This window comes from Rhinoderma darwinii, chromosome 8, assembly GCF_050947455.1.
Source record: "Rhinoderma darwinii isolate aRhiDar2 chromosome 8, aRhiDar2.hap1, whole genome shotgun sequence".
Lineage (NCBI taxonomy): Eukaryota > Metazoa > Chordata > Amphibia > Anura > Rhinodermatidae > Rhinoderma > Rhinoderma darwinii.
In genome coordinates this window covers 113,995,240-114,106,137 of record NC_134694.1, presented here as the reverse complement: position 1 = coordinate 114,106,137, position 110,898 = coordinate 113,995,240, and the positions used below count along the sequence as shown (strand labels likewise).

General features: G+C 44.0%; 2 protein-coding genes across 3 annotated transcripts; one reads left to right on the top strand and one right to left on the bottom strand.

The window, feature by feature from the left end:
* Positions 1–11,303: 11,303 nt before the first annotated feature.
* On the bottom strand, positions 11,304–28,519 carry EGFL8 (EGF like domain multiple 8). The gene is made up of 9 exons (XM_075836463.1): positions 28,469–28,519; positions 26,666–26,745; positions 24,054–24,182; positions 22,819–22,931; positions 21,162–21,257; positions 17,246–17,419; positions 16,334–16,398; positions 14,582–14,744; positions 11,304–11,449 (listed from the first exon to the last, which is right to left on the bottom strand). Exons 1-9 carry the CDS (start codon positions 28,514–28,516, stop codon positions 11,400–11,402), a joined length of 918 nt encoding a protein of 305 aa, XP_075692578.1. The 5' UTR covers positions 28,517–28,519; the 3' UTR covers positions 11,304–11,399.
* A 21,895-nt stretch (positions 28,520–50,414) lies between these two features.
* LOC142659895 (complement C4-like) lies at positions 50,415–110,215 on the top strand. Of its 2 annotated transcripts, XM_075836443.1 has the most exons (41): positions 50,415–50,518; positions 53,713–53,923; positions 54,160–54,343; positions 55,297–55,367; positions 57,725–57,807; positions 65,717–65,799; positions 66,038–66,125; positions 67,076–67,181; positions 67,662–67,785; positions 68,605–68,720; positions 69,311–69,466; positions 70,018–70,203; positions 71,119–71,301; positions 71,384–71,536; positions 73,019–73,142; positions 73,668–73,736; positions 76,099–76,302; positions 78,016–78,127; positions 78,951–79,021; positions 79,226–79,365; positions 80,579–80,791; positions 81,653–81,704; positions 81,849–81,938; positions 83,151–83,354; positions 84,091–84,166; positions 85,013–85,169; positions 85,644–85,745; positions 85,833–86,001; positions 87,424–87,590; positions 89,058–89,210; positions 100,436–100,495; positions 101,296–101,386; positions 102,165–102,330; positions 102,837–102,927; positions 103,350–103,424; positions 103,852–103,954; positions 105,084–105,173; positions 107,018–107,104; positions 108,164–108,247; positions 109,327–109,456; positions 109,874–110,215. In XM_075836443.1, the coding sequence occupies exons 1-41, from the start codon at positions 50,445–50,447 to the stop codon at positions 110,013–110,015; spliced, it is 5,040 nt and encodes a 1,679-aa protein (XP_075692558.1). In that variant the 5' UTR covers positions 50,415–50,444; the 3' UTR covers positions 110,016–110,215. The 2 variants fall into 2 exon arrangements, with proteins under 2 accessions (XP_075692558.1, XP_075692559.1); XM_075836444.1 differs by lacking the exons at positions 50,415–50,518; positions 53,713–53,923; positions 54,160–54,343; positions 55,297–55,367; positions 57,725–57,807 and adding an exon at positions 64,220–64,294.
* Positions 110,216–110,898: the final 683 nt, after the last annotated feature.

Below are 110,898 nucleotides of genomic sequence, written 5' to 3'. Positions count from 1 at the left end.
CTTCAAACCATTACGGACTTGGAATGGGGGCAGGAACCATGGAACTAATCTGCCCAAACTGTGGCCTCTTCCCCAGGAAGCCTCCCCGTGCCCCCTTCACTCCGCAGCCACCGACCTGCAACTTTCAGACTCTCCCCAGATTCCTGTCTTGTGGCCTGAGGATATCCATGTTTTGTTACACTCCGCGGCCTGATCCCTTCCTTGTCCTCATTTGCCTCCCCTTTCCATGCACTTCTCATGTACTGGTGTGAGGTGTGGAAGACTTTACATGTGCCAATGTGTTCATAGCTATCGATTTAGTGGGAAGAGGATGTCTTGTGGGTATGACGTGGGGTGGGATGTCGCGGGGGCGGGAGGGACATATTAATCTCCTGTCCTGTAATTGTGAATTAGCATTGCACAAATTTTTCTGGGTCCTCTGTGTGTCTGTTCTTTATTTCTCCACGCCTGGTAGACGATCGTGTGAATGGTTCATGGATGGGAAGAATGAGTAGCGTGAAGAGATTTTGCTCCCCTATATGCAAAATTGTGCTGCTTTCCTGTTGGCTCTCAAGTGGCTGGCTCTTACATCTCATTGCTGCCATCTGGTGGTTGTACTTATGTGTATTGTAGGAGATGAATCGGCATAGCCAAGTTATTAATTCTCAAACTCATTATAAAATGTATTCTGGGTAAAAAAAAAGTTGCACATCCCGAGGTGTACGTCACCAGAGTGCAGTGCATTGTGGGAACTAAGGCCTCATGCACACGACCATATTTTTTCCCACCCGTAAATACTGGCGTAAATACGGGTCCGGTGTCACACGTATTCCACCCGTTTTGCACCAGTATTTACGAACCCGTGCTCTTAAATATGGGTCCGGTGTCACACGTATTCCACCCGTATTTACGAGCACGTTTTTGGCGGCAAAATAGCACTGCACTAATCGGCAGCCCCTTCTCTCTATCAGTGCAGGATAGAGAGAAGGGACAGCCTTTTCTGTAATAAAAGTTAAAGAAATTCATACTTACCCGGCCGTTGTCTTGGTGACGCGTCCCTCTCTTCACATCCAGCCCGACGTCCTGGATGACGTTTCAGTCCATGTGACCGCTGCAGCCTGTGATTGACCTGTGATTGGCTGCAGCGGTCACATGGCCTGAAACGTCATCCAGGACGTCGGGCCGGATGTCGAGAGGGACGCGTCACCAAGGCAACGGGCGGGAGACCGGACTGGAGGAAGCAGGAAGTTGTCGGTAAGTATGAAAGTCTTTTATTTTTATTTTTTACAGGTTTATACTGATCGGTAGTCACTGTCCAGGGTGCTGAAAGAGTTACTGCCGATCAGTTAACTCTTTCAGCTCCCTGGACAGTGACTATTTACTGACGTCGCTTAGCAACGCTGCCGTAATGACGGGTGCACACATGTAGCCACCCGTCATTACGAGAGCTCCATAGACTTCTATGGACTGTCCGTGCCGTTATTACGGCCTGAAATAGGACATGTTCTATCTTTTTCAACGGCACGGGCACCTTCCCGTGAGAAAACGGGAAGGCACCCGTCGCCAATAGAAGTCTATGAGCCCGTTATTAGGGGTCGTAATCACGGGAGTTTTTACGGTCGTGTGCATGAGGCCTAAGTCTAACGAAGTAATGCCAGCCAAGTAAAATGGTGTTGGAGCTTTTACTTTAAGCAGGTTCCTCACCTTTCATTTATTTTGACAAAAAATGGTAGTCAGAAATATATAAACTGGACTGGATTCAAGTTTTTTTTCTCTGGGAAAATATATTGATGGCCTGTCCATAGGACCTTCAATGTGTGATCGTGGGGATCTGACTCCGAAGACCCTCACTAGTCAGCAGAACTTATTCGCCTCTTCAGAGCTTATCCAGGAAAGTGAAGGGGGGGGGGCGATCTATTTTTACCACTTTATTAGCAATTTTAGATTTATGCTAATGAGTTGCTTAATGCCCAACTGGGCGTATTTTACTTTAGACCAAGTGGGCGTTGTACAGGGGAGTGTATGACGCTGACCAATCAGCGTCCTGCACGCCTCTCCATTCATTTACTCAGCGCATAGGGATCCTGTTAGATCCTTTTGTGCTGTCTCATACTAACACATTAACAATACTGAAGTGCTTAGACAGTGAATAGACATCCCACGGGATGTCTATTCACAATCTCTGCACTTTGTTACTGTTTCTATGGTAGTTACAGCAGAGCAAAGCGTGATCTCGTTATAACCTGTCATCTACAGCGTAATCTCGCGAGATTACGCGTCCTCTGCTGTAACTACCACAGACAGAGTAACGAAGTGCAGAGAATGTGAATAGACATCCCGTGGAATGTCTATTCACTGTCTAAACACTTCAGTATTGTTAATGTGTTAGTATAAGACAGCACATAAGGATCTAGCAGGATCCCTATGCGCTGAGTAAATAGAGAGGAGTGCATGATGCTGATTGGTCACTGATTGGTCAGCGTCATACACTCCTCTGTACAACGCCCACTTGGTCTAAAGTAAAAACACGCCCACTTGGGCATTAAGCAACTCATTATTAGCGATTTTAGATTCATGCCAAAGTGGTGAAAATAGATAGTTTTTTTAAAATAAAAAGCATTACTGTCACCAACATTACAGCGGCGATCTTCTTATGTAGGAGACAGGGCACTTATAATGTGGTGACAGTCTCTTTAAAGCCTAACAAGTCTTCTGGACTCTTCCTCTGATCTTAAGGCCTTATTCACACGAGCGTGTGCGTTTTGCACGGGTTGCAGTTGCGTGTGGCATCAGTGTTGGCTGCGCGATTTTCACGCATATGCCATCCTTATGACACGCGGTTTTGCAGTTTAGAAAAAGAAATGAAGGAGGTGCTTTTATTTTTTCCTTCATTTCTTTATCTACTGTTGCACGAATCACGTGCGTCACACGGAAGTGCTTCCGTGCGCAATTTTCGCGCACCCATTGACATCAGTCGGTGCGTGATGCGCGAAAAATGGCCAAGTATGGGACATGTGAGTTTTACACAGCGGACATACGCTGCGTGAAAATCACAGACTGTCTACACGGCCCCATTCACTAACATAGGTCCGTGCGACGCGCGTGATTTTCACGGACGTAATACACGGTCGTGTGAATAAGGTCTTAGCCTGTCCATTTGTCTTTGGGCTCGAGCCCTCATGAGTGACTGGTGCTGCCTGGCAATGCCACCCACTGTGGTTGTTACAGTGTCTTCCCAGCAACAGGACTGTCTCATGTGTCACTCAGCTGGCAGACGAGAAGGGGGGAAGGCGCTGGGTAGCTTAAAGGGGTTGTCCGAGATATATTTTTATTTTAAAGTTAAACACACAATGCACACATTAAGTATTCCCTAATATACTTACCTGTGCAATCTTGCTTCTGTTCTCCGTTCTGGCAGCTCTTTTCTGCCGATCACATGTCTTCTGACGTCACGTTTTCTTCCTCCTCCACTGTCGTGTCGTGTCCCGATCACATGGTCTCGCCCCAGCGAGACCTCGGATGGGACACGACACGTCACTGGAGACGTGACGTTTCTGCGCGTGCCCGCCCGCCCAGCCTATGCATCTTTTCACTGTGAGCGCGCCTATGCGTGTTCACAGTGAAAAAAGTGAAGAGGGACGGCACCCGCGGACTAGAAAGGTACAGTGACCTCTGTACTTTTAGTTCTTCCCCTATCAAAGCCTACACATAGTAGGCTTTGATAGGGAATTATACAACACTATGCAGCACACGGGTCGCATGCAGCCCTTGAGGCTGTTATCTGCGGCCCGCGGGACACCGTGCACTGTTTAACAACTGGTTCCCGACCGCTGGCTGTATTTTTACGGCCAGCGGTCAGGGACGGGTCCTTAAAACCCGAGCCATAGACTTTCTACGGCTCGGGTTTTAACTTGCTGCCCGCGCGATCGGGCAGCTGAATGTCGGGTCTCCGGCTGTCAGTTAGCTGCTTCTGTCTTCTCCGATGTCTTTTTACACAGCGCTCAATGAACGCTGTGTATAGGAATAGAGACAGCGGCCCCGCGCCGCTGTCTCTATTCCTCCCGGTGATCATGTGATCACATGTGGTCACATGATCACCGGGTGCCGTTAGTGGCAGACTGCTGCTGGGTCTTACTAGACCCAGCACAGCCCTATTAGTGACAATCGTCACTATGAGAGGGCTGATTTCCCCTGTAACTGGGGCTGCTGTGCAGCTCCAGTTACAGTGGAAAAACATGTAAAAGAAAGAAAAAAAAATATATAAAGTCCCCCAAAGGTCTTTTCTGACCTTTGAGGGACAGACCATAGTAAAAAAAAAAAAAATAAAGTAAAGTGCAAAAAAAAATGCAATAATAAATACACATAAAATACCCACCCCAAAAAAATACCGTTCCCCCCGCCAATCGTTGTAACGCTAGCGCTGACCCAATTACCCTAATATAGACATGTAATATATAAAAATTTACGGTAGACAATGACGATCACAAATAAAAGGTCTATTTTAGGGTAAAGCTATGTTATTACGCAAAAAAAATAGCTGAAACGTAAAAAAGCTTTTTTTTTTACTATTATTTTCAAACTTTATGAAAGAAAATTCTAAAATGGCAAAAAAGGTGTGTATAAAAACGATAAAAAATGAAACCTGCATTGTCTACGGAAAAAACGTCGCAAAAATCACGTCGTTAGCCCAACTAATAAAAAAGTTATAGCCATTTAACTAACGCGTGCTAAAATGGCTAAACGGTATCTGGTCCTGAAGGCGCAAAATAGCGCGGCCCTGAACTGGTTAAGATCTTCTGGGGTCCTGTATCTAGGCCTACATTGTTAGGGTATGTTCACACGAGGGCGTCCATAACTGCTGAAATTACGGGGATGTTTCCGCCTGTTTTTTTTTTTTAAGCGGAAACAGCGTAGCAAAACTTGTAAAAAACGGCCCGAAAATGCGTACCATTGATTTCAATGGGAGGTGTCGGCGTCTTTTTCCCGCGAGCAATAAAACTGCCTCGTGGGAAAAAGAAGCGACATGCTCCATCTTCGGGCGTTTACGCCTCTGACCTCCCATTGACTTCAATGGGAGGCAGAGAAAGCGGATTTTCGTTGTTTTATGCCCGCGGCACTCAATTGCCGTGGGCGAAAAACATGACGGAAAACGACGTGAAAAACGCAGCAAAAAAAGCTGCAAAGACAACGCCAAAAAGGCTGCGATAAACGCCGCGAAAAACATCGCAAATAAAGCCGCGAAAAAAGAGGCAAAAAACGCCACGAAAAACGCAACGAAAAACGCAGAAAAAAAACCACAAACAGCGACGCCAAAAAAAGAGGCGAAAAAGGACGCAAAAAAGGCTACGATAAACGCCACGGAAAACGTTGCGAAAAACATCGCGGAAAAAGCCGCAAACAAAGAGGCAAAGAACACCGCGAAAAACTACTGGTAAAACGCCACGAAAGACGCAACGAAAAACGCAGCAAAAATAGCCGCAAACAACGATGCAAAAAAAGAAACGATACGAAAAAGGCTACGATAAACGCAACGGAAAACACAGCAAAAAAAGACGCAAACAAACAAGCAAAAAACGCCAAGATAAACGAAGCGAAAAACGGCCCGAACAAAGCGGCAAACAAAACCGCAAACAAAGCCGAAAACAGCGCACAAAAAACTCCGGGAAAAATTACACAAAAATCAACGTGCAGGAAGAGGTAAATCTGCCGCAAACTTCAAGACGGAATTTTGAGGCAGATATTCCTCCGGCAAAAAAACTCTGTGTGAACATAGCCTTAGTGGAGAGAGACATGAGATAGAAGAGGGTGGACGAGGGTGAGGGTGGGTGAGGGTGAGGGAGACACGAAGAGGTTTATAGACCTGAAAAGAGAAAGAAAACATAAATGTGAAAAACATAATGGGGGGAGAACGGTCACCATCCTTCAAGAATGTCAGCAAGGAGACAAGTCCAGTGAAGGATGTCAGCGGGGAGGAGCAGGGACAGCTCACGTGAACTCTTGGAAGGTACGTGCACGCTCATTGCAGCCTGCAATGAGCGTGCACGGGAAAAAAGTTTCATAACAAGGAAAGATCAACAAACCAGAGCTGAACTGCATGTAAACAAACTGTGCTGAATTCAAAGAAGAAATGTGCTAAGTAGAATTTTTTTTTTAAATAATGCTTTATTTAGGTTGTCTGTATAAGGGGTAATGTATGACAGAGTTTTTGAAAAAATGTTGGTATCTCGGACAACCCCTTTAAGTCGTGCCAATCTCAAGCTCTGACTGTGGTAGGAAATATATTTTCACTTAGTAAATGTAGGTGCAGCTTCACTTCAAATATCATACGTGGCCCACACTTACCTACACACGCCCGTCTAAGTAAAGGACATAGATGAAGGGTTCTTAATAAATTTGGTGCGTTTAGAACTTTGACATTCAGAAAATTTTAAGGAAACTGTTCCTCACGTCTTAGAGCTGCCACCAGTTCCTAGTGAAGGCAAAGGCTGAATTATTGTTCTGGCCACAACGTAGGCTGGTGATCTACAACTCCCAGCATGTCCTACTAGCCACAGGCTGGAATCTGTAACTTTGCTTAATAGCCACAAGTTAGAGCCCATTGGTTGTCTGCTCTTTAACCAGTGTGACCTCCAGACGTATTGTTATCTATGTAAAGGGCTGGAGTTTACAGTGTATTTTATGTTCTACTTTTCAAGTGATGCAGTACCTATTTCCACCATGTGAGGGAGATGGCGCACCACCAGTAATCTCAAGAGGTAAAATATTACATTACTATGCAGATTTCTCTTTAAATCTTATGAATTTAGCTTGGAAAGGACAGACATTCGATGTGAAGGTCAAAGCAATCGAAAGTCCAGATAATTGTATTGAGACCATTTTTCAGACAAGTTGCGGAAATTGTGTCAAAGTAATAGAAACACTTCAGTCATTGGGCTTCTCGTGGCCGGTCACAGTATTTTGATGGGACAGGAAGTAGCTGTCTGACTGATATAATTGTCAGCCATGTTGGCTCTGGAGTTTCTCTGGTTGTCAGTCACACTTTGTAAACCCTTCACCCCATCCCTCACTCTGTGTGGAAACATTCTTGGTTGAACCTCTGCACGTAGAATATGAAACATAGATCTAATATCCGTGACCAAATGTTTTTGTCCATTAGAGTCTGTGTGTCGGAGGCCTCATTCACGGGGCCTGTACAGCGGCACATGGAATCCATGGTCTGTGTGGTGTCTCCATCATTACCGTATTCTCCACTAGACTCAATGCTTCTGGGAAAGAATATCGCCATAATATATTGTGTGATAGAATACGCCACCTCGGTATGAATTGATGGCTCATGGGTACAACAGGAGACCAACATTTATCTGTAATACATTAGTGTGTCTGAGGCCTAATTATAGCATTTAAGAGGTGTGTAGGAAGTAGCTAACTTCTTTTCTTACTATAAATTTTTATAGATGGCAGCCAGGAAAAGTAGTGACTAGCCGGTCAACCGGAACAGTTTTTGTTGATATCTGTGGACATTCAACCTCATTCAGATGACTGTAATGTGTCCATATTATGGCCCAAAGTCCCCTATGATCCTGTTCGTTAGGTTCATAAGACACGTTGTTGGGCTTTTGGCCATAACACCGGCACTAGAAATCGTCTGCGTTACCACCGTCCCAATGAGACTTTAGATGCACTTAAAATTGGGACATGTATGTGAAAACCAATGAGGTCAAGCACAAGGGATCACTACAACCCCAATCAGAGCTGGAGGCTGTGCTGTTAGTCAGACACTCAATAATTGCTAAATCTTCTCTTGCCAAAATAGATGTCGTTTTGCCTCGTCTAATAAAGAAACCAGCAACATGTCTAAAAATACGGCCCTAAAAATAATTGATGCCGTGGACAGGAAATAAGATTTGACACCCTGAGTTTTGTTTCTTGGTCTGTGCACCTGTTACCGGACGTGTGAGAGGGAGAGATCTGCTGATTCCCAAGGATCTGCCGCTCGGTGAAGTTCTGATCATTGTGTAGTGTTCACAGCGGAGGGAAGGGTGGTATTTGGATAAGCACCTTACACGGGGCCCACCCAGCCTTCCCCCGTCTCAGGAAGGGAGGAGAAGGACTGAGTAATTCTTGCAGTATTCCTGATCACCGGCCAGCACATGGTGAGAGGGAAAGTGATAAGCCGCAGGGAGCACTGGAGAAGAGACATGGAACCGGACAATCCTAGGACTCTTCTGCCTGATGGGGTAGAGACTGGACATGGAGATAAGATGTAAGGCCCCATGCACACGGTTTGTGATTGCGGGGACGCAGCGGCCACCGCCGATGTGGGTTGTAAGCAAAAGATAGGACATGTCCTATGTTTTTCGGAGGATTTCTAGGGCCCGGACACCTCCCCGTCAATATACAGGAAGGTGTCCGCGGTCAGTAGTAATGAAGGAGTCTGTAACTGCGGCCGAATTCTATGGTCGCGTGCATGAGGCCTAAGAAGGAATAGAAGCCTGGAGATGTCTACGGACAAAGGAGTCGGTGTGGGAGCGGAAGGAAGGCTTCTGAAGAACAATATACGACATTTCAGTTACAGACTTCATACAATGTTCGGCCACCCATAAACCACAATTATACTTAAAGGGGTATTCCGACGAGAGGCATTTATGGCCCATCTAGCAGGAGTAAGAGATAGTCGTAGAAGCCAGCGAGTGACCACGGAGGGGTGAAGAGGCAGCGGAGAGCTGCTATAATCCATAGGAATCACGGAAAGTGCGCCAACCGGTTCAACAGCTACTTGGGGTCCTGGGCCCTCGTTCTCTTGATAGATGGGGGTGCCAGATATTTATGGCATATCCAGACAATCTTTTGCATGATATGAATGATTCTCCATGGTAAAAAAAAATAGTTCCTATCATGGGAAATATCTGTTTGTCCCATTCTAATTGCAATAAAAAAATGGAACATTCGAATCGGTGGAAGATCTTTCCCTATACGCCTTACGTAAGACTATGTACTTGTCCGCTACTTGGCAACGAAAGATGGTCAAAACATGTCGAAAAGGAGTCCATTGATTCAGTAGGATTCTGTTCTGTTCAAAAAATGTCATCTGTCCCAGATGTTTTGTATTCTTGTAGCGTCAACTTACTGAGCAGAGATGGTCGGGGTACAGTCCCACGTAGTGTCATCAGCATGGGGCTGAAACCCCACTCACCTGCGGGGGCCATTGGTCACAATGCCAACATGATGCAAATCCACGGGAACGAGCGATCGTAGTAAAAATTGCTCGCCCCCATACTAAACGATCATTGCTCCGTGTTAACACCGATCCACAAGCTGTATTGTTGATCGGCGCTCGTTTTAAAAGTGGTAAACATGGGCGATATCTGCCAGGACCCCAGCGTGGCAAGACAACCGTACTAACCCCTGAGCCACCGTACTGCTATAAACTCAGTGCGACAATATCCGAAACAGATTCACCAATTTATTCTGTAAGATTTTTCTCATTTGACCCAGTGGTTTTAACTATTAAATATAAAAATAAAAAGACATTTGACTTCAGTGGTGGAAAGTCATTGAAATAAATGAGAAATAGGTCTGAACACAGACTAAGGCCTCGTTCAGATGCATTTTATTGTCCATTACATCCGTCTGAATGCGTGTTAGGGTATGTTTACACTGGCTATTTTCGGCCGTTTTTCAGGGCCGTAAATGGGCCGAAAGATCGGAAGAGGAAAGCTTCCAAACATCTGCCCATTGATTTCAATGGGAAAACGGCGTTCTGTTCCGAGGGGGTGTTTTTTTTACGCGGCCGTTTTTCAAGACAGCCGCGTAAAAAAACCGGGCACGAAAAAGAAGTGCATGCCACTTCTTCAGCCGTTATTCATAGACTCTATAGAAAAACCTCCAAAAACGGCCACGAAAAATGCGACTTTGAATAAAACTCTGCTCCGTATTTTTAGACGTGTTTTGTGTGTGCACATACCTTTAAAGGGAACCGGTCACCAGCATTTCACCTATTGAACTCTCCTCACCCCTCGCTGGCCGCTGCCATCAAAAGTTCATTGCCGCTATCCCCGCTCCTAAACTCCAACCGTAAATAACGGTCTGCAAGCATTTTGCGTCTTTTGTGTTAATAATCCGTCAGTCTCGCTCCTTCCTCTTCATATGCTCGCCCACCGCCGAAAACTGGCCTGCCCTGAATGCCAAAATCTTGTCTGAGATAGTGCGCATGCGCCCGTCATGTATGGACCAATACCCTTCCCTGCTTCGTCCAGGCATCAAATCTAGTTACTGCGCATGCGCCGCTATGGTGTCCCGTTGTGCGCGCGCAGCAGAACAGATGTGCAAGCCGGATTTTGTATGTGCTGGGGCGAGGCGAGGAGCTGCCAATCAAGGAGGCGTGGTCAACTCGGAAAGGCTTGAGAAATGAAGGTATGACTCTTATGCTCATTAGCATATGGCACGGGAACCCCAAAATATGGAATACTAAAGGTATTAGTATTCACCCACTTCCACCAGGTATTGCTGGTTTATAGGTGAAATGCTGGTGACGGGTTCCCTTTAAGGCGTGATGTACATGGCAGAGCAGTCCACAGAGCTGTAGGCAATCCGTGTGCCCCGCATATGTTACCTCCGCACGTATAGTACACTGTATTGCTTCTAGAGGAGAATACCTCCATAGGCTCTGTTCACACAGAGTTTTTTGCAGGAGAAAAATTCTGCAAAAACTGCACAAAAATTAGTCAAAACACTTGTCGAGGCGTTTTTGTTCCCGTTTCTGACTGATTGAAATGGGGTTTTGGAGGCGGAAACCGCCTCAAGATGAGTCATATCGCTTCTTTTTACCGCGACGCGGTTTTTCCGCAATGGGAGGCATTTTTGGGAGGTTTTTGAAGAGTTTTGCGGAGCAGTTTCCGCGCCAAAAAACTCGTAATAAAACTGCCTGTGAACAGGGCCAAATGTGTCAAGTGCAGCGTGCCACAAGTCGGATTCATACAGAATTAAATTGGAGGTACACGAGGCCCCGTAGAAGGGTACGGATGTACGACTCCTCACTCGGAGGTTGTACTGAGCCATAATTCAGTCGTGTGCCTGAGCCCTAATTCTGCAAATACTATGCTTTACTTATTCTGTACCGATACTGACAAATCTTCTACTCCATTCACATTCAAAGCTACTTCCGATTTCTGCGGGTTCTCCGATGCCAGCGTGCCGTGTATTATGGCAGATATTCCAACGACAATAAAATGATTTTGTATTTGTAATGAAGATGAGATGAATCTGTTCTAAAAAGTGCAGGAAATCCTTATATACAAATAGTATTTATTGATTATCATTGGAAGACTGAAAGGAATGAGGGTTATAAATAGGAAAAAGGGGCCATAAATAAGTGCGTTTCATAGGGGGAATATAAATAATTTGGGGATCTCTGTGAAGGGTCAGCGCTTCAGATCGACGGGCATCTCAATGTCATTACTGCGGCAGGAACCTGGAGAAGACAGATAAAGAGAGAAATCAGATGGGGCAGAACAATAAATGGGCATTACAGGACAAAAAGTAGTTGTGGGGGAGGGGCAAGAGGAGAAACGGACAGAAATAAGTTTAATGGAGAAGCGGTCTGCTATGGGATCGGAAGCTTCAATTTTTTTTTGGGCTTAATCCTACTTGTCGGGCATGGATATAATGGCATGGATGAGCCTGGGGGGCCATCGTAAAATTGATGATTGTAACATTTGATCGCTTCTGCTTATAGATGGCGAATACTCCCAGAGCACACCTTATAAAAAGTGGAGGGCCAGGGGTCCATCGGACATTTTACACAGGCACCTTCCTCGGCCGGTAACGACTGGCAAACGAACCTAATAACATGTCGATAAATTTTGCGACCAGCCAACAACCAACATTTGCTTGTTTGTCGGCAGATTTTTGCCATGTTTACACAGGGCAATGATTGGATTTTGTGGGCAATACTGCTTTTTTTTTCCCTTCACATTAGAAGACCAGTGGATGGGAAGAGGGTAATTGCCCCAATGGCCATTCTATATTATAGAGGGCCAGGACTAAGGAAGAAGTTATCTTAGATGTGGCGCTACAGCCGTAAGATGAAACACTAGTCATCCACCCCAATTACCCATTATACCCCTTGTAGTAATAGTGTAGCTCTAGATATTCTCGTCATATACTGTTCTTCTAGAGCCCCTGGTAAATGATGGCCTTTCCTCTATTCTGGGGTAACAGGAGAAGGGCCACTGGTCACACAGGGAATTATGTGAAAGATGGACCACATTGGTGTACACCACCTAGGTAAGTATGATTAATAGGGGAAGGGGAGGAGAGGAAAATCTGTGGTCTCAGGTTATTGAGAGAATATATAACTTTTAGTGGTTTCATTTACAATAAACACATTATAATAAAAATCCAATTGGTGCAACTGGGTATGTGTGTGACCCCGAAGCTCACATTCCCCTAGGGGCAAAGAAAAAAGTAGCATGTAAGAAGCGGGTTAGAAGATAGTGACTGAAAACGATAGACCGCAGTCTACACTAGAAACAGTGTGTAGACGCTGAGACTAGAAGCCGCCTGGATGGCAGCGCTGCCGGAGTAAAATCCGGACAGTGCAGTCTCCCGCGGCGGCGCTCCACGAGGATAGCAGTGGAGCGGCAGTGTGGGGGATGCCGTCCGGAGTATAGAGCCGGTACAAAGTCTCCACGCTGTGCTGTACCAGTGCAGCTTACAGTAAAGCCCTGGTGCTGTGCGGCCTGCGTGGCCGGAACTGGACCAGTTGATCGTCTGCTGCGGCGCCTCGAGTGAGTCATGCTGGGGAGGCGATGCAGGAGAGACCGTCCGGTGTGAGATACCAGAGGGATTATCCTCCAAAGTATGAGGATGAAGTGGAGCGCTGAGTTACTCTCCACTGCTAGACCTCTATTCTGCATCACGTATTCATTCCAGGTCTTGGAGCAAAACACCTCGACATCAAAAGCGGTGAGAGGAGCCGAAAGTAATCATCGCCCAGCTTCAGACATAGGTCTACTACTACTGCAGATGGGCCCCTGAAAGAGGAACCATTCGGCCCTCTTAGCTGATTGGGCTTATTGCAGAAGCTATGACTTCTATGACAGTCATGCCAACCCTGCTCAATCTAACGCCAACCCTTCTCAATCTCATGTCAACCCTTTTCAATCTCATGCCAACCCTGCTCAATCTCATGCCAACCCTGCTCAATCTCATGCCAACCCTTCTCAATCTAATGCCAACCCTTCTCAATCTAATGCCAACTCTTCTCAATCTAATGCCAACCCTGCTCAATCTCATGCCAACCCTTCTCAATCTAATGCCAACCCTTCTCAATCTAATGCCAACTCTTCTCAATCTAATGCCAACCCTGCTCAATCTAATGCCAACCCTGCTCAATCTCATGCCAACCCTGCTCAATCTCATGCCAACCCTGCTCAATCTAATATCAACCCTGCTCAATCTAATATCAACCCTGCTCAATCTCATGCCAACCCTGCCCAATCTCATGCCAACCATGCTCAATCTCATGCCAACCCTGCTCAATCTCATGCCAACCCTTCTCAATCTAATGCCAACCCTGCTCAATCTAATACCAACCCTGCTCAATCTCATGCCAACCCTGCTCAATCTCATGCCAACCCTGCCCAATCTCTTGCCAACCCTGCTCAATCTCATGCCAACCCTTCTCAATCTAATGCCAACCCTGCTCAATCTCATGTCAACCCTGCTTAATCTCATGCCAACCCCGCTCAATCTCTTGCCAACCCTTCTCAATCTAATGCCAACCCTGCTCAATCTCATGCCAACCCTGCTCAATCTCATGCCAACCCTTCTCAATCTAATGCCAACCCTGCTCAATCTCATATCAACCCTGCTTAGTCTCATGTCAACCCTGCTTAATCTCTTGCAAACCCTTCTCAATCTAATGCCAACCCTGCTCACTCTCATGCCAACCCTGCTCAATCTCATGCCAACCCTTCTCAATCTAATGCCAACCCTCCTCAATCTCATGTCAACCCTGCTTAGTCTCATGTCAACCCTGCTTAATCTCATGCCAACCCTGCTTAATCTCTTGCCAACCCTTCTCAATCTAATGCCAACCCTGCTCAATCTCATGTCAACCCTGCTCAATGTCGTGCCAACCCTGCTCAATGTCATGCCAACCCTGCTCAATCTCATGCCAACCCTGCTCAATCTCATGCCAACCCTTCTCAATCTCATGTCAACCCTGCTCAATCTAATACCAACCCTGCTCAATCTCATGCCAACCCTGCTCAATCTCATGCCAACCCTGCTCAATTGGTTACTGGGTGCTGCTCCGTCCCTGCCAGGACCATTATTAGTTTTATCCTACTCTTCTCCAGACGTGAGGTGGACCTGAGGATCATTCTTTGGGTCATGCTTCCTCATTATATTATATCTGTTTGTAAGAGGAAAAAAAGTTTTCCTACCATATGTGAACAGGTTCTTATCTTGCAGAATTAACATTAAGTTTTTATTGTTCCAAAAATACAAGTGTGATGAAGAAGAAAGATTGTGTTGATCATAGTGGTAGATGATCGTAGAGAAACCCCCGGGTTCATGGCCATCACCAGTTACTTACATTCTCCTATCTTTTCCTCCATGTACATCAGTTGATCGCTCAGAAAATCCACTCGATCCAAACCACGAATCCTCTCCCAGAATTCCTGCACCTGCTCCGACTGAATCTCCGATAGTTTAATGGGGAAAAGTTTCTGCAGTGCGGAGAGGGCGCTGTCCAACTTCTGTAGAAGAGAAATATCTTCAGAGGACTGTAATGGCAACCCGTGCCTCAACCTAAGGAGCTGCAAACTAAGAGACAGCTTCAGTCTGGAGACTGCTACCCAGTGAGACTGCTGCAGAAAGATTGGGGAATACAGATGGGTTGTCCTAAAGGGGCAAGTCCATACTGTATGTTCTCCATGTCTCAAGAACCTCTTCTCATGGATACCAGTCCTGGTCTGGAGATTAGGACCTCTGGACATATCTCTATTTTCTTATGTAACTCTAAGTAAGGTGTTGGTCCTTGAATTTGGAGGTGTGCAGACTTGTGCATAAGTTTTAAGAGCGACATTAACTGTTGGTTATGTGTAGAGGTTGCAAAAGGGTCTGGACTCTGTTCAAATCTCTGAACCTGTATTGGTATCTGCAGCAGGAGTTTCCAAGTCGTAGTGGTCGTCTGGTTTAGAAAACCCGTTAATAGATGGCATGGGGGTCTCCCTTTCAAGACTCATCTCTACTAACCAGAACAAAGAGTTACCACAAAGATCATCTCTCTTTGGAGGACCCAACACGTCTATGCATTACACAGGCCGGCTATTGCTCACACCACGGATCATGTAATGCTGAGTTTTCCCTGTGGGGGTGCTGCAGGGAAACTGACCACTTACTGCTGGGCTTCCCAACTGGTTATGTTGGGGATTCCCGTAGCGGGACGTCATGTGACCAGCTTATTCTTGAGGGACCCTTCTATCAGAAAGGGATATGTATATGACCCATACACTCGATTTGACTGATTCTTTCACATACTATAATTGAAGCTCTATGGAAATACAATTTTCCTATATAAATAAAACAAAATCAGACTCATGAAGGGAAACACAACCTCACGCCACAACTAAGCAGCATCTTCCGGGTTCCAGTAACTTCACCCTTGCCTGACTTCCTGTGTTTTATTGGCCAAGGTTCGGTTTCCTGTTTGCGTTCTGCGTAAAGGGGAACTCCACCTTCACTAAATTCTATTGCCCATGCAAAGTTCTTGAGTTTTTATATGAGGATTACCCTGTTGTGTAGATACAATTATATCTGAACTGACCTTATTTAATGTCGACTGGTAAATGAGCCCATAATACCTCCATTATCTGGTTAATGCAATAAAAGAGTCACCCAGAGAAACTAACTGGTCGAAAAAATAGACCAGTTTTTCATATACAGAGCTCCAAATTCCCTGCATAGAAAGATAAAACATAAAATTCTAGCTGCCTGCAGCCACCACTAGGGGGAGCTTAATAGCTTAGTGCATACTATTTAAACATTGAACCTAAGCTCCCCCTAGTGGTGGCTGTAGCCAATCCGGGCAGTGCTGTAATTGGCATACGGGACACGCTTTTGAAAGGCAACCTGAATGGGAGAACAGTCACGTGTCGCCGCTTCCATCTGCCCCCTCTCCTGCTGTTTGTAGGGTAGTGAAAATAGGGAGTGGAGTGACACATGACTGCAGGACCAAACTACTCACAGGGTTTATTTATAGTCAGTAACTATGAAGACACATAGGACTGCATAGGAGCTGTATACACAAACGGAAAGGAGATTTTTAAAAATAGTCCGCACTCACCTGCTCCAAGGATGAAACAAGACTGCGCAGATCCTGCACCTCATTAGACAGTTTGTTTGAAGAATCTGCCAAGAAATCATTCATAATGATAAGAATTAATTAAAGGGAAGGTTCATCGTGAAGACAAATATTATGTTATGGAAATGTATTATTTGTCTTTTCTTAAAGGGGCTGAACAGTATTAGGAAAACATGGCTGCTTTTTTTCCACAAACTGCGCCACATCTGTCCATGGGTTGTATCTGGTATTGCAGCTCAGCTGCATTGTAGTGAATAAGATTGAGCTGCAATACCACACACAACCTGTGGACCAGTGTGGTGCTATTTTTGGAAGAAAGCAGCAAAATGGCTGAAGAATTGGAATCAGAACACCTCCAAACATCTGCCCATTGATTTCAATGGGAAAGTCTATGGGCCCATACACCGCTACATCGGCTTAAAACGAAGCGCTTCTGCCGCTTCGTTTTAGCGATTGGTGGGAGTCTCAGTGCTCAGATCCTCACCAATCAAAACTTACCCTTTAAAGCAGAGGTAATTTCCCTTTAAATGACCCTTATTAACATTAGATCTCCCCCAGAAGGACGACAGCTGTCTCTGTAGTGCCACCTATAGGTGCTACCCTGCAGGTCAAGGTCTGACTCATGAAAGAGCCTTGAAACAAGACTAGGAATATGTTTCAAGGCTCTTTCGTGATTTGGACATTCATTGACAAGGTAGCACCTATAATTGACGCTAGAGAGACAATTTTCTACCTTCTGGAGAAGAGCTCATTTTCCTACTCTTCCCCGAGAGCATTGCCTGTAAGACACCTACACCAACTGGATCTCCGCAATCAGAACCAGTGCCCTCACAGAGCTAACACTTAGTGAATGATAGGACGTATGGACATTGTCTTATGCTTCCCTTAAGTTACCTTCAGCTTGTTGGGCCAGTACAGATACTTGGGGCTTGTTCTCCTTGTTTTTAATACAGGATTTTCCATCTTCCCCCAGAGTATATCCCGCATTACAGTCACAGCGGAAGCTGCCCCTGGTATTGACACACACTTGAGGGCAGTAACGAGATGGGCGTCGACACTCATCTATATCTAACGGAAGAAAAAAGAATATTGAGGAGGACTGGACCTTCATGACACTTATGTACAGAGAAGAACGTGTTTGCATGGAGATGTTTTTGGATCATCTTTCCCCCATCTCTCAAATCCCCCCCCCCCACTTACCAGAACTATTAATCACTGCTACTGGCTCCACACTTTCCCCAGTGTCACCAGTCCGCTTCCTCGGATAACCTTGGATTACTCCCTGTCTTTCAAACCGCACATCCAAGCTCTTACCACCTCTACTGTCTCCACCTAAAAAACATTTCTTAAATACGCTCCTTCCTAAACCTTGAGTAGACAAAACTGCTAGTACATGTACTCATCATCTCCTGTCTAGACTTCTGCAACATCCTTCTCTGTGACCTCCCATATTAGACTCTTACACCTCTCCAATCCATCCTCAACTCTGCTGCCAGGTTAATCCACTGCTCCTCTCGTTCCACATCTGCCTCTCTCCTCTGCCAATCCCTTCATTGCCGTCTCATTGTCCAGCAAATTAATTTCAAAATACTAACCATGACATACCAGGCTGCCTACAATTTGTCTCCTCCATACATCTCTGCCCTAATCTCCCGTTACCTGCCCATACGTAATCCCCAAGACCTTCTTCTCCGCTCTCTTCTTGTCTGCTCCTCACATCATGGTCTCCAAAATTTCTCCTGTGAATCCCCTGTACGCTAGAACGCTTTACCCCAACACATCAGACTGTGTCCCACCATGCAAACTTTCAAGAGCAACCTGAAAACCCAACTGTTCATAAAAGCTTACCACCTGCATTAACCCTGCCACCACTACACTACTGGCTGACCAGCTCCTACCCTCACCTACTGCCACCACTACACTACCGAGTGACCATCTGCTACCCTCACCTACTGCCACCACTGCACTACCGGGTGACCAGCTCCTACCCTCACCTACTGCCACCACTACACTACTGGCTGACCAGCTCCTACCCTCACCTACTGCCACCACTACACTACTGGCTGACCAGCTCCTACCCTCACCTACTGCCACCACTACACTACCGAGTGACCATCTGCTACCCTCACCTACTGCCACCACTGCACTACCGGGTGACCAGCTCCTACCCTCACCTACTGCCACCACTACACTACCGGGTGACCACTCCTACCCTCACCTACTGCCACCACTACACTACTGGCTGACCAGCTCCTACCCTCACCTACTGCCACCACTACACTACCGAGTGACCATCTGCTACCCTCACCTACTGCCACCACTGCACTACCAGGTGACCAGCTCCTACCCTCACCTACTGCCACCACTACACTACCGGGTGACCACTCCTACCCTCACCTACTGCCACCACTACACTACTGGCTGACCAGCTCCTACCCTCACCTACTGCCACCACTACACTACCGGGTGACCACTCCTACCCTCACCTACTGCCACCACTACACTACCGGATGACCAGCTCCTACCCTCACCTACTGCCACCACTACACTACCGTGTGACCATCTGCTACCCTCACCTACTACCACCACTGCACTACAGGGTGACCAGCTCCTACCCTCACCTACTGCCACCACTACACTACAGGGTGACCAGCTCCTACCCTCACCTACTGCCACCACTACACTACCGGGTGACCAGCTCCTACCCTCACCTACTGCCACCACTGCACTACCGGGTGACCAGCTCCTACCCTCACCTACTGCCACCACTACACTACAAGGTGACCAGCTCCTACCCTCACCTACTGCCACCACTACACTATTGGGTGACCAGCTCCTACCCTCACCTACTGCCACCACTACACTACCGGGTGAGCAACTGCTACCCTCACCTACTGTCACCATTACCCTACCAGGTGACTAGCTTCTACTCTCACCTACTGCCACCACCACACTACCAGGTAACCAGCTTCTACCCTCACCTTCTGCCACCAATACACTACCAGGTGACCAGCATCTACCCTCACCTACTGCCCCCACTACCCTACCGGGTGATCAACTGCTACCCTCACCTACTGCCACCACTACACTACCGGATGACTAGCACCTACCCTCACCTACTGCCACCACTACACTGCCGGGTGACCAGCTCCTACCCTCACCTACTGCCTCCACTACATTACTGGATGACCAGCTTCTACCCTCACCTACTGCCTCCACTACATTACTGGATGACCAGCGTCTACCCTCACCTACTGCCCCCACTACACTACCGGGTGACCAGCTCCTACCCTCACCTACTGCCACGAATACACTACAGGGTGACCAGCTCCTACCCTCACCTACTGCCACCACTACACTACCGGGTGACCAGCTCCTACCCTCACCTGCCACCACTACACTACCGGGTGACCAGCTCCTACCCTCACCTACTGCCACCACTACACTACCGGGTGAGCAACTGCTACCCTCACCTACTGTCACCATTGCACTACCGGGTGACTAGCTTCTACTCTCACCTACTGCCACCACCACACTACCAGGTGACCAGCTTCTACCCTCACCTTCTGCCACCAATACACTACCAGGTGACAAGCATCTACCCTCACCTACTGCCCCCACTACCCTACCGGGTGATCAACTGCTACCCTCACCTACTGCCACCACTACACTACCGGGTGACCAGCTCCTACCCTCATTACCTACTGCCACGACTACACTGCCGGGTGACCAGCTCCTACGCCTTCCTGCCACCACTACACTACCGAATGACTAGCTCCTACCCTCACCTACTGCCACCACTACACTGCCGGGTGACCAGCTTCTACCCTCACCTACAGCCTCCACTACACTGCCGGATGACCAGCTTCTACCCTCCCCTACTGTCTCCTTCCTCCTTCCCTTGTAGATTGTAAGCGCCTCATGGGCAGGGTCCTCGCTCCTTCTGTACCAGTCTGTCATATATCAAGCCCCTGTATATAGTACTTGCTGTTTTTATTGTCTTAAACCCATTTTTATGTGTACAGCGCCCTGGAATTAATGGCCTTTAAATTAAATAATAATAATATTAATAATATACAACTTACCAAAGGTCTGTGAAGAAATATCGATTTATCAATGAATTCCTGAAAAACTTGGATTCTTTTATCGCAAGTTTTTGCTGTATTTTTGTTTTCGTGATCTGTTTTAGTGACCTGCCCCTTACCTGGGGTCCTCCACAGTAAACATTAAGGTGCTCCACGGTAGATTGGAGGCTTATTCACATTACGTTTGGAGCATAAAGTATATGTCTTCTTTTACAATGAAATTCAATGGTCAGACATAGACGGTTTTGACTTGACAATGCATCTCATGGTAAGAAACCAAGATCCCGTGTTCCTAATTTTGACACCATGGACATTTTAAGAGTAGCAAAGAGTGAAGAATAGGTGGAAATCTGTGGAGCAACCCCCCTAATTTAGCTAAAATACTGACAGTTATGTGTGCCTATGTGTAGACATTGATGTGGATGATTTGGAGTAACACAATGCCCCTTTGACAACACTAGACAGGAACAGTAATCCAGGTTAGAAGACATGTCAGTAAACGCCACTAGTTTTGACAATCAGTAGAGGCCTGTCTTTAACATAGAAGATGACTTTGTGTGGCTTTCCCCTTTAACAAGAGCTTCTTATAATGTGCTTCATTTTGGATTTTGATAGAACAGCGCCCCTAGTGGACAATATTATGTGAGCTAACAATAATAGTTTTATGTTCCAGTTCTATTCAAGAAATAGCTTTGTAAGTGAGGACAAAAAAAAAAGTGACTCACCCACATGGCAGTATCTTCCTCCCCACCCTGCAGGGCAGCGACACATGTTGGGTTTGACACAAGTCCCACCGTTCTGGCAAGGTTTATGGCAAATAGCTGGATGCAGAAAGGAACAATGAAGATTGAGTGGAATAGAAACATAAGCATCAGCTTATAAACAGAATGGGCAAAAGGCACAAAACGGATCGGCAGTCCTAATGACAGCTGCTCCTTTCTCTCCACAACATATATAAATATTGGAAATCCTAATGACAGCTGCTCTCTTTCCACAACTAACATAGGGATCGGTAGTCCTAATGACAGCTGCTCCTTTCTCCCCACAACACACATAGAGATCGACACCGGAATGACAGCTGTTTTTTTCGTTACACAACTAACATAGGGATTGGCAGTCCTAATGACAGCTGCTCCTTTCTCTCCACAACATACATAAGGAACGTTACATCTTAATGACAGCTGCTCCTTTCTCTCCACAACATACATAAGGAACGTTACATCTTAATGACAGCTGCTCCTTTCTTTCCACTACAAAAAACATAGAGATTGACAGTCCTAATGATAGCTGCTCCTTTCTCTCCGCAACATACATAAGTATTGGCAATCCTAATGACAGCTGCTCCTTTCTCTACACAACATACTTAGGGATCGGCAGTCCTAATGTCAGCTGCTCCTTTCTCTACAATTCTAATGATAATCTCCCCACTGCTGCCCCCTCTCCCCTCTCACAGCATGCAGTCTCTTACCCCTCCTCTCCCCTCCTCCCTGTCTTCTGTTTACGGTTTTACATTGTTTTTGGGGACTGAGGAGATTTTTGAACATTGCGGTCTGCAGGCAGGAAAAGAGGACTACAGGCTACTGGATGGGGAGGAAGATGACACTTTCCTAATAAGAAATATTAACATCTTTATATATTCACATGTAGGATTGATTTATGTAAAAAGTTATAACGATCGGTACATATTATGGTCTACAAGTCGTGAATTTAGTCATCACTCAATTGTTCTGATTTCTTTCTCGTCTTGAACTGCGCAGTGACCAATTACAAAGTGTCGATCAATGTGATCAATGCCCTCTGTCTATTTGCTTTAAATTTTGTAAATATTTTTTTCTCAGTCTTCTATGGGGTGTGACTTTTTACTGTGAGATTGCAAATAGTTGCATCAAACTTCTTCCATCACTGATGAAGCCTGTCAGTGTTATAAAGTGCAGAGGACATAATACTTAAAGGGAACCTAACATTAATTTGTTTTTTTCTAGGAAACCAGCAGTCTAAATGACTTGGAGCGTTTTTCTAATATACTTTATAAGGATACAATGCTTTATTTCTTTAGTACATAGCATTGTTCTTCTGTTCCCACACATACATACTTATAAAAATCTCTTCTGCCAGTTGGTACCACTAGGGGGCCGAGCTTTATGCAGCTTCTGTTACGGTAAATAGGAATCATATACAGATCGCCCCCTGGTGGAAGAAATAAGTTACCAACATTTATATGTATGTGGGAAACAGAGAAATGGTGCTCTGTACTGATAAGACCCGGGGGCCTTATAAAATATATTACAAAAAGTTTGCTGCTGGTGTCTTGTAATGGTCGCTTCACGGTAACTGAGCATCAGATAAACGACCACTCCTCCTACTAACACCCCCAGGTCTCACCTTCCTCACAGGCCTCAGAATTGGGCTCCTTTTTCTTCCATCCCGGGCAACAAATGGAATTTACTTTTAAGATTTCCCTTTTCACCTGCCGGACTGACACGGAGTACACTGTCCTGAAACACACGGATAGGAGTTCAACATGTATCGTGGAAAGACATTCGTGAAGTTTTAGGCAGATGGTCACATGACTGTATAAGCGAACGGCAATTCCGGCAAGGACAGACCGTGCCCAATGAAAGCTACGATCACTTCTCCTAAAAAATTATTTACGGTCCTACTCTGTGCAGAATGGGGCTCATGCGTACGGACAGTTTCTGTTATTCTACCACCGTCACTTTAATGAGGTTGAGTTGCAATACCAGACACATCCTGTGTGCAAAAGTGGTGCTGTTTCTGGGTAAAAATGAGTCAAGATGTATCTTTTAATGGCACCATTTTGGGTAATTATAATGTATAGTATCACTTTTATTAACTTTTTTTTGGGGGGGGGGGGGAGGAAAAAACCCAATAAATCCGCCATTGTTTTTTTGTTTTTGTTTTTGCGGAGTTTACCGTGCGGTATAAATAATACGATCACTTCATTTTGTCAGTCACTATGATTATGGCAATACCAAATATATGTAACTTTTTGTTGTGTTTTTCTACTTCTGCCCAATAAAACCACTTTTTTTTTTTAGAAAACTTTTTTTTTTTTGTGTTGTTGAATTTAAAGACCCTTAACATGTTTCTTTCTGTCAAAGGAGGGTTTGTTTTTTTGCGGGACGACTTGTATTATTCATTGGTACCACTTTGGGGTACATACTATTTGTTTTATCACTTTTTATTCTGTTTTTGCGAAACAGCATGATCAAAAAACAGCAATTGTGGCCTTCTATTTTGTTTACTTATATTTTTCAAAAACTTTGTTATAGTCCCACTATGGGACTTGAACATCTGACCTTCTGATCGCTTATATAAAATACACTGCAATACTTCTTTACTGCAATGTATTATAGTCAGTGTAAAACTGACAAGGCCTAATAGGCTTCAGTGTATGGCAGATCTGGAGGCCATTTTTAGGCCTCAGGCTGCCATGGCAACCCATCGATTCCCTGCGATCAGTCCCTTCTGTCTAACCACTTAGAAGCTGCAGTCAGCATTGAGGGCAGGAAGGGGTTACGTTTAAAAGGGACTTTAAAAATAGATTTAGGTTTTAATTTTCTGTATCTGCCCCTTTCACCCTTCCTCCTTCTTACCTGTAGGTGCTGCAGGTGCGCTGCCCTCGACATGTCGTCAGATAGGGTTGATATAAGGGCTGAATGAATGTTTCATTGTGAATAACTGGAATTTTATCCACTTGTCTCGAACAGACGCCTGTAAAAGAGCTACAAGACAGCACACGTGACAACCGGGTTTATCATAGGGAAGTGTCTGAGGTAGAACAGTGTGGGGCCTCATGTACACGGTCGTATTACAGATCTGCATTGTACGTATCCATTGTATAACGCCAATGACTGGCGATGTGCCCATACTGTACCTCCGCATGATTACGATTTTATTTACAACCACGACACCCCCATCAGATGCCAAATTATGGCGGCATTACAAGAATTGTTCCTAGAGGAGAATATGGTCCCTCCCCTCGTGGGGCGCCTACAGGTCCCTAATAAGATCTAGGTAATGTGGCACATGTATGTAGTAGAGGAGGGGGAACAGTAGCAAACGTGGGGTGTACACACTGAACCACGTGTAAATACGACCCCAAGACTCCACATTTATCAAAATAGACCATAGAACGTGAATTACTCCTGATACCGCGCACATTGTACACCGGGGGGAACTAGAGTAATACCGGCGTCCTCTACAAAGTAATGCAATATGTGGGTAACAGCAGCGTGCACAACCATTTCTGGTGTAAGGGCCACATTGTCAGATTGTACTACACCCAAGGGCCACATTGTCAGATTGTACTACACCCAAGGGCCACATTGTCAGATTGTACTACACCCAAGGGCCACATTGTCAGATTGTACTACACCCAAGGGCCACATTGTCAGATTGTACTACACCCAAGGGCCACATTGTCAGATTGTACTACAACCGAGGGCCACATTGTCAGATTGTACTACTCCCGAGGGCCACATTGTCAGATTGTACTACACCCAAGGGCCACATTGTCAGATTATACTGCACCCGAGGGCCACATTGTCAGATTATACTGCACCCGAGGGCCACATTGTCAGATTGTACTACACCCAAGGGCCACATTGTCAGATTGTACTACACCCGAGGGCCACATTGTCAGATTATACTGCACCCGAGGGCCACATTGTCAGATTGTACTACACCCAAGGGCCACATTGTCAGATTGTACTACACCCGAGGGCCACATTGTCAGATTATACTGCACCCGAGGGCCACATTGTCAGATTGTACTACTCCCGAGGGCCACAATAAACTTTAAAGGAGAGTCACGGAAAACAGCAAAAACTACAATGAAGAGAGACAACTACTGGGTGGATATGAGGTACAAGTCTCAGATGTGAAGAGAAATCGGGCTAAAACGAATGCACATTGTTATACCTGGTGCAGGACCTGAGGGGGCGGAGCATGACACAGGGATTGGAAGAACACCAAAGAGACAATACCAGTCATGGCTGCACTAGGTATAACATAATTGTAACAGATTTGCATCTTTACATGTTTTAAAATAGAACTCATACAGGTTCACAGTTCCCACCATAACAGTGCCACCCACACAGTACCTCCATAATGGTGTCCCCATAACAGTGCCACCCACACAGTACCTCCATAATGGTGTCCCTATAACAGTGCCACCCACACAGTACCTCCATAATGGTGTCCCCATAACAGTGCCACCCACACTGTACCTCAATATTGGTGTCCGCATAACAGTGCCAGTCACATAGTGCCACCCAGACAGTACCTCCATAATGGTGTCCCCATAACAGTGCCACCCACACAGTACCTCCATAATGGTGTCCCCATAACAGTGCCACCCACACTGTACCTCAATATTGGTGTCCCCATAACAGTGCCAGTCACATAGTGCCACCCAGACAGTACCTCCATAATGGTGTCCCCATAACAGTGCCAGTCACAGTATCCACCATAACAGTGCCAGCCACACTATTTCTCCCATAACAGTGCCAGTCACGCAGTGTCCCCCATAACAGTGCCACCCACACATTAACCCCATGATGGTGTCCCCATAATAGTGCCATTCATACAGTGTCCCCCATAACAGTGTCAATCACACAGTGTCCACCATAACAGTGGCAGTCAAACAGTGACCCCCATAACAGTGACAGACATGCAGTGTCCCCATAACAGTGCTAGCCATACAGTGTCCCTCATAACAGTGCCATTCACACAGTGTCCCCATAACAGTGCCAGGCACACAGTGCCCCCATAACAGTGTCAGCTACACAGTGCCCATCCAAAACAGAGATAAGAGTACCAGCAGCCACAAAGCACCATTAGTGCACCTGTCCCTCTCCTGCCTGTCCCTCTCCTGCCTGTCCCTCTCCTGCTTGTCCCTCTCCTGCCTGTCCCTCTCCTGCCTGTCCCTCTCCTGCCTGTCCCCGTGCTGATCTCTGTATTACTCGATTTCTCTATCATTTCTGGCAGCAGTAAAATACATTTTTACATGAAAATACTGAATGAAATCCTAGAAAACGATATATCCCCGAGCTCGGCCTCTCCCCCTCCGTCTTATACTCCCCTCAGATAGAAGACCTGACAGATCTGCAGCAGTCACTCCTATCATTATCTATAGATTATTTATAACTCCACATGAATACACAATATTAATCCTAATAATGAGGATAAGTAACAGTCTTCTCACCTGGACCCCTGTGCCGGCACTGACACCCCCGCCAAGAAAATGAGGGTCGACCAGACGGACATTGTGATCAGCGGATCCACCTGCCGCGAATACAGAAGACTATTAACAATCATGATACAAACAGAACAAAGTAATGATGGGTGGAGTAGTACTGACTGTATATTATACAAGTAACGGATGATGGTGAGACAAGGGGGTAGGTTGTAGTCAGTGGGTTATGGAATTTAGATTGTGAGCCCCTATGGGGACAGTAAGTCAGGACAACCTCTGTACAGCGCTGCGGAATATGTTGGCGCTATATAAGTAACAGAAATAAATAAATAATACCGTACTAGAGGAATTTAAAGGGAAACTCCGCCTAAAAACATTATCTAAGAGGCCAATCAATAACATATCCAGGGGCCCCATAGAACGTGCACCTCTAATGTCACACCATGTGATGAATGGACTGCGGGCGCCGAGGTTCAGACTCTTTGTTACTGACATTTTGCACTGAAAAAAGATCAAAAACTTCACTAAACGGAAAATTGAGTTTCCTTATCATCGGCTTTTCCCTTCTCGGCCTTATATTTCCTGCTCTGGTCACTTATGGAAACCAGAGGGGTTCACTATGAAGAGGAAGCGGCGCTGATCAATGGCTGAACGTGCGAGCAGCGCCAGGAACAGAAAAAAAAAGATTCAGGATATTCAAAAATAAAATAAAATTCTGGCAAATAATAATAATTTTTAAATATTCATATATTTTATTTTTTTTATAATAAGATTTTAGATTACAGTATTACTAGAGTCCAGACTCAAGGGCGTTCATACCGTAGAGGCAGCCCATGTGGCTGCTATGGGGCCCCTGGAGTGATGGGGGGGCCATTCCACATTGGACAGGGGGGAGGGGGGTCTCCACAGGTGCTGCAATGTTAGCAAACAAATGGAAAACCTACTAAAAATGTGATGGGGGCACCAGGACCTCCTGATAAGGGTGGTTGTGAGTTCTGCTGGCGTCAGGCAGCTCCTGAAAGGGGCCTCATTTTTATATTTGTTATGGGGTCTTCCATCCTCTATGTTTATTACTGTGCAGGTTGAAGTAGAAATATATAAACATCGCATCAGTTTATCCACTTGTATTTGCGGCAGTGCTGTAAAGTCAATGCCGGAAAAAGTGCGACAAAAATATGATAATTTTTTTTTTTACAAATTTTACAAAAAATAAACACTAAAAGGCAAAAATAATAATAAAAAAATGCAACAAACAAAAATATCTTTGTGTAAATGGAAATCTGTATTTCCCCTTCACTTACGTGTAAGATCTGGAGGGAAAAAATGACCAGTGTGAACACAGCCTGAGGGCATGACCCTTACTGGATACTTTATATGTGGCATGCTCCTTCGCATGCCGTATTATGGTGGAATTCCCCTATAGAAGCAACAGCAAACTGCTCTAATAAACTGGAATATTAGTACGTAATAACATTATAATTAATACAATTTGACAGGGCGGTGTAAAATCTGGAAAATTCTCCATTGGAAAATCATTGTGGGATGCGGACAACTAATAAAATTCAAAACAGTGTCAAATCCAAAGTCACAAACGCACAGATGTAGCAGAGCTGGCGGGCAATACGTTTTATATCACAATGTGTCATTTGTGGTTTTACACAGGACCAAAGGCAAATCTCTATTATCTGTACTCCGAGAGTCGTGACAAAAGTATCGGATAAATGACAAGTTCAGCTCTGCTACATCTGTATGAACAATATGGGGAAAGATAATATCACAGAGAGACGTATGTAGCAGTATGAATGCACTCACTGTGACAAGTGTGAATGTCCAGGCGCAGTCCAGGCTGAATAATCTCATGTTGTGTCCTGCAGAGAGGAGAGATTGTGAGAGGAGGAAGTGAACGCCCCAAATACACAATTACACTCGCCCTCTGTGTCTGAGACTCCCCTCGTATGTTCATGCCCTGCGCCCACCTTCAAGGGTGACCCCCATTGCAGTGCCAGAAATATCCGACTGTTACGTCAGAGATGCCCTCCGCACCTAAGCCATGCGCTGATGTTGTAAAATATTCCACATTCTCTTTTTACCACTTTCCATTTGTGCCCTCTGTTAGTTCATAATGCCCCCTGTAATATATTATATATCACCCCTTACCCTTATGGATCATAAATAATGCCTATGATAAGCCATACCTGTAAAGAGGACCTGTCACCTCTCCTGGCATGTCTGTTTTAGTAAATACTTCTATTACCCATAAAATAACAGTTCTAGAGCGCAATTAATTTGTTCCTCTGTTATTCTCCTGGAAATTTATTGATAAATTGACACCAGGATGTTACTAGTGGGGGGTGTGTCCTTACACAGACTGACACTGTCCAATCATTGCTCACATTCTCATAATGTGTAGTGACACGCCCCTTTGACAAGTGGAGTAGTAACACCTAGTTTTTAATTTATGTATACATTTCTAGCAGGAATAACAGAGGAACATTACAACACAGAGTTCTAAAAAAAAAAAGTTCCAGAATTGGGATTTTATGAGGGAAACAAGTATTTACTATAACAGACATGTCAGGAGGAGTGACAGATCCTCTTTAAGTTGTAGCGTTTCGCATGGGCACCATGGAATTATATGTAAATCCCGCCCACACAGATGGCCACGCCCTTATAATAGCAGTACCTTCAGAGTCACCCCTTAAACAATAGTGCAGGCAGACCTCTCCTCATAAACACTGTCAGCAGTGTGCCCCTAATAAATTGGCAGTAATACACTTATACATCCATTGACATAGCCATGACAACCAAGACAAAAACCTCCATTCTTTACACTGCTTCATGGAAAATATAGATACAAATGATTACCGTACAGTACTTATAAGTTTCTAAGGGGGAAATGTATTTTTAAAAAATAACTTTTTTCATACACGCAAAGGTTTTCTGAAAGGATTCTAACTGGAAGGAAACACGGAGCCTGCCATGATATACTGTCCGGTGAAATACAGGATCCCGGCAGATGCAAGTCAATGGCAAAAGGGACTTATATGTCTGACAAATGTCCAAAATGTGATATGGACCGAGCCGTAGCCTGTTCAAGAGCAGAATATTAGGGTGGCATTGAGCCCTTACTTATTAGGCCCCTTTGCAGCAGCACAGGTTGCCCATATAGTATGCCCGTCCCTGTAGACACCCAGCAGATCTAGATCTTGTCTCGTCTACCTCACCCCATATTCTAGAGACGATGTGGCCATACTATCTCAGTATGGGGGTCTACTTTTTGTGGAGTTTGTTAGGCTTTGTTCACACTTGCGTCATGATTTCTGTTTACAATGCAAACCAAAACGCACGCATAGCCGGATCTGTCGTACAATGAATACCAGCAGTGCCCAACAGACGCCCAATGAGAATCTGACGAAGCCTTCAAGGCAGATGTGAACATAGCCCTAGGTGATCTACCGGGGGATCAGGGGCAGGCACATGTGGAGCACAGGGGATACTGTTGCACATTTTGCTGGTCCCGGTTTCCCCATAATAGTGATAGCGGGTACAATTATCTACTTATTACACTTCCTGTACACAATCGTGCCACCCATGCCATACAGGAGAGATCATTCAGCGTCTCGTCCAGACTGCACTGTGTATTCGCGGGTCACCTGTCATGTTTTATCTAAAATAACGAATCCCTAATATAATATCAGTGGGATGTTATATGTCCTGCTAAGATTACAGTCCAGTCTAATCTAGGCTTCGCTTCACCCAGGGCATAGATCCAGTTCGCTGCCTTATCCCTATTTCCAAATACCCTGGTCAAGGCAGAATGGCTTGCTGGAGCTACCCCTGGCATCCAGTACTGCGGGCACTTGCCCTTCCAGCCCCCTCTATCTATGCCCGTCTGGACCAGTGTGTAATAAATGCAAAAACGGACAAATTTTCCTGACAAACATCCCTGGGCACATTCCTGACACCCTCCTATGCCCACTACATGCGCATTCACACTGCCCTTTCTGTAAACTCTGGTGGCAGGTATGGACGACACCCCGATCCTGGAGTGATCAGCGTGTTGTGACCGGACCGCACCGCACATTCCAGAAACTTTTATTCATTTACAGTTTTGTGCTGCTCCTAATTCCACTTCCACTTATTAAAGGGGTTATGTGGGGACCAAAAATTATTATCAGTGCAGTCCCTGCAGTATGTGATACACTCGCTAATATACATTCCGGTTCCCGTCGCGCTGATTTGGAGATTTCCATAGATTTTTATAGCGCTGCCGGGGGACCGGAACTCTAGTGGCACAGTCTTTAATTATGAGGATACGACTCTTCATCATGTGACCGACCCCGATGTAATCTCTGTATTACTGCTCCTGCTTGTACATAGAATACAGCGAGGCCGGTCACATGACGAAGAGTCGTATCGTCATGAAGGAAGACTGTGCCACTAGACTTCCGGTTCCCCCGAACGGGAGGCAACGGGGACCGGAATGTATATTAGCGAGTGTATCACATACTGCAGGGACTACACTGATAATAATTTTTGGTCCCCACATAACACCTTTAATGAAGGAGTCACATCTGTCGCCTACATTCCCAGCAATACTCTGTGGGCAACGTGGCTACAGTCACTGGGCACCTGTTATCGTGGTCCCAGCTATGATAATGGGGGCTATCGAAAATATCCATTCCCATTACAACCAACTAAAGTGCATACACGTATATCCATGGTTATGGGTCATAGGGTGCGGCCATACTTGTCTTCTGTACTCATACTTCTCATGTGATCGGTGAGGGTCCCAGCAGAATTTTGCATTTCAAGGGCAATTGTGTTGCACTCCTTTCTTATTTCTGTGCGCCCACCCATGTTTCTGTTTCTTCTACCCCATTAAATGATGCTACTGCTTCTTTAAAAACAGGAGTGATCCCATGATAATCCCTCAGAAGTTCTCAGCAGATTCCATCAGTAGATATAGTTGCCATCTGACAGCCACACCCTCTGCTAGCAGTCCATTCACAGAGTACAGACTACCCTAAACAGCTCCAGTATTCTCCTGACAGCATCGGGAGGTCAGCAGGGAAGTTCAGACTATTTTATTATTGGGAGCGATTCTGGTAATAATGTTATATGACGGAATCACTCACCCGGCAATTCCATAATATAAGATATAAGGTCTCTCCACCCAGAGCTCCGCTGTAATACCAACTGATACAATCTCTATATCCAGCTGCTCAGCGTCCGCGCACATTGTCACGTTGCTATCTCTATCTCCTTTCCCTCCAAACATTCGCTATCTGGATTCTCATCCTCTTCCTGCCCTTTAAAATTTCACTAAAGCTGACAGATCCCATGAGAAAGTGCTCAGTCATGGAAGCGCCTGCTCCTCATGATCCACTATCAATATGGCGGTGGGGTCCTACATAATCTATTATACATTCAGTCTGCTTGCTCTGCCTCAGTCCAGTTGCCCTATAACCCCTCACATTCCCTGTGTGTTCCCGGCAGGGGGGCTATAACTTAGTATAATATTCACTATTCACTTCCCTGCATCAAGGAGGGTCCTGAGAAGTTTTTAACAGGGGAAATATTAAAGGAAGGAGGGAGGGGGGAGGTCAGTGCCAGCGCTACCCCCTCTGTCTGGAATCTCAAGCGAAAGTAGGTGGGGGGGTTCAAGACAAGGAAATCTCTTGTCTGCCCTGTGTGTGGCATCATGCCCAATTTATGCCCCCCCAGCGCCGTGGCCTGAAACACAGATCTCACATGTCTAGCTGACCTTACTGCTCATTCCTACAATCCTCACCCTCACAATGCTTCCTTCCTCACCCTTTCCTGCCCTCCTCTCCGTCAGACTTCTCCCCTCTCCACCAGTCTTCTCCCCTCTCCTCTCCGCCAGACTTATCCCCTCTCCTCTCCACCAGTCTTCTCTCCTCTCCTCTCCGCCAGACTTCTCCCCTCTCCTCTCCACCAATCTTCTCCCCTCTCCTCTCCGCCAGACTTCTCCCCTCTCCTCTCCACCAATCTTCTCCCCTCTCCTCTCCGCCAGACTTCTCCCCTCTCCTCTCCACCAATCTTCTCCCCTCTCCTCTCCGCCAGACTTCTCCCCTCTCCTCTCAACCAGTCTTCTCCCCTCTCCTCTCCGCCGGACTTCTCCCCTCTCCTCTCCACCAGTCTTCCCCCTCTCCTCTCCGCCAGACTTCTCCCCTCTCCTCTCCACCAATCTTCTCCCCTCTCCTCTCCGCCAGACTTCTCCCCTCTCCTCTCCACCAATCTTCTCCCCTCTCCTCTCCGCCAGACTTCTCCCCTCTCCTCTCCACCAGACTTTTCCCCTCTCCTCTCCATCAGTCTTCTCCCCTCTCTGTCCACCAGTCTTCTCCCCTCTCCTCTCCATCAGTCTTCTCCCCTCTCCTCTCCGCCAGACTTACCCCCTCTCCTCTCCACCATCCCGCACACTAACACTTTCCCTTTCGTCCCTTTTTGTCTCTTCTTCCTCTCTTATTTCCTTGTAATTCTCTAACTTCTTCATTTTTCTCTCACTTCTCTATTTTCAATGTCCTCACCTCCCCATCATCGGGCGCTCCACTTTCTTTCATCTCAACCCCATTTCATTAGGAGGTGCCGATAGGAAATTTCTGGAAATATTAAGCAGTTATTGTAGATTAGGCGGCACTCACAGAAAGCAGCAAGATTATTGCCCTATTATGGTGCCCCCTACAGGTCTGTACACAGGATCCCTGTGACCTGGGGCTGCACTTCTTCACTCTGAACACATCTGTGGTCTCTCTTCAGCTAAATCTATGGACAGGTTACAAGGCCATATGTACTCAGTGATGTAGCTATAGCGGGTGCAAATGTTGCCATCACAACTGCCCCCCAATCCTGCGGGTCAACAGTACATGCCGCCATATCAGGAAATTGAACGAAACGGAATGATGAATGAATGACATATATAATGTATACAGATTCTCTACGTTCCTTCTTCTCAGTTGTCATCCTTGCTGGTTCTTAACTAATAAAGGGTAGGGATGACATGTAGCTTACAACTTACATAACTATTTTGGGAAAAACCGATGTTTTGCCAAGTGCAGGGCTTAAGGAGGCGGAGCATGACACAAGAATTCAAGCAATACTAAAGAAAGACTCCCTGTATTATGCCCCTCCCCCTTTATGGTAAACACATTGCATTCTGCTCATTTATCATCATCATCATTATTAGAATTGCCCATTCTTACCCACAGCTGCATTCACAATTATGCTTGATGCTCAGCTCAAATGTCCAATCATCAGTTAAGCTGTTAAGGGTTTGTCTGTTAACAAGCTTGCTGACTCTTTCCAATTACAACCAGCAGAATAGTGCGTACTGCTCTGGAGTATAATACAGGATGTAACTTAGGATCAGTACAGGATAAGTAATGCAATGTATGTACACAGTGACTCCACCAGCAGAATAGTGAGTGCAGCTCTGGAGTATAATACAGGATATAACTCAGGATCAGTACAGGATAAGTAATGCAATGTATGTACACAGTGACTCCACCAGCAGAATAGTGAGTGCAGCTCTGGAGTATAATACAGGATATAACTCAGGATCAGTACAGGATAAGTAATGTATGTGCACAGTGACTCCACCAGCAGAATAGTGAGTGCAGCTCTGGTGTATAATACAGGATATAACTCAGGATCAGTACAGGATAAGTAATGTAATGTTTGTACACAGTGACTCCACCAGCAGAATAGTGAGTGCAGCTCTGGAGTATAATATAGCATGTAACTCAGGATCAGTACAGGATAAGTAATGTAATGTATGTACACAGTGACTCCACCAGCAGAATAGTGAGTGCAGCTCTGGAGTATAATATAGCATGTAACTCAGGATCAGTACAGGATAAGTAATGTAATATATGTACACAGTGACTCCACCAGCAGAATACTGAGTGCAGCTCTGGAGTATAATACAGGATATAACTCAGGATCAGAACAGGATAAATAATGTAATGTATGTACACAGTGATTCCACCAGCAGAATAGTGAGCACTGCTCTAGAGTATAATACAGGATGTAACTCACGATCTGACCAGGATAAGTAATGTAATGTATGTACACAGTGACTCCATCAGCAGAATAGTGAGCGCAGCTCTGAAGTATAATACAGGATATAACTCACGATCTGAGCAGGATAATTAATGTAATGTATGTACACAGTGATTCCACCAGCAGAATAGTGAGTGTAGCTCTGGAGTATAATACAGGATGTAACTCAGGATCAGTACAGGATAAGTAATGTAATGTATGTACACAGTGACTCCACCAGCAGAATAGTGATTGCAGCTCTGGAGTATAATACAGGATGTAACCCAGGATCAGTACAGGATAAGTAATGTAATGTAAGTACACAGTGACTCCACCAGCAGAATAGTGAGTGCAGCTCTGGAGTATAATACAGGATATAACTCAGGATCAGTACAGGATAAGTAATGTAATGTATGTATACTGTGACTCCACCAGCAGAATAGTGAGTGCAGCTCTGGAGTATAATACAGGAGGTAACTCAGGATCAGTACAGGATAAGTAATGTAATGTATGTAGACTGTGACTCCATCAGCAGAATAGTGAGCGCAGCTCTGAAGTATAATACAGGATATAACTCACGATCTGAGCAGGATAATTAATGTCATGTATGTACACAGTGACTCCAGCAGCAGAATTGTGAATGCAGCTCTGGAGTATAATACAGGATGTAACTCAGGATCAGTATAAGATAAGTAATGTAATGTATGTACACAGTGACTCCACCAGCAGAATAGTGAGTGCAGCTCTGGAGTATAATACAGGATGTAACTCAGGATCAGTACAGGATAAGTAATGTAATGTATGTAGACTGTGACTCCACCAGCAGAATAGTGAGCGCAGCTCTGGAGTATAATACAGGATATAATTCACGATCTGAGCAGGATAAGTAATGTCATATATGTAAAATATACTGTAAATTGGTGTTCAATGTAGGACAGGATCCTCCACCTCCAGCAGTAGGGACTAGTGTATGCAGCCCTGTAGCTATGAATAAATCCATTGTTTCTTTCTATGATCCACAGTTACGAATGTCCTGAGATCACAAGTCTAGAGTTAATACAACTGTATCTGAAACAGATTATTGTTTTGTGAACCAGGACAAAAAATAAATTGTAATCCTGTCCTGGTCATAATATAAATTCATGGCTAAAAATCACACGAGAAAGAAGAAGAAACAAGTAAAGTAACGGGAGCCGGTTATCAGCAGTGCAACACTTGGGGTGTGAGTCATCGAGGGGAAACTGTAGAGGTCACTTAGATACAGCGCTGGGGTGAGCCTGATGTCTAATGTCTCAGAGTTTGCTGACTTTCTGTTAGCTCTCAGGCTGCAGTATCGATCCTCTTACATCTGTCCCCTGCTGGTTCAGTGTCGCATATGCTTTGTGATTTGCATGCTGGGACATGTGACGTTAATGTAACATAAGGGGGTACATACCACAATATCGGGCTATGCAGCTGCTATGGGGCTCTGGGGAGATGCGGCCCAGTCCTGGTTTGTCCAATTTCCTTTACGCAACCTGTGCAGGACTCCTATCTACAGATGAACTGCATTGCAAGGTGGTGGGGAATTGGCCCAAGGGTCAAGGAAAGGAGTGTACCGCTGCAACAAACACCAGGCCCTTCTGTCCTGGACAGCGAAACCCAGTACCATAATACGGGGCCCAATTTGATCTTTGCTCTGGGGCCCCTCTCTTCCATGTATACCATTGTGTTACACCAGACACTCTACTGTAGACCGGTTGTCTGTGACCTGAGGGTCTTCAGCTGTTGCAAAACTACAACTCCCAGCAAGTCATGACTGACACAGGCTGTAAGGACATGGTGGGAGTTGTAGTTTTGCAATAGTTATAAAACCTCAGGTTGGAGTCCTGCTGAAGATGGATATATAAAAAACCTAATGTCCCAAAATACAATATGTCTTCCCCTCACAGCGGCCACCATCGAGCTTTGTGGAGCAATGTGCCGGATGTGTATGAGGTGCCATCTGAACAGAACATTTTGTGGATAATAACTTGTACTCGACGTCTTATGAACGGTCACCCCCCCATATATAAAATATTTAGCCCTTTTTTAGTGTCCTCGGCCTCAATACTTTCACATGCCCCGCACCGAGTCCTCGCTCCCCCTCCGCCGTCCCCCTCAGCCCTCTCCGCTATGTCTCCATCTCTCTCACTGTAAAGGTCAAGTCTGCGAGGATTAAACCATTTCTTTGTATGATACACAATGGAAGTTTTCCTGCGTTCATGTGTCTGAGCAGATAATCATTTATTATACTGAAACAGCACTGACTTCTCCCACTGGCACAGGTCACCCGCAGGGCACAACGGGAGAATGGTGCTCACAGGATGGGTATAAGGGCTGGAACATTGGTATATACTGTACATAGCTATACACCGCGTTCCAAATTATTATGCACATTGGATTTAAGTGTCATAAACATTTAATTATTAGTTTTTCAATGAAACTCATGGATGGTCTTGTGTCTTAGGGCTCTTTGGATCATTGTAATCAATCTCAGACACCTGTGATAATTAGTTTGCCAGGTGTGCCCAATCAAAGGAAAACTACTTAAGGCTATGTTCACACGGGGTCTTTTGCCGAGTTTTTTGACGCGGAAACCGCGTCGCAAAACTCGGCAGAAACGGCCCGAGAACGCCTCCCATTGATTTCAATGGGAGGCGTCGGCGTCTTTTTCCCGCGAGCAGTAAAACTGCCTCGCGGGAAAAAGAAGCGACATGCCCTATCTTCGGGCGCTTCCGCCTCCGACCTCCCATTGACTTCAATGGGAGGCAGGAGAAAGCGTGTTTTATGCCCGCGGCGCTCAATGGCCGCGGGCGAAAAACGGCGCGATAATTGCTGTTCACACGGAGTATTTTGGGGGAGGAATATCTGCCTCAAAATTCCGTTTGGAACTTTGAGGCAGATATTCCTCCCCCAAAATACTCCGTGTGAACATAGCCTAAGAAGGACGTTCCACATTATTAAGCAGGCCACAGGTTTCAAGCAATATGGGAAAGAAAAAGGATCTTTCTGCTGCCGAAAAGCGTGAAATAGTGCAATACCTTGGACAAGGTATGAAAACATTGGATATTTCAAGAAAACTTAAGCGTGATCATCGTACTGTGAAAAGATTTGTGGCTGATTCAGAGCACAGAAGGGTTCATTCAGATAAAGGCATAATGAGGAAGGTTTCTGCCAGACAAATGAATAGGATTAGGAGAGCAGCTGCTAAAATGCCATTGCAAAGCAGCAAACAGGTATTTGAAGCCACTGGTGCCTCTGGAGTCCCGCAAACCTCAAGGTGTAGGATCCTCCAGAGGTTTGCAAGTGTGCATAAAGCTATTATTCGGCCACCCCTAAACAATGCTCACAAGCAGAAACGGTTGCAGTGGGCACAGAAATACATGAAGACTAATTTTCAAACCGTGCTGTTTACTGATGAGTGCCGTGCAACCCTGGATGGCCCAGATGGATGGAGTAGTGGATGGTTGGTGAATGGCCACCATGTCCCAACAAGGCTGCGACGTCAGCAAGGAGGTGGCGGAGTCATGTGTTGGGCTGGAATCATGGGGAGAGAGCTGGTAGGCCCCTTTAGGGTCCCTGACTGTGTGAAAATGACCTCTGCAAAGTACGTAGAGTTTATAACTGACCACTTTCTTCCGTGGTACAAAAAAAGAAGAACCGTGCCTTCCGTGTCAAAATTATCTTCATGCATGACAATGCACCATCTCATGCTGCAAAGAATACCTCTGTGTCATTGGCTGCTATGGGCATAAAAGGAGAGAAACTCATGGTGTGGCCCCCATGTTCCCCTGACCTCAACCCTATTGAGAACCTTTGGCGCATCCTCAAGCAAAATATCTATGAGGGTGGGAGGCAGTTCACATCAAAACAGAAGCTCTGGGAGGTTATTCTGACATCCTGCAAAGATATTCAAGCAGAAACTGTCCAAATACTCACAAATGCAATGGATGCAAGAATTGTGAAGGTGATATCAAAGAAGGGGTCCTATGTTAACATGTAACTTGGCCTGTGAAGTTTTTTTTTATTGAAAGAGCTTTTGATTTCTGTAAATATGACCTCCTGATGCTGCAAATTCAACAAATGACCATTTTACTTCTCTTTACAACCTTTACAATGTTTTGATCTCTGTTGTTCCTAATAATGTGAAGCATTTTGAATTTTTTACTTCTAAAAAAAAATCTGTTATCATTAGGAGATTTGTTCAATAAAATTCTCATTATACTCCAACGGTTGATGCTGGAAGATTATACTGACTGTCATTTGCATCGACTATTTAGAAAAATCAGCGAAAAATAACATTTGCATAATAATTTGGAACGCAGTGTATATACTCTGGATGGTGGATGGGTATAGAGTACAGTGGTACACACAGGATGGGTATAGCGGGTGGCACATCGGTATATACATAGGTATATATACTCTGGCTGGTTGAGGAGTATAGAACATGTTTGGGAGGTACATTGCTGATTTTTGTACTTCTCAATACTCAGGGTGGTACATGGTATAATACACAGTATAATACTCAGGGTGGTACATGGTATAATACACAGTATAATACTCAGGGTGGTACATGGTATAATACACAGTATAATACTCAGGATGGTACATGGTATAATACACAGTATAATACTCAGGATGGTATAAGGTATAATACACAGTATAATACTCAGGGTGGTACATGGTATAATACACAGTATAATACTCAGGGTGGTACATGGTATAATACACAGTATAATACTCAGGGTGGTACAAGGTATAATACACAGTATAATACTCAGGGTGGTACATGGTATAATACACAGTATAATACTCAGGATGGTACATGGTATAATACACAGTAGAATACTCAGGGTGGTACATGGTATAATACACAGTATAATAATCAGGGTGGTACATGGTATAATACACAGTATAATACTCAGGGTGGTACATGGAATAATACACAGTATAATAATCAGGATGGTACAAGGGTATAATACACAGTATAATACTCAGGGTGGTACATGGTATAATACACAGTATAATACTCAGGGTGGTACATGATATAATACACAGTATAATACTCAGGGTGGTACATGGTATAATACACAGTATAATACTCAGGGTGGTACATGGTATAATACTCAGGGTGGTACATGGAATAATACACAGTATAATACTCAGGGTGGTACATGGTATAATACCCAGTATAATACTCAGGGTGGTACATGGTATAATACCCAGTATAATACTCAGGATGGTACATGGTATAATACACGGTATAATACTCAGGATGGTACATGGTATAATACACAGTATAATACTCAGGGTGGTACATGGTATAATACCCAGTATAATACTCAGGATGGTACATGGTATAATACCCAGTATAATACTCAGGGTGGTACATGGAATAATACACAGTATAATACTCAGGGTGGTACATGGTATAATACCCAGTATAATACTCAGGGTGGTACATGGTATAATACACGGTATAATACTCAGGGTGGTACAGGGTATAATACACAGTATAATACTCAGGGTGGTACATGGTATAATACACAGTATAATACTCAGGGTGGTACATGGTATAATACACAGTATAATACTCAGGGTGGTACAGGGTATAATACACAGTATAATACTCAGGGTGGTACATGGTATAATACACGGTATAATACTCAGGGTGGTACATGGTATAATACACAGTATAATACTCATGGTGGTACATGGTATAGCACACAATATAATACTCAGGGTGGTACAGGGTATAATACACAGTATAATTCTCAGGGTAGTAGATGATATAATACACGGTATAATACTCAGGGTAGTACATGATATAATACACAGTATAATACTCAGGGTGGTACATGGTATAATACACGGTATAATACTCAGGGTGGTACAGGGTATAATACACAGTATAATACTCAGGGTGGTACATGGTATAATACACAGTATAATACTCAGGGTAGTACATGGTATAATACACAGTATAATACTCAGGGTGGTACATGGTATAATACACAGTATAATACTCAGGGTGGTACATGGTATAATACACAGTATAATACTCAGGGTAGTACATGGTATAATACACAGTATAATACTCAGGGTGGTACATGGTATAATACACAGTATAATACTCAGGGTGGTACATGGTATAATACCCAGTATAATACTCAGGGTGGTACATGGTATAATACACAGTATAATACTCAGGGTGGTACATGGAATAATACGCAGTATAATACTCAGGATGGTACAAGGGTATAATACACAGTATAATACTCAGGGTGGTACATGGTATAATACACAGTATAATACTCAGGGTGGTACATGATATAATACACAGTATAATACTCAGGGTGGTACATGGAATAATACACAGTATAATACTCAGGGTGGTACATGGTATAATACCCAGTATAATACTCAGGGTGGTACATGGTATAATACACGGTATAATACTCAGGGTGGTACAGGGTATAATACACAGTATAATACTCAGGGTGGTACATGGAATAATACACAGTATAATACTCAGGATGGTACATGGTATAATACACAGTATAATACTCAGGGTGGTACATGGTATAATACCCAGTATAATACTCAGGGTGGTACATGGTATAATACCCAGTATAATACTCAGGGTGGTACAAGGTATAATACACAGTATAATACTCAGGGTGGTACATGGTATAATACACCGTATAATACTCAGGGTGGTACATGGTATAATACACAGTATAATACTCAGGGTGGTACATGATATAATACACAGTATAATACTCAGGATGGTACATGGTATAATACACAGTATAATACTCAGGGTGGTACATGGTATAATACCCAGTATAATACTCAGGGTGGTACATGGTATAATACCCAGTATAATACTCAGGGTGGTACAAGGTATAATACACAGTATAATACTCAGGGTGGTACATGGTATAATACACAGTATAATACTCAGGGTGGTACATGGTATAATACACAGTATAATACTCAGGGTGGTACAGGGTATAATACACAGTATAATACTCAGGGTGGTACATGGTATAATACACGGTATAATACTCAGGGTGGTATATGGTATAGCACACAATATAATACTCAGGGTGGTACAGGGTATAATACACAGTATAATTCTCAGGGTAGTAGATGATATAATACACGGTATAATACTCAGGGTGGTACATGGTATAATACACAGTATAATACTCAGGGTGGTACATGGTATAATACACGGTATAATACTCAGGGTGGTACAGGGTATAATACACAGTATAATACTCAGGGTGGTACATGGTATAATACACAGTATAATACTCAGGGTAGTACATGGTATAATACACAGTATAATACTCAGGGTGGTACATGGTATAATACACGGTATAATACTCAGGGTGGTACAGGGTATAATACACAGTATAATACTCAGGGTGGTACATGGTATAATACACAGTATAATACTCAGGGTAGTACATGGTATAATACACAGTATAATACTCAGGGTGGTACATGGAATAATACACAGTATAATACTCAGGGTGGTACAGGGTATAATACACAGTATAATACTCAGGGTGGTACAGGGTATAATACACAGTATAATACTCAGGGTGGTACATGGTATAATACACAGTATAATAATCAGGGTGGTACAGGGTATAATACACAGTATAATACTCAGGGTGGTACATGGAATAATACACAGTATAATACTCAGGGTGGTACATGGTATAATACACAGTATAATACTCAGGATGGTACATGGTATAATACACAGTATAATACTCAGGGTGGTACATGGAATAATACACAGTATAATACTCAGGATGGTACAAGGGTATAATACACAGTATAATACTCAGGGTGGTACATGGTATAATACACAGTATAATACTCAGGGTGGTACATGATATAATACACAGTATAATACTCAGGGTGGTACATGGTATAATACCCAGTATAATACTCAGGGTGGTACAGGGTATAATACACGGTATAATACTCAGGGTGGTACATGGTATAATACACAGTATAATACTCAGTGTGGTACATGGTATAATACACGGTATAATACTCAGGGTGGTACATGGAATAATACACAGTATAATACTCAGGGTGGTACATGATATAATACACAGTATAATACTCAGGGTGGTACATGGTATAATACCCAGTATAATACTCAGGGTGGTACATGGTATAATACACGGTATAATACTCAGGGTGGTACAGGGTGTAATACACAGTATAATACTCAGGGTGGTACATGGAATAATACACAGTATAATACTCAGGATGGTACATGGTATAATACACAGTATAATACTCAGGGTGGTACATGGTATAATACCCAGTATAATACTCAGGATGGTACAAGGTATAATACACAGTATAATACTCAGGGTGGTACATGGTATAATACACAGTATAATACTCAGGGTGGTACATGGTATAATACACAGTATAATACTCAGGGTGGTACAGGGTATAATACACAGTATAATACTCAGGGTGGTACATGGTATAATACACAGTATAATACTCAGGGTAGTAGATGATATAATACACGGTATAATACTCAGGGTAGTACATGATATAATACACAGTATAATACTCAGGGTAGTACATTGTATAATACACGGTATAATACTCAGGGTAGTACAGGGTATAATACACAGTATAATACTCAGGGTGGTACATGGTATAATACACAGTATAATACTCAGGGTAGTACATGGTATAATACACAGTATAATACTCAGGGTGGTACATGATATAATACACAGTATAATACTCAGGGTGGTACATGGTATAATACACAGTATAATACTCAGGGTGGTACAGGGTATAATACACAGTATAATACTCAGGGTGGTACAGGGTATAATGCACAGTATAATACTCAGGGTGGTACATGATATAATACACAGTATAATACTCAGGGTGGTACATGGTATAATACACAGTATAATACTCAGGGTGGTACAGGGTATAATACACAGTATAATACTCAGGGTGGTACATGGTATAATACACGGTATAATACTCAGGGTGGTACAGGGTATAATACACAGTATAATACTCATGGTGGTACATGGTATAATACACAGTATAATACTCAGGGTGGTACATGGTATAATACTCAGGGTGGTACATGGTATAATACACAGTATAATACTCAGGATGGTACAAGGGTATAATACACAGTATAATACTCAGGGTGGTACATGGTATAATACACAGTATAATACTCAGGGTGGTACATGGTATAATACACAGTATAATACTCAGGGTGGTACATGGTATAATACTCAGGGTGGTACATGGTATAATACACAGTATAATACTCAGGATGGTACAAGGGTATAATACACAGTATAATACTCAGGGTGGTACATGGTATAATACACAGTATAATACTCAGGGTGGTACATGGTATAATACACAGTATAATACTCAGGATGGTACAAGGGTATAATACACAGTATAATACTCAGGGTGGTACATGGTATAATACACAGTATAATACTCAGGGTGGTACATGGTATAATACACAGTATAATACTCAGGATGGTACAAGGGTATAATACACAGTATAATACTCAGGGTGGTACATGGTATAATACACAGTATAATACTCAGGGTGGTACATGGTATAATACTCAGGGTGGTACATGGTATAATACACAGTATAATACTCAGGATGGTACAGGGTATAATACACAGGGAAGGTTATAATATTACACTATATAGGGTCTGACATGGGGGGTCCACTCAGGAAGGGCTGGATGACACTTGCTGACACAACGTTGGTTTACACCGAAAACAGCTGAGGTCATGTCAGAGATGATATCATTGTTCCCAGGGGAGACGTGACATCACTGCGCGCCGCGTGGGACAGGAAAATCAGGAAACCGAACAATGAAACATGGAAAACCTTACAAGGAAACTTTAATTTGACCGCAATAAACGGACATGAAATCAGAGGTTGGACAATAAGAGGCAGCAACGTCCTGCGGAGACGGGGATAGAAGGGGTTAATGGAGGTATGGGAGCTGGTCTATGGCATCATTGCTTATAGGGTGTTACAGTTTGCAACTTTGCATGTCCTTCAAGCGTTTTCCAGATGTGATACTGCCGTGTCGCTTATATCCAGTAGGTGGCAGTGCAGTACAATGTAATTTATGAGCTACGGTGGGCAGGATATATATACGCTCCACTGATATCCCAGTAATTCATCACCTGCAGGACCGGACTGATGCCAGATTATCAGACTTTCCAGATTATCAGACTGGTTTGACATTCCACCTTAGGCTACTTTTTTATGGTTGTGCAGTATTTTCTTGCTACTTATCTCATCATCTCTCAATGCACATCTATTAAGGTTTCTTCATGTGATTAACCCCTTAACAACCAAATTATTATTTTTAAAAAAAAATTGTCCTCACATTCCAAGAGCCATAACTTTATTGTTTTTCTATCGATGCAGTCGTGTAGAGATTGATTTTTTGCGCAAATTGTAATTTTTAATGGCATTATTTTGGTGTACATATAATTTATTGGTTACCTTTTATTTTTTAAAGGAATGCAATAAAACAGCAATTTTATCGTTGGATTTTGTGGTTTTTTTATTCGTTGTTTACCAAGCGTCAAAAATAAAATTTATGCAGAATAAAACATGTTTTATAGAAACGAGTCATTTTTGTGTCGCTGCATTCCGAGATCCTCAACTTTTTTATTTTTCCGCCGATGTAGCCGTATGAGGGCTTGAGTTTTTTTTTGGTACCAGTGGTTTTTTTTAAAATCGCCATTCACCGTGTGGTATAAAATAATAAGTGATCTTTATTCTACGGTTCGTTACAGATGTGGCGGTACCTAATATGTATATATTTTTTAAGGTGAACCATTCCTAAGAGATCCTAATGACGGATAGTAATTTGAATAATGTAATTTTTTCATTACTACAATTTCTCCGAGCTCTAAACGTTTCACCTACTGGGATGGAGGAAATTGTTTGCTTTGGATGATTGCTCTTCACATTAAGGCTATGTTCACACGGAGTATTTTGGGGGAGGAATATCTGCCTCAAAATTCCGTTTGGAACTTTGAGGCAGATATTCCTCTCCCTGCACGCCGATTTTCGCGGCAATTATCGCGCCGTTTTTCGCCCGCGGCCATTGAGCGCCGCGGGCATAAAACAGCGAGATATACGCTTTCTCCTGCCTCCCATTGAAGTCAATGGGAGGTCGGAGGCGGAAGCGCCCGAAGATAGGGCATGTCGCTTCTTTTTCCCGCGAGGCAGTTTTACTGCTCGCGGGAAAAAGACGCCGACGCCTCCCATTGAAATCAATGGGAGGCGTTCTCGGGCCGTTTCTGCCAAGTTTTGCGACGCGGTTTCCGCGTCAAAAAACTCGGCAAAATACCCCGTGTGAACATAGCCTAAGAATGGTATTTCCTGAAATGGGTTTACAGAATATTTTAGAGCAAACAATCTCACCCTCCTTACCCATTAATTCCAAATCCAGGAAACTAATAGTAGTTTTGTTAAACGTATATATGTGAACCTAAGATTACACTGATTATCATTGAGATAGTCAGAAAACACTAGTATGGCGGACACGTCGCCCTCCCATACAAATAAGGCTTCGTTCACATCTGCATCAGGACTCCGTTCATCCCGTCAAAACGAGGGAACCCTTACACAACGGAGACAAACTGAAACCATTCGCACCGGATCCGTCACCATTGAAATCAATGGTGATGGAAACGGAAACCTTTGGTCAGTCAGGGCTCGGTTCCGACGGAAAGCTCCGACGGAACGGGACCCTAGCGCAGATGTGAACGAAGCCTAAGAGGTCATCGATGTATCTGCCGTACCAGTGAATACTGTCGCTGAAAGGGTTGTCCAACGAGAAAATTGTGTACTCTTCCCACCATACCATGGCGAGGTTTGCCAATGTACTATACACATCTAATAAATGATTGTAAACAAGAGAAGGTGTAGTAAAAGTAACAGTGCTTTAAATAAGGTTATATGTCTGAACACAGACTTACCCATAGACAGCAGAAAAGAGTCATGAACAGTGTCCGCTCCGCCACAAAAACCCTGACGCGCGTTTCGCCACGTGTGCTTCCTCAGGGGGATGTATAGTTTTGTGTGCCCCATAGCCACCCTTATATGGTTCCCAGATGGTGTAATTGATATGATGTACAGCGGCGCATCACCGCTGAAGCGGCCGGAAGCGAGACAAGCCCCAGAATATATGACTGTGACTGTATGTGCCGTACTGAAGTAAGTGGTGGTCCGGGGCTTTGAGGGTTACTGCGTGTGGAATACTCGTGTATAATGATATAATGTCACAACTTGTATCGTTTTTTTGACCAAGTGTTTTTTCCCCAAAAATTAGATGTAAAACATCACGTGTGTCGGGAAATGACCTGAGGCCCTAAGTACAAGGGGCTGTAGAAGAGAATCTAACCACTCGGACAGCTTCTCAGTGAGGGACCCTATAACTGACACTATGGGGCGCAATAGGTGGAAGATTGACGCCGTTGTGTGTTTTAGGGAGGGCATTCATCATTGGGATAACAGGGAATTCAACCAAAATATAATCTAACTGTTTTTTACTTATAACAGACCCCCTGCAAGGCCTTCATTAGGTAACTTTCTAAGGCTAGAGTGCAAAAGATTAATCGGATTACAATCCAGGCGTCTGTCAGTATCAGTATCTGACAGTAATTCCAAAATCTGGGTGCTGTACATATCCCTATCCATTATCGTGATGCCCCCCCCCCTTATCCGACATTTTAATTACAATCTCACGATTGTCACGCAATGATTTTACTGCAGCATTATGTTGAGCAGAAATATTCCATTTATTCTTATCCAGTTTGGCAGTGTCGGATACTTTTGTAAGTCTCTCTCAATGGCAGATTGGATCCTATCCATGGATTCAGTCCTTGATTTTATGGGGCAGAACTTGGGTTCGAGGTAACAAAATATTTGGCTATATTTATAGTTTGGCTCAATTCTCCCGAAGTCACAATGATTGCTGTGATTTAAATCAGTCTCTATGTCTCCCTCTAGTGCCATGACTGTGTACTGCAAAGACTCTTGTTTTTTTTGTTTTTTTTATTGTGCAGCGACCATATTTATATATATATTACATTATTTATATAGCGCTAACATATTCTTCAACGCTGTACCAATTTCATAGGAATTTAATTCAATTCAATTCAATTCTATCAATTCAAGGTATTCGAAGTTTGGTAGGAAAAATTAACACCCCACACAAAGACGGGCAGAGCACACAACTCCATGCAGAGGCTGCTCTTGGTCAGATTCGAACTCAGGACCTTAGGGCCCCAGTTCTAACCACTGAGCCCCCGCACTGACCATATTGATGACCCTTCCTCTATGGGACACTAATGATACTATGGTAGTGGACTGAAAATATTAGTACAAAATAAGTAATGCGTTTTTTTTAAAAAAAGTTACCATGTCAGCTACCCTTTCTTTCACTAATAGTTTCCACTAATTATCTCCTACTTATGGTTTCCATTGAGTAACACCTACTGATGGTTTCCACATGCAGATCTGGTTTTCTTTGCTATTAATCACTGGTCCGCCAAAATCAAAAGGAATTCATAGCAAAAATCAAATGATATAAATATTTTTTTTTAAATATATTTCACTATAAAAAAAAGTTGCATTCAGAATTACGTCTACCCTACAATCTAGTAGTTTTGTATATCTGGCGGGAGGGGGAGGGGGAGTTTGTCTCGTTTGACTACTGGCACAAGATCCTATTTTTGTCTTTTTTAACTCTCCATTTTTGTATGATGCAGCAGTAATAGCTCAAGAAGTCCAATCGTTTCCTCAGTTCTCCTAATCTTTTGGGTTTTGGAGCGTAGGCGTCCTCTAAGTCTCCCTGGTCATCGCCTGTAACGAATTGTTCCAGGAGCCACTTATCCCGGTGTAGTGTGGGACACATTATATGTACGTCCTTGTGGTAGGATCACGTCTATATTAACCATATCCTTTTGAAACTTAATATATTATTTTGGGAATTTCTTTCTGAAATGTTTTCCTCTTTCTTTTGAGTATCTTTTTGTGTCATTTGAGACCACATTTTATTTGATCATATTAGTTGTGTTGCGCGTCATGTTTTTTGGGTTCCCTCGCTGACAGCCATAGATCAGGCACTGCATTGCATTCAATGTAAAACCCAACAGGCAGACCCAAAGGAGAGGACAGGGACTGTGCATTCCTATGGATCCTGAATGACTCTGTGACTGAATGGTAGCTCCATAGCAGCTAAAAATGGCTGCAATAAAATAGTCACATATAGGCACATACAGAGGCAAACCACAGAACAGTATGGGTCCATAGACTTCTATTTGGGGCTTGTACGGAGCCATAATTCGGCCTTGTCTAACCTTTTTTAGCTGACCTTTTTATTCTATCATTTCTGCTGATCTGGACGGGGGAAGGGGGTTTGCTGTTTTCTCCGTTTGACATGATTTTTTTTTCTCTCTCTCTTAATTCTTCATTTCTCGACAATCACATGATCAGTTCCTGTAAGCTCGCAGTGTGTACACATTGGGGGTGCAGCGTTTTGCACTTGACATAGCGGGAATAGACAGAGGAGAGATAGGACGAGTTAACTGTTTACCTTACTAGAAATTCCTCTATTGCAGAACTAAACAACCTGTAAACTATTGCCCAAGACCCACAATCCTGCTCCAACTGCATGACGTATATCAGCGCAGAACATTCCTGTAGTCTTCTCTCTATAGATGACATGCCCCTGAGATACAGGTAAACCTTATATCAGCAGTGCATGGGTCGTCAATGGGGCCGCAATACAGGGAAGACATCAACAGTCCTGGCATAGGGTCCACAGTGTGCCAAGTAGAAGAACCAGCCTTGTTACCCATTATCCCTAATTTGGAAGGAGAGTCCCAGATTATAAAGGGGTTGTCCAGTCTGAAAAACCCATGATCAACAGCTCTACAGTATTAGAGCGTATGGATGTCATAAATGAGACCCTCTTTGTACTGCCCCTATCAGCCCGAGCGGGGGCCCTCACACCAAAGGGCTACCGGGCTAGAAGAAATAGCGGAGGAATCCAGATGATGGAGGAGGAGAGGCATACTGAGTAGACATGACAAGGAGGGTCAGTGGATGATGGGCACAGAGGTCAAGGAGGAGAACAAAAGCATGAAGACCGGTGAAGACCATAATAGTTATAAACTTTCCATGCCAAGTCCCTTGCTGCCGATTGTGGTAACGTGGTGCCGAGGGACCATCTTCCAAGTTTTGCTTTGGAGCCCAATGGTTCATTATTTTGCCCCAGGTGGTACTAATAAAATCAGGTATTGACCACATTTGCTCGAGTGCCCCCTGTGCCATACTCTGACCGTCATGGACTTTACAGGCAGAATTACATATTTGGACTTTATGAAGATTTTGTAACATCTAAAAAGTAATACACAGACCATGAAGATCAGATATAGACGGCGTGATCGGTTCGTGCCAAGTGTCTGGAGATTCAGCATTTTCTACATTTATGATTCTTCCCTCTTTTTCCAGTTACTTCCTCCTGACGTTCTGCTCATCTTCTCTTATCTCAGGCCGTCCTCCCTTGTGTAAATATTTGGCTGCTCTCCTCTCTGCCTCAGTCCTGGGTCTGGCACCATGGGGACATCTACTCTGCTGTGTTTTCTACTATGGACGGCCATATCTTCCATCAGTGACGCACAAAATCCATCGTAAGTTCTATACCTCAATATTCTGTATTGTTTATAGATTTCTTATCTGACCCTGTGCTGTACTCAGCTTCCTCTGACAAATCCTACATATGGTGGCCAAAGACATGACGATTTCACCATATCTGACCATCATTATGCTAAGTCGGCCATCAAATAAGAATATTTTCACATAGGGGGACATCATATCTATGCATGGCCCTTCTACAACCAGTGTCCTGATGTACGTCACAAATATTGGAGCAATTTTAGAGCAAATCTTTATCTTTTTTTATTAGGTGAAGTTCTGTTGTTCACATTCTCTCAGTTTTCCCTAAATATATCTTTCTCCACTTCCGTGTTACTTTAACTCTTTATAGGGGTCCTGTTGGTTAATAATAGAAGACTAGCTGATCTCAGAAACCATGGCTGGAGGCAGGATTGGGGTAGCTTATGGGGGACAACATTGTATGGAGCCCCCTTTTTCTTGGAAAGATCGAAACAGTTCATAGTTTACTAAGTCAGACTAAGGGTATGTTCACACGAGGGCGTCCGTTACGGCTGAAATTACAGGGATGTTTCAGCCTGAAAACATCCCCGTAATTTCAGCCGTAACGGCATGTGCAGGCGCTTGAACGCCGCATCAATTACGGGCGTAATTAGCGCTGCTATTCATTGGAGTCAATGAATAACGGCTCCAATTACGGCCAAAGAAGTGACAGGTCACTTCTTTGACGCGGGCGTCTATTTATGCGCCGTCTTTTGACAGCGGCGCGTAAATTACGCCTCGTGTGAACAATGGGCAGATGTATGTCAGCGCTATTGAGGCGCTATTTTCGGACGTAATTCGGGGCAAAAACGCCCGAATTACGTCCGTAAATAGGCCGTGTGAACATACCCTAATAGTACTGCCATACACTGCCCACATAATACCACCAGTGCCCAATAATAAAAGTGTCATACCATGCTTAACAATATCAGTGTCACACAGTGCCCAATAATAACAGTGTCACATAGTGCCCAATAATAACAGTGTCACATAGTGCCCAATAATAACAGTGTCACATAGTGCCCAATAATAACAGTGTCACATAGTGCCCAATAATAACAGTTTCATACAGTGTCCAATAGTAAAAGTGTAATAAAGTGCTTATTAATAATAATAATAATAATAATAATAATAATAATAACAACAACTGTGTCATACAGTACCCAATAATAAAAGTATCATACAGTGCCCAATAATAACAGTATCATGAAGTGCCCAACAATAAAAGTATCGTACATTGCCCAATAATAAGTGTCATACAGAGCCCAATAAGAACAGTATCATTCAGTGCCCAATAATAAAAGTTTCATACAGTGCCTAATAGCAGTATCATACAGTGCCCAATAATAAAAGTTTCATACAGTGCCCATTAATAACACTATCATTCAGTGCCCAATAATAAAAGTTTCATAGAGTGCCCAGTAAAAACAGAATTATACAGTGCCCAATAATAACAGTGTCATACAGTGCCCAATAAGAACAGTATCATTCAGTTCCTAGTAATACAAGTTTCATAGAGTGCTCAGTAAAAACAGGATCATACAGTGCCCAATAAGAACAGTATCATACAGTGCACGATAAAAGCAGTGTCATACAATGTCATGCAGTGCCCAATAATAACAACAGTGTCATACAGTGCCTATTAATAACAGTATCATTCAGTGCTGAATAATACAAGTTTCATAAATTAGCCAGTAAAAACAGTATCATACAGTGCCCAATAATAACAACAGTATCATACAGTGCCCAATAATAACAACAGTATCATACAGTGCCCAATAATAACAACAGTATCAAACAGTGACCAATAATAACAACAGTATCATACAGTGCCCAATAATAGTATCATACAGTGCCCAATAATAACAACAGTATCATACAGTGCCCAATAATAGTATCATACAGTGCCCAATAATAACAACAGTATCATACAGTGCCCAATAATAGTATCATACAGTGCCCAATAATAACAACAGTATCATACAGTGCCCAATAATAACAACAGTATCATACAGTGCCCAATAATAGTATCATATAGTGCCCAATAATAACAACAGTATCATACAGTGCCCAATAATAGTATCATACAGTGCCCAATAATAACAACAGTATCATACAGTGCCCAATAATAGTATCATACAGTGCCCAATAATAACAACAGCAACAACAGTATCATGCAGTGCCCTATAATAACATTATCATTCAGTACCCAATAATAAAAGTTTCATATAGTGCCCAATAATAACAATAGTATCATACAGTGCCCAATAATAACAGTATCATTCAGTGCCCAATAATAAAAGTTTCATAGAGTGCCCAGTAAAAACAGAATCATACTGTTCCCAATAATAACAGTATTATACAGTGCCCAATAATAACAGCGTCATATAGTGCCCAATAATAAAAGTATCATATAGTGCCCAATAATAACATTATCATACAGTGCCCAATAATAACAGTATCATACAGTGCCCAATAATAAATATAATATACAGTGCCCAATAATGACTGTGTCATACATTGTCAACGCTGCAGACAAAACTAATGTACTGAGTTATGGCTAGTGCAGGGCCTGAGGGGGCTTTGCATGAAATAGGGATTCTTCCTGTGAATTTTTTTTAAATCCCTATGCCATGCACCGCCCCCTCTACATATATTTAAATTCCGAACCAGCCAGATGTTACAAGTAAATCAATAGGGAACAGTAAATGATAGGAACGTCCACAAGACAGCCACATCCCAGGACCTACTATCCCAGGACCTACAAACTCCTCCTTTTGTTCCCATACATTTCAATGGAAGTGACAGCTTTGGAGAAAACAATTAAAATAAGATGGCGACATGTGAAAGACAACCGCTTCCATTAAGAAGGAACTGCTGGCGATTGGCTGTCATGGCTGAGGGTGGCCATACATCTTTAGTGGCCACTACAGGAGAAATGTGGTATTACATGGCGGTCATCTGAATTAGCCCTCCAGAGTTGGAAGTGCCTCTTTGCAGCAGCTCTCCACTTTGGCTGATAAAGGGGAGTCCCGAGCAGAAGAGCCACCTCTATTATGTTCATATGCCTTAATAGGGATAACCAATTTAAATAAAAATATAGCATTTTAAGAGGCACAAATAACTGGAAATACTTTGTAAAGCGTTCTACTCTCCATCTCATTGGCAGGTTCCTGATTACTGCCCCTCGACTTCTGCACCTGGGTGTGGGGGAGGATGTGTGGGTGCAGGTGCAGTGGCCCCAGGGCACTCAGGTTGGCACTAGTGACATCAAAGTGGAAATGTACCTGAGGAACCAGATAAGTTATCAACAGTGTACTATACTTTATACTGCAACACTGAACCAAAGGAACGACTACATCACCAAACAGACAATACAGGTAAAGAGAATGGAATCTACTCATACAGCTCCTGGACCTGTGACATGTCTGCTCTCTATACACAATCTGACTCATGACTGTAAAACTATATTACAACTTGCTGGGTGACAACAGAAGCCATTACAGATCCCATAGGGGGTGCGGTCACCCAGCTTTCCCAGACTTCAGCAGGGGTGACTTATTTTATAACTAGGCAGCTATGTGCTGTATCAGTCAGTCCTGCCTTGTGTCCTCAGCTCAATCCTCAGATGGCCACGTTGTGTGACTTGGATGAGAAGAAGACTAAACGCTACGTTCAACTGGTAGTCAGTAGCCCCTCCATCGCCCCAAAAGCCCAAGTGTTCTCCATACCGGTGTCCTACAAAAAAGGCTACATCTTCATCCAGACCGACAAGAGTATATATACCCCCAAAGAGACAGGTATGTACATCTATCTATCTCTCTATCTATCTATCTATCTATCTATCTATCTATCTATCTATCTATCTATCTATCTATCTATCTATCTATCTATCTATCTATCTATCTATCTATCTATCTATCTATCTATCTATCTATCTGTCTATATATCTATGTCAGTACAGTAGTTAATATACATTCCGGTCCCCGTCGTGCTGATTCTGAGATTTTCATAGATTTTTATAGCGCTGCCGGGGGACCGAAAGTCTAGTTGCACAGTCTTCTTTGATGATGATACAACTCTCCGTCATGTGACCGGCCCCACTGTACTCTATGTACAAGGAAGAGCAGTAGTACAGCGGGGCCGGTCATGTGACAAAGAGTTGTATTGTCATCAAAGAAGACTGTGCCACTACACGTCCGGTCCCCCGGCAGCGTTATAAAAATCTATGAAACTCTCAGAATCAGCGCAACGGGGACCGGCGGAATGTATATTAGCGAGTGTATCACATACTGCAGGGACTACCCTGATAATAATTTTTGGTCCCCACATAATCCCTTATAGGATTCCAATTTCTCATGAAACCAGTTAAATACAATATCAAAACCTTTTGACAGGTTGCATTTCACATCACCACTATGGGCCAGATATAGACACATATAGCATAGACATCTCGTGACAGAGTATCGCAAAATCATGTTGTTTATTTAAGAGTTGATCATCTCGCCCCACACATCTCAGGATATGTTAAGATAAGTGGAAAGGTAAAGATGGACACATCTGTATCTACTGTCTGGGCTGGACGGAAATGAATGTATATACCATTAATAAGCTTAGAACTATGGACCATGTACATCCCATTATTAGCTCTGTGAACACATTGGCTACCTGTGTGATACGTCCACCGGGGGGTAGATATTTGTGCGGGACCCGTGTGTTGTGTAGTTTTCACACCCGCATCATTTCTCTCCAGTTAATTTCCGTGTGTTTGCTCTGGATCACATGATGAGGCCATTGGTGGAGCAGATCACGTGCACCGTGTCTGTGAGTAGTCATGGATTTACAAAGTAACGTAGAAGTAACCTGCACGTCTGTACTGTATGCGGAGATATATGTGTACGTCTCTACAGTAAATGCCCTATTAGAGCATACGGAAAGGGTTCTCTAGAGGGGTCGAACCTTTCAAGCAATTAAGCCCCTCCATGCAAAGCCCATTGGAGGGACCTTCCTGGAGGGCTGATGGGCCACATTGGATAAACTGGGTCTATATAATTGACAGGAACGCAGGAATAGCCGTAAAAAGACAAACTATTGTAGGATCCTTCTTCTGTATGGGTTTGGTCAACATTCATTTGGGGTGACCTATGTTTCAAAAAAAAAACGGGTACAATACACACATTGATTTATCGTACAGACATGTTGGAAGTTCTCCTTTGTGGGGTCTGTGCTCTCAGACCCCCATCGTTCACTAGGTAGCTAATGGACTTGATAGGACACATATCAGTATTACTCGGGAGAGAGAGACGCCCCATAAACCTTCATTATAGTCTATTGATCGTCTTCAGGCAAGAGTTGGGAGCCGAAGCTGCTGTGTGCATAGCAGCATCGTCCTAGTAAATGGTGGGGGTCTCAAACCCACCGATGAAGGCTTCCAATATGTCTGTATTATATAACAGATGTTTTCTGTAACTGAAGACGCTCTATCCCAGCATAGTAAGTGATGGCATATCGCTAGGATATGCTATCACTTACAGGTTGGTGGAGGTCCGTCTGTCTGGATACCCACAATGTATAAAATGGAGAGATCTCGGACCCTTAGAAGGGATCTACATGGGAGTACAATCATATCTGTTGTCCTTCTCAGGGTAGTTTTGGCGGGAAAATTCTTCCTGACGATAGGAGGGGAAGATTTTGACCTTTCCTAGTGACACATGTCATTGGCCATGAACTTGGTCATGTGACATGTTGTCACCAGGGAAGGTTTTGGTCTTGGCCTAGTAACAAGCCTGGGATTGGGGGTGGAAGCAAAGGTCAGGTGACTATTTAAACCTTTAATAAAGAGGCCGTGGCCAATATTAAACCCACCATCCAGTTGTGCCGTCTCTTAATTTTTAAGGTTAAAGGGCTTTTCCCACGAGGGACGTTTATGACATATCCAAAGGATATGCCATAAATGTCAGACAGATGTGTGTCCCACCTCTGGGACCCGCATCTATCTCTAGAACGGGGCCCCCTAAACCCCGTTCTAGCTTTGTCTGCTATTGCTGACTCCCGGCCACTTCCTGACTTTATGGTCGGGAGTTACGAAAACAGCTTAGCTCGCTGAGCTGCGCTGTTTCCATAACTACCATTCCGGATCTTTGGGGCTTACAAAAACATTGTAGCTCACCGTACCCCTTTAAGTATTAAGGTATTAAAAGTTATGATTTGTAATCCCATGAACGGGCCGCAGTGCCATTGTTCCTCTACACAGTGATGCTCCTGGCACCCGCTGTACAACACAACCCCATTCGGTTCAATAAAGCTGTATTGCGATTCCCTGCACAGTGGGTGGCCGAGAGCGCCTCTGTGCAAAGAGAAAAGCCGAAGGGACCTCGGCCATTCATTCAGTATAACACCAGTATAACAACAGGGGTTGCAGATGTAGGACCCTACTAATAAAATTTAAATATTTTTTTCCATTTCTAATAGGAACTACAACTCTTTTCCTCTTTTCCCTATTCCTAAAATATAATAGATGTAGGACCCCCCACCGTACAGAATGTTATGGCATATCTTGGCGATAGGCGAAAACACTCAATGATGGAAATGCCTCTTTAAGTGATGTTTTTCTGTCATGCGGTTCTATGCGGTTCTATGTCCTGAGCCCAGGACCTCTGATTTGACTTTGGACTGTATTTGTTTGCTGTCTGCTCTGTTGTTCGGATGACCTTTGATTATGAGACTACGTTTGTATTATCTTTGCTCTGAGGTTGACGCCGATTATTATTTATATATGACCCTTCTATAGAGTCCCCATGGTTCCATATTACAGAGTAATTACAAGCTTGTAGGGGAGAACACCTCCGTAATATGGCATGTAATAGAACATGGCGCTTTTTTTCCCATGGATTGGGTCCCTACATTTCTATGGGTGGCGTATTATGGTTCTGTAATATGGCCGTGTTCATGAGGCCTAAAACTGATCTGTCCCTTCAGATTTCTCCCCGTATCAGTAGTTTTTATCTGATATGAAAACCATTGATAATGACTCTTCCCTCTTCTTCATTTTTTTTTATTTCCACCATTGTGTGCTCAATCGTTTTGTTCATGTTAAATTTTACTTCAGTTTTTCCTGTTTTTACGTATTTGTATCTCGTAATTTTTTTCCATCTTGAATTCCTGACATTGATATTACCCAGAATGCCGAGGGTTTACAGGTAACAAGCTTTCAAAAGATGACGTCCTTGCTATCGGCAAAGATCCAGATTCCGGATATCTCAACGTAAGTCGCCCTTTACTCTACATTTGATGCACTTCCCAGTACTTCTCTGCAGTATATAAGACACTGGATAAACCGCTGCTGTTTGAACTCGATTTTTTAGTTAGCATCTCGATATCATCTACATAAAACATGGAGTCACTTGTAAATACATGACATTACTTATCTTGTACTGATCTTGAGTTCCATCCTGTATTATACTCCAGAGCTGCACTCACTATTCTGCTTGTAGAGTCACTGTGTACATACATTAAATTACTTATCCTGTACTGATCCTAAGTTACAGCCTATATTATACTCCAGAGCTGCACTCACTATTCTGCTGGTGGAGTCACTGTGTACATACATTACATTACTTATCCTGTACTGATCCTGAGTTACATCCTGTATTATACTCCAGAGCTGCACTCACTATTCTGCTGGTGGAGTCACTGTGTACATACATTACTTATCCTGTACTGATCCTGAGTTACATCCTGTATTATACTCCAGAGCTGCACTCACTATTCTGCTGGAGGAGTCACTGTGTACTTACATTACATTACTTATCCTGTACAGATCCTGAGTTATATCCTGTATTATACTCCAGAGTTGCACTCACTATTCTGCTGGTGGAGTCACTGTATACATACATTACATTACTTCTCCTGTACTGATCCTGAGTTACATCCTGTATTATACTCCAGAGCTGTACTCACTATTCTGCCGGTGGAGTCACTGTATACATACATTACATTACTTCTCCTGTACTGATCCTGAGTTACATCCTGTATTATACTCCAGAGCTGTACTCACTATTCTGCTGGTGGAGTCACTGCGTACATTACATTACATTACTTATCCTGCACTGATCCTGAGTTACATCCTGTATTATACTCCAGAGCTGCACTCACTATTCTGCTGGTAGAGTCACTGTGTACATACATTAAATTACTTATCCTGTACTGATCCTAAGTTACAGCCTATATTATACTCCAGAGCTGCACTCACTATTCGTTTCAATAGTTTTTTATTGTTTTCAAGTATAGAACAAGACAGTATATTCACATTACCTTGTGGAAAACAGTATCCACACATATTCATACAACAGTATTCATACAGTAAAATTTACAATAGGTAATACATAATTGGATGAGAATTCGTTCTGGGGTATGAAAAGGACAAAATAAACAGTCGTTGTGTTCATCGCAATGTCCCGAACTCAATCAAGGTATACATATCCGTGTAACATGAATATCAGAAAGTATAAAAGAAAAAGAAACAGAACATCGTGCAAAGATTTCCTTCCCCCACATAACCAAATTTTATCATCCTTGGGGATAAGGGAGCAGATTCTTTTACCAGCTTTCACGTGTCTATAAATAACAAGTTATGGGGTAAAAGAAGTGTTCTGGGTCCACGGATTCCATATGGAATAAAATTTTTGGTGGTTCCCATTACCTAGTGCAATAGTTTTCTCATACGTGTATGTGGTGTTTATCAGGCCTTTTAGTTCCCCTATGAGGGGAGGAGAGGTCTCCTTCCAGTGACGGGTTATAACTAGTTTCGCCATTGCCAGTATTTTGCAAACCAAGCATCTAATCTTCACCGGGTACTTATCTAGATCAAGAAAGAGTAGTGCTATTTGAGGGGCTTGAGGAATTCGACATTGAGTAACAGTATGTATGAGACGAAACGTTTGACTCCAGTATGTGGTCAGTTGGGGGCATTCCCAGAGTACGTGAAATAGTGTTCCTATGTGACCACAACCTCTCCAGCAAACAGGAGAAGCGCCGGGAAACATTTTGTGGAGCTTATCTGGTGTGATGTACCATCTCAGAGATGTCTTAACCGCAGTTTCCAGGTGCTGAACACAAGGAAGCGCTATATGTATGAGTTTAAAGGCGGCCATCCACATGGGTTCAGAAAAAGTAAGGCCGATCTCCTTTTCCCAGACTTTCAAAGGACGAGATTTGGAAAAGCTACAGTTGAAGTTCAATGTGTTATATATACCTTTGAGCCCTTTTTGGTGGTTCGAGAAGATCCCAAATAAAGTAAAGTTGCATGAGGCCGTGAAGTTGTTATTTTTTGAAGCGCAATGTCTGATTTGTAGATACTTATAGAAATCAGAGTTAGGGAGATCGTATCTGGAGACTAGATGTTCGAAAGTAACAAACTGCCCCTCCTCAAACATTTGAGAGATGTTAAGTATACCTTTGTCTATCCAATGAGAGATGTCTAGATCAGGGATTAAAAGCATAAGGAGATCCAAGGGGATATATTTTTTAGGCAGTGTGACCCGGGTGTGTGTATTGCTCTGACTGAACGACCAGCACTCCAAGGAGGTTTTTGTCATTGGTGAAATGTTGCAAGGGGGGGAAGCACCCCAAAACCCCAAAAACAGAGCCGTTTTTAGATTTATTGGAGCTAAATATGATGTCTCTATTTGTAGCCACTGTTTCCCTCTATCATTATTCCACCAGCTAGAGATCTGGGCCACTTGAGTGGCTATGTAATAATTGTAAATATCCGGGACCCCCAGTCCCCCCACTTTTCTATCTTGCGCTAGGATCTTGAACGATATTCTCGGTTTATGCCCTTGCCAGATAAATTTAGAAAGGATGGATTGGGCCGCAGAGAAGAATTTCTTAGGTACTCTAATGGGAAGGGCTCTAAATAAGTATAATAATTTAGGAAGAAGCATCATTTTAAAAGCCGCTATCCTTCCCAGCCACGATACTTCAAATTTAAGGAGATTGTTTGTATCAGTTTGTATGATTTGTAGTAGAGGAGCATAATTGGCCTTATATAATTCTTTGAAAAAGGGGGTTAACGTAATTCCAAGGTATTGAATTCCCTTCAATTTCCAGTCGAACGGGTATTTTGTTTTAAGAAAATGTAATGTAGACTGGTCTATGTAGAATGGTAACACCTGAGTCTTCTGGGTGTTTAATTTATAGTACGATAGCTTCCCGAAGGCGTTGATTGTATCCATGACTGAGGCAATGGAGGCCTCAGGCTGTGATAGGGATAGGATAATGTCGTCAGCATATAGGGATATGATATGTTTTTTGTCTGCGAGAGGGATGCCTAGAATTCCAGCGTGGTGTCTGAGATGCTGAGCCAGCGGTTCCATCGAGAGGATGAAAATTATGGGAGATAATGGGCAACCCTGACGAGTCCCATTAGATATCCGAAAATCATCGGAAAGAACACCATTATTATATACTCTTGCCGAGGGTTCAGAGTATAACGCCATCACTGCATTTAATATTTCTCCGTCAAACCCCATTTCCCTTAAGGTTGCGAAGACATACGACCATTTAACCCGGTCGAAGGCTTTCTCCGCATCCAGAGCCATCAACACTGCAGGAATCTGACGAGATTCAATAATATGTAGCAAATTCAGGACTTTTCTGGTATTATCTGGGACTTGACGCCCTTTAATAAAACCAACTTGATCCAGACCTACTAACGAGGGCAATAGAGGTGTGAGTCTCTGGACAAGTATTTTGGCGTATAATTTTAAATCTGTATTGAGGAGTGAAATGGGTCGGAAATTCTGAGGGCTGTCCATAGCTTTCCCTGGTTTGGGAAGCGTGACAATAAGGGCTGCTTGGTTCTCTTTTGGAAAGGAGCCCGCCTCCACAGCAGTTTGAAAGAAATCTCTGAGAAAAGGGGTCAAAATAGTGGAATATGTTTTGTAATATAAATTAGTCAGACCATCTGGTCCTGGAGATTTACCTTGTGGCAGGGAGTGAACAGCCCTCAAAACCTCCGAAACTGTGATCGGCGAGTTCAAGGAAAGGAGTTGGTCTGCCGATATGCTGGGAAGGGAGGCTCGTTTAAGGAAGTCCTCTATGTTTGGAGGAGTGGGAGGTTCAACAAAGGGGTCATCTTTTAAGTTATACAAAGAAGAATAATATTTTCGGAACTGATCCGCTATATCTCTGGGGTCTAAAATTTTGTTTTGAGTCAAGGGATCCCGCAGATATGGGATTCTAGTTTTTTGATGGTGGGCTTTGAGGCGTGACGCCAACAATTTCCCTGATTTGTTGTTTTGGGAATAGTATCTGGCATTCGTTTTCCTAAGATTCTTTTCATATGATGACAACAAACAAAGTCGGAGACGCTGTCTTAGGCCCAAGAGTTGCTGTGCTAAGCCTGCTGAAGGGGAAGCTTTGTTTTTTTCATCTAACGAATGAATCTCGTCCATTAAGGTGGAAAGCTCTGCCTTGTGTTGTTTTTTTACTATGTGTCCAATGCGAATAAAAGTGCCCCTAATGTACGCTTTGTGCGCATTCCAGAGTGTGTTTGTTTTGATATCAGGCGTATTGTTTGTCTCAAAATATTCGGTGAGATCTCTCTCTATTTGTTGTTTATATGTGGGATGGGACAGTAAGAAGGAGTTACATCTCCATAAATATGTTTGAGGAGAGTCATACTTCTCAGCAACACTCAGCGTGATCGGAGCGTGGTCGGACCATGTTATATCCCCAATGGATGCGGACTTGGACCCAAACAGAACATCCCTATCCACCAGAAACATATCGAGTCTGGAATAACTATTATGTGTTTGGGAGTGGTAAGAGAAGTCTCTCTCAGAGGAGTGTTGGATGCGCCACACATCATGCAATTCCGCTTTCCAGAATACATCTGCAATTGTGACATGGGAGTGTCGGGAATTAGAGGTTGAGTCCAACTCCGCATCCACTACCGCATTAAAGTCCCCGCAAATGATCAGTTTACCTTGTTTATGTTTATCAATCAAGCGTAGGATTTTGTGTAGAAAGTGAACCTGGCGTTTGTTAGGAGCATACAATGAGAGAATAGTATATACAACATTATTCATAGAGCACACAAGCAAGATGTATCTACCATTAGGGTCCGTAAGTACTGAAAGCATTTGAAAGGCAACTGTGTTCTTGATTGCCAGCAGCACCCCTCTCGCTTTAGAGGAATGATGAGATTGAAATATATGAGGGAAGAGTGGGTGTTTGATACGGGCTCCATCTTTGTGTAGCAAGTGAGTTTCCTGCACACATAGGACATCGCAAGCCAACTGTTGGGCCTCTTTCCACATGAATGTACGTTTATGAGGACTATTCAGACCGTTAACATTCATGGATGAAAATTTAAGAGCCATAGTGGGGGTAGGAGTGCTGCGGGCCTTCAGGCACATTTGATGAATATGTCAATAGTATAAGCAATACATATTCCCTCATACCTTGAAACATTAGAAGTAATGACACTTTATAGGTGTTAAAATAGGTTGTGACTATGTCAGGAGAAACAAAATCCGCACGAAACACAGTAACATAAAAAAAAGAACGGAATGTCCGTAAGAACCAAAAAAAAGAAGAACATCTGAACAAGACCATTGTTCAGTAAAACCAGAGGGTAAAAAGTCAGCTTGTAGACTGGATAGCACAAAAGAACTGCAAAAGAAGGCACTATTGCAGATGGAGATATACAGTACCTCACTGCTTTGCTCGGATGCGAGATTTGGCCCCTCTCCACTCGTTCTCAGCGTGTCGAATAGGTGAGCCAGAAGTTGGTAACGAAGTCGAGGAAGATTTGACGGGAATATTCCATGATAGCAGCAAGGAAGTCCCTTCGTCTACAGATCTGATCACATGTAGCGTGTTATTCCTGTGTACCAGCAGACGAACCGGGAAACCCCATTTGTAAAGAATTCCCTTGTCCCGAAGAGCTGAGGTAACTGGAAAAAGCTGTCTCCGGAGTTGGAGGGTAGCTGCTGATAAATCCGCATAGATGGAGACCGTCTTGTACTGGGCAGGGAACGCATCTTTTTGTCTGGACGCCAGCATGAAGCGGTCCTTGATGTGGTAGAAATGCAGTCGAGCAAGGACATCTCTTGGTATTTCTTCCGCCAGATGCTTCGGTTTCGGAACTCTATGAGCTCTGTCGATTATTAAATCTCTAGGGGTACAGTTGGGGAGCAATGCTGTCATCAGCCCTTGAATGTACTGGGCTAGGTCTTTTGCGGCTACTGTTTCTGGAACTCCCCGAAATTTAACGTTGTTACGTCGTGAGCGGTCTTCTAAATCAGCGATCTTCGCTCTCATTTGCGACATTTCTGCCTCTAAATCGTAATGTGCATCAATCAGAGCATTGTGCGAGGTTGCATAATCGCTCATTTTTGATTCCGTGTGTTGTACTCTGTCCTCAATCTCATGAATGGCCTCGGACATAGGTTTGAGCAGTTGGGCAAAGCCCACCTGTATGGAGCGCTGTAAATCTTGCAACATCATTTTAAGGGAGATTTCAGTAATGAAATTAGAGGAAGGAGGCGCAGATTCAGGCCAATCAGATTGTGGAGCTATGGGAAGCACAGGGTTCTCAGCAGGGTTTTCTCCTACCTCTAGATGTTCTTGTCTTCCAGGGCCGCGTGTGACAGGGGAGGAAGGAGAGTGAAGCTGTAAGCCACGTGTTGTGGTCTCAAGATGGCGGCCGCTGTGATCCAGAGAAGGCGGACCCGTAGCCTTGGGTGAGTTACAGACCTGTGTCTCTCTTGGTGGCGGAGTCGGCGGAGCTGAGCTGCTTCGCCTCGGCATGTCAGCGGGAGGCACGGAGGGGGAACCCGGATCAGATGCCAGGGAACCAGCCTGAGAGCAGTCGTCGGCGCCATCTTGTCCCGACATGCGGCGGCGCGGGAGGTAGAAGTCCGTCAGTTTCGCTGGTTTAGCGACGGTTCTCTTTCTCCTTGGCATCCCAGGAGATAATCGTTATCCGTTGTAGATAGTTTTTAGAAGTGTACCGAGGTACAATGCGGTGTAAGTCGTTTGTGCAGTGCGGAGCTAGTCCTTCACACAGCCATCCAGTCCGGTAGCCAAGCCACGCCCGCCTGCACTCACTATTCTGCTGGTGGAGTCACTGTGTACATACATTACATTACTTATCCTGTACTGATCCTGAGTTACATCCTGTATTATACTCCAGAGCTGCACTCACTATTCTGCTGGTGGAGTCACTGTGTACATACATTACTTATCCTGTACTGATCCTGAGTTACATCCTGTATTATACTCCAGAGCTGTACTCACTATTCTGCTGGTGGAGTCACTGTGTATATACATTACTTATCCTGTACTGATCCTGCGTTGCATCCTGTATTATACTCCAGAGCTGCACTCACTATTCTGCTGGTGGAGTCACTGTGTACATACATTACATTACTTATCCTGTACTGATCCTGAGTTATATTCTGTATTATACTCCAGAGCTGTACTCACTATTCTGCTGGTGGAGTCACTGTGTACATACATTACATTACATTACTTATCCTGCACTGATCCTGCGTTGCATCCTGTATTATACTCCAGAGCTGCACTCACTATTCTGCTGGTGGAGTCACTGTGTACATACATTACATTACTTATCCTGTACTGATCCTGAGTTATATTCTGTATTATACTCCAGAGCTGCACTCACTATTCTGCTGGTGGAGTCACTGTGTACAGGCATTACATTACTTATCCTGTACTGATCCTGAGTTACTGCCTGTAGTATCTATTTAACTATCTATCAATTCTATCTATCTATCTATCTATCTATCTATCTATCTATCTATCTATCTATCTATCTATCTATCTATCTATCTATCTATCTATCTATCTATCTATCTATCTATCTATCTATCTATCTATCTATCTATCTATCTATCTATCTATCTATCTATCTATCTATCTATCTATCTGTCTATCTGTCTGTCTGTCTGTCTGTCTGTCTGTCTGTCTGTCTGTCTGTCTGTCTGTCTGTCTGTCTTTCTGTCTGTCTGTCTGTCTGTCTATCTATCTATCTATCTATATATCGTAAAATGATTTTGGAATGTGAACGTGTCCACACGGAAACACATGATATACAGTATATACATGGAATACTTCTTTAGTTACGTTCTTTTCTTCCTCAGCCCCGGGGATTGGAAGATCTCTGCGTATTATAACTCAGCTCCAGAATCAAATTCCACAGCCGAATTTGAAGTAAAGAAGTACGGTGAGTTTCCAGAAGACTACTATAGAGCATTGCTGACACACCCGGGCCAGTGTTACCCACATGGCAACTTAGGCTAATGGCAAGGGCCCTGGCATGTGCCACCCGATGTACACTTATCTATTAACCCCCGGTATAAGTTATAGCATAACTGGTATGTCATTCCATTCGATCAATACATCCATTATTTACTTGTCCATGTCATAAATAATTTTTTTCATTATTCTTTTTTTTTTTTTAGTTCTGCCCAATTTTGAGGTGAAGATAGTTCCAGAACTTCCCTATTTTCTGGTTTCTAAGAAAGAATTTAAAATCAAAGTTGAAGCCAGGTAACGACTCACAAATGACTATACGTTCTACATGGCAAAAAAGTGTGTGGACACCAGAACATCACATCTGAATCGGCTTGTTGTCCGTCCCATTCCCAAACTATGGACAATTTTCCTATCATAGACATATTCATGCCTATTCCAAGACATATCTTGAAATATTCCAGGAATATATTGTGTCTGATCAATGGAGTTCTGACCTTTGGGACCCCTACTTCTTCCAGGACGAAGGAGCCGAAGCACTAGCAAAAGGTGGTCTGGAAACCCCTGTAATATAGAGTCTATCACCTACAGGTTTTCAACTCAATTTTGAAATAGGGACTGATCCACATTCAGCAGAGCATTAGGGTCTATTCACATTGAGTTTACAGCGTACGTTTGGCGTACATAGATCCCAATGGGACATTGTCCATAGATCCCAATGGGCCTTACAGGTGCCAAATGAGTGCCGTTTTGGCATCTGTAGGGCTGGTATTAGTCAAAATACATTATACATTGAGGTACCGCAAAAAAGGTATACAGTTTTTGACAATGGTGGTGTGTGGGTATGCAGTTGTACACATCGGGGGCATCTGCCCAAGGAATACATCAAAAGTATTTCCCGACTTAGGCGTCCAACGGTTGTCCAAAACGCAGTGTATATAGACCCTGGATGTTGGTGATAAGGTCTGGTTCACAGTTTCTTACCATACAATCCCCTCCCCCACCACATACACAATAAGATATTTCATAGAGATTTAAGTATTCAGCCGAGGAGTCAAACCTTCTAGTAGGTGCCACCAAGAACAAGTGTAGAGCAGTAGAGAACTCACTGGAACTCATCTTTAATGGAGACTTGTAATATCCATTTTTTTACAACTGATCTTCTGATGTCCTAATACCATGTTCTATATATTATATACTATGCAATTATTCACATAACCATTGTCTCATGTCTCTGATTGGCTCAGATATGTGTATGGCGAGCCCGTGAATGGCATCACTTACGTACGCCTGGGAATAATAGGTCAGGATAGGCAGAAGACTTTACTACAAGGCTTGGAGCAGAATGTGAAGGTGATTATTTCCATACGGACAAAGTCCCAACCAATCAGAAACGTATTTTGAATTTCAACATAATTCAATGGAATACCACAAAAATAGTAATGAAACCAATACCCTACTAGTGAATTCTGAATTTCTTAGAGTGGGTCCTCAGGACCCTCATCTATTAGTCCTGGAGGACCCGACACATCCGTGCGTTACAAGAAAGCCTATTGATATTGATGATAAAATTGTAATGATTAATTTCGCCTTTGGGGGCGCTGCAGGGAAATTGAACACTTGCTGGCTGATTCTCCCACAGATGACAACTGATGGCTTGGTTTCCCAGCAGTGGGACACCCTGTTATCAGCTCAGAAAGGGATTGTCCAAAGTGCACAACCACTTTAAAAAATATAGCCTTATTTTTCTCATTATATTCCATATTAATCTGCAATTCGATAGTTTCATGAACAATTCTGGGCTGTTCATTACTTGTTCTTCATGTCTTTCAGCTGACGGAGGGAGAGGGCACTGTCCTGGTTAGTATGGATGGCATTGTAAAGAAGCTCAGCCAACCTAAAGAAAACCTTGTGGGTTCCACCTTTTACATTGCAGCCAGTGTGATGGAGGCCGCTTGTAAGTCCCATTTCTGCCTGATACTAATCCTAATTTTTATAGTTATCAAGAAAATATTTTATATAAACCAAACTACACTGTAGTAACTCCATACATATAGCAATTGAAGGGGATGTCCAGGGTTAAAAAATATGGCTGCTTTCTTCCAAACACAGCACCACACCTATCCACAGGTTGTGTGTGGTATTACAGCTCAGCCCCATTAACTTCAATGAAGTTGAGCTGTAATACCAGACATAACCTATAGAGATGTGTGGTGCTGTTTTTGATAGAAAGCAGACATGTTTTTGTAATCCTGTACAATCCCTTTAAGGTTTCCTAGCAACCATTTGACTTCCTGTCTGAAAATCATGTACCGATTAGTCACAGGAAGTTCTTTTGTTTTTAATAACATACTGTTTATCCATGAATTTCCTGAATATACGCGAGCTTTGATCCTTTTGACCTACAGACACTACAACTCTGAGCTTGAATTGAAGGAGAACCAAAAATGTTCATTCTCTAGATCATCGCACTGATTGGTGTCATAGGTGTCACTTGGTCATATGTGCTGTAAAGGAAAATTCTGAGCAAAAATTATACGTTGTGTTATGACTAGGAGGCGGAGCATGACACAGGGAGTCTCTGTGTCATGCCCCGCCCTCTCAGGACCAGCATTGGGTATCAGAAAATGTGTTTTTCCTAGAGCCCTTAATTTTTTTTATATTTATCTGATGTCACATTCTTTTTGATAAATTCCATCCATTGACCATCATGACCTACAGCCAATTTCGATTTGACAGACAGGTTTGGTTTTGTCCCTTCTACTCTTTTACATAGCTGGAACTTTAGAAGAGAAGGAGATCAGCTTCGTGAAATTTGTGATATCCCCCTACATCTTGGATTTATCCAAAACGAAGCGATATTTTAACCCCGGAATGCCAGTAACGGTTGTGGTAAGATGTTTACAGTGAGATTGATATAACATAAGAGTAAATCTTAAACCCAAAAATGTAGAAATATGTTTTGGGTGGGACGAGTATGGAAAAATTTGATCCTAAGTTGCGCTTGATCTTGCAGGACCTTTAATGATAAGAGACAATGAAGTCACATGAGCTCCAAACACGAAGACTAATGGCGCCTTTACACGCTTCGATAATATGTACGATTCATCAAATGTGTAAATACTTATAGGTCACCACTTTTGATTGTCGAAATCACAATAGAGATCTTCAGATATGCAATTTGGGTCGTAAGATCTATAAATCATTGCGTGAAAATGCAATCGCTTGAAGGTCTGGCAATCAAACCCAACCATCCAAAATTTGGTGACTACGATTACAATTTCAAGGATTCACTACATGTAAACACATGTTGTTCTAGTGCTTCAATAGTTGCACAAGTGAGAAATCTCCCAATCTTACACATCATTGATGCGTGTACAGGCCCACTAACAAGATTACAAAATAGTCGAAGAGCCCATTGAAAGAAGGGAGCATTCATAAATGGTTTTCCAGGTTCCTTCATCTGTGCTTTATGTTGACAGGCAGAGGTCACTCATACAGACGGCTCGCCAGCTCCTGGGGTCAAGGTCAAGCTCCTCAAATCTAATGTTGAACTAAGGTCCTCCATATCTGATAACAATGGTGCAGCAGTGTTCCTGATCAACACAGACTCCAACCAGAAATTACTCGAAATTAAGGTATCCACACGTATATAAATAAATATATATACCATACTCTCTCCATCCCCATTGGTGTTTGCTTGCCCTCATCTTTTCTTATTATTCTATGTCTACATTTGCCCGAGTTTTTCCCTAAAAACAGGTATGTTATCAGCAGGGGGCACTGGACAGTTATGGGCATAGTCTAAAGCTGGCAATGCACTTGAGATATCAGTCGGCTTGGCTAAATGCTCTTCTTGGTTCATCCGAACGTGCCAAGGGAGAGTGGAATAAGCTGCTGGCATCAGTTTATATCCCGTGGGATCAAATGATTGGGCATGTTTAAGTCCAAAATTCCTGATCCCTCTTTCCCCCTACTTCTGCCATCAGGGGGACTTGTGGGATCCCATACACATGAGATTCAGGTCCAATAACATTGATATCAGCAGGTTCAGCCGATTTTTCTCTAATTTGTTTGGCCAGCTTTTGAGGGATACTTCATGATATGTTGTGCTATGTTGGTGACTGCCTCTAAATTTCAACCTTTAGCTACTGAACAGGTGTTTTCTTTTTATTAAAACATTTCACAGGTCACAGCCGGGGATGACGGTGCCCAACAGGATGAGCCGCTGCATCTGACTCCCTATAACTCTAAGGAAAACAGTTTCCTCCACTTGGAGATCCCAAACCAAATACTAAGCCCCGGAGAAAGTGTAAAGATCGCAATTAAGGTTGTGACACCCGATCCTGGTAGAGTGAAGAAAGTTTATTATATGGTGAGTGGAATATAGATCATAGGATCGAAGAATGTATAGTAATCGATAATGGCCACTTATCTAAATAGTGTTCTTGCATAATATGGAGTCCGTGACTTTCACAGTCGCAGGAGTAACATTATCTATAGGAGAGTCTGAACTTCCGGCTGTCTACTGATTTCCCAAAATGAGTTGGGAAAATAAGCAGATTTATAGCAGTTACCTATATGATCTAAACTAATAGAGGGTCCATGTTTTATGGGAACCTATAATATGAATTTTCCAGCTTGGACAACGGCTGCTCAGGAGGAACTCCCTACATAAGTTGTAGCTTAGAGGCATTTCCCATATAGTTTTTGGTACTGGAAGATCGTTGGATGGGCATTTATATAGGTGGGCCATATTGTAGGATTCACTGGTGACCTGTCCTGCTTCATCTTCAAGAGTGAATTCATGGATCAGTACTATCAGGAATGGTTCGAAAGTGCAGAACTTTACTGAGAATCCTACAAAACGTGTTTTGGGACAAAAGTTCCTGAAACATATTCTGAGATTACTAATTTATTTCTGAATTTTTCGACCTTTCCTGTGGGTGCTGATCCAATAATCCACTCTTGGAATCTAGTACTGAACTTCTGAAGTCATCCGGATTGGCACCTCTTCCGTTTTTAGTCTACTCTTGGTATTATGTCTAGGACGGTGTGTGATTCTGTGAGTTACCCGACATGTCTGGGTCATAGGTTGCTGCATGTACCTTCATGCCAGTGTTACCCACTGTGGCCCAATGTAGATATCAAAGATATTGCCCCATATGGCATGTCTCATTTAAGGTAACGGATCATGAATATTCTCTTCTCTAAGCCAATTTACATCTGATTGGGACTCTAATATATTATACTATGATGTTTTATTGGCTTTTCACATCTCTTTTTGTAGATTCTCAACAAAGGTCAGATTCTTGATTTGAAGTCCATTGACAGACGAGATTTCATGGTGGTCAACGTACTTGTCACAGCCAAAATGGTTCCCTCCTTCCGGGTTATCGCCTACTATTACTTGAGCTCTGAGATTGTAGCCAATTCCGTTTGGGTGGAAATTACTGATGTCTGTGAAGGCAAGGTAACCGCGATGACCTCAGGTTCTACATATATCCCTGGTGGAAATGATGTATACATTTACTGAGGGTTTATTTATTTTTCAGCTGCAACTTAGAACAAACGTGTTGGACAGTATACAACCGGGACAACCCTTCCAGCTAACAATAGAGACCGATGATAAGACGTCGGTGTCTTTATCTGCAGTAGATACCGCCGTGTACCTCCTGAACTCCAAGAACAAGCTGACCCCCACCAAGGTATGCCAATACTACCAAGATATACCAGCTGTGGTCTTCTAATATAGATTGATGTGTACCACCATCATTCATGAAGACCACCACCACCATCATTCCTGCTAAATACTCCGATCAGCCATAACATTATAACCACTGACCGGTGAAGTAAATAACATTGATGATCTGTTACAATGGCGCCTGACAAAGGGTGAGATATTCGGCAGAATGTCAACAATCAGTTCTTGAAGTTGATGTGTTGGAAGCAGGAAAAATGGTGTAAGGATCTGAGCTACTTTGACAAGGGCCAAGCTGTGATGTCTAGCCATCTGGGTCAGTGTATCTCTAAAATGGTTTGTGGGGTGTTCCCGTTAGGCATTTGTTACAATTTGTTACAACCGGTGACCAGCGACAGGGTCTTGGATATCCGAGGCTCAGTGATGCGTGAAGGGAGTGAAAGCTAGCCCGTCTGGTCCGATCCAACGGAAGAACTACTGTAACACAAATTGCTGATAAAGTTACTGCTGGCTATGATAGAAAGGTGTCAGAACACGCAGAACATCGCAGCTTGCTGTATATGGGGTCGTGTAGCTGCAGACCGGTCAGAATGCCTATACTGACCCCCGTCCACCGCCGAAAATTCTTACAATGTGCATGTGAGCATCAGTACTGGACCATGGAGCAATGGAAGAAGGTGGCCTTATACATCATGTGGACGGCCGGGTGATTGTGCGTAGCTTAAATGGGGGAGAGATGGCACCAGGATGCATTATGGGAAGAAGACATATTGGTGGCGGCACACTGATGCTCCGGACAATGTTCTACAGCGATTACTTGGGTCCTGGCATTCATGTGGATGTGACACGTGCCACCTACCTAAAACATCGCTGCAGACCAAGTACCCCCTTCATGGTAAGGGTATTCCCTAATGGCAGCGCCCTCTTTCAGCAGGATAATGCCCCCGCCACACTGCAGACATTGTCCAGGAATGGTCTGAGGAACATGACAAGTAGTTCAAGGTGATGACTTGTCTCCAAATTCCCCAGATCTCAATCTGATGGATCGCCTGTGGGATGTGCTGGAAAATCAAGTCCATACATGGAGGCCGCACCTCACAACTTACAGGATATAAAGGATCTGCTGCTAACGTCTTGGTGCCAGGAACTTTCTGAGGTCTTGTGGAGTCCAATCCTCGACGGGTCAGAGATGTTTTGGCAGCATGAGAGTAACCTACACAATATTAGTCAGATGGTTTTATGGCTGAACAGTGTATTTCGTGACATGGACAACTATTTATCAAATCAGAAATCCCTATTAGCCTAAATACTCTTCATTTATTAATCCAATATGGCTGCTCGGATTTGGCAACAATTGTTCATGTGCCAAAAAAAACATGAAGCTGATTTTTCATTTCTGGCGACTTTGCTCTATTGTCCGTAGTCAATTCTCTATTGTAACGTGATATTTCAGCCGCTTGCTGAGTTTGGTCTCCTCCATGTCTTCCAGGTTTTTAAGGCCATGAATGACTATGACCTGGGCTGCTCCGCTGGAAGTGGAAAGGATTATAAATCTGTCTTCATGGACGCAGGATTAGCATTTATTTCCTCTGCGGGATACAGTAACATGAATGGTGATTTTATGATTTAGAAGCAAATTTATCTTCTCAATTGGATCATGTCATTTGAAAATATTACGTTACAATGAAGATGAAAAATCCAACATATTTCTATTATGTATTCATTACTTTCTTTATCTGCTGTTATATAGAAACTGTTAACAAGCAGGTCTGATGCTGTTGTTGGATCTAATTATGACTTTAAGTGAATATTCAGGACAGCCCAGCATAATAATACATGAATAGCTGATGTCATTAACGCATCAATGTCCAAATAGATTGATTAGCATATAAATGTTTAGACAAACCAATCAACAGCAGCTTGTTGACAGTTTCCATGTAGCAAAAGCATAATTCTGAGATTTAGTAATACAATGGACGATAAAAAAAAGCAGCAACAAAAATGGCAGAAAAGGATATTACAAAGAGGCCAATGTCAAACAAGCAAGTATTTTTGTAAAGATGATAATAAAAATATTAGTCAATGCACCTACAGTTATAGAAGAGAGCAATTTGACTTTTTTCCTTATTTCCATGTAGAATTTGGCTGTAAAGTTCCTCAAAGGAAGAAGAGATCCCCGGATTTCTCTGCACTTGCAAACCAGAAAGGTAAATCTGTCCCCACCGCTGGGTTGCTTACCTTCCCCGGAGGCGGCCTGCTGCCTCTGCTGCTCGTGGCCACCAAAGCTTCCGTTCCACCTTCTGTGGCCGCGCTCCCCCTCCTGCTCCCTGCCGCATGTCCCATAGGGCACACAGGTGCTCCCTGGCGGTCTCTTAAAGGGCCAGCACATTCACAATCCTCCCCAACCAATCCCTGATTCTCTGGACTTATCTAAAGCAGCTCCTGTGCCTGGGCAACTTTGATGCAACTTAGTTCTTTCCTGTGAAGGTTCCTGTTTGAATCCAGCTACCTGATTCCAATCACTATCTCGCTACCTACTACCAGCCTGCATCCTGCTACCAGTCCGTATCTTGCTACCTGCTACCAGTCTGTATCCCGCCACCTGCTACCAGTCACTATACTGCCACCTGCTACCAGTCTACCTCCTGCTACCTGCTACCAGTCCATATCTTGCTACCTGCTGCCATTCTGTATACCGCTACCTGCTACCAGTCCATATCTTGCTACCTGCTGCCAGTCTGTATACCGCTACCTAAAACGAGTCTGAGGCCTACTACCCGTTGGCAATGTGTGTCCTGAAGACCCGCTACCTGCTACGAACTGTAACTTCAGATCTACACCCGTCTGCCAAAGTATCATCTGCCAGTGCCTGTACCCACGGTGTACTTCCCTGTTGTCCCCGGGTCTGCTCGGCAAGCTGCAACTCACACCGGGACCACCTCAAGAGTTAGCGACCTGATAGTCTCGCCACAGCGAAGTCCAGATACCCATACTCGGTTAAAGGGTGAATACCGGGAAGGCTACTTAAACAACGCCCTTAGAGGTGGCCCTAAGTCAAACCAGTTAAAGGGAATGTGTTGCCAGCAAAACATGTTTTTTTTTTTTTAGTTAAACAATTAGTGTATAGGTGATTAAACATTGTTCTAATTTATTTTATTTTTTTCACGAGTCAGGAAATATTTTAAATTGGATTCAATTTATAATATTTCCCAGCACTGGTCACTAGATGGAGCCATTCCCAAAATTGCAGCATTGCATGTGGTAAAGCAACCACATTGCTTTATGCTGCAAAATTGGGTAAAAATCCCTCGCTCTAGTGAGCTCTCAGAATCCCCCCCTCCTTTATCCTGGCTAGTGCCGGGAGAAACGAGGGGATTGAACGGTCTAACCTCCTACACTGTGTGTCGCCATTTTTTGAGCTAACACACAGTGTAGTAGGTTAACATACAGTAGTAAACACACTGAAACACGAACATACATAGAAATAACTTACCTGCTCCAGTCGCCGCCGCTCCCTCCAGTCCGTCCGCTCCATCTGCTGCCGCTGCTCCATGTGCACAAGTCCGGAAGCCGCGACCGGAAGTAGTAATCTTACTGTCCGGCCGCGACTTTCGGTCCACAGGAAAATGGCGCCGGACGGCGCGCATTTCAAATTGAACTGTGTGGGAGCGGCGCATGCGCCGTTCCCACACAGCGGCGTACACGAAAGTGGATGGAACGGGCCCCGTTCACAGTCCCTATGGGACTGTGGCTGCCGTATTCCATGTCTGTATGTGTCGTTAATCGACACATACAGAAATGGAAAAAAAAATGGCAGCCCCCATAGGGAAGTAAAAGTGTAAAAATAAAAAAAAGTAACACACAAACACACAAATTAATCCAAACGTTTTTAATAAAGCACTAACATCTTTAACATATTAAAAAAAAAATTGTGGTGACACTGTTCCTTTAAGTAGCACAGTGGGTCCACAACCCGCTGGTCATTACAGGACATGGAAAAGAGGGGAGGGAAGCAAACACCGGGCTCTTCTGTCCTGGGGGGCAGAACCAAAACCATAATGGGGATCCCGTTTGATCTTTGCTGTAGGGTCCCCTGTCTTCATATGCCTCTGAACCCAACTACAACAGAAGCCATGTCCACCAGCAGACAACCACATCTGAAGCTGACTTTGCTTGCCCTCTGGGCTATAGGCCATCAATGTTTTTGTGTTACCCCACATATTGCCAAGTAGTCCTTATTGATGATACAACCTGGGCATGCCGTGATAACAGCAAACTTACTAATGCTACTAAAAGTGGACATAAATCCCTTTGTAAGTTTTATTCTCACTCTCTGCGTATGCAGCTGGCTAATATTTGGGTAATTTATAGTCTATAAGTGGGGGAGGGGGTGCACCCCATAAATGCCTGCTGCTGTTTGACAAATCAGTGTAATCTCCAACCAACTCGAATCCGCACATTTTATGTGAATTTTAATTCTTCGTCACTAACATTGCACTATTTTTCGTCTTCTTTTTCGTAGACTTACTTGCGTCTTTATTGATAACGTTGCGCTGTTTAATCCTGCAGTGAACCAATACTCAAACCAGCTCAAACAATGCTGCGTTACCGGGATGAAGCTCCTGCCTCCTCGTATGAATAGAAAGTGTGAAACACGAGCTCAGCGCATAGCAACTAATGATTGCCGTAAAGTGTTCATTGACTGCTGCAAATACGCTGAGGACCTACGCAAGAAGATCCAGCTTAATAAAAAGAAAGAAGTCATCGGGAGAAGTAAGAAATGTTATTGAATATTGGTTTATTCCAAAGGGATTTATTCTTTATCTACATCGAGACCACATTTTGTATATATTATCATGGCTGTGTATGGTATATAGTATATAATAAAATGTTCGATAAGGGTTACCCAATGATAATATGACTGGACCATCCCTAGTGCAGTGCCATGGGGCAGCCATCTTGCCTGAGCTGCTGTTAACAGCATTTAGAGATATGCTTTACAGCAGCCGCATGGATTATAGGAACCTGTAGTCTGCAGCTGACCGATTGACTTTGATGTAAAAGTGTTGTGGCCATGCTCTGTGACCTGTGCAGAGGTCATTGTGCAGGGAGGGTGAGGAGGAGAGTTGTGTCCATCCCCTATTGGGAATGTTGGCTCCTATGTTATCTATATAGATGTGTTACCTGTCAGTGTAATCCTGTCTGTGATGATAATGAGATGACTGCTGAGAAGTGATCTCTACAGAACAGGAAGGATCAGTCTATTATGAATGGTGGATCCTGTGTTATCCATATATAGGTGTTACCTGTCATTGTAATCCTGCCGGTGATGATAATATGATGACTGCTGAGAAGTGATCTCTACAGAACAGGAAGGGTCAGTCTATTATGAATGGTGGATCCTGTGTTATCCATATATAGGTGTTACCTGTCATTGTAATCCTGCCGGTGATGATAATATGATGACTGCTGAGAATTGATCTCTACAGAACAGAAATGATCAGTCTATTATGAATGGGGGATTGTGTGTTATCTATATATAGGTGTTACCTGTCAGTGTAATCCTGTCTGTGATGATAATGAGATGACTACTGATTAGTGAACTCTACAGAACAGGAAGGGTCAGTCTATTATGAATGGTGGATCCTGTCTTATCCATATATAGGTGTTACCTGTTTAAACAATCGGCTATTTTCTGATGACACATTCCGTTTAAGGGCTTGTCCACACACAACGGAATACTTGCAGAAAAATTCTGCCGCAATTTAGTGGAAAAACACAGACATTCCGCTGCAGCAAAAACCCACCATTTCTTGTGGTTTTTACGGCAAAAAATGGTGTGTATTTTGCTGCATTTTTCACGATGTTAGGAGATGGTGAAAAATGCAGCAATTCTGGCCACTTTTCGCAGCAGGAATTGACATGCTGTGGTCCGAAAAATACGCACCGCAGGTCAGTTTCTGCTTGGAATTTTTTATGCAGCATGTGGGTGAGATTTGTTAAATCTGATCCACTATGCTGCTACTGTATTCTGCTGCATTTTTTCCGTCCGAAATTCCGTCCGAAAAAAACGCGGCAATCCCGCAGCGTGTGGACAAGCCCTAAGACCCAAACAGAAAACATAACTTTTTGGAGAAACACTACGCTATTTACATAGTTTCATCTTAATGATACATAATATTAGTAAGGTGACTGTGGACTTTATGTGCTGGTCTGATGTGTATATATATATATATATATATATATATATATATAAAATAAGATGGCTCCATGTACATACAGTATTTATATCCATTCATTCATGATGTGGAATTCCAGTCTGACAGCCATTTATCAGGTCACTTCCCAAATTTAGTCCATAAGCTCCTTCCACATTAACTAATGCAATATTGCAGCTCTGCCTATATCTAGATGAAAAGAACAAATGTGTCCGGAAATATATAACGTTCAGTAATGATCACCATCAAATTGTTCTTGTCCCTACAGCACAAAAGGTGGAAGAGGAGGACGATTTCACAGATGAAGGTGATGTGCAGGTCCGTTCGTCTTTTCCAGAAAGCTGGTTATGGAGAACTATCACTGTGAACAAAAAACACAGGTACGGAGAACAGTTAAAAATGAGTCCCCTCTAGAAAATATTAAACATAAAATAATTACCGACCTTGTCAGAACAAGATTCATTGTATTGTGAGACAAACCTATAATGTAGAAGAGAAGAAAAAAAGCTTTCTCATTCAGGGTACTGGACAAGTTCAACTAAATAATGACTCTTAGGGCTCATGCCTACGGCAAAACCATGTCCACCGGTCCTGTATGGGGGCACACGGAGTCCTTACTGTAGTCACTCTGTATGCTGCCCTGTGGGGCTTCCATGAGACATCTTATTCTCCTCTAGAAGCTATTTTTCTAGAGAAGAATAGCTTTGTATTATGGCAAGCGATGGAACATTCCGCCATATTTTTTTTATGGGAAAGAGCCTCCATGTTTTTGTATAAAATCTGAGGAGGATGGGGGAAGAGTATGGCTATGTGCTCCGTAATACATATCTGTACAAGTACAACCCAGATCTATATTACGGCTGTGCGCATTAGCCGCTATAGTCAGAACTATATAGTAATCTCGTAAACAGATCTAGAAAGTCACAAGTAGAGGTAGAAATTATGAGCTCGATAAACCCTTCATCAGGACTCATCTGTTCCTTCTGATGGTCGAAGAACCCATTTCCCACTTTCCCGGGTCCGGCTTATCTTATTCCAGTCTTCGTAAAGAAGATAGATGGTGGGATTTGTGTCAAATTTATTAAAAGGCGCAATATGAAACCTACGCCGGCAATTTTTTATAAACGATAGTCATGTGAAGGTTAAAAACCAGTAGTAATTGTGTAATGATAAAGGGATGTAAACTTATTTCTCTTCCAATAGTGAAACTGTATCTGTTCATGACACTATCACCACGTGGGAGATACAAGCAGTCGGAATGTCTGAAGGAAAAGGTAAGGCGATCTCCAGAAATCCATATTCTCACGTCTTGTGTCGAGAACTATTCAGGAAAAAAAGGAAAAACAGAAGCAATAGCGTGACGAAATTCACTTCATTAGTTATATGGCCCTATGGAAAAACAAGATCACGTGTCATCTAACACTGTAAGGACCTCCACTATTCCTTCACGTGTCCTCACATGCCCTTAATGCCCCCAGGATTCTGTGTGGTTGATCCCATCAAAGTGAAGGTCTTCAAGCAATTCCACCTGCATCTTCGAGTCCCATATTCTGTGAAGAGGTTTGAACAGATGGAGCTCAGGCCGGTGTTGTATAATTACTATGACGAGGAACTAAAGGTAGGAACAGAACGGTGTCAGTGCTACTAACTCTTCATAAGCCATGATGTCACTAAGGAAGAAGGCTTGTCATGCAAAAAGAGATTGCTGCATATATTGACCGTGATCTAGTGGGGAATTGTACAGTCCCTGGTGCTCTAGTGGGTTATTATATAGTCTCTGGTGCTCTAGTGGGTTATTGTAAAGTCCCCGGTTATCTAGTGGGCTATTATATAGTCCTTGTGCTCTAGTGGGTTATCGTATAATCCCTGGTGATCTAGAAGCTTATTGTATGGTTCCTGGTGATCTAGGGGGCTATTATATGGTCCTGGTGCTCTAGTGGGTTATTGTATAGTCCCTGGTGCTTTAATGGGTTTCTGTATAGTCCTGGTGTTCTAGTGGGTTACTGTATAGTCCTGGTGCTCTAGTGGATTACTGTACAGTCCCTGGTGTTCGAGTGGGTTATTGTATAGTCCCTGGTGATCTAGTGGGTTATTGTATAGTCTTGGTGCTCTAGTGGGTTATTGTATAGTCCCTGGTGATCTAGTGGTTTATTAAATAGTCCCTGGTGGTCTAGTGGGTTATTGTATATAGTCCCTGGTGATCTAGTGCATTTTTGTACAGTCCCTGTTGCTCTAGTGGGTTATTGTGCAGTCCCTGATGATTTAGTGGGTTCTTGTATAATCCCCGGCGATCTAGTGATTTATTGAATATTCCCTGGTGATCAAGTGGGTTATTGTACAGTCCCTGGTGCTCTAGTGGGTTAATGTATAGTCCTGGTGCTCTAGTGGGTTATTGTATAGTTCCTGGTGATGAATTGGATAGAGCAAGAGGTAGAAATTGGAGTAAATTTCTAACATGGGATAAAAATAAAGTATAAATGGAGTATCAGGACAGATGGAGCGTCACCATTCTTTATTGCACTTTTCACTAATAACATCTTGTGGCATTGGGATTCTAATATAATGTCATTGAACAGATCTATCCATTAGAGGCCATTGGGATGTACAGAGGCATAGCTACAGGGGGAAGATGTAGCAGTCGCTTCCAGGCCCTGGAGGCCGAGGGGGCCCAAAGGCATAACAAGAGATTCAATATTATAAATGCCACATGGTAGATGCCACATGGTAGATGCAACAGATTTTTCATTGGGGTCCAGAAGCTTCACGTTACGCCTCTTGAGATGTATAATGTTTAATTTTATATTAATGTTTGCTCCTCTATCTTGCTCCAGGTAAAAGTATTACTTGACAAGACAGAAGACTTATGTAGTGCTACCACAGCTGATGGAGACCCTATAGAACAAATTGTTACAGTGCCATCAAACTCTGCTGTATCTATCCCATTTGTTGTGGTGCCCATTGGAAAGTCAAACCCTATGGTTACAGTGAAGGCTCTAGGACCATATGGAATAGCTGACATTGTGAAGAAACCCCTACGAATTTTGGTGAGTTTATCACTTATCTTCCAATAATTTTTATTTATTTTACCATTGTCAACATTATTTAAAATGAGATGGGAGACCACTCTTACAATGAGAGGCTAGAAAAACTGGGCTTGTTCAGCTTGGAAAAAAGACGCCTAAGGCCCCATGCACACGGCCATGCTCTTAATCACAGCCCGCGAGTGCGGGCACGGCCGGCTGCTGACGAGTATGGGAGCACGTCCCGTAAAACACAAAAAATAGGACATGCTCCATAATTCCCGGCACAGTTCTACAGCACGGACACCCCATCCGTAGCGATACAGAAAGGTTTCCGCGGCCAATAGAACTGGATTGCGTAATACAGTCCGCAATTACGGAGATTTTTTACGGTCATGGGTATGGGGCCTTAGAGGTGATCTTATTAACATATATAAGTATATGTGTGGTCAATACAAAGAACTGGCACATGATTTATTCTTTCCAAGTACTGTACAGAGGACCAGGGGACATTCATCACATGTGGAGGACAGGCCATACAGGCATCAATATAGGAAAGGGTTCTTTACAGTTAGAGTAGTAAGATCATGGGATACCCTACGCCAAGAGGTGGTAATGGCGGAATTAGGCTCGATCCTTATCTAATGACAAATTGCTTTTAGGGCTACAAATAATTTTGCATTGGACGATGCATAATTGATCTGAGAAAGGTTGAGCTTGATGGACATGTGTCTTCTTACAACCTAAGTTACTATGAAACTATGTGACATTTCGACTCTATAGACCTCAATATACTAACAGTGAGCAGCAAAGAAATTATGTTGTTTTTTGTTGTTTTTTTTTGGTGGCGTCTTATTGAGATTAACTCAATTTTCATCTCCTCAGAGGGAAGGTGTCTCAGTCCTTGAAGAGAAAACTTACATTGTTGATGCACAAGGTAAGAAGTGGGCACTGGGTATTGGTACAGTTGTCTCAAAATATGGTTCCATTTGCAGCCGTTGTGTGAGTCTCCTCAAATAGCCTCATATCTCCTCCGATCATGTCTTCTGCTATTACCATTATATTCTTATGCATCTTGTAGACCAAAGAAGAAACGAGATCACAGTTGATGAGGAGCTGCCTTCAAATATGATCCCTGATGGAGATTTCCACTCCAGTATCAAGATGAGTGGTGAGTAGAGCAGCAATGGACTTGACATATTCTACATTTTGGGTTCATGCCTTCTATATCTGTCATTCTATTTTCCTGTTTGTGCAGCTTTGTGACATACAAACATTACATGGTGGTAGAAGTTGTTGTATAGTTCAGACCTAACTTTTCAATAGTGACCTCCGCTAATGTCATCATCCTACATTCATAGATACCAATCTTAAGAGAAAGAACCAGGTTTTAAGGTGGCCATGCACATTAGATATATGTCGGCCTAACCCGCCCATTTCTATAGGACTGACCGACCATCTAATGTCTATGGCATCGTCCAGACTCTACTTTCGACAGCAGATGTCTAGGGACAGTGGGGTCGGACATGTTGTCTTCCAACATGCCCTATCCTTTTGTGTGCAAGGAGATAAGCCACTGCCAGAGGTGACTGGTAACAGTTTTGCTCCTTCTCCCTATTGAGAAAGCATGCACGCTCGGCCGAGCCAAGCGTGCATGTGTATGGGGGGTTGTGAGGAATAGCTGTCAACTGAATGACCGTTTGGCCGACAGCTATCTGAAAGGTGTGGCCAGCTTTAGAGGGATTGCTCATATTCAGACAGAGCATACCGTGTATACAGGGAATGTGCTGCCGACAAGATGAAAACTGTATGGAGCCTAATGATCCTCTTAACGATCGTTGGCCCACATACATTCTAGACATTGCTCCATATAAATAGAGCAAACGAGAAAATCTGCTTGTGCCCTTATTCACCAAACTCATGTTGTTCTTTCAATGACCATTTATTACACCATGTGCTCTTTTGTGTATATACAGTAAACGTCTTCCTTTAGATACTTTATTATACGATGCTTGATGAAGAGATCTATGGGCCTGTCGACATCTGCCTTCAGGTATTCATTCTGCTCCATCAGTGGAGCAGAACAACGAAAATTCCTGGAAGCGCCGGTTCCCTTGAACGACGGAGACCCAATGGAACCCATTGACTTTAATGGGCTCTGTCGAGTTTCTGTTGGGGTGTCCATGGTTTTACTGGAAACAATAGCTCAGTATCTTGGCCTGATGGACTAAGTAGACTTATATTTAAATCTGAGACAAAAAAAAAAAAATGACCGCCATGGACATGGACATGACTTTGAACATTACGGATCATTATTTTCTCCAGCTTTGATTTTCTTCTATAGCCTTTTACATGTATTTGTTGCTATTTTTATCTGACACAGTGGCCTCTCCAATGAATACCATAAACAACACCCTGAGCAGCGATGGGGTTAGTAGACTGATCCGTGTTCCTTATGGCTGTGCTGAGCAAACCATGATTTCCACTGCTCCGGGAGTCTACGCACTGCGCTACCTTGATCACACAGATAAGTGGAGTCTGCTACCACCTGACCGCAAAGATGAGGGGCTGGAGAACATGAAGAATGGTATTTTTATCTGTTTTTATAGATTGTGTCGCCTTATACAGATACATATGACTGCCACACTGTGATATAGTCGTGAAAAATGAAAACCTATATTACTGATATTATTGAACCATCCATAGCCACCACCATAAATTGTTCTAGAGGAGAACACTCCTTAGGCTTTTGGGGGTATACCGCACCCCCCTCCACCAAATTCTAACCTATCTGGGAATCCCACTCTGGGAATCCCATTACACCCTGTTGCCGAGGGGACCACCACTGAAGAATCAAGGCGCAAGATGAGATTCTGCCATTACAAGCAGTTGGGCTTTAGAAATATCAAATTTGTTGGGGTGATCACCCAAATGATGTGTTTTTATTGTACTGCTTTAAAGGGGTTTTCCCAGAATCATAGAATTAATCCTAAACCCCCTGTTCCTCCCCACTGCTCGACCGCAGTGAGGAGGAGCTTGAATGGAGCAGCAGTCGAGCATTCCCCCGCCATTATATTCAATGTCCATCAGAATGACAGAAACAGACGAGCACTTTACTCGGCTGTTTCCGTCATTCCCATAGAAATTGAATGGATCATGCTCGACCACCGCTTCATTCAATGTCCTCCTCACTGTGGTCGAGCTCCCAGCGATCAGAAAATGATTGGGTTGGTCCTCAGGAAAACATAAAGCTCCATGCAACCTACTGCAAACGATATAAATGATGGCTCCATTGTACAAACAGACTGTTTTGTTGCCTCCAGGATACTCAAGAATATTGCAGTATAGGAAGACCGATGGCTCCTACGGTGCCTGGCTGTCCAGGGCCAGTAGTACTTGGTAAGATGGGGACATCTTTACCTATTAACAATTTTTCTCCAGATGTCTCCGGTATTAGAGTGCTCGCATCCTTCCACAACAGCTTACGGTATTTAAAGGGACTATGTCAATTTCCTGATGACATCATCGGGTCTTATGTATAAATGTTAAGTTCTGACACTGCTCCAGATCCTGAGCAAAAAATCTCTAAGATTCATTGATATGTAAAGGTTCCATGTTTGTCTCCTAATATTTTGTCAGTCATTACTTCTATTACGTCCGGCTACATCTCCACCTATTGGCTTGACACCACTTGTCTTCCTATTTATCAATGGTAACCTATGTCTAGGGGTCTCAACCTGGATATCAAGGAAAAATCCATATTTCCTTACCGGGGGATCTAGGATGTAGAACCTTAGACCCTACACCAAGGCTGTGGGCCTTTGTAAGACTCTGTTCACATTGGCCTCATGGGTTTTTACAGAATCCATGATCATGGGACGTATCAATATTGCAACACATCCTAATAGTTATAACGGGGCCATCATGCTTTTGTTTTTTCTCCGGCAGAATAGCACAGTATATTCGTTGGGGCAACACAATCCTGACAGAACAAACAATAACGTGAACCTATTGACAGTGATGATGTTGGTTACTACTCTGATTAATCATGGACGTTGTTGATAGAATCTTTCTCAGAGCATATTCTTGCATTTTGCACCCTCCTACCACTTTGTCTGTTTTCAGTGACTCCAAATTTCGGCCAAACACAAGTCCAATTATTTACCAAAATTGCACAATAATGTTGCAAATAATATAGGATAAGATGTCAATGGTTGTCTACATAAAACTCTTGCTATGTCTTAGGTTGACAGCATTTGTGGTTAAAGTCATGTCCCTCTGCCGTAAATATATTGAAGTTGAGGTGGAAGAAATTCGCAACTCTGCCATATACCTCTCCACGAAACAAACCGACACTGGAGCTTTCCTGGAGACCACTAGAGTGATCCACCAAGATATGATGGTAAAATGGACCTGGCCTTGTCTTCCTTCTTTCAAACTTCTTTTACTTTTGATCACATCCCAGGCCTCTGTTTCCCATGATACTTAACATGAGACTTTTACTCTCTGTGCTTACCCCCCCCCCCCCCCAGCCCCAATCCGGGGATGAATGTCCCCATTATAAATGATCAAGGCAATAGCCTTAACGGAGCAAAATCGTGTTAGAGGAACAAACTATATAAACATTATCGAAATATTTTACTGATATGCAATGGCTTCCATGTTAGGACTATGACAGAATGACAGAAAGTAACGTGCAGACTGCCGCGATCAGATTACGGTCAGTTATATCATAGCGAATGAAGGAAGAATATAGAAGAAAGGAATTGTCAACTACTTTGAGCGCAGCCTGTATATAGTAAAATGTTAACCCTCTAGACTCTTGTTGAGCAAGCGTCATGCCCTGTGTCTCAAAGCCTATCCTCTGCCTACGTAGGGTGGTGTCGCCGGGACGACCGCAGATATGTCTCTTACGGCCTACGTGTTGGTGTCTCTCCATCATGCCAAGGATGCTATGCCTGAAGATGATACCAAAGTGGTATGTTAACTCTCATCACTTTACCTGTTGTAGGGACATTTACATATATATTATATGATCTACATCACTTATTTTCATCATTCACAGAAAAGCAGCATCGGTAAAGCCATAGACTACCTCCGCTCTACACTGGAGAATGTCAAGGAGCCATACCCCCTGGCCGTCACTGCCTATGCCCTCAATCTTGCTTCTAGTGACGCCATTTTGAAGGACATGGTGTATAGCAAACTCATATTTACTGCCCAGGAAGACCGCAGTAAGTAGTACACTCTTTATTCACCCCATAGATCCATATATTGGTATGAAATCTACTGCTAGCAATATATAAATACTGGAAATATGGGAATTGGTGAAAAACTAAGTGATAAAAAGCAACATAAAGACACAGAGGAGCAGTCCACCATGATGAAAACCTGTAATACACTGAAGAGTAGTTTCCTCAGGGACAAAGACTTAGGCTATGTTCACACGCTAAAGTAAAAACGGCTGTAAAATACGAAGCTGTGTTCAAGGGAAAGCAGCCTCTGATTTTCAGCTGTTTTTAAAGCATCAAACGTTTTTTGATGCGTTTTTTGGAGCCGTTTTTGGAGCTGTTTTTCTATTGACCCAATGAAACACGGCTCCAAATATGGCTCAAGATGTGACATGCACTTCTTTTTACGGGGCGTCTTTTTACGCACCTTTTTTTTCTCAAACAGCCGAGAAAAAAAACACCCAGTCTGAACGAAATGCTGTTTTTCCCATTGAAATCAATGGGCAGATGTTTGGAGACGTTCAGCTTCCGGTTTTTTTAAAGTGTTTTTCAGGCGTTTACGCCCCGAAAAACGCCTGAAAATAAGCCCTGTGAACATACCCTTAGAAATACAAGTTTTTTTTTAACAAGCCGCTGATTGGTTGGAAAAGATCCTGCTACTTATTGGTTATTGAGAGTGTGCTGGGATTTCCTGCTGTGAGAGGTAGACAGATCTGCTTTTTTCACAGTCCACAAACATATCCTAATTATATTGTGACACCCTATCATGAATTTTCATTTAAAAGAGAGTATTTGTCACTATTATAGTTGTGGGACTCTCATGAGTTTTCTAACCATAGTCTAACCTGTTAAAGCTGTGCGTTAGTCAGGCCCCATGCACATGACCGTGCCCGTAATCACAGCCCACGATTGCGGGCACGGCCGGCCGTCATTTTCGGTATAGGTGCACGGCCCATAAAATACGTAAAATACGACATGCTCCATAATTCCCAGCACGGTTCTACGGCACGGACACCCATCCATAGCGCTACGGAAAGGTGTCCGCAACCAATAGAACCGAGTGGGTCCGTAAAACCGCGGACCATGGTACGGTCCGCGGTTTTACGGTCATGTGCATGGGGTCTAACTGTATGCAGCAACGACAGCTGAACATCTATAAGAGGGGGCAGAATTTGTTCACTACAGCCTCGTATACACTTTGCTGTGTTTAGAAGGTCATCATGTAATCACCGGCATCCCAGTGATATGTGGTCAAACTACACCCAGAAGATTCCTAATAGTTACAATGGTCACTGTAATGGGACGGATTTTCCCCTGTATTTAGGGCTTCCATTTCAGATCCAGTTACAGTTTAAGGTATAGCGAAAAAAATAATATATATATATTTATATATATATATGTAATGTGTAATTTTCTCATTTGCAGATAAGAATAATATGCACTTTGGGGCTACGGGGACGGCTCTTGCTGTTGAGGCCACATCCTATGCATTACTTACTGCCCTTCTTCAAAACGATTTACGTAGTGCCAAGAAGATGTACGTCTGGCTGTCAGAGCAGGAGAATTATGGCGGCGGATTTAAATCTACCCAGGTTAGTGCTTGGAAAGGACAAATACAGATATTGATGAATAGCTGGAGCCTTTTCACTGGCCACTATTTACCTAAAATCTACCTATGTGTTGGCCTTATTCTTGGACTATGAAGAAGAAGTTATTCCAGTGGGTATATGAATGTGCCAGTATCAAGGCTTGGACTATGTAGAAGTATCATCTAGCCTCACCAGGAGCCTGTTTGGCGGCATACGAGTCCCCATACTTTGGAGCCACAGGCACTCCATGTGCCACCATATGGTGGCTTCATATGGCACCATATTACGGGGATATTCTCCATTGTATGCCACAGGGTTTTTGTTACACCTTCAAGAAATGCTTCTCAAGGGAGTACCCGAGTACTACGACATCCAACGGAGAATACCTCAGTAATACAGTGCCATAAGGCGGCGCACAATATATTTATCCAGACAAAGTTGTATGCTGAGGTGCAGTATTGCCCGATAGACTTCTATGGATGTAGCATTACGGCTCCACACAACTTTGATCTTGTACAGTGGTAATATAGGCGTGTGTACGAGGACTGTTATGTGGTCATTTATACCATGTGCCAGCATTTTATCTTTGCTGTCATGTCTACCGGACCTTGATTAAACCATATCGATGGGCAGTAAAGCTTTTCTTTCAATATTTTTTTAAAAAATCACTATAATTAGACACACGATATATATATATATGTATATATATATATATATATATATATATATATATATATATATATATATATATATATAAAACAATAGGCAGTCAGCTCCTAAGCTCCCTCTAGTGGTGGCTGCAGGCAGACAGAGTTTTAGCATTTATCTCTATGTCAATGCGGGGGATTTGGAACTTTGATTTACAAAAATAAAGCTGTGACCACTATAAAAAAAATATATTAGGAAATTAATCGGCACAGTATGTTTGCTTAATTTATACTAGATGTGCATCTGAAATTATATGGCAGGAGATACTTACAGCAGGTCGATACACTAAAGGGCCAGGCTCAGGCCCCTGCCACACAGTGGACCATAGATATGGCTGCTGTATATTCATGAACATACATTACAAGCTCTGGGACAAACACTTGATATGACATAGAGATGTATGAAGTTGATTTTCCTGGCTGGAGTTTATATATTCTCCTCACGTTTATTTAAAGAAGTTGTCAGGTATTGAAAACTCATATCCTATTAGTGATTTTGAGTTAATAGAGGTGGGATTGCGAAGAGCAGCTACAAAGAGCACATACATGCATTACATGAACAGCACATTGATTTCAATGAGAAGTGTGTAATGCTTCATTTCTCCTGTGGTGGTGCTGCAGGGAAACTGAACACTTGCAGTCTGGTTGACCACACAGATTTTAGCTGATCACTAGGGGGATCCTTCTAATGAAAAGGGTTTTTCTATGGAGAGGACAACCCCTTTGACTATTATAGAGACCTCTAATTTCTCTTCATCTCCAGGACACGGTGATGGCGTTGGAGGCTCTCTCTGAATATTGGATTAAGACTCACACAAGTGACCGGAGTGAATTACTGGTGGAAGTCAACTCCTTGGAGAGATCTCTGAAGCAGGAGTTCAGACTGCGGAGCGACGACAGTATTCAGGAGGAGCTGGTGAGATTTGAGGAGTTTTGGTTCCCAGGTGAAGGACATAGGGGTGAGAGCGATAGGTCCTAGTCATGACCTGCCTAGGTAGAGTCGTGTGTTAACCTTAGACCATACTATCCCCCCACCCCCATTTAGTAAAGACACATGACACCGAGGTTGGATGTGAAATGGCCACAGCAGCCGTTTATTAATTTCACAGTTTTATAAAAACAATTTAAATCCGAAACATTCGGATAACTAGTTAGGAATCCACCAGAGAATTCCTCCTAATAATTCACATGACCCAACATGGGTCAGAATCATAAATAACAATTAAACGTTAACATTAACCCGAGCAGAGGAAGTCCTTGAAGCCCCTTCAGATGTTCCTTTCAAGAACACACCGAATTAGCCATCTGCAAACCACCAATTACCTCCAGCCGTAAACCAGCTCGGAAGCACCGTTCACCTCTGCAGATGGCTCCAACCACTAGAAGTCCACTTCAAGGGGATAACACCCGATGAAGCCCTCAAGTGATATACCGACCACTAGAAGTCCACTTCAAAGGGATAACACCCGATGAAGCCTTCAAGTGATATACCTTCTACCAGAAGACCACTTCAAAGGGATAACACCCGATGAAGTCTTCAACCATGTACCTTTTTTGGGGGACGCATACCCCCGATGCGACCCCCCCACCATTTTGTACTGACTGGCCTCAAGGACTCCCCCCGCCAGCTGCCATGACAACAGAACCTACTCCGGAAAAAAGAAAAACAAGTTAAATAAGCACACAAAATAACACACAACACTCATAGACGGACGTACATAAGACCTAAGGAGTAACAAACCAAGGGTGGGAGGGTGGGAGCTTGCTTACTCTATGTTACTCCTCCCGCTGCTTCCGGCTCAATGCCGAGAAACAGCGGGAAGCGCAGTAACAGCCCCCCCCCGTCCCCCTTAACTCCTCCCCGTCCCTCCTTCAGCTCCTTCCAACCCAACTTTCCCTCACCTCATTAACCCTTTCCCTACCAGGACGGTCATGCCGGCTTCCCTTAACCCTGCGGCTGCGTCCAGCCTCTTCTTGACCTGCCTAGGTAGAGTCGTGTGTTAACCTTAGACCATACTATCCCCCCACCCCCATTTAGTAAAGACACATGACACCGAGGTTGGATGTGAAATGGCCACAGCAGCCGTTTATTAATTTCACAGTTTTATAAAAACAATTTAAATCCGAAACATTCGGATAACTAGTTAGGAATCCACCAGAGAATTCCTCCTAATAATTCACATGACCCAACATGGGTCAGAATCATAAATAACAATTAAACGTTAACATTAACCCGAGCAGAGGAAGTCCTTGAAGCCCCTTCAGATGTTCCTTTCAAGAACACACCGAATTAGCCATCTGCAAACCACCAATTACCTCCAGCCGTAAACCAGCTCGGAAGCACCGTTCACCTCTGCAGATGGCTCCAACCACTAGAAGTCCACTTCAAGGGGATAACACCCGATGAAGCCCTCAAGTGATATACCGACCACTAGAAGTCCACTTCAAAGGGATAACACCCGATGAAGCCTTCAAGTGATATACCTTCTACCAGAAGACCACTTCAAAGGGATAACACCCGATGAAGTCTTCAACCATGTACCTTTTTTGGGGGACGCATACCCCCGATGCGACCCCCCCACCATTTTGTACTGACTGGCCTCAAGGACTCCCCCCGCCACCGCGAAACAGGCCTTGACCACCTTAAGCCTGTGAGTTCCTCCACACCACCACCGCCCTTTCTATGCCTTCTGCTATCGCCAAACTCCAAAGATCAATGCCAACCTCGGTCAGATGAACCCCGTCACTTCTCCAGAAATTCCCCACTCCTGACTCCAAATCCCTATGCCTCACGCAAATGCCCCCGTTCTTTGCCACAAAACGAGACACCGCCCGGTTAACTTTTATGCGAGCCTTATTGACTCTCTCCACCGATCTAGCTAACCGCCAAAGCTTTCTTGGGACTATGTCCGACCACACTATCACCAACTTGGGATAAGATACCCACAAACACAACATATCATGTTTGATATCCCGCACCAACTCACGAAAAGGGCGGACTCCTAAATCATTCCCACCCACGTGCAACACTAGAACCTCCGGAACCCTATCAAGCCGCACATATGTCTGGAATTCCGCCAACACCCTGTTCCAAGACATACCTCTAAAACCCAGCCAATGCACAACCGCATCCTGTCGCGGAATGCGCAACTGGCGACCATCCGGGCGGACGTCCGCCCTCAAAGCCCCCCAGTGCACGTACGAATGACCCATCAACCACACCAGACAAGGAGGCGAATCTGAAACGGAAAACACAGTTAGGCACCACCATATAACATTTTCAAACATAAACAACAAAATTACAACATATGGGGGCGGACATAGGACTTAAACCTTTTAGACTCCCAACGACCAATACGCCTCACCCCCTCGTCATCCAACCCCCAGCGCCCCGCTTCCGTTGCTGCGCCAATCCGGAAGGAATGAGATGAATATGAGCCTGCCGCAACCCCCACTGCCGTCAAACATTTTTTAAATACAGCTCCAAACTGAAACCTGGACAAAAACGACCCGTCCTCATGACGTAACAAAGGCAAATCTGGAGACCCCCTGTTTCTCGTAAAACCCCGCATGCACTCCACTGGACACATGACCGACCCCGGGAGAGCGAACAAAACTATCAGTTTACCCTTCCCTACTTGGTCAGTTTTAGATCTACGCAACCATACCTCCAGCCGATCTGCAAAAAGGCTCACCTCCCCAGATCTCAGCCCCCCTGCCTGTTTAGTACTTGGCGACACCAACTCACCTATTCTAAATGCTCCGAAGAACGCTAACGAAAAAGCCAACCGGAACAGATCCATTTCATCTGAAGAACGACATACCGATGCTAATGAACCCCCCAACGAGCCAAGCAAAGCAAACGACACCGGCCTTCTACTATCCGCCTCCACCCTACCTCTGCGCAACCCCTTCAAAGCCTGCGATACCAGAAATTCCTTCGATACATCCCGCAAGCCCCGCAACTTAAGCCCAAACGCCACAGCAGATATGAACCGGTTCACCTTCGCTACTGAAAACCCCGCCTCCCAGGCATCCCCTACAGTGGCGGATTAAGTAGACCATGGGCCCTGGGCTGTTACCCAAACTTGGGCCCCCCTTCCTCACCGCCGCCCTGCCGCGCCGTAACTATTTTTAACACTACCTTTTTGGGCAAGCATTAACAGTGTTACGATTTCCCTTGTCACAGCGCGGTGTCCCTACATACTGAGAGTATCACACTGTGCAGGGACACAACCTCCTGACAAGGGGAATTGTCTATCAGTCCTGGACTGCAGAAAGACTTTTTGTGAAATACAAGGATTCCTATAATAAACATGTCAGGAGAGGTGACAGATTCTCTTTAAATCTAGTGACTCACAGGTGACGACGTCTCAGATTCTAGTAGTTTTTTTCCTCTTTTCTTCTCCATCCGGTCCAGCGCTCATGACGACTTCTCCCGGCCATGACTCATTTCTGCAGAATTTGCCACTCAGACGTCTCCTCACTTTTCCAACATTTCCACACCTATAAACGAAAATAAAGTTATCATGGTGCCACATACTGTGCCCCTAAATATAATAGCACCAAACACTGCGTGCCTGAATATAATAATACCACACACTGTAAAACACCACATACACACAGCCCCCTGAACATAGTGCCGCACACAGCAACTGTAGATATTACACAACCCCAAAGATATCGCCATACACAGCCCCCTCTATATATCACACATCCCCCTCGTAGAGAGCGTTACACACAGCCCCCTATAGATAGTGCCGTACAGCCCCCCTGTAGAGAGCGCCACACAGCCCTCCCCCTCTTGTAAATAGCACCAAAAAGCCCCCCCTATAAAGAGCGCCACACACATACCACTGTGGATAGCACTACACAGCCCCCCCTTGTATATAGTGCCACACAGCGCTCCCCCTTGTATATAGTGCCTCACAGCGCTCCCCCTTGTATATAGTGCCTCACAGCGCTCCCCCTTGTATATAGTGCCTCACAGCGCTCCCCCTTGTATATAGTGCCACAAGGTTATGTACACATTTAAAAACTTTATATTATAATTATATATATATATATATATATATATATATATATATATATATATATAGTGTATGTGTGTGTATCAGTGTGATTTATGAAAAAATATTTTTACTTTTTGAGATACAGCTGCTTTGTATCCTGTATCCGTCAGGTCAGCAGGACTGACAGGATCAGTGACACGCAGGATCCACCTCAAATCTATCACATTTAAGATTATAATTTAGCGCAGAGCCCGTTTCACTGATCCCGTCAGTCCTGCTGACCTGACGGATACAGGATACAAAGCAGCTGTATCTCAAAAAGTGAAAATATTTTTTAATAAAACGTAATTACAAAGTTGCCCCAAACACACATTTTTATTAAAAAAAAATAAAACCGACGTGATTTTTGCGACGTTTTTTCCGTAGATAATGCAGGTTTCGTTTTTTTAGCGTTTTTATACACAACTTTTTTGCTATTTTAGAATTTTTATTCATAAAGTTTGAAAATAATAGTAAAAAAATAAGCTTTTTTACGTTTCAGCTATTTTTTTTTTTGGTAATAACATAGTTTTACCCTAAAATAGACCTTTTATTTGTAATCGTCATTGTCTACCGTAAATTTTAATATATTACATGTCTATATTAGGGTAATTGGGTCAGCGCTAGCGTTACAACAATGATTGGCGGGGGGGGGGGAGGGCGACGTTTTTATTGGGGTGGGTATTTTATGTGTATTTATTATTACATTTTTTTTTGCACTTTACTTTATTATTTTTTATTACTATGGTCTGTCTCCCAAAGGTCAAAAAAGACCTTTGGGGAACTTTATATATTTTTTTTCTTTGTTTTACACCATCTTTTCCACTGTAACTGGAGCTGCACAGCAGCCCCAGTTACAGGGGAAATCAGCCCTCTCATAGTGACGATTGTCACTAATAGGGCTGTGCTGGGTCTAGTAAGACCCAGCAACAGTCTGCCACTAACGGCACCCGGCGATCATGTGACCAGTCACATGATCACCGGGAGGAATAGAGACAGCGCCGCTGCTGCTGTCTCTATTCCTTTACACAGCGTTCATTGAGCGCTGTGTAAAAGAGATCAGAGAAGACAGAAGCAGCGAAAGCTGCTCCTATCTTCTCCTCAGGGTCCCCGGCAGTCACTGACAGCCGGAGACCCGACATTCAGCTGCCCGATCGCGCGGGCAGCAAGTTAAAACCCGAGCCGTAGAAAGTCTATGGCTCGGGTTTTAAGGACCCGTCCCTGACCGCTGGCCGTAAAAATACAGCCAGCGGTCAGGAACCAGTTGGGCAGGAGGATAAGCCTATACTGACCTCAGCGCCGGTGACCGCCCGCCCGGCTCTTCTCCCTCCTGCTGCTTTGGAGTAGCAGAACAGCCGTCCGTCGCTGTTCTGTTACTCAATGGCGGCGGCCCGCACTTGTCAGGGAGGCGTGTCCTACCCCTTTCCCGGCCAATTCCCTGCTCCTCCTCATCTTCGGCACTTAGCAGCGCTAGCGCGCTGAATAGATTTAGCAGATGATGTGCGGTTCGGGCTGCCATGGGCCCCCTGGGAGCCTCGGGCCCCGGGCGGCCGCCCGAAACGCCCATATGATAATCCGCCACTGATCCCCTAACCAATACAAAAGTGCCACCAACCTGTCTCTATCCGTATTGACGTCACCCAACTCTCTTACCCACTCCTCCCACTGCCTCCAACAAGCAGCATAAGCACTCCACGTCGTGCGCGCCAAAGACCTTTGTAACAGCTGCTCTACGGGACCGATACCAGATCCCAAAGATGCTCCGGACAAGCCAAACCGAGACGTTCCGCTCCCGGGGCCAATTGCCGAAACCGGTCCCACTGCGAGCGAGAAAGAGCATCAGCAATACAATTCCGTACACCCGGGACATGCACCGCCACCACCCACGCGTTCAACGACAAACACACCAACACTAAATGTCGCAACAATTGAACTACCGGAGGAGAAGACGCCGTGATGTTGTTAATGGCAAGCACCACCCCCATGTTGTCGCAGTAAAAACGGACCTTCTTATCCCTGAGCCTGTCCCCCCAAATGGTAGCCGCCACCACGATGGGAAACAGCTCGAGCAGGGCCAGATTCCGCGTGAGTCCACTGGACACCCAGCTAGCCGGCCATTGACCTGCGCACCACGGACCTCCCCCGTAAGCTCCAAAGCCACCCGCCCCAGCCGCATCCGTGAAAATATTCAAATCACTCGTATCCTGCGCTGGGGCCATCCATAGCGAGCGACCATTGTACTGGCCCAAGAAGTCATCCCAAACCTGAAGATCAGCTCGGTGCTCCTCCTTGAGCCGCACAAAATGATGCGGCGCACGCACTCCCGCCGTTGCCGCCGCCAACCTTCTACCAAACACCCTTCCCATCGGCATAATCCGGCAAGCGAAATTCAACTTCCCCAGCAGCGACTGAAGCTCCCTCAGCGACATTTTCTTCCTTCTACAAGCCCGTCGAACCTCCAGCCTCAAAGCACCCAACTTATCCGCCGGGAGACGACACTCCATTGCCACCGAGTCTATTTCGATTCCCAAAAAACAAATCGTCGCTACCGGGCCCTCCGTTTTTTCCGGCGCCAAAGGAATCCCAAAATCCCTCGCCACCTTCTGTAGAGCATGAAGCAGATTACCGCAAACCGGCGAACCCCCCGGGCCAACGCACAAAAAATCATCCAAGTAATGGATCAACGAGTCGACCCCGGATGCCCCCCTCGTTACCCACTCCACGAAGCTACTAAACGCCTCGAAGTATGCACAAGAAAGGGAACACCCCATCGGAAGGCACCGATCCACGTAAAAAGCCCCATTCCAAAAACAACCCAACAGCCGTTGGCTTTCTGGATGAACCGGCAACAACCTGAACGCCGCCTCGATGTCAGTTTTTGCTAGCAGCGCCCCAGGGCCCGCAGCCCGCACTAACCCCACCGCCTTATCGAATGAGGTATAAACTACGGAACACAACTCGTGATCAATCCCGTCATTTACCGACGAACCTTTGGGATACAATAAATGTTGAATCAAACGAAACTTTCCGGGCTCGCGTTTAGGGACAATACCCAAAGGGGACACAACTAAATCTTTTACCGGCGACTCAACAAATGGCCCCGACATGCGACCCAACGAAACTTCTTTTAACAACTTTTCCGACACGACTTCCGCATGCAAGTAAGCCGATTTTAAATTCCTCCGCGTAACCGGAACCTCATAAGGAGGTGGAGGAATAACAAACCCAACACGAAACCCTTCATAAAGCAACTTAGCTGCCGCCCTATCCGGATACTCATTTAGATAAGGGGCCATCCTTTCCACCCTCACCGGCGACACCCCCTTGACCAGTCCCGTGCTGGTTCCCTGACCTCTTTTTTCGCAGGCATTTTGCCGCCCCGTGTGATGCACCATTACACTCGGAGCACACGTGCTTGAACTTGCACGTGGCCCCGAACTTGCACTGACCTTCATTAAATTGCCAGCAAAACCCCGCCTTTCCCCCGCCGCTTTGTCCACTCTTACTAGACTGGCCTCCCTGGCCACCGCTCCCGGGAAAGGGCTGCCTAACCGGAGCCGTAACCCGTAACCAGAGAGCAATATCCTTCTGGTCCCACCGAATCGCCGGCCGAACCGCCTTCCGCTGACGGAATTGCTCATCATATCGCAGCCACGCCTGACCCCCATACGCCCTATGAGCCTCCCCAATGGCATCAAAATAACAAAACAGCGCCGAACAATTTTCCGGCGCCTTTTCCCCTATCACACTAGCCAATATGGCGAACGCCTGCGACCAATTAACGAACGTCTGCGGGATCAGCCTATACCGCCGCCGTTCCTCCTCGTCCTTTTTACTCTCATCCCGCTTGCTCTTATCCAAATTAAATTTAGCCAGCGGCAAGAGAGAAAAAATTTCAACATATTCGTCTTTCCAGATCCGATCGCGCACCTCCTGCTTTAAATGCGCACCCAACGGACCCTCAAAACAAACATACACCTCCCCCCGAGCACGATCGTCCATACGCACTCGATCGCCGTCCTTCTGTGCCTCGGTCTGTACCGACACCGCGACCGCCTCTCTAACCGCCACCGCAGGACGCGCCTGTAACGATCCCACGTCCCTGGGGCCTTCCCAAACTATCGCAGGAGACACTTCCGTTACTACCGGCGCCGCGGCCCTATCCAGGCGCCCCACCAGCTCCCGTAAGCAACCCACTAAATCTGCCAAACCCGCTCCGTCGCGTCCGCCCGCGCCACTACCAGCCCCCGATGCAATGCTAGCAGCCCCCCCGCCGACACCCGACATAAAAATCGCTGGATAAGACAATGATGGAGTTATACACTCACCGGGCTGCACAGGCGCTGTGTTCCCGTCAGCCGGACCATCCTGACCTCGACGATACACGTCCAGTTCACCTTCCTCCAGTTCTTCTCTCGCCGACGACTGTCCCTCCCAACGACCTCTTCGGAACGGGGATGAGGACGCGCTGACCAATGGGCCGGCAACCTGCCGCCCGACCGCCGGGACCCAGACTTCCGACCGGACCTGTTGCCTCGACGTCGCTGCAGCTCTAGGCGTCCGTCTAGACGATCCTGACGAAGCCTGCCCCCTGGCCGGAACATCACCATGCGGGGCGGCCGTACCTTGCTCTCCACGTCTTCCATCTGATGGGGGAGGGGTGACAGGGAGCCCAGCCTGCGACTCCCTGCTTACCGCCGGACCCCGTCGCGGCCTGGGATTCCTGCCAGGACGCAGGGCCTGGGAAGGGGCGGTCCTCCCAGCTGCCTGGCCTGCAGCGTCCGGGATCGGGCTCCCTCTGCGACGCCGTGTCCGCGGGACTACCTCCGGACTGAGGCGCTCTGGAGGTCGGGACCGCCGAGAGGGACGGGTCGACCCAGCCTGCATCGCCGTCACCCCTGGCACCGCTCTCTGCCTGCCCAGCGCAGGAGCGGTTGTTGCCGACTCCCCCCCCGCCGCCATAGCCATGCTCGTAAGGGGGCCGGGGGAGGGGAGCCTGTCCCTTTCAACAGACCCCGAACGCCGTGCCCGACGTGGCGAAACGGCGTCCGGGATCCTCGTTATTGCAGCCACGGTCTCCTCTAGCCATCCGGGACCGTGGTGCACAGCAGCGGCCCGCAGCCGCTCTAACATAATGGCTTCTGCCATTTCTAAAAACCGGGCAACGGGGAGCTTGCTTACTCTATGTTACTCCTCCCGCTGCTTCCGGCTCAATGCCGAGAAACAGCGGGAAGCGCAGTAACAGCCCCCCCCCCCGTCCCCCTTAACTCCTCCCCGTCCCTCCTTCAGCTCCTTCCAACCCAACTTTCCCTCACCTCATTAACCCTTTCCCTACCAGGACGGTCATGCCGGCTTCCCTTAACCCTGCGGCTGCGTCCAGCCTCTTCTAGACTCTTCTTACATTTGGACCATGGCCGGACTAGCATACAAAAGTTTCTTTCGGTTCTTTCTATACAATGTAGGTAACATGCTGTGTACTGAGGGAGGGGGTTGGAGAGAATCGTTCTTCTTCCTTTTCCCTTTGTCTTACATGTTTTATATCCTGGACCAGGTGTTTCTTGTGCAGACTTACGGCTTGAAATTTCCTAGATCATAAAAGTCATTGATTTCGAGGACACCCAATGTATGGAAATCTCTTGGGCCCCTTTTCCATGGGCGCCTGAGTTAATTGAAAGAACATTATTGTCGTGATGTGCCTGAGGCTGAACGGAGGCACACAGGGTCCCTGTGACTTCATACTACCATCGATACACCGCGGGCGGCAGTATGGAGCCTCCGCCAGGCATTATGGAGATATTCTCTTCTAGAATCCATGTTTCGGTGTCCAAAGCAACATAGCAAATTTTCTTAAATCTGACAGAAAAAACTTCCTTAAAGATGTTGTCCCAAGATTGATATGTATTACCTATGCACAGGGTAGGTGATGAATGCCTGATCATTGGGTGCCCCACCGTTCACTAGAATAGGAATTCCCGAGTCCCCCGTTACTCCTCACTGCACCCCCTCACAGTGGGGAGGCGCTTGTATCTCGGAGTCGTGGTCGAGCATGCGCCCACCGCTCCATTTAATGCCAATGGGGTCGATGGAAAAAGCCAAGTGCTATACTTGGCTGTCCCTGTCAGCCTGGGTCGGACTGGCCCAACAGAGAACCAGAGGATCCTCCAGTAGGCCCAGGCTCTAACACAATAATGGACCTTAAAGGTCCAGCAGAAGACAACCCCATTTGGAGCTCTTTGGAGCCAATCACTTGTCACTAGGGTCTATTTCTTATGGGATGATTCACGAATGACCTATTAGACCTTATTGATGATACTTCCTGTGTGTACAATGATAAGAACAAGGACTATGATGAAATAAAAAGTGGACGTGTACATGTTCTATATGGGTGGAGGATGCGCCCTTAGAATTATCTCCTCTGGTGGGCTGAAGGAACACCAGTCCGACGCTGCTGTCAGCCCTGCAGCCTTTGAATGGAGCAGCACCACGCATGCTCGACCACCGCTCCATGCTACCACCTTCTCACTGCGGTTGTGCAGTGAAAATGAACGGGAGTCTCGGGACCTCCATTCTAGTGAACGGTGGGGCCCCCAGCGATCAGACCTTTATCTATCCTGTGGATAGGTGATAAATAGCGATCTTGGGACAACACCTTTAAGTCTACTTATAAAATTAGACGCATATGGAGGTACCATAGGGTCCCATTACAGCTCTGTACAACTTGGAGGTACATGGGGCCTCGTACGTGGATTTCTTTTATCTACAGGATATATCCATCGTGGCTGGCATTCTCATTCCCTGCTAGGAGCTCACATCTGACAGCAAGAGCCAAGACAACTGTATGACGCTGAAGCCTCTCCTGCAGAACTCTGCTTCTGATATCATAGGGTTGTCTTGTCCATGGCTTGTGTCTGGTATAGAAGGTCAGCCCCATTAACTAAAATGGGGAGGCGCTGCACTACTGAACACAACCTGTAGACTACAGTGGCGCTGTTTTTGGTAGAAATAAGACTTGTTTTTCTATACTAAAAATATAAAATCCCCTTGCTGTGATGAGAAATAATATTATTTATGGTTATTCGTTGTTTTATAGAGATCAATGGGAACCAAATTTAGCGTGAAAGTGTCTGGGAAAGGAACCGGTGTCCTAAAAGTAAGTATGGACGAAACCTATAACTCCTTACTGCAGAGATGTCACCCAGTAATATATTTTTATGTCCATTGGGGTCATAAAGTCCTATAGGGGGTCACAATACTCGACAGGAACAGACTTTGAATGAACCCAGCAATTAAAGGGGTTTACCCCATTCGGACGACCCTTTTTCTAAAAAAGGATCAGCTATTCTTGCCGGGGAAAACTGCAGGCGCCACTGAAGGGTAGATATATGTAATATGGCACCCATACCAATGAATGGAGACCATGTAATACATGGTAAGGCCGAGGTCACTCTTCGCAGCGCCTCCCTGCTCTGGGTCATGGGGGGTCTCCCGAGGACATATAGATAGTGGTTGTCCTAATGGGACAAGCCCGCTTAAGAAAACTCAATAGTAGACCAATGATGAACAGGCTTGAAAATTTTCGAAAATAAATCTATGAATACTTTTTTTTATATATTGCATCACTACCATGTCACTTCTATAAATGTCCTTAACCTAAGGCAGAGTTTCGTTTTTAGATGACTGCATCTGTCAACTAAACCCTATATAGGGAAATTAAACTTGTTTGTATAAAGATCCCACTGTGTGTCAGCACTTTCTATGGTTTTATTCTTACCTCTGCTAATCCTGAGCTTTCTGGTTCAAGAATATAATGCAAGAACGGCAGTAAAGACTGACATACAAAAATTTGAATTATCGTTATACACAAAAAATGTCTGCCAGTAAAGGTTGTGAGAAACAATGCGCTTTTTTTGCCCCATTTCATGTTGCTTTTTAATGTTCATCTGATCTCAGGTTCTGAAGATGTATAACATCATACAAGTGGAGAACTCAACCTGCTCACAGCTTGGGCTTGAAGTAAAAGTGCATGGTAATATTAATGCAGGTAAGTGACATCTTGAATATTATTTATTTATTCATTATTGAAGCTCAGCCCCTAATTACCTGGGGGTGACAATAGTTTGGACTACCATGACTACCGGTCCTGCTCCTGTGGGCCCGCCAGAATTAAGCTCTGTGTCGCCTGTCTGGTGCTAATGTCACAAAACTCTTACCTCGCACTCAATACCCTCCTCCGCAGAGCGTCTCCAGCTCCAAGGCTCCCCAATGACCAGCAGCCCCATCTATATGGTCTTGGAACGCCTTAGTGATTGTATATGGGGTTAATGATCCCATATATAAAATGTAAGGGGATGGACAAACAAATTTACCAGCATTTGAATCTCAGGACATTTAAGCCCCGCCCATGAGTAACCTCAAAACAACCGAGAAACGCCCCTTTTAATGCTAATGTGCATAAACCCCACCTGCCCAGTTCCTGTAGGAAAATGGGACTGTTGGCAAGTATAGTCAAAGGGGGACTGTGAGGGGTTGACAAACATTTAGGGTATACTGGATGTGCTATAAATGTCTGAATTGGGGTACAACTTCTGGGACCCCAACAAATACTAAAAAAGTGGTGTCCAGTCATCGCTTTACAGGGGGGTGTGGCTGCTTACCCAGCTGTTTCCATATCTCCCATCTACTATAATGAAGAGTGACCGTGCAGGTTCCAGTGGTCGGACCTCCACCGATCAGTCATATCCAGACGACACACAATGCCATTAATGTTTGTCATTGGAACATCCCTTTAAGTCATGAGTTCCTCTATACTGTGTCTGCAGAAGATGAAGGAAATGATTACGGTGAGAATTATGATTATGAAGAAGGGGTCTTGTCTGATGAGCCCAGGAGGAACATTGTCTGGCATGACCTGAGGAGCAGAGCGCGGAGAGAGGTCTCCCAGCCAAAAGAAAACGATGTGAAAGTCCTGTATGAAGTGTGTCTGTGGTAAGAACGATCGAGGGTCTCGGACTGTCACAGCATATGATAGATAACGTTACAGTAAACTACCACAAGACTCCGTCAGCAAAAATTACGAGAGTCCACCGTATAGTCCTACAAGCCCTGAGTTGTACGGAGCCGTAATATGACCCCGATGTTAGTCTATGGGCCCATATTGTACCTTTTAATGCCTCTATATTCAGAAAACACCTTCGTAATGCAGAACCGTAGTGAGTGATTGAAGATAATCCGTGCTACTTTACATTCTATGTGTTGTACTCAGGATTCTTTCCCATAATCCCTTTCTTTCCCATCCCCTTAATCAGTAGCCCCGAATATAGAATCTAATGCAGTAATATTGAATGTTGGGTGACTACCTCTGTGCGAGCTCTAGTGATGGCCATATTAGTTGTCACTCGGCTTTCCCAGAATTTCGAGGATTTTATTTCATTGGGATTTTTCAATCTTTGGGGAAGAGCTCTTTAACCATCCTATAAAAACTGTATTCCCAGGAGAAAACCCCAGACCGCTACATCCGGCATGGCGATCGTAGATATTACTCTGCTTAGTGGATTTGAACCCAGCACTCAAGATCTGGACAAGGTGGCTAATTACTTTGCAATATATTAAAGGGGTTTCCCCAGAGACTATAACAATGATGGCCTATTCTTATCATAGGCCCTCAATGTTTGATTGTGGGGGGTCCAACCACCGGGACCTCTGCTGATCAGCACAATGATGGGGGGCCGCGATGGGATGAGCTGCATTACCAGGCACAGCCACTATGGACAAGCCAATGTGCCTATGTAAATAATGAAGGGGACGCAGGACTGTCCGAATTTCCGGATTATGTGGATTTCCAGATGATAGGAATTTCATTAGATCATTGATATTTATTATTCGTAGCAGTATTATTATTCGTGCCTCCTATATTCAGAGCACACGATTGATGTTTTAGTAGATGTCCTTGTCTGTCCGACTATACGATGTACGGGTATTTTTCATCCCTTCTCTGCTCTTTACAGCTGAAGGACGGTCTTGAGAATTACATCAGTCACTATGAGATCCAGGCTGGACGACTCATCATGTACTTCGACAAGGTCTAAAAAACAAAACCAGAAGAAAAAAACAAAGCTACTTATAGACACAGAGATCAAAATAACGATCCAGTGATCATTAATCACGATGCTTCTAAAAGGATCGACTGATTAATCACATTCTTAAAGGAACACTCCAGACAAAACCGATACTGTGTGTTATGCCTAGTGCAGGGCCTGAAGGGGAGGAGCATAACACAGGGATTCTAAAAAAAAAAACACCAAAGAGGCAATGCCTGTGTCATGCCCCCGCCCCCTCAGGCCCCATCACTTTTGTCTGGAGTCTTCCTTTAATAGCATTATGGGAACTCCCACTAGAGAACCCAGCAGGTTTGGACATGTAACCGTCTTTCCTACTTCTCCGTCACCATGTCCATTCTATATCTCCTTATCATTTTTCCTTGTACTTTAATGTCTCTCTTTTTTGAAGGTCTCCAAAATCAATGACTGTGTATCCTTTGAGGCGGTCCAGACAGTGAAGATCTCTCCCCTGCAGCCCGCATCTGCCATCTTGTATGATTTCTACGAGCCAGGTAATAGAGGTTTGCTATGATGAAAGTCTCGGGTAAGACATCTTTTGAGCACCATTTTACAAGTTATATATAGATATAGTATACAGAAAAAGAGTCACTTTTTAAATGCATTACATTACTAATTCTGAGTTATAGCCTGTATTAAACTCCAGAGCTGCATTCGCTATTGGGCTGGATGTCACTGGAAACAGTCAACAAGCTGAAACCCCAGTTAGTTTTTTCCAACATCAGATTACGTCCTGGTGTATATGCTACTCTTCCAAGAATGGAAATCACAAGTATAAGCGTTGGGCAGACACTGGACAAGCAGGAAATGCTCCAGGAAATGCTCTGTTTCTTGCATAATTGTGAATGCAGCTCTGGAGTATAATACAGGATGTAACTCAGGGTCAGTACAGGATAAGTAATGTAATGTATGTACACAGTGACTCCACCAGCAGAATAGTGAGTGCAGCTCTGGAGTATAATACAGGATTAACTCAGAATCACTACAGGATAAGTAATGTAATGTATGTATACAGTGACCACACCAGCAGAATAGGGAGTACAGCTCTGGAGTATAATACAGGCTGTAACTCAGGATCAGTACAGGATAAGTAATTTATGTATACAGTGACCTCACCAGCAGAATAGTGAGTACAGCTCTGGAGTATAATACATGATGTAACTCAGGATCAGTACAGCATTAGTAATATAATATATGTACACAGTGAACCCACCAGCAGAATAGTGAGTGCAGCTCTGGAGTATAATACAGGATGTAACTCAGGATCAGTACAGCATTAGTAATATAATATATGTACACAGTGACTTCACCAGCAGAATAGTGAGTGCAGCTCTGGAGTATAATACAGGATGTAACTCAGGATCAGTACAGCATTAGTAATATAATATATGTACACAGTGAACCCACCAGCAGAATAGTGAGTGCAGCTCTGGAGTATAATACAGGCTCAGTACAAGATAAGTAATGTAATAAATGTACAAAGTTATTCAACTTTTTATGTATATTTCAGTATTGAAATACTTTAACCACATTTTATGACTATCTCTATGGGCAATAGTTGTTTACTTACATTTGCCAAACAGACTTAAAGGTTCATCGTACATAACCAATGTTTCCTTGCAGAAAATCAATGCAGAGTATTCTACGGGGGTCCAGCTAAATCCAACTTCATAAGCACGCTGTGCTCAGCGGACGTTTGTCAGTGTGCAGAAGGTAAGTGAGCATCTGATTTTCAGCACTTTACTGATAGGCCAATGTACCAAGCTGTGGACTTGTAATGTAAAGACTGGGCAGGAAAGTCTGTGGCTGTCAGACTACGTTGGGAGTTGTACTTTTGCAATAGCTTGAGAGTGACAGGCTGGAGACCATAGCCCTAGAAGATAATGAAATCAGGTGCAACTGAATCTTTGAGAAAGTTGAGCGTCTCAAGCTCCATGCAAATTACATCATGTAAATCAAGCTGTATGACACTTCATGATCAAGCATCACAAGTCCAGAGTCAACCTTAAGTCTTGTTCACACAACGCAGTTTTGTGCATTTTTTTAAAAGGTTGTATAAGATTAGAAAAAACAGTGCCAAGTTTGTCCACAGGTCATGTCTGGTATTGCAGAGCAGCTCCAATGGTATTGCAGTTCTGCCTGTGCTTGTGGAGCTGCATGTTCAGAGTTCAGTGGGTATTCTCTGTGAAGCTGCTCTGTTTCCTCCCCCTCCCTCTCTCTCTTACTGACAAGCTGTGCAAGCTATTTTAGAAGTCTCCTCAGGGATAGGTAACCTACTTTGTGACAATAATACTGACCTGCGCTAGACACAAGTGCCTTTCCAGTGTCCAGGACCAGTTTAGCAAGAACACTCTGAAAATATGGATACACATAGGTCTGCATAGAAATTGTATACTCAAAACGACTGGAGATTTTTAATCAGGAATATTAGCAAAGTTCCTTGATTTTTTTATTGTAGATGCTTTGGAGCAAAAGAAAAAGAATTGTTGTAAATGTGTACATTGTTTTTAAGCCTGGTTTACATACATAGGCTTTGCCCCCAGTCAAACTATATCAGCCTCCAATATGATACCAATATCAGTACCTCGGGGGTTGGTCTGAGTTGGCTGCTTACACACTTATACAGCAAAAATCCAAATGGAATCATACGTGTAATTATAAATGTTAGCGTTATAACGAGACAAGATCATTAACGACTCTCATTAAACAAAAAACAATCAGTTTCGACCAATGGAAATTTGTTCCATTAGAAGTAACAGACTGGGCAATTACAAATCCCATATGATTCCTCCCTTATTATCCTTCTCTAATTTGATCCCATCCTTTTTCATATTTCAATCAAAGCTTAGAGAGACATATAAAAATAATTCTTCCCTATGTGTCTTAGGAGGGTCAGACATTTTCTTCCTCCTTCCTCCCACAAATCTCTGTCTGACTGTAAGGCAACTGGCTGCAGCAGGTGCCCTCCCCCACTGCTCTGTCTGCAATAGGAGACCAACGTCTTTTGTGTTTAATTTTAGTCTCATTTATTAGATGTAAGCCTGTCTGTCACTATTTTTAAAAGTTGTGGCTATTTATTTTGTATTTTACAAACCCTTCCTGGGGGCGGCTATATTGGGGATGCACACTTACTTCCTGTATTGTCTGTATAGTTAGTGTAGCAGTGTGTGTGTACTTTATGACAGTTGCACTGAATGACAGTCAATTAACAGAGAAATGTCATCGATTATTACAGTCTCCAGGAAGTGATGGCGTACACTCCCCCCAGAGACCAGGGGGCGACAGGGGAGCTACATACAGAGCCTTCTCAGTGTATATAGTGTTACTGACCTGCCTAATATAGGCCTCCAGTAGTACAATAGAGGTGTTATTACCTCGCTCACTGTCTAATAATAATGAGATGACTCTGCTCATTCTGTCCTTGTCTATACAGAAAAGCTGTAAATCCTATTCTTATAATAAAAACCTGATTTAAATAAAATTAAATTTTCTGATTATACATTCCCTTTAACAAGTTCAAGATAAAGATTCCTTAATTATTTGTTATTACTAAACAGGTTCGTGTCCCACAAGGCAACGCTCTCTAGAATTGAAAGGAACCAACCGTCGAGAATTTGCCTGTTACAGCCCAAGAGTGGTATTTGGTGAGATGCGTGACTGGGGACAGAGGGTAGAATATGAGGGAAGATCCTGGAAATATTATAATCAGAAGCTGTGAACCAGCCTGGAGCATTTTATTATAGTAGGGAATTGCAATGTAAGCGATTGTCTATTATAATGTAGTTATTAAAAATGGCCCCTGTACATGTAGGAGCGACTCCAGGCAGCCATGTTGGGTTATGATAAATCTCCTCACCTCTCCCCACCTCACTGGCATCAGTGGCAGAACATGGCGGTGTGTATTCTGGGAACGGACGGCCCGTAAAGTCATAACATTTGCCTCTATTTACACCCCTCAGCATTTCCTATGACGCCATTGTATTCGAGAATTGCTTGCGGTGCAATTTCTTAACCTCTTAAGGGCACGGTCAATTTTGGGCCTTCAAGCCGTAGGTTTTCCTTTTTTTATTGCTGCATTACTGAATTCCGAAAGCAAAAACGTTGTATTCTTCCGTCCAAGTAGCTGTTTGATGATTTTTTTTTTTTCGTTACGAGTCCTATTTTTTTAATGTAATTTTTTTTTATTACGCCGTTCACTGTGTGATATAAATAATGCGTTCAATTAATTCTACGTTATAATCCGGCGATGTGTAGTGTCATTTTTTAATACAATTTTTTTTACTTTTGAATTTTTTTCAATAAACTTTATTAAACTTGATTGAATCTATAATACACTGCACAGTGTTAGACTGACGGGTCACTTTTAAGGACCTGTGTTAAGACACGGCAGGCACTCTACAATTGCGTCATGGGGCACCGATCGGGTAACAGAGGGAGCATCCAAAGGGTTAAATGGCCAAGATAGGAGTAATCTTATACAGCCGACACCCGACGACTTACCACCTGTGCCATAGGGGCTTAAAGGGGATGTCTTTTTTTTTTAGAAAACTTATGTTCAAGCACCCTATGCCTTTGGCTGTCAGGGCATGCTGGGAGTTGTAGTTTCCCAACAGTGCAGACCACTGTTGAAGACCAAGGCTCTGTATGTTATTATCACATTAATAAAATCCAACAATTCATATAATCTTTACTCCAAAATACAGGATACCGTGTGAATGTGGTGGACACGAAGGAGCAGGACGCATTTACTGTCTACAAGGTTCAGATTGAGGAAGTCCTGCAGAAAAGTACGTCAATGGCCGCAACTCATGGGCTCAATCAGAGGGATGTGACTGTCATGTAGGCAACGTAGGCACTTGCCCGGGGCACCACAGTTCAGACGGTGCACAATTAATAATAATAATAATATTCTCAGGGACTCATCGGGGAAATATATTAAGAGTGGCATGTCAAATGTCAGTCTTAAACTAATTTATGTTGCTGGAGAATGCGCCAAACATATTATGAGGTGCATACCTCTTAATATATTTGGCGCATCTTTGGCTGTCCGTGCCATATACTGTATATGCAAATCTACGCCTGCTATGAGTAGCTGTAGATTTGTGGCATAACTTGCTCCGGTTTCTGCTGTAAATTAAGATAAATCTGTCGTTCTGGCAGAGGCTCCTCCTCCTTTGGCTAAGCACGTCCCCTTTCTCGACACTTTGAAAGCAGCAAGAAAAGTCACAAATTTTAGTGTAACTATGGCATGCGCCAAAATATGCGGTTTATATTACGCCAGAAAACTGACGTAAACCTGGCTAGTGCAGAGAAGGAGTTAATGATGACATCACTGGTGGGTTAGTGCAGAGAAGGGGTTAATGATGACATCACTGGTGGGCTAGTGTAGATCAGGGGTTAATTATGACATCACTGGTGGTGGGCTAGGGCAGAGGAGTTAATGGTGACATCACTGGTGGGCTAGGGCAGAGAAGGGGTTCGTGATGTCATCATTAACCCCTTCTCCGCACTAGCCCACCAGTGATGTTATCACTAGCCCCTTCTCTGCAATAGCCCACCAGTGATGTCATCATTAACCCTTCTCTGCACTAGCCCACCAGTGATGTCATCATTAACCCTTCTCTGCACTAGCCCACCAGTAATGTCATCATTAACCCCGTCTTTACGCTTCTTCCATGATAAATTATGACCGTGTCTTTTCTGCTGCTGATGTCTTAATTCCCCCTGAACTGATAAATAACTTTGAACCAGTGTTTAGACAGGGGTGAGATATTAGACTACAATAAGCTGACCTGAAACTTAAAATGCCCCTTAAAACCTCATCGACTTTGTTCCTACTCTTCTTTCCCTTTTATCAACCCTTTAGATGCAGATGAGAACATCAGAAAAGGAGACACCAGATACTTCTATCAACGTTCATCCTGCACAATGCGACTTGGGAACAAGGAATATCTGATCATGGGTCAAGATGGACCAACCAAAGATGACGAAGGACGGTGGGTGGTGGTGGCCTCATATTCATTCTAACCATGCAAAAATCCCTGGATGTGTTTCAGAGTTCTTCCCAAGGGCGTATGTACAGTAGAGGCTGCGACAGGGGCCCTTGGAGAGAGGGGGTCCATTGCAGGTTGATTTGTTCCCTGAGTAATGGGTGTTAGAACCTGCACAAGGATGTGGAAAATGTACTCAAGTCATAAAAATGGAATGGAGCACCAGGACCTCCTCCTGTCACAGATGGATCTGAGGGTGGAGGTGTCAAGCAGAAACGTGAAAGGGGTTTAATTTATACCTTTGCTATGAGACCCCAAGTCCTTTATGTATTCCACTGGTTCCTACTCTTGTTATGAAGATTGTCTTATCCTTACAAGCATGAATTTGACTTATCTTCTCTTTATCACTTTTTTCTCCTTCAGAATGAGATACTTATTAGAAAGCAAGTCATGGGTTGAGGAACTAGCTGGAGCCAAAACTTGTAAAGCCACCCGCTACCGGAATGCATGCAACGAAATAAAGGACTTTATGGATGCTTACCGAGAAAATGGTTGTATGGTGTGACCACATGGCGGCATGGTGTGACCACATGGCGGCAGGGTGTGACCACATGGGGGCAAAGTGTGACCACATGGCGACAAGGTGTGACCACATGGCGGCAGGGTGTAACCAACCTTATCATCTCAGTATATGTAGTGTAAATGCTTTTCTATGTATTTTACTTGCTAACACTTATTTCTTCAATAAACTAATAATTAAGTAAATATCTTGTGTGATCAATGAAACCGGAAGGTTCTCCAAGATTGTCCACGTCTTTGTTTTGGGATACAATGTGTGATTCTTCTATAGATACAAGAGAGCAAGATCCTTATACGCTCAGTAAAGTAGACTCCACTCATTATGCTATTCAAGACTAGACCATGTTTATTGAAGCAAAATAACTACGGGTTGTCTTAGAAGCCATGTCCACCTCATGGAGAAGATCCCAGGCCAAATGGCAGCTGGTCCACATCGCCATCACCTGATTTGTTCGTGTAGTTTTTGTAAGTAAAAAACGCAATTGGAACAAAAAGCAGAAGGATCTCAAAAAGGAGGACGATGGACAACACCAACGCCCACACGTGGAGGAGGTACAAGGAGAGACTGTCACTGCATTCAGAAGGGGAAGTTGGTGCTTTAGCAAGACCTGGAAGATAAAAACATAGACTGGATTATAGAGCAGATGAAAGAGAAGACCCTCAACTTCTTATTGTCTTCTCATCGCGTATCAGCTCTACCTGAATTGTCCTGGGCTCGGTATGAGATGTTTTGGGTCTTTGAGGACACTGTGGTCAATGTTGTATTGGTGGCATTACTCGGTCTGATCATGTCAAGGTGGGCTCCTGTTGTGGTGTTAAAGGAACCAGTCATAGCTTCGAGGACTTTGGTGGAGTGTTTGATAGTTGAA

What these genes read in the sequence shown, in the direction of transcription:
- EGFL8 (XM_075836463.1), bottom strand. Translation starts at nt 28,516, where the DNA reads ATGAGATTATTCAGCCTGGACTGCGCCTGGACATTCACACTTGTCACA. An exon ending in TTCTGAGGCCTGTGAGGAAG is followed by an intron (nt 21,258 to 22,818) that starts GTGAGACCTGGG and finishes TTCTGCATCCAG; the next exon opens with CTATTTGCCATAAACCTTGC. An exon ending in TTGTTTCATCCTTGGAGCAG is followed by an intron (nt 14,745 to 16,333) that starts GTGAGTGCGGAC and finishes TCTCTTCTACAG; the next exon opens with AAGTTGGACAGCGCCCTCTC.
- LOC142659895 (XM_075836443.1), top strand. Translation starts at nt 50,445, where the DNA reads ATGGGGACATCTACTCTGCTGTGTTTTCTACTATGGACGGCCATATCT. An exon ending in TCCAGGGCCAGTAGTACTTG is followed by an intron (nt 84,167 to 85,012) that starts GTAAGATGGGGA and finishes GCTATGTCTTAG; the next exon opens with GTTGACAGCATTTGTGGTTA. An exon ending in TGATCCACCAAGATATGATG is followed by an intron (nt 85,170 to 85,643) that starts GTAAAATGGACC and finishes CTGCCTACGTAG; the next exon opens with GGTGGTGTCGCCGGGACGAC.